General features: G+C 42.5%; 2 protein-coding genes and 1 long non-coding RNA gene across 6 annotated transcripts; all 3 read right to left on the bottom strand.

The window, feature by feature from the left end:
* Window positions 1-59,842: 59,842 nt before the first annotated feature.
* On the bottom strand, window positions 59,843-74,039 carry NDUFA12 (NADH:ubiquinone oxidoreductase subunit A12). The gene is made up of 4 exons (XM_084810239.1): window positions 73,936-74,039; window positions 72,128-72,210; window positions 66,946-67,033; window positions 59,843-62,114 (listed from the first exon to the last, which is right to left on the bottom strand). Exons 1-4 carry the CDS (start codon window positions 74,022-74,024, stop codon window positions 61,934-61,936), a joined length of 441 nt encoding a protein of 146 aa, XP_084666365.1. The 5' UTR covers window positions 74,025-74,039; the 3' UTR covers window positions 59,843-61,933.
* A 5,204-nt stretch (window positions 74,040-79,243) lies between these two features.
* On the bottom strand, window positions 79,244-83,037 carry LOC146339800 (uncharacterized). The gene is made up of 4 exons (XR_014784360.1): window positions 82,935-83,037; window positions 82,505-82,785; window positions 82,027-82,113; window positions 79,244-80,675 (listed from the first exon to the last, which is right to left on the bottom strand). It is a non-coding gene; the product is annotated as an uncharacterized LOC146339800 (long non-coding RNA).
* A 3,330-nt stretch (window positions 83,038-86,367) lies between these two features.
* Window positions 86,368-142,903, bottom strand: NR2C1 (nuclear receptor subfamily 2 group C member 1). Of its 4 annotated transcripts, none has more exons than XM_084810234.1 (16): window positions 142,711-142,903; window positions 134,183-134,239; window positions 129,755-129,830; window positions 128,086-128,193; window positions 125,545-125,775; window positions 120,626-120,707; window positions 118,841-119,020; window positions 117,108-117,255; window positions 116,935-117,025; window positions 109,191-109,375; window positions 107,204-107,369; window positions 104,779-104,900; window positions 100,460-100,599; window positions 99,231-99,368; window positions 92,215-92,320; window positions 86,368-89,566 (listed from the first exon to the last, which is right to left on the bottom strand). In XM_084810234.1, exons 3-16 carry the CDS (start codon window positions 129,806-129,808, stop codon window positions 89,392-89,394), a joined length of 1,926 nt encoding a protein of 641 aa, XP_084666360.1. In that variant the 5' UTR covers window positions 129,809-129,830; window positions 134,183-134,239; window positions 142,711-142,903; the 3' UTR covers window positions 86,368-89,391. The 4 variants fall into 4 exon arrangements, with proteins under 4 accessions (XP_084666360.1, XP_084666362.1, XP_084666364.1 ...); XM_084810236.1 differs by having other exon boundaries at window positions 129,755-129,859; window positions 142,711-142,885; XM_084810238.1 differs by lacking the exon at window positions 118,841-119,020 and having other exon boundaries at window positions 142,711-142,799.
* Between the last annotated feature and the right edge of the window lie 456 nt (window positions 142,904-143,359).

Raw genomic sequence — 143,359 nt, 5'->3', positions numbered from 1 at the left:
TGTTGGCGATTTGATCTCTAGTTCCTCTGCCACTTCTAAACCCAGCTTGTACTTCCGGTAGTTCTCGGTTCGCATACTGCTGAAGCCTAGCTTGTAGGATTTTGAGCATCACCTTGCTGGCATGTGAAATGAGCGCAATTGTGCGGTAGTTTGAACACTCTTTGGCGTTGCCCTTCTTTGGAATTGGAATGTAAACTGACCTTTTCCAGTCTTGTGGCCACTGTTGAGTGTTCCAGATTTGTTGGCATATTGAATGCAGCACTTTAACAGCATCATCTTTTAGGATTTTAAATAGCTCAGCTGGAATACTGTCATCTCCGCTAGCTTTGTTGTTACTAATGCTTCCTAAGGCCCACTTGACTTCACTCTCGAGGATGTCCGGCTCAAGTTCAGTGACTGCACTATCATGGCTATCAGGGACATTCAGATCTTTCCTGTATAGTTCTTCTGTGTATTCTTGCCACCTCTTCTTAATCTCATCTGCTTCTGTTAGGTCCCTGCCTTCTTTGTCCTTTATCATGCCCGTCTTTGCACAAAACGTTCCCTTGAGTTCTCCAATTTTCTTGAAGAGATCTCTAGTCTTTCCCATTCTGTTGTTTTCCTCGATTTCTTTGCATTGTTCATTTAAGAAGGCCTTCTTGTCTCTCCTTGCTATTCTCTGGAACTCTGCATTCAGTTGGGTATATCTTCCCCTTTCTCCCTTGCTTTTCGCTTCCCTTCTTTCCTCAGCTACTTGTAAAGCCTCATCAGACAGCCACTTGGCTTTCTTGCATTTCTTTTTCTTTGGGACGGATTTCGTTGCTGCCTCCTGAACAATGTTACGGACCTCCGTCCATAGTTCCTCAGGCACTCTGTCTATCAGGTCTAATCCCTGAAATCTATTCCTCACCTCCACTGTATATTCATCAGGGATATGATTTAGGTCATACCTGAAAGTTTTAGTGGTTTTCCCGACGTTCTTCAATTTCAGCCGAAATTTTGCAAGAAGCAGCTCATGATCTGAGCCACAGTCAGCTCCAGGTCTTGTTTTTACTGACTGTATGGAGCTTATCCATCTTTGGCTGCAAAAGACATAATCAATCTGATTTCGATATTGACCATCTGGTGACGTCCATGTGTAGAGTCGCCTCTTGTGCTGTTGGAAAAGAGTGTTTGCTATGATCAGCATGTTCTCTTGGCAAAACTCTATTAGCTTTTGTCCTGCTTCATTTTGTACACCAAGGCCATGCCTGCCTGTTATCCCGGTGATTTCTTGACTTCCTACTTTAGCATTCCAATCCCCTATGATGAAGATTGTACCCCAGAACTGCTTTTCCCACCCTTTTGTTGACTATGAGTGCTACTCCATTTCTTCTAAGGGATTCTTGCCCACAATAGTAGATATGATGGTCACCTGAATTAAATTCGCCCATGCCTGTCCATTTTAGTTCGCTGATTCCCAAGATGTCGATGTTCAATCTTGCCATCTCATGTTTGACCACCTCCAGCTTACCTTGAGTCATTGATCTGACATTCCAGGTTCCTAAACAATATTGTTCTTTACAGCATCGGATTTTCTTTTCACCGCCAGACACATCCACGGCTGAGTGTCCTTTCGAGTTTGGCCCAGCCGCTTCACTCTTTCTGGCGCTACTTGGAAATACCCTCTGCTCTTCCCCAGTAGCATATTGGACACCTTCCGACCTGAGGGGCTCATCTTCCGGCGTCATCTCTTTTAGCCTTGTGATACGTTCCATGGGGTTTTCTTGGCAAGAATACTGGAGTGGGTTGCCATTTCCTTCTCCAGTGGACCACATTTTGTCAGAACTCTCTGCCATGACCTGTCCGTCTTGGGTGGCCCTGCACGGCATAGCTTATGGCTTCACTGAGTTACGCAAGCCCCTTCGCCACAACAAGGCAGTGATCCATGAAGGGGAGCCAGTCCATTACTTCATGCCAAAACAGTCTAACCTTCAGACAAAAGATCCACATATGTTCAAGTGAGCCCCTTAAGCCACAGTTTCTCCAACACATGTCGGATAACTCATTATTGATTCTTTGCATCTTTGTGGGGCACAAGTGCCATCTATGGACTGTTTTCAATACCATTTCTTTAGACATGGCTGAAGTAACTGCTGTGTTTATAATGTGATCAAATGCCACAACTGCATAGAGACGAGACACATGAAATGTACTGAAATAAAGAATGGATTGCCACAGTTATTTAATTCAGGATCTGCAGGGAAGGAAAAGATTGCAGGGCAGAGCTAAGCTGATTGCTACAGGAAATTAGCCTGTTGTCTAATTAGAGGAGCCATAGCCCACCCAGAGTAAGGGATGGGCATAAATTGCTCCCCTCCTGCTCATAGGCCACACCCATCCAAATGTGGAGAGTAGCCTTCCCAATTCATCACCTCCCGGTGCCTCACAACTGTGGGCAAATGCTACAGATTCATCACAAAGGCACCCAACTACAGGTCCCACAGCCCTAAGAATGGCCAGTCACCATAAAGGTGCCTCCAGGAGCTCAGCTAAAGGTATCCCTTCCCAACCAAGCCCACACAACCTGCCAAATATGACCAAATTAACCTGCCTATGCAGACCACCACTAACTTTTCCAGCTCTGCAATATTGTGTAGAGCAGGCGGAAAACACATTAACTGGGTCAATCTGTTGATGATCAAAAATTCCTATGCCCTCCCTCTCCAGAGGGGCAACCAGATAGTCCTACACAACATACAGGATCAGTGGGCAAGGTGGCCGCCTGCTGGCAAAGAGGTTGCAGCAGGGGAAGGACCTGCCTTAAATAAGGCATGGCTCTGCCCCCAACTTTAGATGTCAAAGTGGCATACATCCACACATCATGTCAAGTCACCTCCTCGTCCAGCCCCACCCACAAAGCTTGTTAACAGATAGAGCCTTTCAGGCCCACCCATGGAACAGAATTGTGGGAGAAGTAGGGGGTGTTTGAGAGGTCAAATATTCTATCATTCATGTTTATAGCACGAACACATGCCACAAATATAGTGCTGCAATTATGGGAGAAGGAGGAGGTCGTACTGCCATTTCAAGTTGATTTTTTTAGGTCTGGTAACTTCATGTGCACTTTGGTAGCTGTGCAGGAATGCAGGTTTAAAATAAATTAAGCGGTTATTCAAAGCTGTGTAGGTGTGCACTGAAAAATTGCCTCAACGGGGGGAAAATCACAGATTTCCTGCCTGCAAATCCCATCAAACCCAAGCAAAGAAAAAGCAGGGAAGGAAAGGAGGGGGGGAACATGGGGGAGGGAGTCGTGGGAGCGTGGAGAAGGTTGCAAACAGGTTCTACAGCTTTAAAACCACTCCCAAGAGTTATAGTATTACTAGACCGTAACCCACTTGACTTGGTAACACATGGAAACTGCAATCACCAAAAAAAAAAAAAACACCATAAAAGTAGTTTAGGAAAAATGGAGCATGAGGAAGAAATAGCAACAGGACAATGGGTTCAGGAGTGTGTCATGTGCCGCACAAGTGAGCCAGATGGCACAGTACCAGGATAAAATGCTAGTTTATACTGGCCCTTAGTACAAGGGCATGAAATCGAGACCTCTAAGCTCAGTATGAAGTTGACACATTAACAACAACATCATTCATCAGTTGTTGTTGTTGTTGTTGTTCAGTCATTAAGTTGTGTCCAACTCTTCGTGACCCCATGGACCATAGCACGCCAGGCCGTGCTTATTTCAACAGGCTATATTTACTAATAAGGCCTACCAGAAAAAGATTTGACCATTTGCTCTGTCTCATAGATTAATAAGACAGTCCATTACAGAGAAAAATGTTAATGCAGCTAACAGGAGCACGAGATCAAGTCAGTAGATGCCTTGCATCACATGCTAGTTGTGTATAATGCACTAGAAGCAGAAAAAACAACAACTAAAACTTGCAGAGCCAAATTCACTAGTATAATAAAATTGTACATATTATGAAAAGTGTATGTTGATTACTTCATGTAACTATTCAGCTAAAGCCCAATTCCCTGCCCTTTAGTAAGGGCACTGCTTTGCAGGGGAGGTGTGGCCGATAGCTCCTCAGTTCACAGCCTGCTTACCATTGACAGCGAGCAAAGTATGTCTTGCTTTCTGGCCACCAATTCACCTGACTTCCAGGTTGGTGGAAGCAGGCAGCCTGCATGGCTCAGGCTGCCTTAAGCCATTCTTCCTGCCCTGAACACCCAGCAGGTGGGTTAGGCGCTCAGCACACAAGCAGCCTGTTTCAACCTATTTTTCTGTTTATTTCCCATACTTCATCTTCTCCCCTCCCCATCCCCCACAAACCTACTCCCTGGTATAGGCACAATTTGATTGACTGGATAGAAACTTTCCCAGATGTAAAAAAAAAAAACACCTCACTGAAAGTACTTGTTAGACACAGAAGCAAAACTGGAGAGTCACAACATCATCTAAAGAACCAGTGAACAACCATGAGTAGGGAATGACGAGTGCACAATAAATGCGCCTTGTAGAAAAAGCCCATAGAGGACAGGAGGAAGAGAGAATTAGCATGTTCAAGCCCCTGTAAAGCTGTAGTAAATATTCTGAATGGGAGGGAATGGGGGCAAAAAAAACCCCTTTCCTGCACTATACAGGGATAGTTTCATCTCCAGAATAGCATGACTTCCCCCATTATATAGCTATAAGCTCCAGTTTGGGACTGACAGCCCCCTAACACTATAGAACGCAATAAGGTGATGCCTCAATGGGCGGGGGGGGGGGAGTCATTCTTTATCCCTTCCCCACTCCCTCCCACCCCATCCCAAGTGGCCTGAACAGGACAAGGCTCCTACACCAAACTGGAGCAAGAAGGAAGAGATACATGGCTACCTTATATTGCAGGTCCCATTCATCTTTGAAAATACTGGAGCTCTAGGGGAAAAAACATAACCCACTTTCATCACTGGCAGTTGGCCTCTATTTTATCAATGGCTCACCAAAAAGACCAGCAGGCCTTTTACATCTTGAATACTTATGTTAGTGTTCCCAAAGTAGGGACAGTCTATTCATATCCTGCAGCAGTTTAGTTATCAAGACTGGTTTCTCTCTTCATTTGCTACAGAAAAGTAATCTGCAGAAGAAAATAGATCTAGGGAAAGTAGCTTGATTTTTTTTAACGTTTTGGCAGCTTCACTGTTTAAGCCAAAGAGCTTTTCATTCTAGCAAAGAATTGTCATATTTCCATGTCCTGCAAGAGTGAATTTTATTAGTAATATTAATTCCCTATGCTTATAGCTATAATATGTTTATAATTCAGATTCATGCAAAGAGACAGCAGGCATTAATTGCCAGGTCTAGAGGCACAGGAGATATTTGAGAGAGCAGACTGATGCCTTTTCACTCACTGAATTTTTCTTCTGTTTTGCTTTTCCTTGTTAACTGCTGCCAATTGAAAGAACTCTGATGAGGTGGTACAGGCAGTAGAAGGAGGGTCAGCTATAGCTTACAAGATGATTGCACGGTGTGGCCTGTCTTTTGACATAGTGTTTAAATATTGCTTTCAAAAACCTAGAACTTAGTGATTCATATTTCCAGCTGCCATTTGTATGATACATATGCTGCAGCCTCACCACTAGCCAAGATGACATTAGAGCTTGTTTGCTGAATGAAAGTGTCCCCTGGCATGCCACTAGAATTCATCCAGAAATGTAGCTTTACATTTAAGCACTTAGAGAGCAATTCTATGTCCCCTAGACACTGTCTGGGGGCATTAGGATGTTTCAGTTTCCTAGCTCCTAGCTTGTAGACAGTGATATGAGCTTGCAGCTGGGAAACCGTGCTCCTCTCCCCTTCCCTACCGGGGCGGAGAGAACAGCAGTGGCTGCCCCTCCGTGCCTGTCCGTGCTCATTACATGGAGCACAGACAGGGTGAAAAGGGGGCATTCCCTGGGACAGGGAGGGGAGAAGATCACAGAAGCTGTTTTAGACAGCTTCCTATGTGGTCTCCAGCTCCGTTCCCACCCCCTCCCCAAAGCCGCACTTAGATGCCCAAAATCAGGCATCTAAGGCAAACGGCAGGGCAGCTGGAGCACGGAAAGAATCCTTTCCTCCGAGCTTCAGCTGCCCTGAATTGGATAGGTGGTCACCTCCAACTTCAGAGAAAGTTGGAGGCTACCATCTATCTCAATAGGATTGCACCCTATTAATAAATGGAGGGGAGGGGAGAGAATCTGTATATATGCAGATCAGTGAGTTAGAGCAACAGAATGGCTAAAGAAATATAACCACATAATTATAACACATTCACTTCCTACAAACACTTTATGGAAGGACAGTCAAAATACATCAGAATTCATAATAATGCTGAACCAATACTAAGGTTTGCCTATAGCATAACTTTCATGTTCACATTATTTATCTTAGAATTGTTGTATTTTTATTGCTTTTCTTTGGTTTTACTGTAGTATGTATTGGCCCAGTCTGGAACACTAAATCTTACTTTAGTGTTGTATGAATGATCCTGCTTGAGCCTCCTGCTCACATGTTCGTCCTTCCCCTCTCCTCCAGTATAGCCATGAGGAGGAGACTGGGAAGCATCTGTTTCCTATTTAATGCTAACCATGTTTTATAATTATGTCCAAAAAGGACAAACTGTCGCTAGTGTAAATTATTAACTTACCTTGTAGGGTTCTTTGAGGACAAAATGACAGAAAGAATCTTGAGATTCTTGGACAAAGAGCAAAATAGCTACTACTACTACTACTACTACTACTATTATTATTATTATTATTATTATTATTATTGCTACATTCTCTCTATTAGGGTTGACACAAGATTATGACCTAGGCTGGACATAGTGTTATAAGCTATTTCGGGCAGGGAGAAGTCTTTTTTGTTTTTTCTAATGTTATTCTGTAAAAAAACCTTGTACACTGCTGGCTCCATAAAAATAATAAATAACACCATACTGGCTTCAGTTCAGGGTAAAGGATATTATAACATCAAATAAAGACACCCCACCTTTTGATTACCACACAGCCACTTAGCATCTCTATGGTTCTATAATGCTAACAGTGATAACATTTTGTCTTCTCGCTCTTCTTGAAGTTATAAGTTGTGCTTTGAGCAATATCAAATGCCAAAATAGAGACAAAATAAGAGGAACACAGTGGTAATGCTGTAATGCTTGTTCTGAAAGGCAACTGTAATACTGAGTGGGTTAGAACTCAGAACTAAAAGCAGATTTGTGAATTGTACAGAAACAACATGTTCTTGTCAAGATCAAATATGTTGTGACACTATGCCATGCTAGCTAAACCATCGTGATCTATTCTAGATATCACAGCATCCTGATGCAAACACACATTGAGTTTAATAGGACACAAGTCCTGTTGATTCCAAAGAAAGTTAACTTCCAAGTAAATGTGCTTAGAATCATAGCCAAGGTAGGCTTCTTTAATTTGTTAGTAAATAACAAATAATAATACTGTCTTATTGATGGTTAGTAATGCTTATCAAACAGCATTCAAAGTAAAGTACCTGCTTTTAGTTTACCAGTGCACCTGCTTTATTCTAGCTTTCCCAGTTTATCTGAACATTAGGTTATCCAGCAACATAATAAACTGAACTTCCCAGAATGAAGAGACTGTTTCTACCTACATACTCTTTCAGCTGCAACCAATTTGCACCTGCTTCTAGGCATGACGAGTGTGGTGGCTCTTTCTGTTTCGGATACTTCCTCTTATTTGTTTTAAGAAACATCTTCATGCCATCCAAATTACTATCTAGACAAGACTGAGACTCCACCATCCTAAACTCTGGCTAAATGCAATATTTGTCTATGAAGTGGCTGCTACACAAGTTATAGCTGGCTCTATGAGGAGGAATCCTGGATTGACAAGACTATTCTTTTCCAGGAAGGTACTGCTGAAAGATCCTTTGCAGATCCACTGGCAGCAGATTTCTTCAGTAGTTCCATTGCTGCCGCAATGTTACCTTGAAAAGAGCTACATCCTAATCAGTTAGGTTTGGAGTAAGTATAGCACCACCTGCATTCAAAGGGCTGTATCACCCATTCTACATGTGTGTAAGTTAGACATGTGATGGGCCATAGTTGCGAGCCCAGGGCTCATATGGCTTCCTTTACCACATAGGCACTGTTCATGTAATCCATTCACCATTCAGCCTTTCCCAACCTGGTGCCCTCCAGACGTTTTCCACTCCAATTCTCAACAGCTCCAACTAGCATGGGCAATGGCTGGAAATGCTTAGAGTTTTAGTCCAAAACATCTGGAGGACACCAGGTCAGGGAAGGGTGATGTACATCTGTTTGTGTTTGTTTTATGAATTTATATCCTGCCCTTCTGTTTAAATACTATATGCACATTGGAGATCAGTGCACAAGCCCATTGCTTGCTCCCAAATCTTACCACATGTATAATATACATGCTTGGGCTATGTGTAAACTTAACTGAGCTTTTGACAGATAGCGAGATATAAGCCTAAAAAGGGACCATTCCGCAAAATAAATGTGTGAAGGAAATAACTGCTTTGCAAAATCCAATCCTAAACATGTTTACTCAGAAGGACCCCCATGGAGTTCAGTGAGACTTGCTCCCTAGTAAGTATGCATAGGATTGCATACTGTATACCACCATAATTTTAGTCATGCTCATAATATACCGCCCTAGTATCTGTGAGGATGAAGGGCTGTCTAAGAATATTTGTAATACAGAAAACTAATATTTGCCAGTGGGGCTGCTAAAATAAATTTCCCCACATTGTTTTAAAGTGGGGCTGCCTTTGAAAGTGGGGCTGTATTTGAAAATGGTCCAGAAACTTCAGCTGGTCCAAAACAGGGCAGTGAGACTGTTAATGGGGACTGGCCAATAGGCCAGTATTTTTCCAGTTGCACTGGCTGTCAGTCCAGTTCCAGCTCCGATTCAAAGTGCTGATATTAACATTTAAAGCTCTAAACAGCTTGGGGCCAGGTTACCTGAAGGATTGTCTCCTCCCACATGTACCTGCCTGGACCCTAAGATCATCTTTAGCGGTCCTTCTGTGGGAGCCCCTGCCAAAGGAAGTGAGGTGGGTGGCTACCAGGAAGAAGGCTTTGTGGAATGAGCTCCCTAGAGAGGTTCACCTGGCACCTAAGTTGTACTCTTTCCAGTGCCAGTGAAGACCCTTTTATTTTCCCAGGAATTGTAGCATTCTAGCCTTTTAGCTCTGCTGTTTTAAATTTGTTAGTGTATTTTAAATCTCTGCATTGCTGCTAGGTTTTATGCTGGTTGTACTTTTATACTGTAGTTTTAACTTTTATATTGTGTATTGTTTTAATGCTGTACTTGTGGTTTTAATTTTTGTGAACTGCCCAGAAAACTTTGGCTACTGGGCAGTATAGTTTAGCGCCTAGAATAATTTACCACAGCGTGCTCTAGATATCACACCCTTGGCATGGAATGTTTGTTTTAGGGGTATTACTTTTGGTGGTTCCAAATTCACTCTTATCTTATAGGTAATTGAACCGGTAAATATTTTAATCCAGTCAGCTTCACTGGAAACCGTGGGGGTTTATTCTACACAGGCACAATAACCACAGGTATATAATCCATTTGTTGGAAACTCCTACAGTCAGTTAATACAAACAGCACAGCAGATGCTTCAAGAGTCAATGCAAAGAAAACTGAATGCTGACAACAGGGAACTTCTTCAACAATAATAGTGCCATATGGGGCAACTGGAACCTGCCGAGCTTAATGATACTTAAAATCTCTCATGTATGTTTTAGCACTATCCTGATACATCTTGAAGTTTTGAAATTAAGGCCACTTGGTTTTGATCTTTCTTCCCTTTTTTTCATGGAATGCATTCAAAATATGACTTCTTAAAATCATTGTCATGTCCAGTCCAATTATAAATATATTTAATTGTTGTGAACCGCTCAGAAAATACTTCCACTTGCCACTTGATAAAAGGGCAGGCTAAAGCACTTCCTTGCAAGTAGATTTATACTGCAGTCCTATACATGCCTACTCAGAAGTAAGTCCCTTATTTTCAGAGATGCTTACTCCCACATAACTGCAGCCTTATGATAAAATCCTATATCAACTTACATGAACTCAATGAACTAACTTACATCTGACTAGAAATTACAGTATTTCACTGTTATTCACTGATAAATATTACAGCTTTCCAGGTAAAACAGCAGAATAGGAACTTTCTGACAAGTAGGTCTGCTTGCAAAAGGGTACACCAGCCTGCCATTTCAGTGTCAAACTGAAGAGGACCATATTCTTTGCAATATTTGAATATTCCTGAATATTCCTGACTCCATAACTCTACACAAGGTGAGGCTAGGAGTGGATCTCAAACTAGTGAGCTTCCTCCCCAACCCACACTACATGTGTAAAAGCCAGATAGAGTCTGAACTAGCAGATTCAACAGTGGACATCCAAAACTTGTTCTTCCTGTGAACAGAGGATGTTGTCTCACTCTTCCAATTTAATTCAGCAATCAGCTTTACTATTAGAAAAAGATTGTCTTTCTTTATAATACTGTCATGGTATGGTTATACATTATTGTATTCAAACACTGCCAATGGAACAAGCTAGAATGAAACACTGATGAGGTTTGTATGATTGCAGAGGGAAAATAAGCCACCATGGTGCTTGCAAGCCACCTAATTAGCATAACTACCTTTGCCAGGCACAGGTTGTTGTGACATCCAAACCTGGCAAGGGTGGGTGGCTGGGGTGGTTTACAACCCACCCTGAAACCCATGGCTTGTTCTAGGGATTAGAATCACTGACCCTGTCCAGATGTCATGCTAAGCCATGATGGTTAGGATTTCTGAGCTAACCATAGTGGCTTAGCATGACATCTGAACAGGGGTCAGACCCAACCATGGTGGTTTATTAAACATGGACGAACCATGCTCACTAACCACTTGCTTGTTGTTGTTGTTGTTGTTGTTGTTGTTCAGTCGTTCAGTCGTGTCCGACTCTTCGTGACCCCATGGACCATAGCACGCCAGGCCTTCCTGTCCTGCGCTCTCTCCCAGAGCGTGCTCAAGTTCATATTCATTGCATCCGTGATGCTATCTAGCCATCTCATCCTCTGCCGTCCCCTTCTCCTTTTGCCTTCAGTCTTTCCCAGCATCAGGGTCTTTTCCAGGGAGTTTTCTCTTCGCATTAGGTGGCCAAAATATTGGAGCTTCAGCTTCATTATCTGTCCTTCCAAAGAGCAGTCAGGGTTGATTTCCTTTAGGATGGACTGATTTGACCTCCTTGCAGTCCAGGGGACTCGTAAGAGTCTTCTCCAGCACCACAGTTCGAAAGCATCAATTCTTCGGCGCTCAGCCTTCCTTATAGTCCAGCTCTCACAGCCATACATTACTACTGGGAAAACCATAGCTTTGATTAGACGGACCTTTGTCGGCAAGGTGATGTCTCTGCTTCTTACTATGCTGTCTAGGTTTGCCATAGCTTTCCTCCCAAGGAGCAAGCGTCTTTTAATTTCATGGCTACAGTCACCGTCTGCGGTGATCTTGGAGCCCAAGAAAGTAAAATCTGTCACTGCTTCCATTTCTTCCCCTTCTATATGCCAGGAAGTGATAGGGCCAGATGCCATGATCTTCGTTTTTTTAATGTTGAGTTTCAAACCAGCTTTTGCACTCTCCTCTTTCACCCTCAACAAGAGGCTCTTGAGATCCTCTTTGCTTTCTGCCATTAGGGTGGTATCGTCTGCATATCGGAGGCTGTTGATAATTCTCCCGGCAATCTGAATTCCGATCTCTGATTCATCCAACCCGGCATTTCTCATGATGTACTCTGCATATAAGTTAAATAAGCAGGGTGACAATATGCAGCCTTGTCGTACTCCTTTCCCAATTTTGAACCAATCGGTTGTTCCATGTCTGGTTCTTACTGTTGCTTCTTGACCCTCGTACAGGTTTCTCAGGAGACAGGTAAGGTGGTCTGGTACTCCCATCACTTTAAGAATTTGCCACAGTTTGTTGTGATCCACACAATCAAAGGCTTTAGCATAGTCAATGAAGCAGAAATAGACGTTTTTCTGGAATTCTCTTGCTTTCTCCATGATGCAGCGAATGTTGGCGATTTGATCTCTAGTTCCTCTGCCTCTTCTAAACCCAGCTTGTACTTCCGGTAGTTCTCGGTTCGCATACTGCTGAAGCCTAGCTTGTAGGATTTTGAGCATCACCTTGCTGGCATGTGAAATGAGCGCAATTGTGCGGTAGTTTGAACACTCTTTGGCGTTGCCCTTCTTTGGAATTGGAATGTAAACTGACCTTTTCCAGTCTTGTGGCCACTGTTGAGTGTTCCAGATTTGTTGGCATATTGAATGCAGCACTTTAACAGCATCATCTTTTAGGATTTTAAATAGCTCGGCTGGAATACTGTCATCTCCACTAGCTTTGTTGTTAGTAATGCTTCCTAAGGCCCACTTGACTTCACTCTCGAGGATGTCCGGCTCAAGTTCAGTGACCGCACTATCATGGCTATCAGGGACATTCAAATCTTTCCTGTATAGTTCTTCTGTGTATTCTTGCCACCTCTTCTTAATCTCATCTGCTTCTGTTAGGTCCCTGCCTTCTTTGTCCTTTATCATGCCCGTCTTTGCACAAAACGTTCCCTTGAGATCTCCAATTTTCTTGAAGAGATCTCTAGTCTTTCCCATTCTGTTGTTTTCCTCGATTTCTTTGCATTGTTCATTTAAGAAGGCCTTCTTGTCTCTCCTTGCTATTCTCTGGAACTCTGCATTCAGTTGGGTATATCTTCCCCTTTCTCCCTTGCTTTTTGCTTCCCTTCTTTCGTGAGCTACTTGTAAAGCCTCATCAGACAGCCACTTGGCTTTCTTGCATTTCTTTTTCTTTGGGACGGATTTCGTTGCTGCCTCCTGAACAATGTTACGGACCTCCGTCCATAGTTCCTCAGGCACTCTGTCTATCAGGTCTAATCCCTGAAATCTATTCCTCACCTCCACTGTATATTCATCAGGGATATGATTTAGGTCATACCTGAAAGTTTTAGTGGCTTTCCCTACGTTCTTCAATTTAAGCCGAAATTTTGCAAGAAGCAGCTCATGATCTGAGCCACAGTCAGCTCCAGGTCTTGTTTTTACTGACTGTATGGAGCTTCTCCATCTTTGGCTGCAAAGGACATAATCAATCTGATTTCGATATTGACCATCTGGTGACGTCCATGTGTAGAGTCGCCTCTTGTGCTGTTGGAAAAGAGTGTTTGCTATGATCAGCATGTTCTCTTGGCAAAACTCTATTAGCTTTTGTCCTGCTTCATTTTGTACACCAAGGCCATGCCTGCCTGTTATCCCGGTGATTTCTTGACTTCCTACTTTAGCATTCCAATCCCCTATGATGAAGAGGACATCTTTTTTTGGTGTTAGTTCTAGAAGGTGTTGTAGGTCTTCATAGAACCGATCAACCTCAGCTTCTTCGGCCTCAGTGGTTGGGGCCACTTGCTGCAAGATGGTTATTGGGCTCTACCATGGCTTAAAGTGACGTCTGAACACCCTCTGTGGTTAATTTGCAGCTACCATAGAGCTCCACTTTTTGGCAAAAGCGGCCAAAGGAGAAGTAGCCACTCTAGCCTGAACAGCAGATCTCTATGGTCGAGATCTGCCTAGCAAAACATTACAAGGCTGCTGATCCCCATCTGCACCAGCAGAGAACCATCCGTAGGGCTGCGGCTTGCAACTGCCTTTGCTCTGGGCTACTGCCACAACAAGCACATTCTTTCTCCTGCGAGTGGCATGCCTTCTGACTGTGAGGGGGAATCCAGCACCAAGTGCTGCAATGGCCTCTGTCAGTGCCGAGCATCACAATGGCTACCTCAAACACCAAGCGCCTGGCCACCCATCCAGAGGACTGTGGACTCCTGCGGGGGGGGGGGTGTTAGAGAATGGTTAGTCTAACCAGCTGCACATGTGGCAGTAGTACTCGCAGTGGTTACCAGTAACCACCATGCACCATGGTTAACTAACCACCCATCCCCAGTGTGCATCTGAACAGGGCCATTAGCTGGCAAAATTACATCAAACATGATAATTTTGTTAAGAAAGGTGGATTGAGTCAGCTCTTGTAAATATTCTTTCGAAAGCTTTCCTGGCTATAAAGCTTAACTCAAAGTGCCATTTCTACCTGCAGTACATAACTTATAGTGTAATCCTACTCAGGAATCCATGACTATTCAGAAGTAAGTTCCATTGAGTTCAGTGGGGCTTACTCCCAGGTAAGCAGGTAGGAGTGCAGCCTTAAGAACTTTTTGAAAATCCAGAAAGGTGTACCTTCTAAATTACATTTTTTTCAGGAAAGTCCTAGTTAAAATTCAGAGTGAAACAACAAATATCAAAACGAAGAAGCTAATAAACAATTTAAAATGCTTCAGAAAATAAAACAGAAGACATTTGGGTAAACAGTAATTTTAGAGAACATAACAAAAGGGACGTAGTAATTGAAGGAGGTAAATTTGGGGAGGAATATGTCTTCTACAGCACAGAGAAACAAAGATCTGCTGAAATAGCCACACCTTGACAGCTTGCTAGAAGGCAGGCAGTGATGAGACCAGATGAGCCTGTTGCAGAAAGGAGTTCCACAGTTTAGGTGCCATAACTGAAAAGGGCCTGGGTTGAATCCAGATTTAGTAATACTCAGAGCAGACCCACTGAAATCAATGGGACTTCAGCTAGTCATGACTAACTGTAGTCCCATCTATTTCAATGGATCTATTCTGCATATTACTAAATCTGGATTCAACCCAGGCCCTTTTCAGCCCTAGCCATTTGGGAGCTGTAGTCCAAAACATCTGGAGAGCATCAGGTTGGGGAAGGCTGGTGTAAGGTAAAAGTTCAGTGTTAACAGAAAGTAGACTGAAAAGTGTTACCAAGCATACCAGGTGACTTCCACAGGAGAAAATTGTCCAAACTGCTGAGTTGGATGTAAATTTCTAGTAGAAGCAGCTGTTTACCTAGCATCTCACTTAACATAATTTTACATCAGAAGCTGTGGAGAGGAGCCAAAACTGAGATTTATATGGATAGTGAACAACTGGGAACAAGCTTCTATTGTCAAAATAATCAGCATAATCATGTGTAAGGATAAATGTGTTGCATAGTGCATAGCAAGAGTTATCTGAAAGTTTACATAATTAGTAATATATATTAGTACACAGAAAGAAAATCCTCTCCTGCTCTCAATTAATTGCTGAAATCTCAATCCACTTTTCTTGTAAAGTACAGCTGTTGCAAAATACACAAAAATCATCTGTGGATGATTTCATGTTGTTGTTTTGAAATAAATCTATAAATAGATTTTCAGCAGAGGATTTTTTTTGTTAACGGAATGTGAATCAGTGTGTGTAAACAGCAAGATGATAATAATGCAGGGTGCTTAGCAAAGAAAAACAATAGGTAACTGCAAAATTGGGCAAGTGAGAGTGATCCAAACCCATCAGTTCACAGAAAAACAATTGTATGGAAATAAGTGTCCCCAGATGGATATCCTGGAACTGGCAGGCATATTCTGGAGTACCTATTAAACTAGGGGTAGGCAATATGCTGCCCACCAAGGTTCCCTACCCTTCCCACTTTTTATTTTGGAATAAACACATTTTCTTATAGGCAGCTGGGATCACTGTGGAATAGGTTCCTGTTGGTGCTGAAAACTGTGGATTTAAAGGAATTGTTTGGTGTTTGGAGGCTGAGATCCCACCTCTGCCTTGTAGTCAGTCTTTTGGGCAGGTTACTTGTCCTTTGCCATGCCTCCCATTTTGTGGTGGTGCCCAGGACAGTTTCTCAGATTGTCACACGTGGCCACGGCCCCAGAAGTTTGCCTACCCCTGCATTAAAGCAAAAAGATGGCAAGGCTCCTCACAACTAGCAATCAAAGTTGCAGGCAAGAGGCTGGAAGTTTAAAACACAAGCCCACCCCAGAAGAACAGATTGGTTCATCTGATACACAACCATTGTTAAAGGAAGTTAGGGATCTTTCAAGACTTGTTTGCTCCAGAGAAGCAATGTATGTCTTATTTCACATCATCCATGATAAGGGAGACTGATTTTCCTGCTAGATTCCCAGGGCTGGCCATACCATTAGGCAGAGTGAACTGATCGACTCGGGAGGCAGATGCTGAGGGGCTGTGGTGGCAGCTGTTGGAGGGACTTGGGCCATGAGTCACTTAACCAGGACTTGAAGGGTTAATATGTACCTGAGTCAGGTGGGAGGGGTCTCTGGGAGATTGTACTGCCTTTTTCCTTGTCTCCTCCCCCTACTCTCTACTCTCCTTCCTACTTCCTCCTGCAAGGGATGCCGACCGCGAGGCTGATCCCAGCCAACTTACCTCGAGATGTAAGCCTGTTATATCTCAAGTAAAGTCTGTTCTTAACCCACCACTCGAGTGTGCTTTGTCTACATCCGTGACTACTGATGGAGGGCTGATTTGGACTTCAGCAACCTCCCGGCTGTTCCTTCTAAACTACATGGCTGTTCCCTTCTGTTGGAGGAAAATGCTGTATATGTCATCCAACCTGTCCTCAGATCTCTAAACTAACTTGCTGCCTCAGGTGTGATGGAGAACAGTATCCCATTGCTAGTTTTGAAGTAAGTTTCAACTACCCATCCAGGTGGCTTCTGTATATGGAATGGGAAAGGGGCAGCATCTTGTTCTTTGCCTCAGGCAGCAAAATGTCTTGGGCCGGCCCTGTAGAGGTCCCTGGCAATGGGACAGGTTTTCAATTTCATACTATAACCCCTATTCTCCACCCCCACAATGGTAATTGAAACAAATATTTCAGCTCTCCCCCTCTTTAAACACTGGAAATCTGCTGAGTTGCTTCCTCTTCCATCCCCATCCTCCCCAGCCTGACATTACAGGACTTCCCCACTGAACCATGGGACACTGATACACTAAACACCTCCTTCTCCCATTATTTTGCATAGAAATATGAAGATTTAATATGATTATGTCTTGGGCATGCCTGGTGGGACTATATATTTATTTAAGCCCCTAGGAATGGGAAAAGAAGCAAATATTTGATATCCATGTTCAGGCTGTCATAACATAATCATTAGAACAGATACAAAGAAGGAAATGAATGATTTACAGGCTTTCAATTTTCACCCTATAATATACAATGGATGTATCTAGCTAGTGCTATTCAGGTATTCCAGAATGAATGCCATAATGAAAATGCTGAGATACATTGTTGCAAGAAACTCTCTCTCTCTCTCTCTCTCTCTCTCTGTATATATATATAGAGAGAGAGAGAGAAAGAGGGAGAGAGAGAGAGAGGGTTTTTTTCATTGGCTATCTCAGCTACTTTTCATATAACTCCTAATATTAAAAGTAATCAAGGGATTTAAATAGAACCAGATTCTACAGTCTGGTCCTATTGTACGTCCTTTGCGTACTTTTAACATTAAGAGTTATATGAAAAGTAGCTGAAATACCTAATGAAAAAATGTCAGTTCTCTACACTGGCATAACATACTGAGTGGCAAGTCATAGGAGAACTCTTTTAATCTGAAACTAAAATGGAAAGCCAGTGAAAGCACAGAGCTCTGTATAAAGATTTCAGAACCTTATTTCATAAGCTCATCACTCAGCTTGATTTTAAGCTTCCTTGGCTGGGATAATAAAGTGCTGTGATATGAACATAAGGAAGTACAACTTACCAAGTAGGAACATAGGAAGCTGCCTTAATCAGACCATTGTTCTATCTAGCCCAGTATTGTCAACATCGACTGGCAGCATTTCTCTAGGGTTTTAGGTAGAATTCTTTCCTACCTATACCTGGAGATGCTGGGAACTGAACCTGGGACCTCCAGCATGCAAAGGAGGTGCTCTACCACTGAGCTACAGCCCTGACCTCTGACAAGTCAAGCTAACTGTTGAGTTTCTTTCTTAGGTTTTTTTTTTTTTTTTTAGCTATTTGGTTTTTCCTGCATCAGTCATGGTAGGAAAAGAGTTTTACAGAATTCTGTGTTTTACACAAACACTTAAACTCTTTCTGTGCCTGATTACATTAAATAGAAAACATTTTTTTAAAACCCATGCACACAACTCATTAGCTATGAACAGGTGAACAACTGGGTCCTATCAGCAACAAACTAACAAAAATGTAAAGTGGTATAATAATCTGGGCAAGTATTAACAATCCTAATAGCGCAGCACTATCACCACCCTGAGTGATTCAAACATGGAAGTGCAAACGTCACCCACCACATGGAACACTTCTCACTCCACCATGTATTCCAAGGCAATTCAGTCATATGAGAAACCTGTACCACCCACGCTTCAGCACATATGAGCCTGCTTCAAACAATGCAAAAGATACCAGTTCTCTTTGTATTCTCATGGACTTTTGAATCATAGGATATCATGCAGTGGAGCTGTCCTTGGTGCCTCTCTCTGTAAGTATCTGCCAGTCCTGTTTATACTGGATTCATTAAAGCATTTTTAAAAAAAATTGAAACACATCTTGCCTGTAAGGAAGAATATGTTGTTAATCATGTGTATCCAAACATTAGAACCTAACAATGTATTTAAGGAAGTGATTTTTGTTCCTGAAGAAACTCTCTTTGATTATCTCTATTGTTTCTAAACTAATACAAGTCTTAGCAGATGTACTACTATTTTATAATTTAAACCATCTATCTTCAGTCTAGCAGTTTAGCTATATTAAGTGATTATTTAGCAATGAGAAATTGTTATGAACAATTCATGAAGTCTCCAGGCTATTATACAGCTTACATCCACAAAAGGGATGTGATAAATTAAGCATGTGGCTAAACAGATTTTGCATAGTCAGTTTATTTAGATATTTTAGGTAAGAAAAGAAAGTGTTCCCAATTACTTTTAAAACCAAAGAGGAAATAAGGTTTTAACTCTCATATCACCATCCTGAAATAACATATACCAGCTGTGACAAAGTCTTCTTTGTGTCTTACAGATTTAACATAGGCTACAGATTACTTCATGGACCAAGAGCTGTATCACAAGAGCTTCTAAATCACATGCTATAAGTACAACAAAAAAGTCACAAGAATTAAGCTGCTGGGGAACATGTATGGGCAACAATAAATGTATAGCCTAGTTCATCCCAAGAGCTAAGAAAATAAAATAAACCATATGCTAAAACTGATTTCCAAATCAAAAGCTCAGTCATGAGAACCAAAAATATTACTCTATTAAAAGGCCTTAAAACACTTCCAATGGGCTCCTTCCTTATCCCATTGCCTAAACCTTTGCTTCTAAAGCAGCTGTATTGAAGCCTGCATAAACATACCTGCATTTCCTCCCATCTATGCCTTGCTACCTTTGCACCTCCAGTCTGTTCTCTTTCTTTTCTCAAACTTTACATTGCAGATCCCTTTGGACCAGAGATGCCATGTACAGCAGGTGTGTCAAACTTCTGGCCTGTGAGGCAAATCCAGCCCACCTGAGGTTCTAGTTTTGCCCTCCAGGTTTCTCCAGATGGCTACACACCCTTCCCCTGGTCCCACCCCTTTTTTTCTGACCACTAAGCATTTAGTTTTAGTGGCTTCCTGGGTTTTGTGAATGTGTTTTCCACCCACTTTAAAAGGCTGAAATGCCTTTCCTAAGTCTTATTTACTGGCAGTAAGGGCTTTAAGCTAAAATGTACTAGGGTGTGTTTGTTTTTGCCCCCCACCCCTATTGTCTTTTGTATACACTGAACACATAATTTATTAATTTAGGATGCAGTAATATGCAAGTTTAGGCCGAGAAAAGTCCTAGAGCTCCCAGCATTTCCCAGCCAGCCATACTGGTTGGGGAATGCTGGAAGTTGAAGGACTTTTTTTCTGTCTAAACATGCATAGGATTGCACCCTAAATTAATTATTTAAAGTATTTCTTGGCCTTCTTTAAGGCAGGAGCCCTCCCAAGGTGGTGCACAACAACAAAACACATACTAAAAAAAACAGATGGAATAATTAACAAAATATTCACAACATATGTAAGATATTATAATGGGGCAAAGAGTGATAGATGGTCTCTAAGATATGCAGGATCCAGCTGAACAGGTTAATGTATTTAAAACTGTTATTCATATTACAACAGTGTCTAAAGAACTTTTAAATTAAAAAGCAGCCTTGGGTTCCTTTGAGTGTTATTAATACACTGAAGTGCTTTCTCTTTGGATAATGTTGGCCATTAAAACCTGAACCAAATCCAAATGTGAGACTTGCTATTTATTTTTATGTGATCAGGCCTTAAATTATTTGGATTGTTCATTCTGTTCTTCCAGCCTTGTCAGTAATTTGGCAAATTACATACAGTCTAATTGTGGCCAAAGGTTAAAAAATGCAAATGAAAGTTCTTCCCCCTAAATTCTAATTTGCAATGAGGGGAGTATCCAAAGCTGCCACTGTTGCACTAGTAGGAATGTTTGCTAGTGCAAGAAGAAAACAGTGCTGGCTTGTGCAATTGGAAACCAGCTGAAACTACCACTTCCAGAATGGGACAAGTCAGCATTGCTCATGGAATGGTTTTAACATATGACTGGTCCCATTCTGGAAGTGATCATTTCAGCTAGTTTCCTGGGTTGCACTAGCAAGTGCTACTTTCCCATTGTGATAGCAGACATCCCCACTTGCACAACATGTTTAGAACTAGTGGATTACCAACACTGGATACTGCCTGAGGTTTCTACAGGTAGGTAAAGCTCTAGAACTCTCAGTCACAGATTGAAAGAGAAGCCTAATCACTAGTTCATTAAATAATGGGATTCACTGATGGGAAACAATTACATCTGATCAATTCGAAAAGGCCTCTGATTAAATTAGGCAGATGTTTTGTTTGTAAACTTAAAATTCTATTGAATACCAAGATACCAGAATGAAATTTGATACACATTCAGGTAAGAAGTCTACATTTCAGATTCAAACACAAGCTTTCAAGGGAGTCAGGAGAGATGTAAAATGCAACACAATGTGACTTGAAAACTGAAAGATCACAGTAAAACATGGGAAGTACATTTACAATATAATTCTGAATTTGAAGAATTATCCCCCTGGAATAGCAGGGGAAGAGGAAGCCATATAACTCTGTCTACTGGACTACTCCCCCCCCCCTTCAAATTGTGTCAACTGCAAAGCTACATGCTGTTTAGAGAAGCCTGCCACCTAGTGACCCAAGATGGTAGTACAGGTTTCAAACACAGACACATTAAAATTAATTGATGCATTTTAAAAACCAAATAACCCTGAGGTGCACACCCCTATATTCCTGTTAGTATGTATGCCAAGTTTCAGGCATCTAGGTTTCACAGTCTTGGAACTGTGGCACTGAGAGACAGATGTCCTCTTTTACACTGTAGACAGAATAAAATGGTGTGCACATTCAGGACACAATCAGTTGGATTCAGAATCAAGCATGCTTAGAGTAGACCCATTGAATGCAATGAGACAAGTTAGTTGTGACTAGCTTTGGTCCCACTGATTTCAGTAGGTCTACTACTGAGTGACTAAACATGATTACGTCTGGATCCAGCCAAGTCTTATATTTCATGTTAAAACCCCAAAATTCCTCCACCTATTTTCAAGAGACCCAGGAGCTCACAAGTCCTCTCAAGTGCTATAGTTGATTAATTGTTAAGGAATTTTGCACAACTGCTAGAATTACCAGGTCTGAAATGTTCTGGACAATCGTAAGTTATTCTTCCAAGTTATATGATCTTGCATTGTAAGGACTTGTCACATGGCCAAACATATTTTGGCCAAGAACTATGACCTCAAATGGAAGAGGTTAAATTGAATTCCATGAGGTGCCAAGAAAGAAAATTTACAAGGGGAACAAGAGCTATACAATTAATGAGAAAGTGGTGATGTGTCAAATTAATGAAAAGGGGCTGCTGTTATGACTCTTGGGTGATCCTCTGAATATAGACACCATCTGCAGCAATGGCATCAAAGTACTTGATGTGAACCATTTATATTCAAGTTCAAATCATCTACAGATGCAATCTATACATACATGGAAGTAAGTCTTACTTAAATCAGTGGGGTTTAGGACTAAACATAGATAGGAGTGGTAAGTAAGTTTCTTCAGACCCTTTTGACTGTTTTTGTCATCGTTTTAATTGTATACAGGAGCCTGCCCCCCCAACCCCCTGTCTCAGAGGTGTTGGATTACAGCTCCCATCATTCCCAGCTACCATGGCCATTAGCTGGGGATGATGGAAGTTGTAGCCAGGTTGGGGGAGGCTGCTGTATACAGTTTTGAAATCCTAGACAATCCAATGGGAACATTTTAGGAGGAGGGGTAGCAAAAGTATGGGAAATGTATGAACCAACATTCTGAAATAGTGTAAACACAAAATGAAAAAAGTGGTACATTTCTGGGAAGGAGACAAGAAGCAGATGAGGTTGTCCCCTGCTGCTTAGCACACATACATAACCCAATACATCAACTTAATAGGCCAATCAGTAGTATCATATAATAAATCCTGAATATTACAGATTAAATTAAAAGCATTGGGTGGTATCCAAATTGTGTTTCCCCTTGCTCACTTATGGAATGGCATCCATCAGTAGAATAGATTCCCCATCTGGCCCCTGCAGCCTCCATGACACCCCCCAAAATATGCACCAAAGGGATGGAATCCCTGTGGAGCAGATTTGGGATGGGTTGGCAGGGGCTGCAGGGGGGAGAAGAGGAAGTTCCACTGTGTAAGTGGAAGGCTGCTCATGCAATGTTGGATATCTTCCATTGACTGAGTGGAACAGTCCACCATTTCTTACAACCTGTTTGTATTTTACTGAAGGATCTATATCAAGTAATCTTGAAAACATTCCCTAAAAAGTGAAGATTTAAATGAGAAGAATTATTGACTCCCAATAATACAAATGCTATCTTCATATTGCGTAACACACACATGCATTTACAACATCAATTTAATACAAACTGATGAAAGTAAAGGGCTTTATCACAGCACATCTTTCACTTTTAACATTAAATTATATTGTCCTGTAATGTTTATTTGCTGCCCACTCTATCTACAAGCTACTTTTTCTCTCTAAGCAAAGCAAGCAACCCAACCATATACATGTGTTTGCAAAAGGGATAAAATTACTAACACTGCAGCAAACCCAAACACATTTGCTGAGAGAGACAAACCTATAATTCCTTTAGAGCAGCAGGGTCCATGTGCCTGCTGAGATACCAGACTAGCATTGTCTAATACAAAATGTCACATTTCAGCCTGAGCTCACTGAATGTATTTATGAAGTGATACAATTAACTCTGTGAGAATAACTGTGAAAAACAGACCCTTCTCATCCCTGTGGGTTGCTATAAACTGCTAAGCCTTTTCAATAATTGCTACATCCATCAACACACAAAGAATGGCACACAGGAAGAAACATGAAAAATGACTGTATGACACATATGACTTATTTAGACTTGCCACTGTGTTTTGCATTAATCAGAATAAGGAAAATTGAAACAACACATTTATGGGATTCTATTCTATTTTATTGAATAAGTCCATCCTGTAATATTGGGTCTTTATCCTGCAATTTTCATGCAATGCATCAAAATGTAGTTTGAGAGCAATACTTAAAGAGGTAAAGGAAAAGCAGTAATAATCTCCAGATATCATAGTACTTTACCTACTAATATTTCCAAGTTATTTAATTTAAAATATGTATACTGCTGAGATCAACCCATTTGTGCTTGAAAACATTCCAGTAATACCAAGTGTTTGTTACATTTTCACTTGATCCACTTTTCACTATGGCAAATAAAGGTCATAGCCTTTCTAATCCAATGTCAAACCTTAAGTCCTGTTCCTGCAAGGCAGAGCACTGTAGATTCATTAATAGCAGAGCATTTGCTTTGGCTACAGTATGGAAAGGTAATATTATTACCCATCTGATAATATTATTACCCATCTGATAATATTATTTTATTTATACAGACTAAAAACATACATTCAAAGACAAGGTGAAGGTTCTTGCAACCTAATTATAGGTTCCTGCAAGGGAAACGTCTTGAGTGATTCCATTAGCTTTCAGGTTAACCTTTGGATATTTGACTATTGCAGTTCCTTCCCTTTTCCAGAACTAGATATTCATAGTGGCGCCTAAGGCCCCTTTTCAGTTTTTTTACTATTCAGATTTACATATGCTCTGGCATATGTATACATTATTTTTGGTTTGGTACGGTCCAGGCATTTGTGCCTGAACTGGTGACAACGCTGCAGTGTCCAATATTGTCAATAGATGTGAGAAACTAGGATTGAAACATGTGTCTGTCTATATAAGCCTATATCATATACTTTTTTACATACTAGACCATTTTTATATACTAGACCACTGAAGAAGACTTTCGGTTGAAACATATTTGGTCATTTCTGGTACTGGTTATTCTTGGTATTGCAGAATATTATTGCACAACTGAATTGTATTCTCCTCCATTGTCTTTGAATGTATGTTTTCAGTCTGTATAGATAAAATAATATCAGGGGTTTTTTTGTGGGGGGGGGATATTATTTATCTTCACTACTGTGCTTATCCCAGTTGACTTAACACTTCTTGGTTTTGTGTTGGGATATATTTCCTGTTTGGTTTGTTTGCTCTAACAGACACAAAGCAGCACATCTGTCATTATTGCATTTTTCCTCCCCACAACACTGTGAGGTAAGTTAGTCTGAACTGAGTGACTGTCAGCATCCCGTCTGACCCAGTTCCCAGAGCCACCTCTGAAGAGGGTTGGGATTCTGCTGAAAGCCCCTCACCGACAGAAGACCTGGAGGGACATGCAGAAGACTGAAGGCAGCCTGAGGATGCTTCACTGGGTCTCCTGAATAATCACTTTAACCCTGTCGTGACCCTGCTTCAATCCTCAACTTTTTATACTCATCCCCCAGTTCTGCAGAGCAAAGATAGCAGCAGATCTGGTAGGGAACTCCAGAGTTGTGAGAAAAGTCTGGCTGCCAGAAGGCTCTATCACCAAGAGTCTACTCAGGAGGAAAGGTCTACTCAGGAGGAGCAAAATGACCCAGTTGAGAGCAATGAACTGGCAGAAGACTAGGAAGAGGAGGTGCTGGAGTTTGTAGATAAAACCTTCAGTCTTCTCTGGACCATTTCTGGGTTAACTGCTCCCTTTGAGCTCATTTGCTCCAGCTTTTTGCTCTGGTGTTCTTCAGGTCCCACACCAGGTGCAGGTCATGGACAATTACTTGCTCAGGGCCATCTGATGAAGTTCATTAAATCCAGGTCTTCCATTATGCATCTCCTTCATGTAATGTAGAAGGAAAGCTTGATGATTTTGGCTCCAGGTGTCATGTTAAACAAAACGTTCTTTTTGTTACACTAATAACTTTAAACACAAGCATAATTCTATTGATTCTGCTACAATACCAGGATATACTGTTGATCCAAGGCCTTTATTGTCTTTAGGTATATAAAATAGTTTGGAATTACAAAATTTGAATGATTATCCTTGCGATTTCTCAGTAACATACTACTGTCTTGTATTGCCTTTTTTTTGTAACATCTACATTTAAATTAAATATACAAGGAAAAAAGAGATGTTTTACCTAGCTTTGCAGTTTTTTTAAAATTCTGGTGTCATATTTAAAGAGTTAATACAATTGATACAAAAGGAATTTTAATAGAATCCATTTTGTTGTTCTCAGAAAAGTCAGCTTTCAACTGCATTTGGCAAGGGTATTTTTTGTAGCAATTTAAGGCAATGGTATATTAGCCAAACCTTGTCACATGATTTTCCAGAAAGTGATTTATTTGTCTTGTTTCCTACATATTAAAGCACCCGATTCTTGCCAAATATAGCATTTTCTTATCAAATTCTGCAGCCAAGTTTTTCTCCCTTTAACATGGCCAACAAATGAATCACTTGATCTAAGAAATAAGAACCATGCCATTAGATCAAACCAAGGGGCCTTTGAGTCTAGCATCCTGTTTCCAACAGTTATCAGCCGGATGCCTCTGGAATGTGTATTAGCAGGAACATGAGGGCAACAACCATCCCCTGTTATACGTATGTCGTCAGCATCTGGTATTTAAGGTGTACTGCCTCTATACAAGTGGGTTTATTTGAGCCATCATGGCTAATGGTTGTTAATTGACCTGTCCTCATATGAATGTAATGACTGACCTATCCTCCTATAATCAAAGTTAGTTGTCCTCTTCCATTGGGGGAGACTGTCTTCTGCTCTAGCCGAGGATTCAGGCAAGGGGGCATAGCAGGAGCATTCCCAGGACAGAGCAGCTTCAGGACCATGGCCAGTACTGCAAGTATCAGCCAGAGACTTTGGGTTCAGCTGTGGAGACTTCGAGACTAGACAAATGATCCCAGTACTGACCTGGAGTAGGGCCGCGGTGCCTTAGTGGTTAAGACGCTGAAGTGCAGACCGGAAGGTCGGCAGGACAGCAGTTTGAGACCCGAGTGCCACGTGACGGAGTGAGCTCCCGTCTTCAGTCCCAGCTCCTGCCAACCTAGCAGTTTGAAAGCAAGAAATTGCAAGTAGATAAAAAGGTACCACCTCAGCGGGAAAGGTAACAGCGTTCCGTGCACCTCGGTGTTCAGTCATGCTGGCCACATGACCACGGAAGCGTCTTCGGACAGCGCTGGCTCTTCAGCTTAGAAACGGAGATGAGCACCGCACCCTAGAGTTGGACACGACTGGTTGGGGACACCTTTACCTTTACCTTTTTACTGACCTGGAGTAACTGATAGGGGTTTACAGCTAAGCTGAGAGAGTCTTTCTGAAAGCTCCACCCCCTCAAGGGCTGCATCTGGCGGCTGACTTCTCCTGGGGGTTGAGGATTGGACAAGTGAGGGCCACATTGAAGAACATTCCTCAAGGTCTCCCTGCTCACTAGAGGAGTCTGAGGTCCACTCCTCTGAATTAGAAGTCAGTAGCACCTCCTGCAGGTTGTGTGAACAGGATATGGGATCCAAGACAGAGGGTACCAGTTTAAAAGGACTTGGGACTGTTTCTGATGCCTCCGTGGACTCACTGACACTGGAGACCTCAGTCTCCAAAGGCTCTGAGGTCTAGATCATGACATTAGTGGCCATTATGACTTCCAGAAGTTCATTATATGTTGTGTGAAATACTTTGGAAAATATTGCTAATAAATTTCATTGGATGACTCCAAGTTGTAGTATTACGAGAGAAGGAAAAAAGTATCTCGCCATCAAGTCCCCTCTTGAAAGTCTCTTTTCTAAACTAAAAAGCTCCAAATGCTTTAACCCTTTTTGTAGGGAATATGCTACAATGCCATTATTTAAGTTATTTAAATAACTTAAGTTATTAAGTTCTGTACCTTTTTCACTGAAAGTACCCTTCCTTTCTTGTTTTAGAAGGGTAACCTGAACTGTACTTTGTATTCCAAACTGTACTTAGCATTCCATATATATGAATGAATATGGTTTATTTGAATGTAAAAAAAAAAAAGAGGAAAAAAGCATGTTGTATGCAGTATGTAGGGAAAACTACAACAGACGTAAGAACAAGATTCTGTAACCACAAATCCATGATTCTTACCAAAACAAAAACAAAACTGGAGCAGCCTGTTGCAAGACATTTTAACTCTCCTGAACATAGTTGCTCGGATTTAGCTTCCAACAGAACAAAGACCCTGATATGCTTGACAAAAGGGAAAATTTCTGGATCTATAGACTGAGAACTCTTAGTCCCAATGGCCTTAATCTGGAGGACAATTTGTAAGCATTATACCAATCATACCTCTGCTTTTTCTCCTAAAGAACTTTCATCTCCAGGCATTCCAAACTGCCACTCCTGATACCCAGTAACAGGCCAGCACAGCTACTGATGAAGGTGGAAGCTGAAACATTTAGCTTAAATATATATTTGAATACTCTGGTATTAGTCTTTCTATCTTTCTTACGCACGCGCACACACACACACACACAATGATACCAGTAGTCTTAATTTCAATCTCTTTCCTAAGAATTCCTGACAAGTTTGCCTTCTTCACTGCTACTACTCATTGACCTTACATTCCTCGTGAACTGTCCACCATAATCCCAACATCTCTTTCCTAGGTAGTCAATGCCAACTCAAACCCTGTCAGTATATTTATTAAGTTAGTGGGGGTGGGGTGGGGGTTTGCCCTGAAGTGCATAAGTTTGCATTTACATACATTGATCTTCATGTGCCATTTTGTTGCCCATTCATCAAACTGAAGAGATATTTCTAGAGTTCTTTTCAGCCTGCTTAGGATTTTATCATCCTGAATAAGATGTTATCCCATTATCCACAAACTTGACTACCTCACTACACTTCTTACCTCTGACTCCAGATAACTTATGACTAAGTTAAATACCTCTATTTCTTCCATTGAATACCTCTATATACAGTCAGGGCCAGAAATATTGGAACAAGGATAACTGGTTTGGCAGTTGGCCTGTGTACACCACCACACTGAAGTTGAAAGGAAACACACCCAGATGGGAGCAAAGTCAGGACTTCCAGCTGTAATTCAAGGGGTGTGACAAAAGTGGGGCACCAACCATTCTGGGAGTACAGCCAGTGGCATACACACACACCCATCGTTGGTGGCTCATAAGTAATGGAACGAATGGCTGACAAGCAGCTGCATGGCCAGGTGTGGCCTGTTTCCTGGGTACCCCATGACCAATCAAGCAGATAAAAGGCCTGGAGGTGGTTCTGAGTGTTACATTTACATTTGGTAGCTGTTCACTGGAACTCCCAACATGAAGTCCAAAGAGGTGTCCACACGAGTGAAGGAGGCCATCATTAGGCTGAGGAAACAACATAGACCCATCAGAAAGATAGCAAAAACATTGGGAGTGGCCAACACAACAATTTGGAACATCCTGAAAAAGAAGGAATTAACTGGCAAGCTCAGCAACAGCAAAAGACCTGGAAGACCACAGAAGACAATGAAAGTGGATGACCGCAGAATTCTGCTCAAGGTGAAGAGGAACCCTTTCACAACATCTAGCCAGGTCAAGAATGCTCTTGAGGAGGTAGGCATGTCATTGTCAACATCTACAGTCAAGAGACGGCTTTATGAATGTAAATACAGAGGCTTCACAACAAGGTGCAAACCACTGGTAACGCTCAAGAACCGAAACGCCAGATTAGCCTTTGCCAGCAAACACCTAAAAAAGCCTGCCCAGTTCTGGAATAAGATTCTTTGGGTGATGAGACCAAGATTAACTTGTACTGGAATGATGGGAAGAGAAAAGTATGGAGAAGGAAAGGAACAACTCATGATCCAAAGCATACCACATCATCTGTCAAACGTGGTGGAGGCAGTGTTATGGCATGGGCATGTATGGCTGCCAATGGAACCGGGTCACTGGTGTTTATTGATGACCTGACTGCTGATCAAAGCAGCAGGATGAATTCTGAAGTGTATAGGGCTATACTTTCTGCTCAGATTCAGCCGAATGCTGCCAACCTGATAGGACACCGCTTCATATTGCAGATGGATAATGACACAAAACATACAACAAAAGCTACCCAAGAGTTTCTCAGGGCAAAGAAGTGGGATGTTCTTCAATGGCCAAGTCAGTCACCTGATCTCAACTCAATAGAACATGCTTTTCACTTCCTGAAGACAAGACTGAAGGCAGAAAGACCCACAAACAAGCAGCAGCTGAAGGCAGCTGCAGTAAAGGCCTGGCAAAGCATCTCGAGGGAGGAAACTCAGCATTTGGTCATGTCCATGGTTTCCAGACTTCAGGCAGTCATTGTCTGCAAAGGATTTTCATCCAGGTATTAAAGGCGATCCTTAAGTCTGAAATGATGTTGGTTTGTTCCATTACTTATGAGCCACCAACGATGGGTGTGTGTGTATGCCACTGGCTGTCCTTCCTGAATGGTTAGTGCCCCACTTTGGTCAAACCCCTTGAATGACAGCTGAAAGTCCTGACTTCGCTCCCATCTGGGTGTGTTTCCTTTCAACTTCAATGTGGTGGTGTGCAGAGGCCAACTGCCAAAACAGTTATCCTTGTTCCAATATTTCTGGCCCTGACTGTAGATCCTTGTAAGACCCTACTCCTTACTTCCCTCCATTTGAAAAAAAAAAATTATTCCTACCTTCCGCTTCCTGTCCTTCAACAACTTACAGAACCATAAAATGATCTGCCCTCTTATACCAGGACTGCTAAATCTATTTAGGGAGCAATCCTATGGCTGCTAGTCAGTGGCTAGACTGCCATAGGATACATTGGTTTCCAGGAACCGACCTCAGAGCCCGTGCTCCAAGGTTGGTTCCCTGAGAACTGACATCGCCCTGCCCCAGCTGCTTCACAGGCAGCTTGGAACAGCCCCGCACTCCATGCTTGGAAGAGGAGCGCAGAGCGTCAAAAATGGGGCATTCCAGGGGGCGTTCCAGGGCGGGGAAGGTGGAAATGCTGGTATGACTCATTCTTTGTGTTGTCCAGCAGCCGCTTTCCCCGCTCCACCTTCCTGCGGCTAGACAGCTGAAACTGGCTGTCTAGCTGCAAATGCAGGGCAGCTGAAGTGTGGAGGAGATGATCCCCTCCGTGCTTCTCCTGCCCAGCATTGGATAGGCGGTCACCTCCGAGTTCAGGGGCAGCCGCCTATCCCGGTAGGATTGCTCCCTCTGAGGCCTTTGGTGATAAATGTTATTATGTACTTTGTGGTTTTAATTTCTGTGAACTGCCAATAGAGCTTTGGCTATTGGGCAGTATAGAAATGTATAAGAAATAAGAATAAACTTTGTCAAAAGTGAATATATGCTATCATCAAAAAGCCTTTTCAGAGAAAAGACAATGCATCTTGCCTTTATTCCGATTTGGCTTTGTAATGTCATCATGTAGCCAAATCTGATGGGCTGACTGAAAATATGGCATCACCTAGCCAGACTGGCTAGGATCAACTCAGGAAGAAGCCTATGGGTTAGATCCAGGCTAATTTAGTCACACTTTAGTCCCAGTGAAATCAAGGGGATTGAGGTTAGTCATGCCTAATTTGTCCCATTTATTTCCAATGGGACTAAAGTTTGACTAATTTAGACTGGACCCGGCCCTATGCTTTTTTAGTGTCGTGAAGCTTTAGATCTGTGAAAGACGAAGCAGCTGCAAAGAGTATATGAATAAGAAAAGCAATGTGTGTTTTTTATGAAACATCTCTCCACAAAACCCCTCTCACCCCACAAATACTTAAGAGCAAAAAATTAGCACAGATTTAGAGAATTCTGGGATGTGTGGCTTCTAGTGTGATTGCAGAACTTTGATGGGAAAGGTTGTACACTGGAATGGAAAGCTTGAACTTTGCAAGCTTAAAAACAGAAACACTCAAGCATAATTGTTGCAACTCAGTGCCAAGCAGAGAAAACATTAGAACACGGTTCTTTCTAAAGGAGGATGGGCTGTGAAGAGTGTTGGTTTCTTCTCTCTTTTTTCCACCTTTCCACACTATATCATTACAGTGGATCGAATGTTAAACTGTCCATGCTCACTTAGATATACATTTCCTAGATCCAGCTGTAAGAACCACACACTTACATCATTGTCAACAAGACATTCTCCTGCACGAAGACATTACTAAAACCATCTATCAACCAGGTGTTGTATATTAGGATGCAGCTTGAATGCATGGCTAGCTGCTGGATTAGAAGGAGGGCTGGAAAAAATGCCTGCCTTAAATGCTGGAGAGCTGCTGCCAGTCAGTGTCAACAATACTGGGCTAGATCGACCAAAGACCTTACTCAGTACAAGGCAGCTTCCTATGTTCTAATGTTTCCTAAATAAAAGGCAACTTCAACAGAGGAAAACTGAGAATAGGAAAAAGTGCAGACTAAAATTAATTTGAATTTGAGAAAGAAAAGTACTGAAGCAGTAAGAATGTAAAAAGTCCCCTAGAGGATTCTTGCTGTCAGTGAGTAGCAGAAAGAAAAATGATGCAATAATAAGTGAACCTAAAAAAGCCTCTCTCTGCTAGAATGTTAGTCTACTTAGCCCAACCAGCTGAGGGGAGGGATTTGCAGAGTCAGATCTTTTTAGAGAAGCATCTCTGAACAGTGTCATTAGGATGTCTGTGAAGCAGAGTGTCCCTTGGAAAGGCTTACTACATCAGTGTGGAAATTTCAAGCAAAGGTTGACATTTGCCAGAGCACTGAAAAGGAAGTGAAAGTATTCTCCATCAGATCCTCTTAGCTCCAGAATTTCACACTAGGCACAATGATTAAACTCCCATAAACGGGTGGCATAGTGCTTAAAATAATTAAGCTAGAAAAGGTAAGCCCTAAACCAGGTGTGGGGAATGTGTGGCCCTCCAGACATTGTAGGCTTGCAACTCCCATCATCCCTCACCATTGGCCATGCTGACTAGGGCTGATGGGAGCTGCATTCCAAAAACATGTAGAAGGCCACATATACCACACCCCTGCCCTAAACCAAAGAATTAAATAACCAGTCTATACAAAGATTATCCACATGTGAAGACAACTGAAACAATTATCCACTTCAGAGCCCATCTATGCCAACTGTGGGAACACCACTGAATTTTATAAGCCTTGGATTAGGGCTGGCAAAAGAAGATAAAGTATTCCTATGACACCATTCTCAGTACAGAAGATGTCATCATGGAAGAAGAAACTTGCCTCTCTACAAATCTGCTACCCATCTCAACAGGCCTTTCTCCACCATTCTGCTAAACAGCTTTGATTAAAAATAAGATACCTTGCATCCCTCTATTTAAAGCCATTATTATGACAAGCATCTGTTTTACACAGAATGAGCAATGACAAGTTGTGTTATCATATAAAATTTCTTCCTGCCTGAGGTATTATGGCAGTGAGATAATAATTCATGGCTACGCAACAAACAACAGATGCAGGCAGAACTGCCATACACCAACAACCCCTAAAGATAGCTCAAGGCTATTTCTCAGACCTTATTTCTTTAGCTTAGCAAAAGCAAGTTTCTTTCATCAAAACATCCCTGTTATCAGGCAGCTGGTGTAAGTCGCCCTTCTCTGTTTTAATATAATATAGAAGAGGTTTCTTGTTATATCTTGAAATATAACCCTTTCATTTATTTGAGCTATACAAGGGCCATAAACAATAACATGCACTACCAGGTTGACTCAGAGACTGCAACTGACATTACTTTAAGTAAAGGAATCCATGGCAACTAGATTCAAAAGCAAATAGCGAGAAGCTTCATTTGTAAATGGAAAGTTTCACAACCTTTAAGGCTCCAACCTTAAACACACATTTATTGGGAAGAAACTCTTTCAATATCAATGGGATTTACTTCCAAACAAATGCAGGAATGGAGGGGGAGGGGGAAAATGCAAGTTTTTGTTGAACCCCAACACAAAATCTCAGGCAACTCTAACCTATCAAGTTTCAAGTAGGAAGAGTAGCTCTGTGCAACTGTACTCTTGCTGATTTCAAAGTACCTGTGTTGAATAACCCTATTTTAAATATCTATAATTTTCCTCTGACTAGCACCAGCATGACATCATGACATTTCAAGGTCATGATAGGTTACGGCTGCAACCCCTTACATACTTACCCGAGAGTAACTCAGTGGGGCTGTTGCTGCATGTTCATATGCATATGTAAACCTGCATGTGTTCATGTATAATGACAAAGGCAGAAATGAAAAGACCTTTTCCAGAGATGTTGCATGCACACAGTCAATTTATGCACTGTGTCTAAACAAAGTGGAGAAATAATAGCTCTGACAACCATTCAAGTCCAAAGTTACAGACTTTATTTTTAACATACAGAAACACACAGATTACAAAAGAGAGAAACAGCTTAGTTAGCATACCAGCCCTTAGTGCATGGACTAGTATACTAATTCTAAGAGGCATAAGAAAGAGATAAAGAAAGCCACAGATTGGGGGGAATTCACATTTGCCAAAGAATGAGTGGAAGGAGGTACTATGGAAATGGCAAGGCAGACATTGGAAGCTACAAGCCAAGGAGAGCTCAAATGCTAGTAACAATGGTGCACTGTGGGAGGAGGAAACTGATAGGTTTAGAGGAGGAGAGAAAAGAAATAGAACTGAAGCAGTTGTAATTACCTTGTACCAGAGTAAGGGAAACACAAAGAAACTTACTTCCTGGTTGGTCATGGATAGTTGGCACAAAAATGGAATTTAAAATGGACAGCCTTGACATGGGACCTCTCCTATACCTACACCAAAGAAAATAACAAACAAGGAGGGAGACAAGAAGACCTGGGGAAAGGAGGCAAGGAAGGTAGCTAGCTAAAATGTTAATGAAAAAGATGTAAAGGGTGACTAAAGTGTTGCACTTGGCTTGAGACCTTTTGTAACAGGTTCCACGGTGCTCTAGATTTCCTGCTGGACCACCACGGCTGGACTAAAAAAAATCCCAGCAACTCATATATAGGTGGGAAGCCCCCTGCAAGGCATCAAAAGTGGAAGTAGGAGTGCACAGTTCTTCCATGTCACTTCATGGTACGGAACCTGCCTTTGAAGTCAACAGGCATTACCAAGGGGTAGAGCTTTTCTCGCTGAGTGTACAAGGTAAAACAGTTCTCTCTAGGCCAAGAGTAGGCAATGTTTTGGCCTGTGGGCACATTTGGCAATTTGCAAAACTGTCGTTGGTGTGCTGCAAATAAGAGCATCAGCCTCCAGCCAGCTGCCATCTTCATTTTCTAAAAATGTCTCTGAGCCCTATGTGTGGCTCAGAGGCATCCATGGAAAAAGAGGATGGGAGCAGCCAAAGGCCCTCACCTTGCTTTGAAGCAATCCCAGCCGCCAGTAAAAAATGTTGTTATATTAAACAAATTAAGAGTAGGAAAGGTAGGGAGCCTCAGCAGACACCAAGAAAAGTGTCCAAGGGTGCAATGGTGTCTGAGGCACATTGCCTACCCATGTTCTAGGCAAAGAAGTCAACAAGGTGGTTCAAGAAAAGAAATGGAGGACTCTGGCCCTGGAAGCATGGGTTAGGCACTAGAGTGGAGCAGGGGACAGAGCTGGGAAAGGATCACAAGCAATTATTGTGGAAACCAAGTGAACCCTGGGTGAATCTTAGAGTGGAGCTCAAAGGCATTTATAGGCTTCAAAACAAAGTGTATTAAAGACTCTATGGCTTCTGAGGCTGTACTCAGGGTGGGGCAGAACAAAAGGAAGAACAGATTGATTCAATGGAATGAAAGGAAACCTCTGAGAGGTTCCTGGATACCTGGTTCAATTAAGGCTAGCTGGCTGTACATTGGAAGAACTGTACTGTGGAAGGCAAGTAGGTACTGGAATGGAAAGCAAATGGTATCACAAAGGAGGTCCAGTGGCACTCTAGCCAGTTGTTCTTGGGGGGTGGGAACATTTCAAGATTAGGCCATATTTCCCACCAAGGCTCTGGACTGGCCAATTTACATACAGCCTGTGGGTTAGCTGGCTGGGCGGTGATGGCAATCAGGTAGGCATTTGTATGTTTCTGTAGTCCCATGGGAGCAAGTCTCTTCAATCTAATCAGTAGAGGAAGTGTATATACAATTAATTAAGGTGGCAGGTTAATGTCAATGAAAATACAAAGCATAACAGGCATACAAAGAGCCAGCATGTCTGAACTCCTCCATAATAGAGCTTACTGTTGAGTGGACATGTATAGCATTGCACTTTTAATTATATATTGCTGTAACCATTTCTTGTAGGGCAATGGACTTTAGAAATCACAGGACAGAACACACAGTGCAGCTGCCATGAATATGAAGTGTTAGGGTGGCAATTGATCTCTGCTGTTTTCTTGACCACACACTATGAATGAGATTGATATGAGTGAATGATATTCAGTTTTACAGCAAATGTTGTAAATAACAACATTTATTTGCCCACAATAAAAATAATACAAAGTTCTATGTTGCCATGCTTTACAGTATTCCTTACAGACCACAAAGGTGAAGGCATCAGGACTGCTTTCAAGTCACACTTCAGTTCAATTTCTATATGCCACTCAAAGCACCCAAGCGTCTTTGCTAGGTCTTCCCCTATATCTCCATGTCAGCTTTTGTCAGACCTTTTACTAACAGGGCCTAATATCCACCCGTATTTTGTGCTGCTTTGTACTCCAGACTGGCATCCTGGTGGCACACACCCAGGACACTTATGGCACACTATTTGAAATTGCCTTTCTTAGAGGGGTTTTGGGAAATGCTAGGCATCCATCACTTCAGAGAAGAGATTTAAAAGAAGGAGGAGGAGGAGGAGGAGAGATTTAGAAGAAGAGATCTCGAAGATCACTTTTAGACAATCACTGTCAAAGTGGTCAAATTAAAAGCACAATAGGAGTAACAAGGAATTACTTTGTCATGAAGAGCTTTCCTTAGCTTCCAAGTCCACAGAAAAAGAAAAACCCACTTGTGCAATAGCTGTGTTAAGAACTATTCTTGAGGCACACAAATTTCCTGCTGGAAGCTATAAATTGCTTTCAGAAACTTCTGACAATTATTCAGACTGCCAGATGTCCATTCATTAGAGGTATTTTATTTCAGGAAATACCCAGCTGGACAGATAAGATGAACAGCACATCCCTTATCTCAAGACACCTGAGCATCACAGAACAGAAACTGCCGCCTGTATTTGTTGGAACATATGAGACATCCCCTGTTTTCAGGCCACGTCTCAAAACTCCATGGCATTTTCTGATAAGCATTTTAAAGCACAATCCTATGGCCGCTAGTCAGTGGCTAGATGGCCATAGGATAGGTTGGTTCCCGGAAAACCGACCCCCACCCCCTCCTGCACCACCTCATAGGCAGCGCAAATTGGCCCTGTGCTCCATGCTTGTAAGAACAGCATGGAGCAATGAAAACGGGGCATTCCTGGGGACAGGGCAGGGCAGGGAAGTCGGAAATCCGGTACAACACAACCTATGTGTCATCTGGCTGCTGCTTCCCACGTCCTGAGGTCCCGTGGCTAGACAGCTGAAATTGGCTGTCTAGCTGTGAAAGCAGGGCTGGGGGAGTGAGGAGGACATCCCCTCCTCACCACTCCTCTTGCCCTGCACTGGATAGATGATCGCCCCTGGGGCTGGAGGCGACGGTCAATCTTGATAGGATTGCTCCCTCTGTTTCTTTTATATGCCAGTTCATATGGCACATAGAAGCATATCTGATGCTTATCTGAATAACCTTCATATATTCCTTTTGTCAAAAGTTTAATATTTTACAAACAATAAAAGGCTAACGTCCTGGGAAATTTTATTTTTGAATAAGAGTTCGTTTATCACTCACCTGCTGAGTGCTGACAGGATTATAGCCAAACTAGGGCCACTGTAAACACGAGAGTGGTATCAGCATGCTCTGAGGCATCCCAAGGTTTGCAGAAATATGTTTAAAAATCCTTATGAGGGAAAACAAATGGGGGTGGGGAACCCTAAACAGTCCAATGAGAACAGAGCATGCTGAGTGTCTATGTGTGTGGGGAACCCAGAAAGCTTGGGGGTAGGGGCATGGAATGGAATTTCTGGAAAAGAGCATGGCTGACTGACCCGAATCCTGAACAGGAACATTTCTCACTGCAACATTTTGCTGCAGGTCCCAGTTGTATATTTAAAATGAGAAAACCATGGGTGAGATCTACAACTCCCACTTCACAAATTACTTGCTATGCTTCTATGTGCCATATGAACTGGCTCTACATCACAGCAGGGGAATCTAGTGGCTCCAATTCTGATGAGGCAGAGATTCCATTCTGGGTTTTAGTTACATCCAGCCAGAAGTCTGAAGGAGCTATCCACGGTGCTGAACCCTATCCCCAAAATGGGCCAGCACCTTTAGACTTCTGGCTTGTTTTAACTAAAAACCAGAATAGAATTTCTGCCCCACCAAAATTGGAGCCACAGGGATGTGAATGTTGGTTAAGCATAACCACACAGCAACTGGTCAAGCTGCTGGTTTGACAGCATAGCTGGGACATGGGCAAAATTCAGGAAGCGCTGTCCATGTCACCACGCACCTTACCCAGCCCAGGCTGGTCCCCACCATAATTTCAAGTAGCCACATGAACAAATGGGTAGGACTGATGCCATGTTGCATAGATGGATGGTGCTGATCAGATGCACTGGAGGTGTGTCTTTGGTCCCTATGCAACTTGTGCCACAGAGCACCGCAGGCTAGAAACGAAATCATCGATGTTCACGTCAGTAGGGATCTAGCCATTGATTTCAGTGGGACTTGTGCTTCACCCTGAGCTAACGCACAGCCATCATCCAGAGGGAGAGGAAGTGGTCAGGACAGATGGTGCTGAAACCGACTTTTGACAGCTCGCCTTCCCAATAAACACCGAAGGAAAGCTATGGTTACGGCACCCAAATCCTTTGAAGAACGAGAAAGGCACTTTGCCGCATCAAATTATGAGGCGAATCGCTGCCTAGAGAAAGGAACAGCTTGAGGCCGGAAGGGTTACTGAACCCCGAAACAACTGGGACGCGACTGGGTTATTATAATCTAGAAAAACAGCGCACTCTAACGGCTAAACCCAGGCAGAGCAGCTAGGAGACCCGGCTCGTCTCGCGCGTGTAATAAATGCTTTAAAAGCGCTGGCTGGGTGGGCGGGAGGGGCTCTAGCCTCGGCGCAAGACGACCCCGGCTTTCGTACGACCGTGGAAGCGCCGCGCTACGGTTGGGATACATCTGGCCCTTTAAACACAGCCGCCACCAAGGAGAGAAGATGCCAGAGGCCCAACGGAGGGGCTTCGTTCCCCACGGGTTCAACAGGGTATTCTTCTCCCCGCCCACCGCCCCGCTGTACCCTCTCCGGTGCTCCAGATCCGACTGAGTGTATCCTCCGTGTCAGGGGCGAGTTATCAGAAACGACACCACCACCACCCCGGCTCGCGCGCGCGCGCGCGCTTCATTGGTCTTGAGGACCACCGCGTGGAGCAACTTACGCTCCATCCCTTCTCGAGTCTCCACCAAACGAGGCTCTTAGCTGTCGCTATCCTGAAGCGCGCCAATTCCAAATGAGAATCCATGCAGCGGCGGAGGGGGGGGAGAGGATGGAACAGCTGCTAGGCGGGGATTCCGCTCAGCTTTCGCGACCCCTCCAGCACAGCGGCCTTACCTTCCGCAGCATGCTGGGCAGGCAGCGGCTGGGGCTCCTGGAGCCGGCGGCCGGCGCGTCCTCCTCGCGTTCGCTCCTCGGCCATTCACCGGCGCATTTCTTGCTGGGGGATTTCGCCAGCCCGAGGAGCGCACATTTCATGCCCGCCGAGGCAGCGGCTCCGAGCCCCGAGCCCTCGCTTGCACATGCGTGTGGCGCGCACACGGCAGGTCCCCCGAGAGCCAGGGTTGCCTCGGGTTTGCAGCAAACGCCGGCTCTTCGGCGTTCCGGGGCGCTAAGCAGCCTGACGAGGAAGGCAGGCGGCGGCGGCGGCGGCGGCGGCGGCAGCCGTGGGCTCGGAAATGCAGCGCAGCGAGTCAATCAGGCGGCGGTAACTGGCTTCAGCAAAGCCTAATGGTATTGGGGAGGGGGGAGGGGGGAGAGAGAAGACGGACCACTTCGCGCTCCCGCACCAGCCCCCGCCCCTTCTCCTCAGCGCGCGAGCTGTTACGCGCGCTCAGGCAGAAAGGCGAACTTGAGGGTACCCAAGAAGGCGCGCGCGCTCCGAGGCTAGTAGCAGACGAGAAGGCGGCAAAAGGCGCTGGAGCGAGCGGCTTTGCAGAAAGCCAGAACGGGAGACACACGGGGGAGGGAGCAGGGCCGGCCCAAGACATTTTGCCGCCTGAGGCAGAGCAGCAAATGGCGCCTCCCCGCGCGCCCGCCCCCCTCCCATGCCAGTCATGGTGCACAGAACCCAAGGGCAGCAAAGTGGTTTTGGCACCTGAGGCCGAAAACCCCAGAAGCACCTCTGTTATTAAATACACTGATTTAATTAATAATAAATCAAATAAATATTTGCTGCCCTGTTATGACACCCCAAATCTGCTGCCTATGGCAACCCCTGGCTCTGCCTAATGGACCGGCCCTGGGAGGGATGGAGGGAGAGAGATGCTTAGCTGGCGGCCACACAAACTCTCCCCACTCCTGCACGCTAAAACAACAACAACAACAACACGCAATTCAGTTAATTTCTAAAGGGGAAATTCGTGAACATGTGAAGGTGCCTTAAATACAGAATCGGACCATTGGCCTGTGTAGCCCCAGTATTGTCTACTGTTCTGACTGGCACCACCGGAGGTCTCTTCCCAGTCCTGCTGCGCTACTTGACGTCCCTTGGCCGGAGATGCCGGGGATGAAATCGGAGCCTTTGTGCACGGGAAGCATCCGCGCTTTCCCACCGAGCTGCGGCCCCGCCCCCTCGTTGGCGTTTCGACTCGAGCCTGTCTGGGAAGCGGGCGCGCGATCCCTGAATGGGGAGCTCCCGCCAGCAGGCAAAGGCGCGTGCGGCGGGCGGAGTCCCAGCAAATTCTGGTCACGCTCGAGGCGCTTTTTCCACACACGAGGCTCGCTTCAGTCGTTTGTAATGTAGAAGAGGCTACATTGGCCAGCAGGCTCGTTTGCAATGCCTAAATAGCTCAAAAGGGGCTCAGAGGCAGTTTAAACCACCCGTGTGAAAAGCTCTCAAAGGCGCCCTTCTCCATATCACTTCCTATCTCCCATGACTGAGCTCTGGGGCTCAAAATCAAGCTTTGGGGGTCGACCCCTAACGAGCCGGGGCTCCAATTAAACTTTGCCTTGAGTGCTCAGTGGTAGTTTCCGTGTAGAAAAAGCTCATTGGCATTTTGCCCACGAGCCTGTTTCAGTGGCAGAACTTTGCCCTGGAACATGTGAAATAATACAGGCCCATAGCCAGCCTAAATGGGGGCGAGGGGGTGTTGCAAAAGTAGGGGGGTCAGTTCATCTGGGATGCAGGCCTTTTAAAGTCAAAATTGTTAAATTTGTAAATTATTTGTTTGTAAAGAAAATTAGGTGAGGCAGAGAAAATTTAATGGGGGCAGGGCCCCCCTAGCCTATGCCTGGCTACAGGCCTGAATAAAGAGTACATTTGAGTACATTCAAAATGTTTTTCTGAGATGTGACATGTAGGCAGACCTGAGCCCTGAGAACTATTACTTTAGAAATGAAGCAACATTATTTTGGGCAGCCTTGGAAAGTAATTTTTTTTTTTCTTCCTGTTCTCTCATAGCCTTCCCCAGCCTGATGCCCTCCAGATATATTGGACTACTACTGCAGGCTGGGGGATGTTGGGAATTGTAGTCCAACACATTTAGAGAGCACCATATATTAGATATGTTCTAACATATGAGGAATATAGAAGCAGTTTTAAATGTTTTTATAAATTATGTATTTATGTATTTTCTTTGTAAACCATTTAGAGATTTTTTAAAAATATGGTAAGCAGGATAAAGATGGGCATGATAAAGGACAAAGAAGGCAGGGACCTAACAGAAGCAGATGAGATTAAGAAGAGGTGGAAAGAATACACAGAAGAACTATCCAGGAAAGATCTTAACATCCCTGATAGCCATGATAGTGCAGTCACTGAACTTGAGCCGGACATCCTAGAGAGTGAAGTCAAGTGGGCCTCAGGAAGCATTAGTAACAACAAAGCTAGCAGAGATGACAGTATTCCAGCTGAACTATTTAAAATCCTAAAAGATGGTGCTGTTAAAGTGCTGCACTCAATATGCCAGCAAATTTGGAACACTCAACAGTGGCCACAAGACTGGAAAAGGTCAGTTTACATTCCAATTCCAAAGAAGGGCAATGCCAAAGAGTGTTCAAACTACCACACAATTGCACTCATTTCACATGCCAGCAAGGTGATGCTCAAAATCCTACAAGCTAGGCTTCAGCAGCATGTGAACTGAGAGCTACCAGAAGTACAAGCGGGGTTTTGAAGAGGCAGAGGAACTAGAGATCAAATCGCCAACATTCGCTGGATCATGGAGAAAGCAAGAGAATTCCAGAAAAACGTCTCTTTCTGCTTCATTGACTACACTAAAGCCTTTGATGGTCTGGATCACAACAAACTGTGGCAAATTCTTAAAGAGATGGCAGTACCAGACCTTACATGTCTCCTGAGAAACCTGTACGAGGGTCAAGAAGCAACAGTAAGAACCGGACATGGAACAACCGATTGGTTCCAAATTGGGAAAGGAGTACGACAAGGCTGTATATTGTCGCCCTGCTTATTTAACTTATATGCAGAGTACATCATGAGAAACGCCGGGTTGGATGAATCACAGGTCGGAATTAAGATTTCCGGGAGAATTATCAACAACCTCCAATATGCAGACGATACCATCCTAATGGCAGAAAGCGAAGAGGATCTCAAGAGCCTCTTGTTGAGGGTGAAAGTGGAGAGTGCAAAAGCTGGTTTGAAACTCAACATTAAAAAAATGAAGATCATGGCATCTGGACCCATCACTTCCTGGCATATAGAAGGGGAAGAAATGGAAGCAGTGCCAGATTTTACTTTTACTTTGGGCTCCAAGATCACCGCAGACGGTGACTGTAGCCATGAAATTAAAAGACGCTTGCTCCTTGGGAGGAAAGCTATGGCACACCTAGACAGCATAGTAAGAAGCAGAGACATCACCTTGCCAACAAAGGTCCGCATAATCAAAGCTATGGTTTTCCCAGTAGTAATGTATGGCTGTGAGAGCTGGACTATAAGGAAGGCTGAGTGCCGAAGAACTGATGCTTTTGAACTGTGGTGCTGGAGAAGACTCTTACGAGTCCCCTGGACTGCAAGGAGGTCAAATCAGTCAATCCTAAAGGAAATCAACCCTGAGTGCTCATTGGAAGGTCAGATACTGAAGCTGAAGCTCAAATATTTTGGCCACCTAATGCGAAGAGAAAACTCCCTGGAAAAGACCCTGATGCTGGGAAAAATTGAAGGCAAAAGGAGAAGGGGACGGCAGAGGATGAGATGGCTAGATAGCATCACCAATGCAATGAATATGAACTTAAGCACACTCCTGGAGAGAGCGGAGGACAGGAAGGCCTGGCATGCTATGGTCCATGGGGTCACGAAGAGTTGGACACAACTTAATGACTGAACAACAACAACAACATATAAATCTATTAAATAAATAAAATGGTGATTCCAGAGGGAAGAGAAGTGTTAGTTGTGTGTTTCACAATGGAAGTAATAAACATGACCATCTAATGCCCCACCCACCCATAAGACCATTAAGTTCAGGGTTTAGAATTATCTAGCTGTACCAATCTGTTGTATGGTGTGTGCATGCATACATGCACACATTCGTCAAAAAAGTGCAGTGTGAGACAATTTACTTAAAGTATACAAACGAGCACAGCGGCCATTCACAATAGCAATCATAGCTGATATCACCTACAGCAGGAATTGGTGTCCGAATGGTGTAACAAGACTTTTTAAAGTGATCCCTAGCAAACGGAGGAGGCATTTGGGCTCTTCTTTAGGCAGCAAAATGTCTTGGGCTAGTGCTATATATGGCACAATTTTCCAACCATAAAAATCTAGGATTTGTCTTTGATTTGGAAAATCTTAAGTTTGAAAAATAAATATCTTAAATCATTATTACTAAATTGTATGATTGACTAGAGATGGTTGATTTGAGACAGATGATTTATTTTTATATGCTTATTTCTTAAGAATCAAATGCTTGTAATCACAATCCTATATGTTATAAAGGCACAGACAGTTATAAAGGTTAATGTACACCAATACTGACAGTGTCCCTTTATTTTTTTAGTAGAACAGTTGTCAGCAAGTCCCCCTACTTTGGATGGCCAGTACGTGTTGCAATATCATCTTGTTTTACATTTGGAATTGATCTGATTGGTGCGGAAGAGGGCTTTGTTGCCATGACAACATTTTTGCATTGCCGCTTGCAAGAAATGGTTTGAAGAGTGTGGAATGCTCTTACGTTTCTATACTTAAAAGCCATGTGAAGCTCAGTTGGAGGCAACATAATAAATATCCATAGAGCTGAAGATGCTATTAAGAAAATGTGTGTGGTTTTTATTTAAATATATTTCCATAGAGAGTCAATATGCCAAAATATATGGACTCTTACAGCACATTCCTGTGCATGTATACTCTGAAGTAAGTGCTGCTGTGTTCAATGGGGCTAACTCCCAGGTAAGTGTGCACAGGTTTGTAGTCTTGTGTGCGTGTGTGTGCACGTGTGTATGTGTATGTGTGTGTAATATACATGCACATATACACACACACAATTTATTCCAGGGATGGGGAACCTGTGGCCCCAAAACCAAAAAAGAAGACAGCTGTACCAATTGTAAGTTCCTGATGCATTTCAAGAAAACTCTGTCAAGGGAATCTCAAACTCTTAAACACTGATCATAGGATTCTTTCTTTTTCCCCCTCATCCAAGGAGGACTCCCCAGATATTGTTGGACTTCAATTCCCATTAGCCCCATACAGCATGGCCAATGGTCAGGAGAATTCTAGTCCAACATCTGCAGGTCCACAGGTTCCTCTGATTTATGCACATCATTTGTTAGTCACCCAATAATAAAAAGTTAATATATCAAAATATCCTGTCGACAAAAAATGTAAGTATACTTAAAAAATCAGATATTTTAATGTTCTTAGGTGATATGAATCATGACTATCTAGAGATTAAGGATGCATGACACTAACACTGATCTTGCATTTGCTTTTCCACATACATCAGGAATGCCATATATATATTGTTTAGCAAAAAATAGCCCAACACGATTTTCTTCACACTTTGTACCTGTGGGGGTGGGGGGAAGACACATAACATTAGTAAGTGAGAGTTCTCCACACAGGGGATGCATCTGAAAGTCAAATCTCTCTCCACTTACTTCAGAAGTTCTCCTAAGTCCACCCTTGGTGGCAAGGTGCTTTTGGAAGTGTAAAACTAAAACATTTTGAAAAATCTGGAACATGGTAAATAGTTTCTTAAGGGGGTGGGGGTCTTCTCACTGGATTTCATCTTGTATGTCAGGACCCAGAAGTGGGGCATGCTAGTAACATCACCACTAATTTTCTTGTGTTTCTTTTTGAAGAGAATAAGAAAGGGAAACATGGACACAGAGGGAAAACATTATCACTCCCTGGACCTACCCAGTCATACCCCCTCAGCTAGCTTTTATTAGCCAGGAGGGACAGGAATCAAGAGGGCACATGGTCAGTCGCATTAATGCAAGCATCTTGTCCACATCATCAGGCTGTAACAACTGGACCTGATCCCACAAAATCAGACACCTCAACTGGTACTGCATTAACAACAGCATCAAGTTCACTGTGGAGACAAGCAATTTTGTCCTCAAAGTGCGATGCAAAAAGGTCACAGCGGGTCCTTGATGGGGCCAGGGCCCCATTTACAGGGAAGATGTTAACAACCACTGGACCACCTGGAAGAGCTCCGCTGGACGGCAACTTGACACAATGGAGGCAGCAAAATAAACCTTCTTTGCTGTCTGCACTGCCACACAGTAGGCACGATTATGCACTCTAGAGCGTGCTCAGTCATCTTCACTTCAAGTCTTGCGCCATTTGCTCTCTAGCCGACGTCCAGCCTGTTTCACTGACCGCAGCTCCCCAGTATACCAGGGAGTAGAACGGGCTCCACAGTGCCGGAGAGGGCACTCCGGTGCAATCAAGTTGATGGCCCTACGCATCTCACGGTTCTACAGTGAGGCTAGGGCCTCGGCTGGATCACCAGCTCTCTCCACTGGAAAATCCCCAAGAGCATTCAGAAATCTATTGGATTCCATCAGTTTCCTGGGGCGAACCATCCAAATAAGTCCCCCACCCCCATGGGAGGAGAGTAACGCCGTAAGTTTAAATCTCACCAGGAAATGGTCTGACCATGACAATGGGGTTACGTGGAGCCCCCCCAGTCTTCAGACTACCTATCTAACAAGTTGGAGCAAAAACCAAATCAATGGTGTGCCCTGCTTCATGTGTTGGGCCGATGACATACTGAGACAGCCCCATGGTTGTCATGGAGGCCATGAAGTCCTGAGATGAAACTCCAGAGACAGCATGGAAGTTGAAGTCACCCAGAACCACTGTCCTGGGTCCCTCCAACACCACACTTGCGACTGCCTCCACCAGCTCAGTCAGGGAGGATGATGGGCAGCAGGGTGGGCAGTATACCAGCAGCATCCCCAATCTGTCTCTATGGCCCAACACCAGGTGCGACCCCTCAAGGCCCGCTCCAAGGTGGACTGGTCTCCTGGTGATAGAGATGGAAGTTCCATGAACCACGGCAACTCCAAGTTGAAGTGGATCCTGAGTTACAATTTGGCATTAAAAGTTGGTCCTGGATCTGAAAGGTTGAAGACTTCTGCTTAACCTTCCTCCTCCAGGAATACAAGCAAGATCTCTATTAGGCATAACAGGAACAAAAGACAACAAAAAATTAATTAGCCTTTTTTGTTCCATTGTGCAAACTTTACAACTACCCTGGCTTCTGTAGAAGGAAACACCTTTCCTTTAGGGAGAACCTGGTAGCTTGCTCTTTGAGTTGCAGACTCTTTGGAGTCACAGAATTCTTTAGCAGGCATCAATAATATTATATTTCTATATTAGAAGCTGCTTGTCAAGATTAACAAATTCAACAAATAAACACAACTGTCACCTTTTCTCAGTATCAAGGTAAAAAGTTATTTTAAAGACTACACAGAACTCTTGGTCATGCACTGACTCTAGAGATTTAGAAGCATCTATGCTTATACAGACTCAGCGTCATAAACTCTACAGACTTTAGAAAAAGCTTTGAAGAATCTCAGTGACATGCCTGCTTCCTTCATTACATAATTGCTGCAAGCATTTGCAGATTGTGTTTTAAGAACTTGAGGGATATTGCTGATTTTTGTATTTTTGTGGGGCCCAACACCTAGCAGACCTTACCCCACTGGTTGCCCTTGTGGAGTGTCCCAAAGCCTCCCACTTGCCAGAGAGAGCTTAGAGATGTTTCTGGATGGAGTTTCCACTGCAATACATTTAGGGTGCAATCCTATGCATGTTTAGACAGAAAGAAGTCCTACAACTCCCAGCATTCCCCAGCCAGCCATAGTTGGCTGGGGCATGATGGGAGTTGTAGAACTTTTTTTCTGTCTAAACATGCATAGGATTGTGCCCTTAATTTTTTTTACCACTCTCCCACTACAGCAGTCTGGATTTGGAAGCTCAGAGATGACTGCCTCCCTCTCACAGATTCACTTCCAGTCTGAACACCAAAGGAAGTCTCTTTCCCTTGTTCCCTCACATTGTGGGGCAGGAAATCAGGAGCACAGAACATTCCAATATAAGGAAGAAAGGAGGTTGAAAAGTAACATTTGTTTTACCCAGGGGGATAAAAAAAAAAAAGGCTGACAAATTGGCATATGATTTTGTAGACCAGACCTCATTTTGTTGGATGCGTGAAGTGACATCTTCAGTCTGCAGATATATATTTTACAAATGGCTACAGACAGAAAAAGGAGGTAGTGTTACAAAATGAGGCCCAAAGGCCCAGCAATTCAAGAGATAGGTTCAGAGCACAAATGAAAATGAGATCCAGTCACAAGAATAGAAGATCCAGTTAGACTCATTAGGTGTGCCTAGGGATGAGTGAAACTGTCAATTTAAGTTTCACTAACTTTCTCATGTTCCCTATCTGTCTGTCTGTCCGTCTATTTATTAATTAAATTTCTTAATCGCCCATCTGGCTGGTCACCCGGCCACTCTGGGCCATGTACAATAATACAACAGTTTAAAACAATAAAATTCCCTGCTGTACATTAATTTCAATCCGTTTCCACATCACTTGGCAAATTTGGCAAAAAAGAACATCCGCATTAAAATTCATGCACATTTCTTCCAATGTACACATTTTTGTACACAGTTTTCTTAGTGTGCACACTTTTTGCAAATTATTTTTCTCTAGTATAATGCATTTTTGTGTTTTTTAAATTGCAAATTGCATTACAAAATTCTGGAAAGTGCGGATTTTGGTATGCCAGTGCAAGCCACTTCACATATGGGTTTGGGAGGTGCAACTTGGGTAAGTATAAAAATGTGAACCAAACAAATTTCACCTCCATCCTTATGTGACCCACATCTAGTAGCTTATAACTAATTGGCGAAGCAAGATGAATAATATACATGAACTCTCAATTAAAAGCTGTTACTCTTTTTGTCATTAGCTAGGCCATCCTAGACTCCAGTCAGCCCAACTCTGAGAGTGAAGCAACTATAAACGAATTCTTACTTAGAAGCTTTGTGATGAAATCTCCCTTTGAAAACTTTGTGTTGAAATATAGCAACTTTGAAATCCGTTGCAGAATATGGAAATGGTTTAACAGAGCCTCCTCCGTAGATTTTATGTTAGCTGCTATTTTTAAAAAAATTTATACTTTTTAAAAAGATAAGCTAAATGGTTTTTTTTGTTTGTTTTTTTACTATTCAGTATAAATGGTAGGGATAAATCCACTACTGAAATGGAAGAAAGAGAAGGAAAACAATTTGGTGTTTTATAATTTTCCTCCTCACTTAAAACTAATTATCTGAAAGGGAACAAGGAAATTACTGTAGCATAGCAACTGCGATGTTAGTAAGCACTGCAACAGCATCATTAGCTGTGATACTGCTCTTTATATCTCTAGGACTTCATGTGTGCAACAAAATTTTTCCTGCAAGTTCAAATAGTGGAAGTTTAAACAGGAAATTAATAACACTTTTTAACATCAGGGGGCTATGTACTCAACCGTTGCTCCTTTTCTTTCCTAAATTATCACAGCAGAACACATGTGAGAGCAGCATTTAATGAAATGGGTCTCTTTTTTCTGAAGACGGATCTGTGATGATTTCAAGACACCGTTGCCCAAGAGACAATTGCTCCAGTAGGAAGTGACACAGATTGTTCTACCTTGCACCCTTAATGGTTTCAGCTGTCACCAGCAGCAGGGCTTTCGCTAAAGCTCTTTCTTAGTCACCCCAACAGAGCTGGCTATGTTTGAGCTTTCTTTTGCTGTGTATGTTTTGATTATAAGTTTGATGTTTTATTATTTGTAACTTTTACTCTGTTTTCTTTAATTACATGTTTACGACGATACGGTCTGAAGACTAATTCAATAAACTGACATTGTGGTCATAGGTGAAAGAAATGGGGACAGCTTAAAGAAAGGACGACTCCATTACATTTATAGGTGCTTACCGAGCTGCTTTTGTGTTGTTTTGTTGAAGTAGAGATTTGGAAGATCCCACCTGAATGTGTCCTAAGCCTGCCATATTAAATCACAATATTTGGGTCTGTCCTCACAAATCAAAAGTTTGGATTATCTCCTCCTTCTCCTATATAGAACTAATTGTGACAAGCCATTTTGTACCACCTTATGACAGATTAAATTGTTCATTTGCTATTGTAAGATATCTTTTATACAAGTGAATTAAAGGTTTAGGGTACAATCCTATGCATGTTTAGAATGAAAAAAGTACTACAACTCCCAGCATTCCCCAGTTAGCTGTGGGAGTTGTGGGGCTTTTTTCTGTCTAAACATGCATAGGATTGTGCTCTAAGGGCGCAATCCTATCTAGATAGGTGGCTGCCTCCGAACTCAGAGGCAACTGCCTATCCAAAGCAGGGCAGGAGAAGCACGGAGGGGATCATTCCCTCCACGCTTCTCCTGCCCCGCTTTTTCTGCTAGATAGCCGATTGAGGCCATCTAGCTGCAGGAGCATGGAGCCGGGAAGGAGGCTGCTGTATGACACACTGGATGTGTCATACAGGCAGCTATGATCTCCCCACCCCAGAATGCCCCCAGCCATGTCCCTTTCCAGCCCCTCCGCAGTCCTCTTGAGAGCATGGAGGATGGGGCTGTTCCACGCTGCCTCTGAGGCAGCACAGATGTGTGTGTGGGGGGGTCGGTTTTCCAGGAACTGACCTCAGACTGCAGTTTTCCAGAAAACAGCATATCCTACAGCTGTCTAGCCACTGTCTAGCAGCCATAGGCTTGCTCCCTAAATCTGTTAATAGTCTGCATGTGCTTATGGGTTTGTACTGTAGTCCTTGTCTTTTTGCCATCAAAATAACTATTTGGGAAGCTCACCTAGAAGGATACCATTAAGAAGATAAACGTGGTAGTTTCTGCTGCTGAGAATCATTGGAAGAAAATAAGTGGTAATGCTAGAGAAGTCCACTTCCTCCTCTTTGCTGGGTGTTTGGGTGGAAACTGGAACAAATCTGTGCTGTAGAGAAGGGCGAAGCGGCTGAGCACTACTCTCCAAGAGTTGATTTAGAAATGATTGTTTTTCTGAGCTTTGATTTCTAATCTGTAATTGGGAGTAGAATGTTAAACTGCTCCTTACTTGAAAAGTTCCAAAATCCATAATAGTATAATACCTGTATTATGCCAACCAAAATATCACAGTGTACAAGCTTTTGAGATCTTCATATCTATTCATCATCAAGATGTTACAAAAAGTGGGGGAGGAGGAGGAGGGGAGAAATAGGGAGCAACAACCCACTTGATGGTGAATGAATTAACCCTTTATTTATGGTCGACTGACCACCAGCAAAAGATACAGAAGTACATAGCAATAATGTACTTTTGATCTACATCATAACATTAAGTCATAGTGCCATAGAAGATCTAGTTAAAATAGCAACGTTCAAAAATTTAGCAACTCACTCACCAGTACATGGTGAAGTCACATAGCATGTAGCTATACCTTTCTTGCTCAAAAGTAAGCATGGGGGGACGTGATCCAGATTGGGACCCTAGCGTTGGGGATAGGGAGCTATCACCCTTTCCCTCCTGCTGTGGTCCCAATCTAGGTCAGGCCTCACACCTATACAAAAAAAGTCCTCCATTTGCTTCAATGGAGGCTCCCCACCCCACCCTGCGAATATGTCTGGATGGATGAATTTAACTACTTGGATTTTTGCTTGAAACAAAGCTGTTAGTCAGCTAGGAATCTTACTGGGAGCGGGGGAGTGTTGGCAATCAAAATGTCATAGATCCTCTAACCCAATAGTCCTCAACCTTTTCAGACCTAGGACCCATCTTTAGTAAATACATGCATTGGGAGACCAAGTTCTTAAGTTTTAATCATATATTTGTATAGTGGTAATGCTGCAATTGGAACCCACCTTAAGTCAGTAGTGGGTCCCAACCCACCAGTTGAACACCAATGTTCCAAAACCCAAACTATTTCTCATCTGTTGCTTGCTTTTATTCTGAAACTTATTTGAAGGAGCTTAATTTGAAGGATCCACTAGAAACCAGCTTATGTAAAACAGCTGAAATTCCATAGCCTTGTAACAGACTTCATATGTCTGAAGGTAAGCATTCTTAAAATTCAGTGAGTCAGAGAGAAATTATGGATCATTAACTCAAAATAGATGGTGTGCCCTACTTGTGCCCTGCTTAACTGCAGTTAACTAGAATATGCAGTATGACTTTAACTAAGTTCTAATTAGTTAGCTCTTAAGCCTTAATTGCTCTCTAAGCTGCATATATTACAGTGAATGCCTTTACATTTTGGAAGGATCCACTGGATTCAATATATATATGGATCAGCCATGAATTCATGTATCTTTGGCAATTTATTCTGTGGTTCGACTGGCTTCAGGTTTGTCTGTCAGAAAGTCCCAGCTGAAGACTGCTATATAAGCTGCTTAATATTTACTCTTTTATAAAAAGCTTTTCTAAATTGGTTTTTGAGGGCATTAATATTTTTCAACACATCTTCTCCCTGTCCTGCATCAAAAAGCTTTATTTGGAAAAGGAGCTAGAAAAAAACAGATTTAACCTGCAGCATTTACCTATTAAACCACCATTGTTTCAATCTTTTTGTTTTCCAGTCATCTTCTGCTCACACCTGCCCATATACACAAAGAATCCTTGGACCTGCAAATTGGATGGCTTAAAACAACAACAACAAAGTATCATAATTCCTTTAGGAACTTTGCTATAAATATTGTGCAAGGTAAATTTAGTGTCTACCAATGCAGAAATAATCAAAATTAATTGTATTTGCTTACAGAAGTCACATTTGCCTTGTCTCCCAGTGCCACAGCTCCCATAAAACAGATGTACACATGCTTAGGTGTGCATTAGTGTCATGGTTACATGTCAGTTGTTGAGTGGTTTATGCATCTTTAGTTGCCCAAGGAAAAGGGTTTGGAGGCGCATAAGTGCACAGTGGTGCAGCTAGGGATGGAACGTGGGGCCAGAGTCCAGGGCCCCAAAGCCCAGGGATCCCCCAAATGCCACTCCCAGAACTGTAGTTGATGAGGGCTGCAGAAGCTAATTAAATGTTATTCCTATCATCATGACGGTGTTACAATTTAAGTGAGTTTACAATGCAAAACTACACATGCGCAAAGTGTTTATTGGTTTTTAATCAGGGTTGGCAAACCATTTTATTGTTGTTCCAACACAGCAGGAATGTAAAAGCAGTTGTAAGGTATATAGTGGCAGCTGGGGTGAAGGGAAATGTTAATTCTGTGCTTCACAACTGAGGTAATACATATGACTATTTAACCCCCCCTCCCCCTCCATAAGACCATTTAGTTTAGGGTCTAAAGCTATCTACCTGCACCACTCTAAATATGTGGGGATTTTTAAAAAGCATAACAGATCCCACTATAATTTCTGAAAGTATTACTGCTTTTGCCTCCATTTCTATCTAAACTGGAAGTTCCTAAAATAGTTATATGAAGACTATCCTTATTTGAAGCTCAGGCTACACTAAGTTCTCCCCCCATGCAACTTAACACTCCTTCCTGCAGTGTGCTCTAGCCACCCTGCTAGAACATGCTCTGGGTCTGCATTTCCATAGCTGACTTGAAACCATAGGCAGTTTTAGCTAGAGTGAGGTTATCTAAGGGAACAGGGCTAAAAGACATAAGGTTTTGCCATTGCTGCTAGTCGGGGGGGGGGGGGAGGGCTTTGTAATGCTATGGGTTGCTGGGCTGCCTCTTTATCCATGTCTCCCATGTTCTCTGTTTGGATTGCAAGCTACACACACATAGTTTTCAGTCAGATCCAAGATGCTGCTGGAAAGGCTGACAACTGATACTTCATGAACTCTTCCTGTCATGCCCTTTCCTCTAAACCAGCCTTTCTTTTGGGCTTCAACTCTCTTCAGCCCCAGCCAGCATGTTCAATGGTCAGGAATGCCGAAAATTATAGACCAAAACATTTGGAGGGCACCAGGCTTGGGAAAGGTGCCCTAAGCTAAGTTCTGAGGAGATTGTAATAGGAGAGCCGCCACACAAAAGAATGAATGCAGTGTAGTGGAATAAGGGCATTCCTTGATAGCATCCTCAGTCTCATCTGCATTGCATGCCCTGCATACAAGTCCTAGTCCCACCAGTTTGACACCCCTACGACCATGCTATCTCTAATATAATGAAGGCATGTGAAAAAACAACCTTGCTGAAGCTAAGCAGATCTGGATGTGGCTAGTGTTTCAGTGGGAACATTTTATGCCACCTTGAGTTTGGTCAGAGAAGTTTGATCATAATATATACATAATATATACATAATACATGTATATACATGTATATATATATAATATATACATAATAAATACATTTCAGATGTCACTTTGAGAAAACAAAGGTTTACAGAAGGTCAAAGTGTGACAAGCCATGTTTACCTGTGTAGGCGGGATTTATCTAGCTCAGGGGTGAGCAACTTGTGGTCTTCCAAATGTTTTTGCCCACAACTCCTATCAGCCCAAGCCAACATAGCAAATGGTGAGGGATGATGGGACTTCTAGGCAAAAACATCTGGAAGACCACAGGTTGCCCATGAGAAAAGCAGACAGCAGGTTCACAAGTAAAGGTTTTAATTTTCACATGATTCAATTAAAAATTACTTAAATAGGCTTTCAATGACAAACTATGAATTAACATCCCTTGCTATAAGATTAAAGCCAAAAAGTTAATAAACCAAGAGTCCCTTGCACAGTAAAGGACTCAGGGCCAAATCTCTTTTAATATAGTCTCTTACCTCAGTTGATGGCATTGGTACCTCCTTGTAGCCCCCCCCCCCCAAAGTATTTTCCTTGTTTTCTATAACAGAAGTGTTCTCTTTAACCATAACTGGCAATTGAGAATTGTATTTCAATACTAGAAAATGCTCAGAGCCCTCAAATCCATTACATACATGCACCCACATCTATAATACCAGGCCAGGAAGTGGGGGTGAGGATGGAAAAGTAAGGTATGAAGCCTTTGAAAGCAAGTGGTGAACTGCTATGACTTTGGGCTCCTGTTAGAGAAAAAGAGTAAGTACATCTGCGTTGGGAAGTGTTGGATGAACTGGGAGGAAAAAAGGACAAGACTGATTTCAATAAAGCAACATTCATATGTAAAATTTTATAACACACATACCATTTTTCTGTTCAGCTCTATTGCCTCTGAGTTTTCTGTGCATCTGTTCAACAGCCCCTGTGGGCAAACACTGATGCACAATTATTCATACCTGGTTTATACAGCTTAATTATACAGTGCAATTAAATGCATGCTGTGTGCAATAAATAAAGGAACATTTGGACAGAGAAGAATAAATCATTGTTGAGCACCACCCTGCCTGTTCAGAGGCCTAGTTAAATGCAAACACTTAACCACAGAATAGCCCTTACAAAGAGCGAGACTGTACTTATTATTGGAAATCTTAAGCCTACTGTGAAAGATCAGTTTAGTCAAGAGAACACGTGGATGTACATCATCTTCCCTCCAAAGATGACAAATTAATAACCTGACCAGTGAATTGGTAGTGTGCCAAAGCCAACAGAGAATCACCTCATCATGTGCCCACCTGTCATTTAAAAAAAATCAAACCATACCGAAGGGGTTGCAAAACAGCTCAATGCCAATTCCTACTAGGCAGTCAGTACAAATCAGTATGGATTAGAGACATGAGAAATAAATGTGCAGTAGTTTTGAGTTCTCATTAGATGACTCACCAGGCTTAGTAGGGAAAAGATACAAGGCTTTTAAAGGTCTAAAGGTTGTTGCCACCACCACCCCTTTATAACTTTCTTATTGTTCTCAGGTTTCCTTCTACCTCCCCTTCATCTATTGTTATCCCTGAGACTATTTGTGGAATATATCATTTCAGAGATGGGTAGAAATATAGTAAATACATATTTTAAATATGATACCTAATATTTTAAATCAGGAGTGGGCAATTTCCACAGGTCTGTGAGCCAATTCCCTCCCTGAAACTCACTCCCCACAATCATTGGACTTGCCACAGGACTGCTGATTTTGCCACGGAAATTTGGTGGTGTGGCAGCAAAAAAGCAGCTATTTTCCTTCAACACAGGGCCCACGGGGAGCATGTACTTTGTTAGGAAGCATGGCGCTCCTGGGAGGCCTCCAGCATAATTCTGCTTCCCAACAAGGCATGCACTCCCCACTTAGGTTGTTTTTTAAAATATATTTTTATTTGTTTTATCTTTATAAATGAAATATACAATACCAAACAAACCAACAACCTGATCAATACTAGAATTTCCCAACAATACAATATTCTGATGAGGACACCATAATAACAAAAAGATAAGGAAAAAGAAAAGGGAAAAAGGGGTAAAGGCAAAGGGAGGAGGAAAGGAGGTGAAGAAAAAGGAAGATTCTCCCCCCCACTTCAAGAATTAAATTTAAACTCCAATACCGCCACATACGTTGTTTTAAAGGAAAATTGCTTCTTTTTGGTGTAGCAAATTTGCCAGGGGGTGGCTACGAAAATGGCCAGGGATATGTGTATGTGTTACTCACCTGTTTTAAATACTAAAGTAATTAAGTCTAGAGACTGTTCAACAGCTTCTATTGAGAGAGAAGCAATGCTTTTATAAGTTTTTGAGTCTGTAAGGCAGCTTTATATGATCTTACTGTAAATGTATTCTAGTCACCAAGCATAAGAAATGCAAGCCAGGAAGATACCACTTCCAAATTCACACTGGCTGTGAGTTCACTAAGGGCCTTTTGCAAGTCAGCCTCCACCATCCACTGTAATGTATGGTCAACTGTAATATATGGATACCATCCTAGCTTATAGGTTTGTTGTAAGGGTTACTGAGATAATGTGCATTATGTCCTGAGAACACATGAAAAACACTAAATGTAAAATATTATTTCATTAAATTTCATTCATTCATTTCATTAAGTTACAAAGATTGCAAGGTATTGTTCTTCTGTTTAGAGAAATCAAGTTTATTTATGTGATAAACACCAGCACATCACTCCCTATTTTATACTCCAAAGATGCCTCTATTCCACCCATCTCCCTCCAAAAGGAATTATGCCAATTTAGTCTTTTTCATGGCTTCAGCTCAATAACATTGATTTTGTTAAAGGAATTAAGAAAACTTGACAGAAAACTGAAGTACAGGATAAGTTTTTAGAGACATTTTGTTTAATGCTTTACCTTCCTAAAATAGTACTTGATTACCATGTTGGGGATTTTAAAATCACCAGCTGCACTTGAATTGGCAGTATTTGGCTGTTAGTACTAACTGATCTTTGTATTTTACCAAAGCAGCCCCGACAGCATTCACAGCTTTAATTTTTTCTAAATTCTTTTTAACAAGAAGTTGATACTTGTTTTAAAATTCAGGTGTCTTATTTTGTCTTCAAGACATCTGTGAGGATAGCATGGGAAGCAGAGTGTAAAAAGCATTTCTCTGTTGCAGCCATCAACTCACTTTTAATTAATACTGTTAACAGACACCTCTAAATAGCCAACTGAAATTATTCATAATAAGCTTGTACTTGGCAGCATAAGGAGTACTGGAGAAATTTGAAGGATTCCGGCTAAGAACGGTATGTGGTAAAGTTTCCACTGGGACCACCAGAATTTCATCAATGACTACTGAATAAGACTGTCTTTGAAACTCCAGGATGCTGAAGCATTTTGGTAAGGCATCTGCTAATACAGGCATCATCATGCTTTATTATTCCATATATAAACTATCGTAACAGTTATCTTCAGACCTTAATTGTTTGGTTGCATTTATGCAATGTGATTGCCAATTGCATTAGAAGCCACATCAAAATCCAGGCATATAACCTAGGAATTCACACAGTTTGAACACAGAAATAAATTGAGGTTTTCCCCAAGGTCAACTAATAAACATGATTTTATCAATATAATCTGTGAGGGTATTATGGGAAGCAGAATGAAAAAAGCATTTCTGTGTTGCAGCCATCAACTCACCTGGGCATCCTCCAACTGTTGCAAGACTTTTCTATTCATATTAGATTTGAGGTTTGCTTGGGGTTTTATGAAGTTACAGGTTTTAAATGAGTGGAAAGTATTTTATTTTCAAACTAGATGCGAGAAAACCATTTTGAGCTTAGATAAATAGTATAGATTTTATCTATCCTCTAATGGTTTACCGTTTAGATTCTAGATCCTTTAAAACCTGAAACTTTGATATGGCAATACTATTGTCAGTTTTAGAGTCGTCATTTGATATGTCTTTATGCCACAGCTACAGAATGAAAGAGCTGAATTGCTTTAGTCTGACAATACTAGAGCCAGCGTGGTGTAGTGGCTAGTGTTGGACTGGGAGTCAGGAGATCCGGGTTCTAGTCCCCACTCGGCCATGGAAGCTCACTGGGTGGCTTTGGGCCAGTCACACACTCTTAGCCCAACCTACCTCACAGGGTTGTTGTTGTGAGGATAAAATAGAGAGGAGGAGGATGGTGTAAGCCGCCTTGGGTTCCTTGCAAGAGGAAAAAAGGCGGGATATAAATGCAATAAATAAATAAATAAATACAATCTCATTTGTGATTTGAGAATAGGTACCAACTATGAAGGTTGAATCACTTAACACTCAGGAGTTCTTCATAAACAGTTTACACATCAAATTATTTATAAAAATGCCAATATTTCTGAGAAAAGCCGATTAAGTAGTGCCATATACCTTTATGTATACTGTTGCTTATATTTTAGAAAGTCAGAAAGTCTAGAAGCCACCACTGAAACAGATTGTTGTTTATTCGTTCAGTCGCTTCCAACTCTTCATGACTTCACGGACCAGCCCACGCCAGAGTTTCCTGTCGGCCGTCGCCACCCCCAGCTCCCCCAAGGTCAAGTCCGTCACCTCCAGAATATCATCCATCCATCTTGCCCTTGGTCGGCCCCTCTTCCTTTTGCCTTCCACTTTCCCTAGCATCAGCATCTTCTCCAGGGTATCCTGTTTTCTCATTATGTGGCCAAAGTACTTCAGTTTTGCCTTTAATATCATTCCCTCAAGTGAGCAGTCTGGCTTTATTTCCTGAAGTGGTTTGATCTTCTTGCAGTCCAAGGCACTCTCAGAATTTTCCTCCAACACCACAGTTCAAAAGCATCTATCTTCCTTAGCTCAGCCTTCCTTATGGTCCAGCTCTCGCAGCCATAGGTTACTACAGGGAATACCATTGCTTTAACTATGCGGACCTTTGTTGTCAGTGTGATGTCTCTGCTCTTAACTATTTTATCAAGATTTGTCATTGCTCTCCTCCCAAGAAGTAAACTGTCAGGAGTGCCCTAGCTGCCTCTTGCAGTCCCCACCAATAGCCAACTCAGGACATAGACGACGAGGAATTCTTTCCAAGACTTTATTCCTTTATTACTTTATGACTCTTTCAGAATACTAGTTGCTAGTGCCAAAGCAAGGAACAGCACTGGGGAAAGATAGCTGAGTAGCCTAAGCTCCAGGTAAGGCAGTTGGTCCCCGTTTGAAGGAGAACCATGGGAACACCCTGAACTTATGGGCTAGGGAGAGATCCTCCCTCTTTCCCTTGGGTCCTTGGGACGTGACTGTTGTTTGCACACCAAATGAGCGCTACGCCTCCTTTCCGTGCCCTCCGTCGCTGCTCCCTGCGTCTGCGCCGAGCGTCCAGCAAGCCCCCCTCCAGCGCTCTCTCACTGCCAGGGTCACTATCTATCCCAGGAATGCTGGCAGGAGGAATCTCTGCCAGCTGCTGTGCTTGTGAGAGATGAGTGAGCTCCTCTCCCACGGATTGCTGTTCCTCCTCAGAATCAGAACTGCTCTGGGGCTCTATGGGCTCAGTTTCCACCCTGACATAAACGTCTTCTGATTTCCTGGCTGCAGTCAGTGTCTGCAGTAATCTTTGTGCCTAGAAATAAGTGTCTGTCACTGCCTCCACGTTTTCTCCCTCTATTTGCCAGTTATCAATCAAGCTGGTTGCAATAATCTTGGTTTTTTTGAGGTTGAACTGCAACCCAGGTTTTGCACTTTCTTCTTTCACCTTCGTCATAAGGTTCCTCAGCTCCCCCTCGCTTTCAGCCACCGAAGTGGTATCATCTGCATATCTGAGATGGTTAATGTTTCTTTCAGTGATTTTAACTCCAGCCTTGGATTCATCAAGGCTAGCACGTCACATGATGTGTTCTGCATACAGGTTGAATAGGTAGGGTGACAGTATACAACCCTGCCGTACTCCTTTCCCAATCTTAAACCAGTTCGGTGTTCCATGGTCTGTTCTAATGAAGTACTACCAACTTTAATTCTGATTTCTCTGGTATATGATCAACAAGAAGCACAACATTCAAGCAACTTTCTTCTGTCAAGGCAATTTCTGGTAAGCACTCCTGAGCGCCAAAACAATGCTATTTAGTACAGTGCATGTCTCATAACAGACATGACACTCATCTGCTTCCTAAAAACCCAAGAGAAGCTATTTCCTTCCAAACTAACAATATTGCAATTACTTGTGTTAAGCTGTCCTCAGCAGTAGCTGCAGTTGACTCTACCAATTGCTAGTCCTTAAGGAATGAGCACTTGATCTGAAGGTGCTGTTTCCTGGTCCTGCCGATATCAATTACTGCCAAAGTGTCTTCACTGCCTCCAGGCTACGAGAAGACTAAATCTGAGAAGAAAATGCTTACCTGGCCATGCAAGAAATCAGTCAAGTACGCTTGGGTTCTGAACAGCTAGTCATCAGCTTTACCAGATAAATGCAGGTTAAGGGCTGTTTCAGACATTGGGCTGTTTCAAATGTAACACTAAACTGTAGTTCAGCGGCACAGAACAAGCGATAACAAGCTCAGTCAGTTCCTCCTCTGGTGCAGCTGTGAAAGAGTTTGAACATTTTGCTTGTTTTAGATTAGCCACAGTTTGCCACATTGTCCAAACCTGGACAAACTGTGGTTAATCTTAGCTATGGGTAGCAGAAAACAAGTCAACTCCAAACCATGGTTTACAAAGCTGCCTTGTTCTTACTAACTGTAGTTAAGGGTTCAGATGACATATTAATAGTACCCAGTTTTGTTTAGCATTATGTCCGAAACTGGCCTTTAACTCTCCAAGACATAGCTTATATGTAGAACAGGATGGGACCAGCCTCATCTCATACCACTGTATGTACATGCTAGAAAGGCCGATATCTGAACTAGCTCTTGTTTTTACAAACTCAAGCAGCAATCCTATCCACAGATGGACTTTCCAGTAAACATGCACAGTATCAGGTTGACAGTTTCATTGTAGGTGTCAGGACAGAAGATATTTTCATGTACAGCCTTCACAACAGATATGAAGATATGGAAATAAACCACTAACTTAACATAGTATAGCACTTTCAAGTGTTCTATATGCATTATTTAGTTAAATTTCTTACAACAATGCTTTAAAGTGAGCGTTTTCTCCTATATTGCAGAAGTGGGTAGATACATAGTTCAGTCTCTCAGCCACTGGGCTATATCAGGAAAGAGTTAAGTCAGATACAATATTTGGATCATTCATCCCGTTGATTGATTCCGATTCAAAAACTAGTCCAACTTGGAAGTGGATTCGATTGACAGTAGCATATGCCTAGAATGTACTAGCTTTCCTGACAATGAATAGGAAAAGCTGACCTCTCATAACTTCAACTGTTTCTTCTTCTAAATGAATCTCAAAAGGACAGTACTAATTTGCAGCAGTTAATACTCTGTATGTATGCAACATTTATAAACTCTCCAAGATCATCATATCAAAAAGGTATGATTAGAAGCCAAATAACTACTCTCTTCTTGAGACTAAGTTGTGCTGTTAGTCAGAAATGAAATGTGTATGTTCCTAGTAGTGATGCTCCCAACAATGACAGTATGGATAACAATGCATTATTGTCCTAACATCAGTTAGGCGAAATAATGCTCAAAAAACTATGCATTGTTTAGAAGATGTCTACAAAAAGCTTCTAGAGGAGTATCCGTGTTAGTGTGTTACAGCAAAAAACCAAAAGGCTTGTTAACACCTTAAAGGCTAACAAATTTATGATGGCACAAGATTCCATGGTTCAAGCTTTTGCATCTGGATGAAGTGGACTGTACTCCATGAAAGCTTGTGCCACAATAAATCTGTTTGCCTTTAAAGGAGTTCTTTTTCTACAAAACAATATTCCATATACATGGAGGGAGCAATCCTATGGCCGCTAGACAGTGGCTAGATGTCCATAGGATATGCTGTTTTCTCGGAGCACAGGCTCCGAGGTCAGTTCCCAGAAAACCGACCTCCCCCCACGGCCACACTGCCTTGGAGGCAGCGCAGAGAAACCCCATCCTCCACGCTCAGAAGAGTACCGCACAGCGGCTGAAAAGGGGCATGTCTGCGGGAGTCTGGGGCGGGCAGAGAGGATCTGCTGTATGACACATCCTATGTGTCATACAGCAGCCTCCTCTCCCGCTCTCCCCCCCCCCCACGCCTACACAGCCAAAAATGGCTTTCTAGCACAAAAAGCAGGGAAGGAGAGGCGTGGAGGGAACGCCCCCCCCCCCCCCCCGCTTCTCCTGCCTTGCTTTGGATAGGCGGTCGCCTCCGAGTTCGGAGGCGCCACCTATCCAGATAGGATTGTGCCCTTACTGTCTGATAGCTTAATACATATTCTGTTTCTCGTCATCTACCTCTCACTGGTTCTTTTTCATCAATATTTCTGATTTCAAAAGGTTTCTGATCAAAGGCTTTTATTTTAAATACAGAAGAAAAATACAGTTCACATTGTAGGTCTATTTTTTTTCAAATCACCATATTCTTTTCCTTTCACTTGCTAGGTGTAGAAGGCGGGACCCATTCATGTATCTTCTTACGGGTAGTAGAATATGGTACATATTGTCCAGGAGTACCACTGAGATTGAATTTATGATTCTGCCAAATGAATTTACGAGGCACTGGTGGATGTGTAGTTGGGGGGTCTTCTGTCATACAGTGAAGCCAACGATGCCTTAAAAAGAAACAAACATAACTAGTAATAAATATGTTATCATAATAGCCACTGAAGTACACACATGCATACAAGTAAACCATGTTTGACAGACAACTGCTACAACATGAAAATTTTTTTAAAAGCTACATTTGAAGTACTAGTAGTTTTGAGGTAATGGCTGGTTATGCAGAATCTATTAAGTCTGCAGTACCATATGCCAAAATATGGAACATTTTTAGAATAAAAAAGTATTCTATTACAGGCAAATATGTTATACAACGAGATATTACAACAATATTGCTCCAACAAAACAAAGGTGGTTGCAATCCAGTTGTTTCATGTATATGCAAAAGGGGTGGTAAAAGTTAACAGGACAGGCTCCTATGACTACATGATAAATTCTTCGTTAATAAGACTATACAAGTACTACCAATATGATAGTTACTAACAGAGCCATACTCTGTTAGGGCCATTACCTGTTGGGGACGGTAGAGAAAGAGAAGCCAGATATTGCCTTCCCTTTCCAACATCTCCCTCCCCTAACAAGTTGTCGTTTATTCATTCAGCCGCTTCCAACTCTTCGTGACTTCATGGACCAGCCCACGCCAGAGCTTCCTGTTGGCCGTCGCCACGCCCAGCTCCCCAAGGTCGAGTCCGTCACCTCCAGAATATCATCCATCTTGCCCTTGGTCAGCCCCTCTTCCTTTTGCCTTCCACTTTCCCTAGCATCAGCATCTTCTCCAGGGTATCCTGTCTTCTCATGATGTGGCCAAAGTACTTCAGTTTTGCCTTTAATGTAATTCCCTCAAGTGAGTAGTCTGGCTTTATTTCCTGGAGTATGGACTGGTTTGATCTTCTTGCAGTCCAAGGCACTCTCAGAATTTTCCTCCAACACCACAGTTCAAAAGCATCTATTTTCCTTCGCTCAGCCTTCCTTATGGTCCAGCCCCTAACAGGACATCTGTGCTATTCACAGTTGACAGCATCAAGCATTTTCCTGTAGTAACTAACCCAATTACAACAATTATAGCAAGACTGCAGTACATACACTGGGATTGCTTTGGGCATCTCATTTAAGTTCTCATTAAAAATATATTAAAATCAATTGTTTTTACTGCAGCAAATATTTGACAAATTGAAAATGCTATTTCCTGAGCTACATTTTTGGTAAGACAATAGTAGATCTCTATATACGGAACACCCAGCCCCATGCAGACCAAGGACAATGCATGTAAGCAGTTGAGTCCAGCACATTTTACAGCATTGCAACTTGGAAAATTCTGGTTCTGGTCAGAACTTGGAGAATTTCCATTTTTTCAGTTCATTGCAGTGCTACTCAAAGAATAAACTTTCAATTAGATTGCTCTTTTTAAAAATCAAATGCCTTTTACAAATTATTTGTGATTCTTGAGCAGTACCGTCTCTGACAAACAGTGTTCACTATCCACAACTGTTAGCACCAGCCATGTATATTGCCATTTGGTTAACTGTCAGTAAAACCAGGCTTCAGGGCACATGCCTTTCATTGCACATCAGCTCTTAGCCTGTTACAGCTCTGTTTTTTTAACATCTTGTTAGAAGACTTTGTGGAATAAGTTTCCTGGATCAATATCATGCCGTTTCTAACAGAGCCACATTTATGCCAATCCATATTTCACTGAAATACTCAAAGTTACTTGCCTTCATTCTTTTTGCTACCAACCCTACAGCATTTTACAATTTATATGTGTTTTTTCCACAGCAAAAACAATCTTTGTTTAAAAACTTTTTACCACACCTTCTCATTAAAGCTAAGTATCACTGAAATAAAATACAAAAATTTATAACAGAAAACAGAAGAAAAAAAAATCAGCCAGCACCTGCTCACACTTTAACACAATTAAATACCTGGGTGAATGTACCTTGCTGCTTTGCTGTAACTCACTCATGTGAACGTTTAACTCAAAACATCAAAATTACCAAAACAAAATAGATCATGCAAAAAGCAGGAGAGATGTGAACATAGTTCACTGACAAATAAAATGATATAATAATCTCTCTCCCATTACATATAGTTGGTAAAAATACACAGCACCACTGTCTAATCTTTTCTGTACTTAAAACAACTGAGTATGTACTAATTCAGTATTGCAAGCTGAAAAGTAGTTTTGTTTAGAGAAAGCTAAGTACCTGTTTAATTTCATGAAAAAAAGAGAGGAAAAATCCCACCTTTCTGTTTTTAAATGTTTGTGGCTACATCAAGGTTACAGAGCGACTATGTTTATTTGATTGAGGCTACAATCCTATGCACACCTACCTGTGAGTATGCACCATTGAACACAATGGACTTACTACTGAATACACATGCAACGGATTGCACTATTAGAGTATTTCTACTCCACCTTTCAAAACATATAAGATTCACAAGGCAACTTCCAAATTAAACAAAATTCAAAAAACATTATCAAAGCTACCAAGAATTGAACACACATAAGAGAGAAAAACAAAGTTCAACATAAAACTCAAGAGCAAAACCACAGATCAATAAAAGCCTATAAAAGCAGGACAGCACATTATATTCCACCAGAGAATGTCTGTCATTGAGCATTATACAAAATACTGCTAATACATCTTTAAAAGTCATGGAAAGAATGGGGAAAGAACCATTTTCATATGGCACTTAAAGCTTAGCAAAGTTGATGCCAAGCAGACATCTCTGAGGATGGCGTTCCATAGCTAGGGAACTACTTGGTTCACCAACAAGGCTGAAAACAGATCTGAAAACATAAGAAAAGATAACAAGGCACCCCTTTAATATTAGTAAATCATTCTGACACTTCTCAGTTGGCGCAGTTATGCGGGATAGGAGATAAAAGCAAGAAGAGGAAACCATCTGCTCTATTAATATACAATTCCACTTCATCATGAATATTTTAGATCTGTGTCCTGCATTGACATAAATATTTGTGAAGTTTATGTCAGATAATCTTAAGTGATATATGTTATGGTTCATTGAAGGAAATACAGGAGTCTACTATAAAAAAGCAACATTGAATATAAACTCAAACACAGAATATGTTCTGGCACTGGAAGCCAGCCAGGCACCCCTACATTAAGAACATAAGTAAAGCTGTGCTGAATCAGAGCAAAGGCCTATGTAGTCCAGTATTCTGCTCCCAAGTGGCCAACCAGATGCCCATGGAGAGCCCCAAGCAGGATGTAGGTGTAATAACTGTTCTTGCTCATGTTCCCTAGCAATTGGCATATATAGCCATCATGACTAGTAGCCACTGATAGCCTTACCCCCAAGGAATTTTTCTACCTCTCTTTTAAAAACCATCAAAGTTGGTGGCCGTCACTACATCTCGTGGTGGTCCCTGGGATTCTGCACCAAGTCCATTTTATGAAACCGGGAGAGTGTGGAAGGGGGTGGGAAAGTAGGTCATAACACCATTAGGGCTGTGATGTGGCCACATTCAATCTAGTACTGCCGCATGTTTTCACTGCTAAATTAGGTAGGAAGGTGCTTAATTTTTTTACAAACTGGGGCAGAGCTGAACAGCTCTGCTATACGTGGCAGACGGATACAACAGACACACATTCCTCTCTTCAACAGGAGGATTTTATAAAGTGAAAAATAAATGACAAGGTTTCTGGAACCTTTAGATGAGATTCAGTGGAGTCTAGCATCCAGAAACCTTATCACTTATTTTTCTTCTTTTAATATCTCAGTACTCTCTGCTGTTATAGATGCAGAACCACTAACAAGCTTATGAAAGGCAAAGGTCAAATACAAGGGTAGCTGCTGGGAGATAGGGAGTAGCTGACACCAATGGCCAGGTTGTCATTAGCGAAAAGTTCTCTCCATCTGTCCCCATTTTCTCTTGTTCCCTGTAATTTAGATAATTAGCAAAGAGGACAAGAACTGTTTTGTTTAAAATGTGTATAACAGTGTTGCAAAACATTTGATGAGGGCGAGTTTGATTTTGGAGGCAAATGTGTACATAAACAGCCTCTCAAAATGTTTAAAGATCCATCAGATTGTTTTGCTGAAACTTAGTGTTCCTATGTAGTAGCCCACAGATGAATAACCAGCAGAAGAATGGGCAGAACTAGCAGAAAATTAATGTGAGATAACTACTGTACTTTATGTTTCAGGCGCAAAGCAGACGTTAAAGTAAATGTGTTTGTAACACTGGTAATGGCAGCTGTTATCTCTGCCTCCTCTCACTGCAATGTCTAGTTAAGGAAAAATGGATGCAACATTACATTCATTAATTTGTACCCTGCCTTTCTTCCATTGAACCAAAGGCAGCATGCATAGGGTTCCCAGGCAGCCTTCCATCCAGGAGCTGATAAGACTTAGAGCAGCAAGGTTGTTGTAACATGTGCCTTCAGTCCTTACCCTCATACATGCATGACCAGTCAATTTAATTTATTTCCCCATCCCATATTATAGGTTGCTGCTGGAAGAAGGGGGGGGAGGGGGGGAGTCAGCAACAGGAAAACATATGAAGTAACATCATGTGTTTTGCTAACCAGGTAGTAGAGCAAGAGGAGGGATGATCCAGACACAGGTCTTCTGTTTTCAGCAGCAAATGCACATTTACCATAATGTATAGTTGGAGCATAACATTTGCCTCTTTCAGATATAATCACAGTGCCTGATCCATGCTCTGTCCTGGAAATGGTGAAGTACGTTTGTTGGCAGAAGATTAGAGGATGATGTATTGTTAAGAGCCTTACGTTTTCATTTCCTTGCTTTTGCGTGTCAGGCTCAGATAAGTTGATATGCTTTGAGGTTAACAGTTTCACAAGGTTAATTTAACATATAAACACAGAAATGCATGTAGTAAACTAGCTTATTTACCATTCAGGAGGTACCATGCTTCCATCCACATCCCAGTATGTTTTCTTGCCATTCATTTCCTCTGTATATATAACCCACCTATGACGACCTTAAATGTAAAGATAACAAAACATTTAAAATGTATTAGACTGGATAAGAGGGAAGTGTGGATGCATATAATTTCTTTCTTTCTTTCATTCATTCATTCATTCATCGCCCATCTGGCCGGCCACCCAGCCACTCTGGGCGATGTACAACAATAAAAACAGTTTACACAATAAAATTCAACATTAAAAACATCACATTTCTAAAATTACCCTAGCCCACCCCAAATGCCTGCCTGAACAACCATGTTTTTAATGCATGGAGGAAGCTCATTAAAGAGGGGGCATGGCGGAGTTCCCTAGGGAGGGGGTTCCACAGAGTGGGGGCCACCACAGGGAAGGCCCTCTCCCTCGTCCTCACCAGCCTAGCTGTCCTGGCTGATGGGACAGAGAGAAGGCCATCCGAGGCTGATCTTGTTGAGCAGCCTATCTGGTGTTGCTGGAGGCGCTCCTTGAGATAGGCTGGGCTGGAGCCGTATAGGGTTTTAAAGGTCAAAACCAACACCTTGAATTTGGCCAGGAAAACAACTGGTAACCGGTGCAGCTCCTTCAGCACTGGAGTGATGTGATCTCGCCGGTGGCTGCCTTTAATCAGGCGAGCCGCCACGTTCTGTACCAGCTGCAGCTTCCGAATTGCAAACAGGCACTCTCCACCACCACTCCAACCCAAATTTTGTGAAGTCAAAATTCTGTGCTCAGATTAAATTTGCATTCTTTATTCAACTTTCAAGACCCTGGCTTTCAACAAATTCTCAGTTTGGGGGAACAAGTGATTTGGCAGAAGGCAAGGAAGAAAGTGGATCAAGGCAGTGAAAGGCATCGAATCAGAGTCAAGGCTACTTCAAATATTATATTTCCTACATAGAGGAATGTAGGATGAAATATGTACATTGTCACTTGTGAAGAGCTTGTTTTGCTGCAAACACATAAACTAGAAAACCAGTGAGTACACAGGCTGGGTGAACTGCTGTGCTCCAATATCCTTGTACCAGACTTCACGTTACTGCATACATGCTTTTCTCAACATCAATTAACTTTGTGAAGAACAAAAGACGAACATGAAGAGGCCTATAACATATATAGGAGAGAAAGAAGAAATAGCAAGCGGAGGTCAAAGCCTAGACACTGTGTAAAGCAGCCTTGCCTGACTTGCTGCCCTCCAGACGTTTTGGAATTCAGCTCCAGCCAGCATGTGTAATGGTCAGGAAACCTGGGAATTGTAATCCAAAACATCTGGAGGACAGCAGCTTGACAATGCTGGTGTACAGTTAACTCCCCACTACAGCTATGAGGGCTAGGAAATCGCATCCCCTTCTTCGCCCCTGAAAGAAAAACCTGGGATGCTAAATTCTATACCAGACAGCAAATGCTAGCTTCCACAAAACAGTACTATAGGCTTAATATGCAAATAAACCTTAACACTGCCCATACTCAGCAGGGTGCAAACAAATTACTCTATGCTTGCTTCTTTGTATGATTAGATAGTTTAAAATTGCTATCAGCTACAAGCAATAAGCTATTTTGAGGTTCCAGCTTCAATATTAGTAAGGAAACCAAATGTATTTGTTTTTGCATATAATCTTTCTTTTTGGATTTTCTTTGAATTACAGACAATATTTTTATTAGCATATGACTGTTTATTAGTTCTAACAATACTCCCTCGGTGAGCTGACGGAGGTGATCTTGGGCGTACTGCTGATATCCCCCAGATTGTTGCTTCTGGGGGATGTCAACATTCACGCTGAGGGAACCTTGTCTGGGGCGGCTCAGGATTTCATAGTCTCCATGACAGCAATGGGACTGTCCTAACATGTCATTGGCCCAACATTGGCAGGGCATGCTCTAGACCTAGTTTCCTCGACATGGAGATGGTGATCTGAAGGTGGGGGACTTCACTCCAGTCCCTTTGTCGTGGTCAGATCACTGCCTGCTGAAATTTAGACTCACAGCAGCTTTTCCCCTCTACAAGGGTGGAGGACCTATTAAGATGGTCCGCCTCCGGAAGCTAATGGATCCGGATGGTTTCCAGAGGGCTCTAGGGGGTGGTTTCCAACTGATATGGCTGGCACTCCTGTCAAAACCCTGGTCAACCTGTGGAATGCAGAAATGACCTGGGCGATTGACATGATCACTCCTGAGCACCCCCTCCAGAGTAGAGCTCATATAGCTCTGTGGTATACCCTGGAGCTGAGAGCGATGAAACCAAATGGGGGATGGCTTGAGTGCAGGTGGAGAAAAACTCCTAGTGGATGCAATCAAACCCTGGTGTGTGCCTATGGACAGGTATATTCAAAGGCAGTGAGAGAGGCAAGGAAAAAATATTTCACTGCCTCTATGCAATCGTCCATATGCCACCCAACGGAGCTTTTTAGGGTTGTCTGAAGCCTTTTACATTCTGGCCCTAAGAACACTATGGAACCATCTGAGGCGTGCTGTAATGCACTGGCTAGGCACCTCCAGAATAAAATCTCTTGCATCTGCCGGGACTTAGACTTCAGTATTACTGCAGGTGAATCTCATGAGGTATCCAGAAAACAGTCACAGTCCATGCCCATCTTAGCTAATAAAAACTAGCAGGGAGGAAACAGCCGGCTGGGCTAGGAAGTCTTGTCCAGTTTTCCTGGATGAGTTTCAGTTGGTACAGCTCAAGGACATGGACAAGGTGCTTGGACAGGCTCATGCAACCACTTCCATACTGGATCCATGCCCATCTTAGCTAATAAAAACTAGCAGGGAGGAAACAGCCGGCTGGGCTAGGAAGGTGATTAATGCCTCCTTGTGAGACGGAGTGGTCCGGGGCCACCTGAAAGAGGCAGCGGTAAGATCACTCCTGAAGAACTCCTCCCTAGATCGGGAAAACCTTAATAATTATAGGCCGGTTGCAAATGTTCCATTCCTGGGCAAGGTCCTTGAGCAAGTGGTTGCCAAGCAGCTCCAGACATTTTTGGATGAGACCAATTATCTGGATCCATTTCAGTCAGGGTGCAGGCCAGGTTTTGGCACAGAAACAGCCTTGGTCGCCTTGTATGATGACCTATGTCGGGAGAAAGACAGAGGGAGTGTGACCCTGTTGATTCTCCATGATCTCTCGGCGGCTTTCAATATCATCAACCACGGTATCCTCCTGGGACGGCTCTCTGAGTTGGGAATGGGAGGCACTGCGTGGCAGTGGTTTCACTCCTACTTGGAGGGTTGGCTCCAGAAGGTGATGCTTGGGGAACATTAGTCAGCCCCATGGATTCTCCAATATGGGGTTCCATAGGGGTCAGTTTTGTCCTCCATGCTGTTCAACATCAACATGAAATGGTTGAGTGCAGTCATCCAGAGTTTTGGAGTATGTTGTCAGTATGCTGATGACTCACAGCTCTATTTCTTTTTCATCTTTTTCAGGTGAGGCAGTGGATGTGCTGAATCAGTGCCTGGCTGCGACAATGGACTGGATGAGGGCTAATAAACTCACTCCAGACAAGACTGAGATGCTGTTGGTGGGTGGTTCTGCTGACTGGCTGGAGGGTGGTCGACCTGTTTGGGATGGGGTTGTACTCCCCCTGAAAGAGCAGGTCTGTAGCTTGGGGGTCCTCCTGGAACCATCTTTGCCACTTGAGGCCAACGTGGCCTCAGTGGCATGGAGTGCCTTCTACCAACTTTGGTTAGTGGCTGAGCTACACACCTATATGGACAGGGATAACCTGGCTTCAGTTGTCTATGCTCTGGTAATCTCTAAATTAGATTACTGCAATGCGCTCTACACGGGGCTGTCTTTGAAGATGGTTCAGAAGCTGCAGCCCATGCAAAATGCACTGGCCAGATTGATAACAGGGACCAGAAGGTCTGAGCATATTAAGATCGACGCTGGCCTTCTTGCACCGGCTGCCTACATGCTTCCAAGCTCAATTCAAGGTGCTGGTTTTAACCTATAAAGCCCTACATGACTTGGGTCCGCAATAACTGATGGCATGCGTCTCCTGAAATGAACCTACGTATATGCTACGTTTAGCATCTAAGGTCCTCCTCTGCCTCCTCCAAGGGAAGCTCAGAAGGCAACAGTGAGGGAGAGGGCCTTCTCAGAGGTGGCCCTTCCATCTGTGGAGCGAGCTCCCTGATGAGGTCCGCCTGGCACCAACATCATTATCTTTTCGGTGCCAGGTTAAGACCTATCTCTTTTCCCAGGCATTTGGCAGCACATGATGAGTTTTAATTGGTCCTGGATGTGTCTTTAGTTATGAATGAGAGTTCAGTGTTGTTTTTAGTTGTATGTTGTTTGTGTATATTGTCCGTGTGCTTTTTTGTAAATGGCTTTTAAACTTTTTATATTGCATTTAATTTTTAACTTCTGCAAACCACCCAGAGAGATTTGGCTATGGGGCAGTATAGAAATGTAATTAATAACAATAATACTGATCAGAGGCAAATATCTTACAAGTGGCTGACAGGTCATGATCACCTCCAGATCTCTGGAAATAGATATCATGCATTTTGATTTGACAATAAGTTGTGCATCTTCAGCTACATGTCACAAAGTTTCAATTTTCAAATTAAATTCCCATCAATGAGGTAGTGGGGGGGGGGGGGTTAATGCAAAATTTCATAATTAGAAGAAAAAACAATATTACCCCATGCAATCCGATAACAAGTGCAGCTTTGCTTCACTGCACCTAGGAAGCTATTTATTTTAGTAAATAAACCAAAGGATTAAATGATTGGGAAGGGTATCTATAACACTATTGTCTCTTCACTAAGAAATGAATTAGCTAAGTTAGTGACAAGAAAAACAAGATGAACATTAGGACCTCTATTACCCAATCCAAACTCTGAGCACTCTCTATTTACTCCCATTCTTCACATCTTTGTGCCAGAGCAAAAATACAGCATATCTCTACATGTAAGAGCACAAATCCAAGTTCCCTGTTGTTGTGACAAAAGCTCAGAGGGACTTCTCACCACTGTTGGGTCCTTTTACTTCGCTTCAAACTTAATTAGGGGGATGACAAACATTAAAATATGCAGGAGACATCATTTGCTTTTATTCTAGTAAGTGTGTTAATTAGCCTAGCTTCTTCAGAAGAATTAGCTCAAATTACTCAAGTACACATACTCACCAAAAAAGTATCTTTTATCTTCATAGTATTTGTTTCCATATTTATCAATGCCTACTAGCATGCCAGTCTTCAGATCATTGACCCTGCAAATTTCCAAAAGGAGAAGTAGTATCATTCCTCCAGTACCAAATGTAAATTGAGGATCTATAGCTCAGTGGTGGATAACATGCTCTGCATGGAGAAGCTCCTTGTTTCAATTCCTGGCATGTCCAGGTAGGGAAAATCCCGTCTGAAACCCGAGAGACATTGACAGCTGGAATACACAATACTGTCCTAGAAGGACCAACTTCTAGCTGAAAGGTTCGTATTAACCTTTCAATTTTCAACTGTCCTACTAGGCTGAATCAGTGGACAAGAAGCTCTTTCACAGCTTCAGCTCCCAATCAGTAAAACCAGACAGATGATCTACCTTACGGCATAGTGGCGAGGATGAGAAAAAGGCACACCGGATATCCCAATATCACAAACATAACTAGTTTTACTTGAAAATAGGCTAGCACAATGTCTACAAAACTTTCTTGCAACTGAACAAGTTTACAAATGGGATGCAATGTATTTTCCACATGGAGAGCCACTCCAGAATGTGTTTAGTCAAAAGAAAGTTCCACTTAGTGCTACAGGACTTATCACTATGTATATTTAAAAACAGCAGCCTGAAATGCTATACACAACAAGCAATCCCTAGTCACACAAAGCAGTCCTGCAAAGGCTTACTAACAGCCCAGAAAACAAGCTTTACTCTTATGTATTTTAATCTTTTTATTTAAACTATTGTTATCCCACTCTTCAGCACAGGTTCTTTCAGGTCAACTAACAAATCCAAAGCTTGCCCCCTACCTATTCCTTTTATTCTCGCAACAAACCTGTACGGTAGATTAGGCTGAGAGACAGCGACTGGCCCAAGGTCACCTAAGGAGCTTCATGTTGTTCAGTCGTTCAGTCGTGTCCGACTCTTCGTGACCCCATGGACCATAGCACGCCAGGCCTTCCTGTCCTGCGCTCTCTCCCGGAGCGTGCTCAAGTTCATATTCATTGCATCGGTGATGCTATCTAGCCATCTCATCCTCCGCCGTCCCCTTCTCCTTTTGCCTTCAGTCTTTCCCAGCATCAGGGTCTTTTCCAGGGAGTTTTCTCTTCGCATTAGAGCTTCATGGCTGAGTGGTAATTTGAACCTGGTCCTAATCCAGTAATCTAACCACTATACCAGCCTTCCCCAAGCTGGTGCCCTCCAGGTGTTTTGGACTACAACTCCCAGCATTTCTGATCATTTGCCATTCTGGCAGGGGCTGATGGGAGCTAAGGTCCAAAACATCTGGAGGGCACCAGCTTGGGGAAGGCTGCGGAAGGCTGCACTATATCATACTACCTCTCACTCAGCTTGCACACAATCCATTTATTCCCCAATGAAGCAACCTTCTATTCTGCCCACGGGGAGAGAAGCCTTCCCCAGTCCTGCCCCACGTTGCAGGTCAGGTAAATACGCCCCGCATCCCCGGTCTTTCAGCAGCCACTGCGTCGAGAGCTCTCACTCCCCTTTACCATTACCCTTTGCCCATCCTTCTCCCGCCTCTATTCTTCTTCCCCGAAGGGAAAGGGGGTTTCAGAAGCCAAGTTACCCCGACCCTCGACCCAGGCTGAGCCTGCCTATTCGCCTCTGAGGTTTGCAGCGATTTGGGGAAGAGTGTCATTAGACCCAAAGAGCAACGTCCTCCCGCCCTATCCCCAAGGTGACTCCCACTGCAGACAGCCGCCACTCGCCCTGCATGCCGGAGCAGCCAGCACGAACCGGGCCAAGCCAGCCCTTTTACCTGAGCAACTGCCACAGGGCCCCGCGCACGCCGCCATGGCCGCCGAGCTGCTGCAGCGCCCTCTTCGCCACCTGCACGTACTCCGCCATCTTCCCGAAGGCCCTGCGCGGAGGCCGCACAGACGGCGACTGCGCGGCCGCGGGGTAAAGCCGGCGGCTCAAGGCTCCTCCTTCCTTGCTCGGGCGCCGGCCCCGCAGGAGCCCGAGCCGCCGCGCCTGGGCAGAACGTGCCCAGCTCTCGCTAGGTTCGCCAGCGGCTGGGGCGCGGGCAGGGTTACTTAGTCAGGAGTGCCCAAACTTGGGTCCCTGATGCAGAGAAGGCGTGAAGTGCCGGGATTAGGTGCAGCAATCATTTGAAGGGCAAATGTTATTTGTTTAGATTTCCGCGACTGCCATTGCTAGTTCCAAAACTGGTTATGGCAGGTGCGTGATTTATTATTCTTTTGGTGCGCAATCCTATGCATATTTAGACAGAAAAAAAGCCCTACAACTCCCAGCACGCCCCAGCCAGCCATGGGAGGAAGAAGCGAGCTCCCTGCAGCTGTTTCTTCTCTGGTCTCCCCCTTGGCTTGATTATTCGTGGAAGCCGGGGGCGCAGCTTCCCAGGGCCCCTAAGTCCCTTCCTTGGATGATGGCAAAAATTAGTGTGGGCTTCTCTTCTGCTCTCCAATCCCAGGGCAGCTATACAAGGCAATTGTGATGTAACCATTTTTGGTCAGGGATTTATAAGAACTTACTACAACAAATTCCGTTTCATCCTGTACCCAAAGCTGGCCCTAAGATAAATTGCACCCGGTGCAAGGAGTGTCTTTGGTGCCCCCTTGGAGGGTCTCTGGGGCCTGCTGCAGGTGTGATGTTGGGGGCCCTGCTGCTGCCTCCTACAAGGCCCTTTGCAAATGTGTACAAAGCTGAGGGCCACAGACAGGAATTCTTGCATGCATGGACTACATCGTAGAATCTCACCTGCAGCTCCTCCTTGCCCTAGTATTAAGCAGAATGAGAGATGTGCTCCATTTTTTCTTACATGGGGAGAAGCCAATAGGAGTCATGCTCCTGAGTACCTTCTCCAGATTCCATACCCCTTCTGGCAGAGCTTCTTCCTGCTGCCTGGGGCCCAGTCTCCCAGGTCTTCTGGTTGTGGCCTGCTGCTGCCCTTCTCCATTACTCAGTGAACTGGGTAAAAGTTGGATCCATTGAATCAAAAACAGATCCTCATGATTTCACATATTTTTAAAGGGGTTTAAAACCACAGTCATATCAAAGAACACATCTACCTCTGTGGACTGAATTATAAAAATCATGGATCTGCCATTTGTGGCGCAGCCATGGCACAAAAAGATGAATCCGAGACATGGATCATCTTGATTTCATATTATTTTTAAAGGGCACACTCCCCAAAACACAGTCATATCATAGAGCACATCTGTCTCCAAGGTCTAGACCATAAAAATCATGGAGACACCACTTGGTGGTGCCACCATGGAGCAAAAACAGGACAAAAGTAAAAGCCAGATCCATGAAAACCCACTGGATCATCTTGATTTCATATGATTTTTTACAAGCAAATCCCCCAAACCACCAACACATCACAGGGCATATCTGCCTCCATGGACTGAACCATGAAAATCATGGATCCGCCACTCATTAGCACCACCATAGTGCAAAAACCTGGATCGGAGGCATGGATCCACATGAATCTTCTACAATTTGTCAGGAAAATTTCCCAAACCACCATCCAGTCATAGAGTATATCTGCTTCCACAAACTGAATCATGAAAATATGGATGCTGTACTTTTTGGTGTCCCCACAGGGCAAAACTATGGATCCAATGGATGGATCCTCGTGGATACTCATTATTTATGCAGGAAAAATCCCCCAAAGCAAATCATAACACAGAGCATATTTGCCTCCATGGACTAATCACAAAAATCACAGACCCCATGCTTTTCTGTGCTACCATGGCACAAAAATATGGGTCCAAGGCATAGATCCTCATGGATCGTCATGATTTTTACATGGGATCCAAAGTAAATCATGTTCAAATCATAGAGCACATGTGTGCCTACAGACTTAGCCATAAAATGTATGGATCCCATACTTCAGCATGCCACCACAGTGCAAAAACATGAATCCACAAGCAAGACATGAGTGCAACAGAACCCTCCTGCCCATGTTCCCAAGCAACTGGTGTACAGAGGCATACTGCTCCTGATAGGAGGCAGTATGGCTATGGAGGTAGCATAGAGCCTTCATGACTAGTAGGCATTCCTTCTCTTCCAGGAATTGTCTAAACTCCTTTTAAAGCCATCCAAACTGGTGGCCATCACTGGATCTTGTGGTAGCTACTTCCATAGTTTAACTCTGGACTTTGTGAAGAAGTCCTTCCTTTTATCCATCCTGAATCTCCCACCAATCAACTTCATGGGTTCTCATATTATGAGAGAGGGAGAAAAGTATCACCCTATCTGCATTCTCCACACCATGCATCATTTGTACATCTCTGTCATGTCTCCTCTTACTCGCCTTTTTCCAAGCTAAACAATCCCAGCTATTGTAACCTTCCCTCATTTTCCCTATCTTTCTTCGTTCCTTTTTCTTAATTCTTCCTTTCTTTCTCTTTCCTCCCTCCCTCAATTGTCTTTCTTTCTCCTTTTGTTTTTTCTGTTTCGTTCCTTCCTTTCTCCCTCTTTTTCTGCCTCCCTCAGTTCTTTGAGCATCTGTTGTTGTTGTTGTTGTTGTTGTTCAGTCGTTACGTCGTGTCTGACTCTTCGTGACCCCATGGACCATAGCATGTCAGGCCTTCCTGTCCTCCGCTCTCTCCCGGAGCGTGCTCAAGTTCATATTCATTGCATCGGTGATGCTATCTAGCCATCTCATCCTCTGCCGTCCCCGTCTCCTTTTGCCTTCAATCTTTCCCAGCATCAGGGTCTTTTCCAGGGAGTTTTCTCTTCGCATTAGGTGGCCAAAATATTTGAGCTTCACCTTCAGTATCTGTCCTTCCAATACGCACTCAGGATTGATTTCTTTTAGGATTGACTGGTTTGACCTCCTTGCAGTCCAGGGGACGCATAAGAGTCTTCTCCAGCACCACAGTTTGAAAGCATCAATTCTTCGGCGCTCAGCCTTCCTTATAGTCCAGCTCTCACAGCCATACGTTACTACTGGGAAAACCATAGCTTTGATTAGACGGACCTTTGTCGGCAAGGTGATGTCTCTGCTTCTTACTATGCTGTCTAGGTTTGCCGTAGCTTTCCTCCCAAGGAGCAAGCGTCTTTTAATTTCATGGCTGCAGTCACCGTCTGTGGTGATCTTGGAGCCCAAGAAAATAAAATCTGTCACTGCTTCCATTTCTTCCCCTTCCATATGCCAGGAAGTGATGGGGCCAGATGCCATGATCTTCGTTTTTTTAATGTTGAGTTTCAAACCAGCTTTTGCACTCTCCTCTTTCACCCTCAACAAGAGGCTCTATCGTTTTTGAGATTGTACCCCAGTACTGCTTTTCCCACCCTTTTATTGACTATGAGTGCTACTCCATTTCTTCTAAGGGATTCTTGTCCACGGTAGTAGATATAATGGTCACCTGAATTAAATTTGCCCATGCTTGTCCATTTTAGTTCGCTGATTCCCAAGATGTTGATGTTCAATCTTGCCATCTCATGTTTGACCCCCTCCAGCTTGCCTTGGTTCATTGATCTTACATTCCAGGTTCCTCAACAATATTGTTCTTTACAGCATCGGATTTTCTTTTCACCACCAGACACATCCACAGCTGAGTGTCCTTTCGGCTTTGGCCCAACCGCTTCACTCTTTCTGGCGCTACTTGGAAATTCCCTCTGCTCTTCCCCAGTAGTATATTGGACACCTTCCGACCTGAGGGGCTCATCTTCCGGCGTCATCTCTTTTAGCCTTGTGATACGTTCCATGGGGTTTTCTTGGCAAGAATCCTGGAGTGGGTTGCCATTTCCTTCTCCAGTGGACCACATTTTGTCAGAACTCTCCGCCATGACCTGTCCGTCTTGGGTGGCCCTGCACGGCATAGCTTATGGCTTCACTGAGTTACGCAAGCCCCTTCGCCACAACAAGGCAGTGATCCATGAAGGGGATGAAGAGCATCTCTACACCACCCTAAAATCTCACATTTAAAACGGGCTTTCAGCTTCCATTTTAAATGCAGGATCACGATGGACTCCCTTTACACGTGCTTCCTTCCCCCCCTTTCCCCCTTTATCTGAGTCTTCCATATGTTTCATTATATAGCTGCTAGACAGCACTGTGGTCTAGCTCCTCTTATTGTTGGTTTTCCTCATTTCATGGAGGGAACTCAAGCAGAACTCAAGCTTTGTAATTTGATAGCTCATTATCTCTGATCCTTTAAAAAATGGAATAAAGGTCATTTAGTGCGGGAGATGCCCTGGAGGTTGATGATGTCATCTAAAGGACCCGCAAACTTCTGTGAGTAACTAATCTCAACAGTAGGATAAAAGTTCTGTGTGAAGACACCCTTTGTTTCTTTCCTGCCCCAGTTCTTTTTCTTCCTCCCCGCGCTTCGCATTCCATCTGTTGGTGTCTCTCCTCAATCCTTTCTTCCTCCTTTTATTTCTCCCTCCTCAGTCTGTTCTTTTTATTTCCTTCCTGGCTTCCTTAACTCATAAGGACATAAGAAGAGCCATGCTGGATCAGAATAAGGGTCCATCTACTCCAGCATTGTGTTCACACAGTGGCAGACCAGCTGTTGACAGGAAACCTTCCCTCATAGGGAGTTGCTTGAGCCCCTTGATCTTTTTAGGGCACAATCCTATGGCTGCTAGACAGCGGCTAGTCAGCCATAGGATTGGTTGGTTCCCGGAGAACTGCCTCCCCACCACCTCCCCACCGCCTCATAGGCAGTGCAGATCATCCTTGCACTCCATGGTCATAAGAGTAGTGCAGAGCGAGGGGAAAAGGGGCATTCCCGGAGGCCGGGTGGGGAGTTCATAAGTGCCGGTACAACAGTTCCTATGTGTCGGCCACCTCCCCACCCCACCCTCCAGTGCCCCACAGCTAGACAGCCGAAATCAGCCGTCTATCTGCAAATGCAGGGTAGCTGAAGTGTAGAGGAGACAATCCCCTCCACGCTCCTCCCACCATGCATTGGATAAGCAGTCACCTCCGAGTTTGGAGGTGGCTGACTATCCCCATAGGATTGCTACCTTACTTGCCCTTTTCTGCATTTTTTCCAGCTCTACAATATCTTTTTTTAAGTGCGGTGACCAGAACTGTACACAGTATGCTAAGTGTGGTTACACCAAAAAATTGTATAAAGGCAGTATAATATTGACAGTTTTATTCTCGATTCCCTTCCTAAATATGCCTAACATGGAGTTTGCCTTTTTTACAGCGACTGCACATCAGGTTGACATTTTCATCGAGTTGTCCACCACAACCCCAAGGTCTCTTTCGTGGTTGGTCACCGCTAGCTCAGATCCCATCAGGTTATGCTTGAGGTTGAGATTTTTTCCCCTAACGTACATCACATTACACTTGCTTACATTGAACCACATTTGCTATTTGGATTCCCATTCTCCCAAGTTTGGAGAGATCCTTTTGGAGGTCTTCACAATCCCTTTTTGTTTTAACCACCCTATGTAATTTGGTGTCATCCACAAACTTGGCCACTTCACTGCTCACTCCTAATTCCAAATCTTTTTGGAACAGGTTGAAAAGCATTGGTCCTAATACAGATCCCTGTGGGACCCCACTATTTACTTCTCTCCATTGGGAGAATTTACCATTTATTCCTCCTCTCTCCTTTCTGTTCTTTAACCAGTTACTGATCCAGAAGAGGACCTGTTCTCTTATTCCATGACTGCTAAGTTTGCTCAGGAGTTTTTGGTGAGGGACTTTGTCAAAAGCCTTTTGGAAGTTGAAGTAAACAATGTCTTGTTTACAATGATCACCCCTGTCTACATGTGTATTGACACTCTCAAAGAACTCTAAAAGGCTAGTGAGATACTACTTACTTTTGCGGAAGCCATGTAGATTCTTTTTCAGCGGGGCTTGACCTTCTATATGCTTACTAATTTTATCTTTAATAATGCTTCCAACCAATTTACCCAGAACAGACATTAAGCTAACCGGCCTGTAACCCCCTGGATCCCTTTTTTAAAAACTGGTGTTACATTAGCCATCTTCCAGTCCTCTGGTACAGAGGCTGATCTCAGGGTCATGTTGCATATTTTTGTTAGAAGATCAGCAATTTCATATCTGAGTTCTTTAAGAACTCTAGGATGGATACCATCTTGGCCTGGTGATTTATTTACTTTCAGTTTGTAAATGAGATTGAGAACTTCATCTTTGGTCACCACTATTTGCGTCAGTTCCTCAGACCCCCTTCCTGTTAACATCAGTTCAGGCACAGGTATCTGTCCTATATCTTCTGCAGCTGCCAGGCCAGCATGGGATGTGTCAAAAGATCAGTCAAAGATCTCTAGGAATAGAAGGTGGAAGTCACTGTCTCTCTCTCTTCCTCCCTTTCTTCCTCCTTGGTGGCCACTCTCTATCAATGGGAAGAGTTCTTTTTCTTCTTCCAAGGAGGCAGGCAACATCTGATCAGAGCCCCTCAAGACCAGAAGACAGGCCATATCTCAGCCCTTTCAAGGTGCCTTCTCCAGAGATGATGGGAGGTACTTATAGTGGTGGCAAGCTGGAGAGGGAGCCCTGCGTTGTGTCGAAAGTGTTCTTCTGAGAAATGTTTCACAGATCTAAGGAGAGAGGCAGGATTTCAACACTCTTTTGTGTTGTCTACATAATGCACTTCATCGCTTCTATAGAATGAAAAGGGTTTTTTAAAAATACAGAGTGAGCCCACAAAAAACAGCACCCCCCAAGAGTTTCAGTCTTCAACTGATTGTCTCAACTGTTTTTCAACCCCAGCCCCAGAAAATTCCATTGTGGCCACCACAGCAGGGCTCACAATGGAATGTACCATTACACAATGGAATGTACCATCTACTGACATGCAGATAGCTTTTCATCCAGTGGGTTACCCTAAATTTCCTCCTCACCTCAATATGAACGTGATTGACACTCCAATGCCAAATCCATCACCTGTCTCTCAATTCCTCACCCAGTGCTTTGGTGGGCTGTCTGCTTTTTAAAAGCCTTGTGTGTATTTATGCAATTCGATGTACATTCTTCTCCTTCTGTTAACACCCCCAAAAACAACTGCTTCAAAGAAAGCGGGAAAGGGGAGTGCCCTTTCAAAGCAGCTCCAACACTTAAGATATAGCCTGAAGAAAGCAAAGAGTGTGCAGAACAGCCAACAGTCTGCCTTCTGCTGCTCTCACTGTCCCTCTTGTACACCTCTCTGGAGAACCAGCTCAGTCTTGCTTCACAGCTGCTGTGGAAACCCCTGACTCTGAAGCGTGCTTACAGTGGCAAATGAGCCATTATTTCTGAGGTGGGTGTGTATGTTTGTGTGTGTGCACATATGATCATGTTTGCCTCTTGTGCTGGCCTTGCCTTGTCGCAGGTTTCTCTTTCATCAAATTGTGTGTGTGTGTGGGGGGAACGGAGGAAGTAGTCCTCACATCTGTGTCACCTGGACTGCAAGGTGCATGGAGTCTTATGGATTGATGGGAGGAGCATGTTACGATGCAATTGTGTTATGAGTTTCCATGCCCTCACTGAGCTTGGTGGGCTGCCAGTTCTGGGGCAGGGAAAGGCAATGTCACATCACCGACCTTACTTTACTAAGGCTGCAATCCTAAACCCAGTTTCCTGGAAGTAAGCCCGGTTAAACTCGAGGTTCTTACCTTTAAGGAGACATGTCTAGGGTTGTACTGTTAAGCTTGTGTGTGGCAGAGGTGGAGAGGGGAAGGTGGAAATCTGCCAGTTCAACCTTCAGCAGCATCTGCATATCACGCAGAGAATTCAGGTCCATCTCCAATTCCCCCCACCCCAAAAGATGGTGACTAAATTATTTTCATTTCATTTATTATATTTCTATACTGCCCCATAGTTGAAGCTCTCTAGGTAGTTCATAAGGATTAAAAACTGTCAAAATACATTATACAAAGTATAAAATAAAATAAAAATGATTTACATACAAACCTGGTCTGAAGGCACATGAGCCAGTCACTTTGCTGAAGCTAAGCAGGTCTGGGTCTGGTCAGTCCTTGGAGGGGAAACCACTAGCCACTTTGAGTTCCACAATGGAAGAAAGGTGGGATATAAGTGTAATATATACAGACAGCACACACACACACACACACACACACATCTAAAAACAATTTTTAAACAGTCAACCAAAGACAATCCAGGACCTGATAAAAAACTCATTCTTTGCTGCCAAATGCTTGAGAGAAAAGGGTAGTTTTAACCTGGCACCGAAAAGATAACAATGTTGGTGCCAGGTGGGTCTCATCTGGGAGATCATTCCATAATTGCTATGATCTTTCACTTTTTCCTTTCAGAGATTTGATAACATCCACAAATGCAGTCCACATAATATCAGCCCTTTGCTGTCACCAGCTTTCATGCCCCCCCCGCCCCAAAGAGTCTTCTTCTGATGAAGAAGAACTTGCCTTACCTGAGCTTGTGAACTACTCTTCCCTTGATGATGTTCCAGAGGCAGCTTCACAGGAGGATAGTTGTCCTGCGGCTGAAGAAGTGGCAGGCCCGTTTTCAGTTCCTTTTGCGGGGGCTCCCAATGGGGACCTCCCTCCTCCGATTCCTCTGTCCCAGGAGGACTCAGATTCAGAGTTGGACATGGCCAGACCCCCCAGCCCGTAAGAGCGATGAAGAATGAACCATAGGCAGCAAACCCAGCCTCTTCGGAAAAGCACCTGGTTACAAGCAAGGAATGCAGCTCTGTAAAAAAAAACCTCCCTTTTATAATCAGCTTCCCTGGAAAGTTTGCTAAAGACTGCAGCTGGGAATTGGGTGTGTTCCGCGGCTACAATAAAAGCTAGCCCGGGGGCTAAGCTTCCCCGCTGAACATAACATCTGGGTGTGCTTACTGTGCTCGTGTGTCTTCAGTGATCCTGACCTTGTGCCATGGAAACTGGACCCTCTTGGACCTTTCGGGGTGGACCTGTCCTGCCTAGTGCCTCACGCTTGTCTGGATACCGTGCTCAAAACATTGCCTTTCATGACTTTTGGGCTGCTTGACAAACAGCTTTTTGGACAAACGCCTTATCAGCTTGCTGTGAGCGGAAGCGGCCTTGAAGAGGCCATTATCAGCAATTATTACTTCTGCTGGCTGGGCTCCCAAACCAATGTTGAAGAAAACTTCACAGCCTATTCTGAATGTTCACATCTTTATTCAAAGAAAACAAAGGACAGAAAAGAAAGCATACCTATGCAGGGATTCCTACAAAATTCTTGTAAGGCAGTTCCCTTCATTAACATTTCAAACAAAGCTTTTATGCAATGTATGACAACGCACAACTTTGGCTAACACTGATTGGATACAGAACATTATAGACGCGGGACAAGTTGTATGATACTTCTGATTAGTTTGTAACTACCACATAGCAAAACAGTATTAGTTGCCAGTCTGATAAGCAGTTCTTACTGTCTGGTTTTATCTAGCTTTTCAGGTGGCACTGAAACTTGGGGCTTGGAACTTTCCCCTTTTACCCCGAAACTTCCTTTCACCCAGACACTTAGTCTGCTTGCTTTTGTTAGTGTACTTTGGTACATGCAAGGTTAGTGAAGCATGGGGTCAGAACAAACATGGGCCTGATTAATGGCTCGTGGAATTTTCTTCCACACTTATTAAACAGACTGTGTTTCGGAAGGGTTGCTGAGACAGGACACCAGGAGTGTAAAACCTTAGTGGACCAGGAACCAAATCTGATGCTTGAGAGGGTCTTCTTGTGGTGGTGGTGGACGAGAAGACAGAACGAAGAGACAAATTACAGCAGCCTTCCCTATCCTGGTGCCCTCCGAATGTGTCAGAGCACAGCTCCCATCCTCCCCAACCAGCACTGTGGGAAAATTGAATGACAGCTTCAAGCTGCCTGGCAGTGATTGTAGTGTTGCTGCTGCCGCTACTAAGCCCTCTGAGGCCCAGAAGCACTGAGGAAAGAGGGAGCATTTTGATGATGTCCATCTAGTCTTGGCCTGAGAAGGATCTTGGATAGCAAGGCAAGGCAAGGGCATAGAGAGCCGCTGTCATTTGGATGTGATATTGAGCTAGCTAGATGGACCTATGCTCTGCCTCAACAGCAGGCACTTTGGAAGCAGATTGGAAAAAGAATGTGGCTTGGAAAAAGTCAGTGGGTCCCAAATACACCCCGCTCCCCAGATGTTGGATTACCACACCCATCTTCCCTGGCTGTGCTCCCTCTTCCCTCCCCATTGCCTTTTCCTTGTGTGTCGTATCTTTTTTAGATTGTAAGCCTGCAGGCAGGGATTATCTTCTCTGTTCATTGATTGTAAGCCACTCCAGGAGCCTTTTTTGGCTGAGGAGCGGAATAAAAATGCAATAAACAAATAAATAAATAAAATGGGAATTGTAGTTTCCAACTGATGTCCACCAAGCCCCATCATTAGAGTCCTTCAACTGGGCCCCAATGCCTTATTTACTCTGGCCTATAATTGTATCAGGACTTTATTGGGTGACATTGCGTATATGGTGATCTGGTTGTAATTATTACTTTCGATTTCATTACTGTTTTATTGTTTTTATCATTGTTCTATTGTATGTTGTGGTTTTAAATTTTGTATGCTTCCCTGAGAGGGTTTTCTGCTTAAAAGCAGTGTATAAATACTTTCATTTATAACAGCAACAGCCACAACATCTGGGGACCCAAGGTTGAGAATTGCCAGACTAGATGGACAATCTTTACATTCATTCTTAGGGTACAATGCTATGGCTGGGGAATGCAGAGAATTGTAGGACTTTTTTCCTGTATAAACACCCATAGGATTGCACCCTTAATATGCATAGGATTGCACCGTTGTTTCCTGGATGCATAGGTCTGCACCCTTAACTATTGGGTCAGTGACCAGAGGCTGCAATCCTATGCACACTCTGGGGGATCCTATTGAAAAGCGCAGGATATACTGTTGAGCAAACATACTTAGTTTTGGGCTGCACATTTCCCTTTCTGGTGCCCTGATTTCAGAAACGTGCAGATCTTCACCAAGCTTCCCTGCTCCCAATACTACTGTGATGTACAAACAGGTGGAAGAAGTCATCCCCTTGACCCTGCAAAGCTCATTATGATGAAGAATGTGATTCTGTTATCAGGGAACAGCCTCAATCTATAGTCACTCCTGGCACAGGAGGATATGATGAGTTGAGAAGATTAGAGGAAACACCTTCCCTGCAGTGAGGTTTATGTGGCCCTAATGCTGCAACATGATACGGGGGTGTGCGGGGAGCTAGTGTGGAAAAAGTGCTGAAAAAGGCAACTAAAATGAAAATCAAGGGGCTGGAGCAACTCCCCTATGAGGGAAGGTTACAACAGCTGGGATTGTTTAGCTTGGGAAAAAGGTAAGGGGAGACATAAGTGTAGCCATAAAAAGTGGTTGATTTGGCTCACTTGGAAGTTACCATTCCAGGCCATTTGCTAGAATACAGACTATTGCCCAGGACATGTATCCGAACATGGTTTCTGCTGGAAGTTCTGTGGCTTATTGCATGTTTCCTATGTAGTTTGTGTGACTAGAGAATTTGGTTAGTTGGCTCATGTGGAAGTTGCTGATCCAGGCTGTTTTTTAAGAATGCCGACTGTTGCCTGGAACCGGTATCTGACCGTGGTTTCTGTGGAAATTTTGTGGCTTATTGCATCCCTCCCATACAGTCATGTGTGACTGGTGAATTTGGCTCACTTGGAAGTGGCTGGTCTGGGCCATTTTTCAAGAATGCAGACTATTATCTGGAACAGATACCTGAAAGTGGTTTCTGTGGAGGTTTTGTAGCTTATTGCCTCAGTCCCATGTAGTTATGAGTAACTGGTAAGTTTGATTTGGCTCATTTGGCTGTTCCGGGCCATTTCGTTCTATTTCGGATGTGTTCTGGGCACTGAGGGGTTAATAACATCGTTTTTCAAGGGTTTCTGTCCTAAAATATTGTTCTCAGGTGTCTCTAACACATGCCATAGTGTTTGGCATCATTTTTAAAATAAAGGAGCCATTTTGCCCCGTTCTGTTCTGGCTTTTATACCATCCAAAAAGAAATGTCTAAATATATATAGTTGGACCAGGGAGAAGATAATAAACACAGAGATATTAAGGTGTCAGCAGTGGCTGAAAATTGAACTGAAAATAAAGTGAATGCAACTGATTCAAACTATTATAATCATTTACTCTATTCTATTGCTGTAAAATGTTAATTGTAAACATATAAGTACACTAGATTTCATATCCCAAGTCTATTGTATGTAAGGCTCACACGACTAGTTCATTGCTTAAAAAAAGACAGAACAGCATTCTATAATAAAAGTTACAATTTATTTTTAAAAAATACAGCCAAAATAGAATTTACACTTCTTTAGGTTTCAAGACATTTACATTAGTTATTATACAACAACAAGACAGTCATTGGGACATTCTGGCGCATACACTAAAAATGAACCACAAAAAATGTGTACAAAAGTGGAATGAAATTGAAAAGCAATTGATTTCCACTGACAGCAGAGAATAACTTGGGTTTAACAACTGTATTGACACCAATACAGTTGACCTCTAAAAAGGATTTAAAACAGGATAAATTAACTACTAGATGTACCTAGGAATACGTCATCAAGAAAATATGTTACAATCGTGTGTAAAATGCATATGTGCATGTGCCAAAGTACACACACATACGTATTTTTCTGGACAAAAATTAACTATTCACTTCATTATTGTTAGGGGACTCATTCTGAAATGTATAAACGGTACCCCTTTCCATTAAATAATTTTTTTAAAGCCTGATGCAAATAATCCTATCCTTCCGATTACAGGCCTTTCTCATTAGCTGGTAAAGGCCTTAACTTGACAATTAAATGCAGTTGTATTACTATGATCAGTACTTAACAGCTGAAACCAAGGGTGAAAATAAGAATTGCCAAAACAATTAACACTATATGGGCAACCCCTGATATAGTAAATGAATATTTTGTGTTGATGCTAGATTAACTTTACTGTACAGTAATTAAAAACAAGCAGCCTTTAGTGAATCACAAAGTGCATCTGGAAAAAGTTTTCCAAGACTGAAGAAGATACTAAGCAAGAAACACACCATAAACAACATAAAATTTGCAATAATGAGGGTTCTGTGATCACTAGTGTTTAGGAAAAGCAGGATGCTATTCAGTAATGTACGTCCCATCTTTATTTGTTCATCTCAGAATACTATCATTTCAGAAACTATCTAGAGTTATCTAAATTTATTATGAGAACTTGAGACTTATCTCAATGTTGCAGGAGAAACGAGATTTCTGTATGAGATCCCACTCCAATAAGACTGATAAATTTTAGTGTGATAGCTAGGGATGGCGGGGAATTCCGCCACCGCTCCCAATGAGGCCAGATTCTAAAGAATCTGGCCCCCCAGGGTCCGTGGCAGAACGGAACACTTACCTCTGCCTCCTTGTGGAATCCTCTTCAGCTCGATCTTCCAGCTCTGGATTGCCAGTGATAGGGCCACCATGCCATATCGCTGGCTGAAGGGGATTGACTGCGGACACAAATGGCTTCCAGGGCGCCATTTGCGGCCATAAAGGTCTTAGTTTAAGGTAAATGCAGCCGTAAATGGCTGCATTTAGCTTCAACTAAGACCATTACGGCCGCAAATGGCATCCTGGATGCCATTTGCATCCCTGCTTTTCATTCATGCGATAGGCTACGCAAATATGTAAAACAGGGACGCAAATGGTGTCCTGGATGCCATTTGCGGCTCTGTTTTTTCACGCAAATATTTGCGTAGCCTATTGCGTGAAAAAAAGCCAGGATGCGAATGGCATCCAGGATGCCATTTGCGGCTGTAAAGGTCTTAGTGTAAGCCAAATGCAGCCATTTACGGCTGCATTTACCTTAAACTAAGACCCTTACGGCTGCAAATGGCATCCTGGACGCCATTTGCCTCCACAGTCAATCCCCTTCAGTCAGCGATACAGCATGGCGGCTGTATCGCTGGCGCTTTGGAGCCAACCGGCAGCTGTGCGGAATTGCTGCAGAGCAGAGCCAGCCAAAGAGGATTCCGGGGGGGGGGGGGGAACGGATAGCTTCCCCACTGCGGGCGGATTCCCCACGGACCAGCAGGTAGGGAATCCACCCATCCCTAGTGATAGCTCACAGAGTTGTGAAGGAGCACCTCCAAGTTTAAATCAATCTAATCCTTAGCTAGATGTATATGGGCACAAACGTTACTAAAATGACCATAGTTGGAAGGAAGGCACACAATGACCCAGTTCGCATGTCTTCAACAACCCATAGTTAATAAAGTGTGGGTTGTTGAAGCTGCAATGGGAGTGAGAGTGCATGCTGGTTCCCGTGCACCTGCCCGCTCCCTCTGCAATAAACAACCCAGGACTGCCCTGTTCCTGGGTCATTATCATGTTGTCCAAACCCAGAACTCTGGGTTGTTGGGGGATGGGGCATCCCGGGTTATTTAATGCAGTGGAAACAACCAGGAACAAGGATGCATGCTTGTTCCTGCTTGTTCACAACTACCCATGTGTTTAAACAATCCATAGGTAGTTGTGACATGTGAACCGGATCAGTGAATATCTGATGCAATTAAAATATCTATAATTCTTTACTTCTTTACTCCTAAATCATATTAGCAGCTAATATAACTGTAAAAATGACAATTATTTGTGACTCAAATTAACCCACGTAATAGTGAGTAGTATAATCATTGCTTTGGGGAACTAACAGGATGTCAAGCCAGTTTTACAAGTTTCCTGTAATTTCCCTTCAACTTTAACACCAGTTTATTAAATAAAAATTTAAGTTCTGTCTAAAGCAGTTGAAAGATATCCAAAACTTTGTAATCCAATCACATCAGAAATAAGTTGGCTTGTTCAGGACTTCAGACTTACACCAAACTGACAACAGTGAATTTGTAGAAACAAGATACTGAAAACACAACATTGGGAAGAAAGGTGTTTTTCCCCCCCTAAAATATCAGTTGAAACACCTTGATGAAGTTTCTCTTTCATCAAAGGCTAGTTTTTGTACATTTGCTTGGAGTTCATAAGTTCATAGCTAAACTACAAAAATAGGATGAACTACGCTTCTTGATTTTCATTAGGTTCTAAAGTAATGTACAAAGTTCTTGAAAACCAGATAAAATGTAAATCATCCTGTACCACTCAAGATATTCCACTGTATTTCCCAAACACATTGGTAAGGAGGAAGTGGCACCTTCTTTTATTTTTCTTGTTATAACTGCATAGGAAAACTTGTTATCTCTTGGAGATAATGTACATTTACAGTCACCATGACTGCCATGGTATAGAATCCATGATTTATCTTTTATACAGCATGACCAATTATTTGAGAGTTGTAGTCTGCAGTTTCCATTCTTAGAATATATGGTATGATGCTGTCAATCTGAACATTTCCAATTAGTCCTGCAAAGAACAATTCTTCTGTGATAGCAGCACTCATCAGTCTCAGAGCAGGCAATCTGAGAAGCAGCCTAGACAACCTGGAAGATAGATTTGACAAAAGGGGAGCACAACGTTACATGCAAAGAAAGAAAACGCCCTCTTCAGTTATATATTAGTAAATAAAAAGTATAGTTTTCAGCTACAATACTAAGTGTTAAATCAATACCAAGTATTAAATCAAGCCATTATTCACATTTTGCACAATGCAAATTTAATAGGCACATTAGGCTGTAATCCTATACTCACTTACATGGGAGTAAGCCACACTGAACTCAATCAATTTAAAACCTGATGGGTTATGGGGCATGAGCAGGAATGCTGCCTGCAGCACACCTGCCTGTTTTGCTTTATTACACATCCCACAATCAGCTCCTTCATAGGTTGTCCAACATGATATCTGAACCTAGACAACTGGGTTGTTTAGGGGTTAAACAACGCAGTGGTTAACCCAGCAACAAATCATGGGTTAACCACTGGGTCGTTTAGTCCCTAAACAACCTAGCAGTCCAGGTTCAGCCATCATGCTGCACAACCTATGAAGGAGCCAATTGTGGGTTGTATGATAAAGTGGAAGAGGCGGGTGCGCTGGAGGCAACGTACTCACTTGTACATGACAACCCATTAGGTTTTTTAATTGATGGGCTGTCGTTTAGGGATGCCAGAGAAATTTGAGATGGACTACAATCAGTCCAGATTTCTAAGAACCAAACCTGTGGAATCCGCCGCGGAGCGACCCCCTCAGGCTGTGCGGAGTCTGTGGGCTTTCAGATGATTTTTTTTCTTTCCCAAAACATACACATATAAATTCGTAGGAAAATACGTATGTTTCTGCTGAGGAAACATTGGATGGAATGGGGGAGAATACACTAAATGTTATGTACTAAGGTAAATTCTGTAAATACGTAATTATTTACGTATTTTTCCACATGACGAAAAAAAATATTCGCATCCATCTCTGAGCAAACAACAGAACAAAAGCCTCCTGACAATCCGCGAAACACAGACGGAGCGGAGGTTACACAGTGCGTACATCCCTACTGTCATTACATGCGAATCAGGTCAATGAGACTTACTTCTGAGTAAACATGCACAGGATTGTGCTGTTACTATATTTTTATACATGCCAAACTGAAGACAGACTTGGTTAGATAATCTTTAGAGACAAACCTTAGACAAACTTTAATGCTCCTGTTATTGTAGTTGGAATTCTTTTTAATAGTATATTTTAAATGTGATTTGTATTGTTAATACAGATGAAATTATTTTTAATAGTGTATTTACATATGATTTTTAATATTTATATGAGAACCACTTAGAGATTTTATTTTATCAAGTGGTATGTAAGTATTACTAATACATAAATAACATAAAAAATAAACTCTCTCAAAGTACAATAAAATCTCAACATTCTGTGTAAACAGTGTTTACAATTAAACAGAGATTTATAGTCCAATCCTTTGGATAGGCTTTAGCAGCAGCAGCAATTACACATGCTGCTGCAGCTACAGCTCATTCCTATTCCTGGCAGGCAAGAGACAAGCAACTTGCCTTGCTTGCTAAGAAGCCCCTATCCTCCATGTTACTACATTTCACTGGCATACATGTGTACCAGCCCTTGCAATACATTTGGCCCCGAAAAGACCACAAAAACATACGAATTGCTGGATAAGATCACAAGAACCTTTTAGTCCAGCACTCTATGTCCAACAGGAGGCAGCCAGGTCCCACAGAGGAGTTCACAAGCACAGCATGATGGTAGGTAGGCATACTGAAGTTTATGGCACTGTGGTAGCTAGGCCATATTGCGCCACACATTAATATCAACAGTATGCTTGAGATGGGATGGCATGCACAGGAGAGGGAGGAGTTCCTATCCCCTGGTTTCCACCACAGTGAAACAATAAGCCTTTTTGCATTATAGCTGTTGCCATAGGAGAAGCAAGATGCTTAGACCAATCCCACACTGGCAGTGGGCTGAGATCTGGGGCTTGTTCAGATGTTATTTACTGCTGAGAAAACTCAGACTAGTCAGAATCTTGGCCATTACCACAGGAACAAAGTAACACTCAATCCAAGCAATACTGTCTTTATTTTGAACTTAGTATTTCTAAATGCTTTGATAGATTCGAGATTTTCTGTCACAGCAACTCAAGGGTAAAGGGGGCAGTATAGCCTGGAATAGACATTACTCCTGTGAGTAATACTCAAGATTCTTACCAGCATGACATATATCTTGTTAAGAAATGTTTTAATATGCTCTTGATCTGTGAATTCATGGAAGGGTACCATTTGTTCCCTCATAAGCCTAGGACTCAGTGTCCTTGAAGCTCTTGCCTCAGAGAAGTAGCTTATAAGATCAGGAAATGTGCTTCATTTGAGCGCAGCCCTAATGATTGTAACTAGACTACACATAGGGGGAAGTAACAATGAACTCTTTGCACGAAGCCTATATCTTTAGGATCTACCATGTTGAAGCAACTACAATAATGGCATTACAAGTAGAAATGAAGGTTTACAACTATTGCAAGAGTATGCAGAAGTGACATTAGAGAGATTACAATATAACATTTAAAAAAACTCTATTCCCACACTTGAAACACAAAAAGACTTCCCAGAGATTTCCCAGCTCAATATTACTCTGAAAAGAAACACTTAAAACATTCATATTTATACAAATTATACATACCTGTAGGTATCATCAGGATATACTTTTGTTACATAATCCTGGAATTCCATATATGCTTTTTCTTGAAATTTTTCTATCTGTATCACATTTTCTAAGCCTGGATGATCTAAAATAAGCCTAGAGTTAGATCAGCTCCAGATAAAATGCACATAAGAAGGACACAACACACTAATCACAACTCAAATATTCTCTTATCACTACAAATGCAAACAAATTCTGCTGTTCTAACTGTCCAGTATCTGTTGAGAATGGGGACTATAAGATTCAAAGTCATTTTAATGGCATAGTAACATTTTAAATTTAGGACTGTGGCCCTCCAAATGTTGGGGGACTTTTACTCCCACCAGTCCCAGCCACTATGGCCAATGGTCAGGGATGATAGGAGTTGTACTCCAACTACAGATGGTCAAAGCCCCCCTCCCCACCCCCAATTTAAGACATTTTAACTTATCTTGGGATCAAAGTGGCTTTCATCAAAACATATTAGAACAATATAATAAGCAAGACCAAACCTATTCACGAGTAAGTGAAAAACGCTTCTGTTCCAGCACAGGGGGAGGGTCAAAGTTCCCTTCCGCCTGTAATACTGCAGGGGGGCCTCTCAAGGGGCATTTCAGATACTGCAGGCGGCTGCCACTTGCAGGGAAGAGCTTAAAAGTCCCACACATAAAACAAGCCTGTGTGTGCCAGTTTGGATTCCAGGCAGTAATAACCAGACTGTATTAAAATAATGTAATCAAAGTTTGAAAAGCTATCTCATCTTTTTTTAAAAGAGCAGCTGTGTAAACCTCACTGGGGAGGTCATCTCAGAGTTTTACTCTGGAGGGCTTTAAATTAGCCTTCCCCAACCCGGTGCCCTCCAGATATTTGAGACTACAGCTCCCAAAATTCCTAACTATTGACCAGGCTTGCTTGGGCTGATGGGAGTTCTTTTACAAAGAGATGGGATTACAAAAGCATGATAAGATCCATCTTTCATGAAAGATGTGGAGTCCATACAATAAATGAAGCTGATAAAAAACATCCCTGGCCAGCACTGCCACCTGTGAGCCTTAATCGGGAACCTTCTATAGTTGATGAATTTTTAGCCAGAAACTTCCTCCACCGTCCCAGTGTGCATGTCCCTAGCAGGTTCCTGCCTATTCCCTCAGTTCCTTGAAACCGCTGACAAACAGCCTTGGAACCAAGAAACCTCGGTGTCAACCTAGACACCGAAATGGGGGTGCTGGGTGAGTTGTGCGACTGTACAGATGACCACTTGAAGAATTAGTTACAGGTAAGCAACCAGTCTCTTCTTTGTGGTCTCTGTACATCACACATACGGGTGAGTAGCAAGGTGGGGTCAGTGTCCTATTGTAGAATGGCTGATAAGACCACATGTCCAAAGGAGCAGACAGCTCTAGCCTGAACATCCAGCCTGTAGAGACTAATGAAAGCCAATGGTCTTGACCAAGGGGCCAGTTGGTCACATTTCTGAAAGAGGGATACCTTTACTAAATGCCACTGATGTAGCCAGTGCTCAAGTGGAATGAGCCCAAATACTGTTTGAGAGTGGAAGGCCTGCCAGCTCATAGGCAAGTTTGATGATGCACACCACCCAGGAGGAGAACCTTTAAGATGACACTGGCAATCCCCATCATTTGTTCCCATAGCAAAGGAACAGACAAGGTGACTTGTGAATATTCTCACTCTGGGATTTGTAGAAAGCAAGGGCAAACTGGACATCCAAGGTGTGAAGAGTAGGTTCAATATGAGTCAAAGGCAAATGAAAGAATGCTGGCAAAACAATGTCCTGATTTAGACGGAAGTCAGAGACAATTTTAGGCAAGAAGACCAGCACTACTTTGTCACGATGGAATGTAATATAAGGTAGATAGACACACAAAGCTCACTCAACCTACACACTGAAGTGATTGCCACAAGGAAAGCAGACTTCCAGGACAGCAGGCTAAGGTCCACTATAGCTAACCATTTGAATGGCTTGGTAGTCAGGGCCTGCAGAATGACAGACAGACTCCATGCCTGTACCGGTTGTTGAATGTCGACTCGTGTTGATGGAGATATGGAAAACAGTCTATGGATGCAAACCAATCCCCTTTTTGAAGTAAAGGAAGGATGGAAGCCAGCGTGACCATCTGGAAGCACTTGGAGGTGATGTATACGTTTACCTGTCTGAGGTCCAGAAACGATTGAAGGCCTCCATCACTCTTCAGGACAAGAGCAGAACCCATCGTGAAGTTACTGCTTCAGGACCTGTTATATTGCTCCCATTGCCAGAAGGGTATCCACTTTTGTTATTAACACATCTGAAGGCATGGGGGTCCTGATAGCAGTTGGATGGAGGTCATCAAATCTCAGAGGGATGAAAAAGAGAATCTGGGGAGACAAAGGCAACGTTTGATATTGCTATCTTGTTTCCTAGGGGTTTTCCAGAATTTAGAAAATTGGAACCAATGACTTGGGACTTGTGCCAGAGCCTAGTGAAAAACTTGCCCTGCAGGTGCACAAGTCCTGCCCTTGTCTGTCCTAGCATAAAACAAAGCCTCCCCATCGAATGGGAGGTCCTTGATCCTGGAATGAGCTTCCTGTGACAAGCCTGCAGACCTAAACCAAGCATGTCTATGTAAGGCTACTGAGCCAACCATTGCCTTGCCTTGCAGTCAGCCATGTGCCTGGAAGTGTTTATTTGCTGGTGAGAAAGGTGCACTGCCTTGCCCTGGTAAACTTGAGCCAGTTCCCTTTTATCCTCGGGGAGATGGTGGAAAAGTGATCCTACCTCCTCCCATAGGGAAAAGCTGATATCTAACCATCATGGCCTGATAGTTGTTGTTGTTGTTCAGTCGTTAAGTCGTGTCCGACTCTTCGTGACCCCATGGACCATAGCACGCCAGGCCTTCCTGTCCTCCGCTCTCTCCCGGAGTGTGCTCAAATTCATATTCATTGCATCAGTGATGCTATCTAGCCATCTCATCCTCTGCCGTCCCCTTCTCCTTTTGCCTTCAATCTTTCCCAGCATCAGGGTCTTTTCCAGGGAGTTTTCTCTTCGCATTAGGTGGCCAAAATATCTGAGCTTCAGCTTCAGTATCTGTCCTTCTAATGAGTACTCAGGGTTGATTTCCTCTAGGATGGACTGATTTGACCTCCTTGCAGTCTAGGGGACTCGTAAGAGTCTTCTCCAGCACCACAGTTTGAAAGCATCAATTCTTCGGCGCTCAGCCTTCCTTATAGTCCAGCTCTCACAGCCATACGTTGCTACTGGGAAAACCATACCTTTGATTATACGGATATACAGATTACACGGCCTGATAGTTAGCCACTCTTAACCCCATCATGGCAGAGAAGTAAATGTGACATCCCAGCAACTCCAAACTTCTACCTTCTTTATCCACAGGTGATGAGTGGACTTCTTGGGATTTTTCTTGCGATGCCTCAACAATGACAGAATTCAGGATGGGATGCTGGAACAAAACCCGTGCTTCCATTTCTAGTACCGAGTACATTTGTTCAAGGCGCTTCAAAGTGGGTGAAACAGGAGATGGAGCCTTCCATAACTGCTGAATAGTTTGTAACAAGGCAGAAAGCATGGGAATCACTACTAGTGTAGAGGTTTTGGATTGCACAGCATCAAACACTGGGTCTTTGATTTTTACTACCGGTTCGTGAATCTCTAGACTTAGAGATCATGCCATACAAAGTATCTGCTCTGAAAAATGACCTGTATCCTCAGATGGAGAGGGGACAGCCCTGATTACCCACCAGTGATGAGATGAATGACACCACTGAAGAATAGTCCAACTGATAATCTTCCAGTGCTGACTGTAGAGAAATTCCTACTGATGGGAAAGTCATGACCCGCCAAATTCTGAAGGGATTACCATCTGTCCCATTCAGAATATGGTGATCGCGATCAATACCAGGGCTGCTCTTGCCACTCAGAACCCCCATTTTTTTCATTCAGAGTAGAAGTAGCCCCAAAAAGCCAAATTGGGAGACCCCCATCAAGATAGTGGATGGGGATTGTGATAAGAAGGTAATTGGCTTCACCTAGCATCAGTCTGCTTTCTTAGTGGAAGGTCTAGAGACGTTGAGGCTGTAAGTACTGTGGTTGTGTGCACAGTGTCGGATCCGATGTTTGCCGTCAACACATTGAATTAAGCAACAGTGGTGGAGCTGGTATCATAGATAGCGCCTGTCAGGGTGGAAACTGAGCCCATAGAGCCCCAGAGCAGTTCTGATTCTGAGGAGGAACAGCAATCCATGGGAGAGGAGCTCGTTCATCTCTCACAAGCACAGCAGCTGGCAGAGATTCCTCCTGCCAGCATTCCTGGGATAGATAGTGACCCTGGCAGTGAGAGAGCACTGGAGGGGGGCTTGCTGGACGTTCGGCGCAGACGCAGGGAGCGACGACAGATGGAGGGCACCAAAAGAAGGCATTCCGCTCATTTGGCGCTCAAACAATGGTTGTGTCCCAAGGACGCAAGGGAAAGAGGGAGGATCTCTCCATAGTCCATAAGTTCAGAGTCTTTCTGTGGTTCCCCTTCAAACGGGGACCAACTGCCTTACCTAGAGCTTAGGCTACTCTGCTATCTTTCCCCAGTGCTGTTCCTTGCTTAGTCGCTAGTGATTAGTATCTGTAAGACTCATAAAGGAATAAAGCCTTGGAAAGAATCCTCGTCATCTGTGTCCTGAGTTTGGCTATTGGAGGGGACTGCAAGAGGCAGCTAGGGCGCTCCTGACAGCACCACAGACATAGGTGGTATTGGTACCAAGGCTGCCAGTGTCAAAACTGGAACTGCTGGAGGTGAAGCCGAAGATTATTTTTTCTTCTCTTTCTTCAGTACCAGCTGGAGTGGTTTATGAGCTCTCATCCTTTTAGACTTTTTTTTTAGCTGCAGCAATGTTCAAGGACTAGCCTGGTGTTGGCGGCTCAGTATGAACGGCTGACGGTGGTGGCTAGCCATGATGGAGATCTTGATTCCAGAGCCACGTTAAAGTTGGGAAGGATCTCTGATGCCCCAACAGGGGGGGTCCTTCAGTACCTTGGATATTTTTGTCGATGTCCTGCTGTCAGGGTGGACACTGAGCCCATAGAATCCCAGAGTAGTTCTGATTCTGAGAAAGAGCAGTCGCTCCTGGGAGAGGAGCGCGCTCCTCTTTCCCAGGGCCAACAGCTGACGGAGATTCCTCCCACCAGCATTCCTAGGTTAGATAGTAGTCCAGGAAGTGACAGAGCGCGGGAACAGACTTGATGGACGCGCGACACCGACGCAGAGAGCGGCGCCAAATGGAGGGCGCAGAAAGGAGGCGTAGTGCCCGGTTGGCGCGCAAACAACGGCTGCGCCCAGAGGATCCAAGGGAAAAGGGGAAGGACTCTCCTTAGTCCTTGAGTTCAGGGTCTGCCAGTAATTCCCTTTCAAACGGGGACCAACTGTTCCAACTTAGGGCATAGGTACTCTGCTGCTCAGATCTAGTTGCTAACGGTAGAGTTGTTAAGTTGTAAAAGAAGAATAAAGCTTTGAAAGGAATCCCTTAGTCTGTGTCTGGACTTGTCTACTGGATTAGACTGAGAGAGGCCTCCAAGGAGCCCTTGACACCTGCCTTTCATAGACTGAGGAGCAGTGTCCACAGTATGGCGCGAAGTCTGGTGGATCAATTGTGCCTGGCCTGCTTAGTGAAAGCATGACAAAAAGAACAAGCATCCTTCTCCTAAAAAGAGTGAATGCTCATGTGCTGGAGGGAATTTATTGCCGCAGCAGGAACACTTGTGAAGAGGGGCTCGAAGGGACATATGTTCTCAGGCGATCGCAAAAGAAACACCCCCACACATACAAAAATCAATAGGGAGAAAAACAAGAAGATAGGAAGAAAATAAATTAAACTTAGACCTCAGTGTGTTCTAATTTTCTGCCAGGAAGAAAAGAACAAAACAAGAAGATTCTTTATGAGGCTGCCAAAGCGGTGGTCGAAAGGACTGAGGGAATAGGAACCCGCTAGGGACACGAGCACTGGGACCGTGGGGGATGGTTCTCCCCCCAAATTCTTCAGCTATAGAAGTTTCCCAATTGAGGCTCTGTGCAGGCACAGAGACCATATGTGTGATGGACAGACACCATGAAGAAGAGAGATTCCAGGTGTACCTCCAATCTCCAAAGCTGCTCAGATGGGCAGATTACCACTACCCCCTCTATCACAGGCAACATGCACTCCTCTGGACTATTGGGATTACCCACCAACATCATGTCCGTCTTGTCTGAATTCAGTTTCATTCTGTCTAATCATCTATAGCTTCCAGACACTGGTTTAGAGCAGACACAGCTGCTCATGGGTACTTTATTAATGAGATGTACAGATGCTATCATTAGCATATTAGCACTCTGTGGAACTCCCTCCCTAGGGAACTCCATCATGCCCCCTCTTTAATGAGCTTCTGCCGTGCATTAAAAACGTGGTTGTTCAGGCAGGCATTTTGGGTGGGTTAGGGTATTTTAGAAAACGTTTTTATTGTAGAATTTTATTGTTTTAAATTGTTTTATTATATGCTGTACATCGCCCAGAGCGGCTGGGTGACCAGCCAGGTGGGCGATTAGTAATAATAATGACATGCAGCCCCCTAAACTACTGATCTCTCCCAGTGGATTCATATAGATGTAAACAACAGCAATACTACAAGATAGCTCCCAAAGGAGCCAAACTAGTGTGATAAAATGAATACATCCAAAGTATAGTCAAACAAAAAGAACAGAACCACTGTATCACAAGCCCAGACACCCTAGCCAGTTATGCAGATCTATTTAGAACGGAATATTTTTTAAGAACAAGAATTCTTCAACATAATGAGAGACTGGATGAAAAAGATCTATTAGTTGAAGCAGAAACCAATAAAAATGAACACTTCATACAGAAAGTCAACTACGCATGCATTTAGTAAGACAGAGGCGAGTTTTAAGCAGACCAGATTTTCTCACGTACTGACTGTTAAAACAAGACCAAAGGTTTTAGTTTCATGTTTTACATACCAGGACTGAAGAGGACAATTGCTTTCAAATAAGCATATTCATAACCATCAAGGCAAAGCTTCACCATACTGTTACAGAACTCCTGCAGTTTGAAGATGTGCTCCATCACTAGCTTTCCTCTATCTGCTGACAGCTTATCTAAATTAATACAAAACAATACAAATTCAATGGGGGTTCTCTTATTATTTTAGATATGTGAATCTGTAATTTTAAATTCAAGTAATTTTAAATCAAGATGCCCATGGCTGAATTGTCCATTAGAAACCTAATTAACTGCATTTTTAGAACTGTCTGTATAACTATGCTTAGATGTCTGACAACTGACTATCAGCAGAAATAAGAGGGAGAATAACTCCACAAAACGTATGTGCAAATAAGTTAAGTGACATGCTAATTCATTACAAATGATGTAACATGTCTGTATCTGAGAGAGTTGATAGTGATGGTGTAATCCAAGAGATAACATGACAACTAGAGTTACTTCCACACTAGCTCTTTTCTCTGGAGTTACCATTCTTTGTTCATTTACTTTTTATGGAGAATTCAGACAACACTTCTGCCAAATTACTGCATTCCAATATTTTTGTTGTTGTTATCCTATGTTTTATTCAGACCTAATTTGTGTCCTTTTGGGGGTGGGTGGAAATAAAACACAATTCCAGCACCAGCCTGTCCAGTATGTACTAGCAAAGAGCTGTACATACAAGAGCTGTTGCAGCTTTTAAAGGTCAGTGTTATTTTAATTAGAGGTTTCCTCTTTGCAAATTCTGCCCCTTTTATTTCGACCTGTTCAGCATAGCTGGGGGATTAGGGATCAATTGACCCTTCATTAGTCAGCTTCTGTTGGCTTTATTTTGTTTCCTTCCTGTTTCTCATTAAAAGAAAAATAATAACAAAAGGAGTAATTCTGTCCCTCATGTGTAACTCTAAAGACACACCTATCAACTCAGTGTTATTTATACAGCACCCTCAGCGTACATGACACTTGACAGACTGCCATTAATTTTTTTTAAAGGACAGGCTACCTCCAAGGGTTTTCAATCCAAATTTGAAAGGGAGAGAAACAAACAAAAATACATAAAGGGAAAGTCACAGGTAACAAGAATGAATATGAACAAGTGCTATTACAGGTACTTAGGCTTTAAGACTACAATAGCAAATAATAAATGACAACATAAGTTATTGAGCCCATTCATACCTGTTCTCAGGCTTGTAAGAATATATCTCACCTTGTTGTAAACTATTATGAAGGTGATTAACAAATGCAGTTAATATAGTTGCTACATTCATTACTTGTGAACACTGTGCAAGACCAAGTGTAAAAAGTTCATTCCAGCAGGCTTTCACTAACGATATGCTATTATCCTGCCTATTAAAAAGGAAAAGAATTATGTTAATGAAACGGTTTCCTTGAGTTCAATATAGTACGCTGCACATATTCACAACTATTCAGCAGCTTCAACATGCAGACAAGGGGCCAGTTCGCATGACATGACAGTCCATGGGTTAAACAACTCATGGGCTGTTGGGGCCAATGGGAGAGAGTAGGTGCACTGCCTCTCAAATGCCTGCCACTTCCATTTTTAATTTGCAAATCACAAGTGGCTCCTTTGTAGACTCCTGAGCATGTCATCTGAACCAGGACTGCTGGGTTGTCTAGGGGCTATAAAACCCAGTAGTTAACCCAACAATAAACCATGGGTTAAGGTCTCTCTCACCATTAAATGGAAGTTCCTGGCACACTTCACGTGAAATGTGTGTTCACATTCAGGTTTCCTAATCACAGAAGAGAATGGATGCCTGTGTATGCCAAGCACAGAATTACAACTATAACATTTATTTAACAGAAATGCCATTCTCGGCCCCTGTGATATTTTTCTGGAAATCTTTGAGCTCTGAGTTTTTGATGAACACAGGAATCAAGCATGTTTATTTTGCAAATAAAGGCACGATAAAGTAGCTAGACGTATTCTTCGCTATGGTATTTTGAAAGAAGATAAATTATTATTTCCAATAAAAATGGTCAACAAGGAAATAGCAGCGTATCTGGAATACTTTTCTATTGTTCAGATAGAGGCTAACTTGTCAATGTCTGCATTCTGATGGGAGATGAGCAGTAAGCTTGTAAATAGAGGATCACAGAATCATAGAATAGTAGGGTTGGAAGGGGCCTACAAGGCCATCGAGTCCAACCCCCTGCTCAATGCAGGAATCCAAGTCAGAGCATCCCTGACAAATGGCTGTCCAGCCTCGTCTTGAAGGCCTCCAGTGTGGGAGAGCCCACCACCTCCCCAGGTAATTGGTTCCATTGTCGTATTGCTCTTACAGTCAGGAAGTTTTTCCTGATGTTCAGCCAGAATCTGGCTTCCTGTAACTTGAGCCCATTATTCCGTGTCCTGCACTCTGGGATGATCAAGAAGAGATCTTGGCCTTCTTCTCGGTGACAACCTTTCAAGTACTTGAAGAGTGCTATCATATCTCCCCTCAGTCTTCTCTTCTCAAGGCTAAACATGCCCAATTCTTTCAGTCTCTCCTCATAGGGCTTTGTTTCCAGTCCCCTGATCATCTTTGCTGCCCCCCTCTGAACGCTCTCCAGTTTGTCTGCATCCTTCTTAAAGTGTGGTGCCCAGAACTGGACACAGTATTCCAGATGAGGCCTAACCAGTGCTGAGTAGAGGGGAACTAGTACTTCCCGGGATTTGGAAGCTATGCTTCGATTAATGCAGCCCAAAATAGCATTTGCCTTTTTTGCAGCCACATCACATTGTTGGCTCATATTCAGCTTGTGATCGACAACAATTCCAAGATCCTTCTCGCTTGTAGTGTGGTTGAGCCACGTATCCCCCATCTTGTACCTGTGCATTTGGTTTCTTTTTCCTAGGTGCAGAACTTGGCATTTATCCCTATTAAATGTCATTCTGTTGTTTTCTGCCCAGCGCTCCAGTCTATCCAGATCACTTTGAATTTTGTTTCTGTCTTCCAAGGTATTAGCTATCCCGCCCAATTTGGTGTCATCTGCAAATTTGATCAGCATTCCCTGCACCTCCTCCTCCAAGTCATTAATAAAAATGTTGAAGAGCACTGGGCCCAGGACTGAGCCCTGCGGTACCCCACTCATTACCTCTCCCCAGTTTGAGAAGTTCCCATTGATAAGCACTCTTTGAGTCCGATTCTGTAGCCAACTGTGGATCCACCGGATCGTTGTTTCATCTAGCCCACTTTGAGCTAGTTTGCTCATCAGGATATCATGGGGCACTTTGTCGAAAGCTTTGCTGAAGTCGAGGTATATGATGCCTACAGCATTCCCACGGTCTACAAGGGAGGTTACTTGATCAAAAAACGAGATCAGATTTGTCTGGCAGGACTTGTTTTTGACTAATCCATGTTGGCTTCGAGTAATCACGGCATTGTTGTCAAGGTGCTTCCAGATGGATTCCTTTATCATCTGCTCCAGAATTTTCCCAGGGATTGATGTCAGACTGACTGGTCTGTAGTTCCCAGGTTCTTCCTTTTTACCCTTTTTGAAGCTAGGGACGTTAGCCCTCCTCCAGTCATCTGGCACTTCCCCCGTCCTCCATGATTTCTCAAAGAGAATAGACAGCGGTTCTGAGAGTTCTTCTGCCAGTTCCTTTATTACTCTAGGATGCAGTTCATCTGGCCCTGGAGATTTGAACTCATTCAAAGTAATTAGGTGTTCCTTGACCATATGCCTATCGATCTCAAGCTGCAATCCTGCTCCTTCAGCCTGTACTTCGCCTTTGCCAGGGGGGTCATAGACCCTCTTTTGGGAGAAGACTGAGCCAAAGTAGGAATTGAGCACCTCTGCCTTTTCTTTGTTATCTGTTATCGTTTTGCCATCCTTATTTAATAGCTGAACCACCATTTCTTTCCTAATAATGGACTGTTAGGATAATGGACTGTTAGGATAGGGCCCTTACACAACAGTTCCTTTACTTTCAACCTGCAGTTCTATTATGAGATAATTCCAACAGAAAGAAGGGAACAGACTGGAAAGGACCACTGGAAGAACACATACTAAGCTGAGTTTAGGAGTTCTGACTGGAACAAGGACTGCATGTCCAAACTGCATCACATTTGCCCTGAGTACATAAATAATTTTTCATGAAGGTATGGCAACAGTTCCCTTGCAGGAATAGGAAGACTGGTGACATGGAGATGTAGTCTATTAAGTTTCCCTTGGTATGACCTGCTGGCTGGCATTCATGTTCACAAGTGGCTGATCAACATATTTAGAGTCAGGAATGAATTTTCACCTAGGTCAGACTGACAGTGACAATAAAAAAACCCCAAAAGATTGACTCATGGAGTTACCTCAAGTAATTTGTCTATGGTAAATTTGTTCTCTGCTTGTGGAACACTGTGTTCTACACTGAGATGATCCACGGGGGTACAGGTAGATGGACAGTCTTGCCTTATGACATGGTGTTGCACCAGATGATCTTCTGGTCCCTTCCCACTGCATGATTCTAATAAGAGTTCCTCCAGGTGTCAGCTTTCCCAACAATATTATCCATAAACCCAGAGGCAATACAGGAAGCACCTCACAGAAGAGGGATCTGTGCAGGTTAAGAACCAACACTGATCCTGCACTACAGTTACTGTTTCCATTTTCCCAGGCCTAGCTGATCTTGCTAATCCATTTGCAGGTATCAGCACAGGGATCAGCCCAGTTGCAGGTGTTTGACATGGCAGCCCCCCACACAAAAGTGCAAATACTGAAGGAAGCAATGTTTAGAAGTGCTTTAATAAGAGGAAAACAACTGAGGTTAGGGAATGGATTAAGTTCTTGGGTCTGCACCTTTATATCTAAGTTTGGTCCTCAAACTATAAATAAATATAAACACAAATATAATAATGATTTGCTTGAATAATAGAAAATGCAAGGTTATTTTTTTGGAGAGAAACAAGAGTCTCAGTTTTTGTTCCTACAGACAAATCTATAAGCAGCCAGATATGGAAGTGTCTTTTATTATGCATAAGGTAGAAAAGGATTATATGCAGGCTTCAACAATTCTGCTTGCCATGGCTAGTGTGGCACCACTCTCTGGTAAGCATGGTGAATGACCAGCCTAACTCAGAACTTTGAAGATACAGAGGTGGGTGGGGAATGGCAGCTGCATGGTGAATCCTGCCAACTCCTCAGCTCCAAAATTTGGAGGATTTGAGGGTGCTTGGACATTGCGTAGCCAAAGTGCCCAGAATGCCTTGGCCATGAAGGGCCAAACTGTCAACCCTGATGCCGGCTTTTCCAACTTCGGAGCAGGAAAAGATGGTGGGTTTGGTGGGGGGTAGGGAGGTTGGATGCTGCTGCCTGAAGGATCTTTGAGCAGTGGTACTTAAGCCAGCATCCTCCCCTTACTCAGAGAGGGGTGGAGGGTACCTGCTGAGACAGATGAGGGTGCAGCAGTATAAAAACTTAAAAGTTAAAATGACACATTCTAAATGTTTTGCAATATGATGGATATCTCCATGCCAAGTAAAATATTCTGAAACCTTCATTATATGAAGTCATTTTTTCAATACTCACCCTAGAGCTTGAAAGGAAGGAATAGAACGTGCCCAGTGCATAGATAAGAAGAGCAATCTGGAGGCTGATTCACAAATATAATGAACATTCAGGTATTCAGGCATAGGAGAAGGCATGGTGAGCTGCCACAAAAAGGTATATATATTTATTTATAGATATATATGTATATAAAAAAAGAATTATCATTTCTCAAAAATGTATATATAGTAGTAAACATTGCAAAGAAAATGATAAAAACTTATTATAATCCTAAAAATACAAGACTAGAAAACTTCATCATGAATCAATATTCTCTACAATTTGTCCTAGACAAATGAATGACTTATTTTTTTAACGAGATGAATTTAATATAAATTCCAGTCCTTCAATAAAGAATTATGTCCAGGACAGTTTGTGAATAGCATAGCCAATGAAGTTTCAGTGCAGCCCTTTGAAATATTTCAGAAAATAAGCCATAAATAGGTTGGTCATTTCTTTAATTTTGAAACAGTTAATTTAACAAAGGTATTTAAAACAGAAGGACTCTTCTCTGTCAATGACCCTCTTCATTCCAAGTATGCCCAAAGCTTCTCTATTCAGGCAAATTCTTATTCCTGAAAGTACTTGCTTTACACAGGGACCTTTCCCTCAACTTCCTGCTCTCTTCCTGATCCTTCTCACTCTGAGCACACTGAAAAACGTCTCTCACCTCAAGTAAGTAAATACTTGTTCCAGAACATACTGTTTCCCACAGGAACCTTCCACCCCAAACCTTCTGTTCCTTCAGATCCTTGAGCTTCAAGAAATATTAAGGTTTTGGAATATTTTGCTACTTAAATTGGTTTCTCCCCACCCTCCAACATAAAAAAGAAAGATGGTGAACTAAAATGATACATCCTGACTCATGACATGACAGCTCTGCACAATTCCCAAAATTGTTATTTAGGCTTATTTGAGTACAGTAACCGAGTTTGAAAGTGCATCGTAGTTAGTCATTTGCGTTAGTTCAACCAGGTCTAAAATCTCCTCTGTCCAAGTGTGTGTGCGAGTGTGAGTGTGTGGGTGGAGTGGTCATTGCTTTCCAATGTTGCAGGATAAGTTGTCTGTCTACCACAATAGCCCTTAAATCTCACAACTGGTTGATAAGATGTGATTGCCTATACATTAATCATGGTTAAGATCAGTGTTGAATATGGGTTTAACCATGGTTGAAGATGGGAAGGAATTCAAACTGGAGGGAAGGGAGCATGGTGACCCTTCCTCTGATACCTTAACCATTGCATAGTATATGATTTGTTGAACGCACATGCATGCCTTGGGAATGCTTGCAACAGCTGTGCAAAAAGGTGGCACAGCTGTTTAGATATGTCTGCAACCGGGGCACACAATGAAATTAATCAATCCATTAAGTATGCAACACCTAGGAAAGAAGCCCCATCCCATATACATGGAACACCAAAAGGAGGGTTCATATACAAAGAACAGGAATTTCTGTATTGATTTGTGACATGTGAAAGCAATTTCTTCTTATTAAGAATGTAGATGAACTACATGGCTGAGAGTTAGAAACTCATCTGGAAAATCAGAATACCTACATTTTGCAGTGAATTATTCATAGTACATTTGCATTATCACATTTCATAACTTGCAAAATTAGTACACAGAGTCCTCATGGTGGTTTATTTTTTTGAGGAACTACATATCTGTTGTCTAATACATTTTAGAATGCATATTAAACCCTTTTGTTATGCTTATTTATTGCTGATGCCACTAACTACTAACAGATTTTGAAGGAATGCAGTAGTTGGGTGTCTTGTATATAAGAATACTATACAACCAAAATAGTCAGCAATCGCATGTGCACCTGGTTCGAACATAATGGCAATCATGGATTAATTAACCCACAAATTGCCAAAATCTAGCAAGAGCAAGTAAGCACGCAGCCTCCAGTGTGCTTGTCACTTCTGCTTTCAATTAACAACCTACAACTGCCCCGTTTGTAGATTGTTAGCAGGATGTCCAAACCCAGACAGTCTGGGTCGTTTAGGGATTAACCTCCAATCTGTTGTTGGGTTAACTCTTGAGTTGTTTAACCCCTAAACAATCCAAAGTGTCCGGGTTCAGACATCACGCTAACAACCTATGAACAAGGCGATCGTGGGTTGTTAATTGAAAGTGGAAGCAACAAGTGTGCTAGAGACAATGTGCTCACTCCCTGCTAGATTTTGGCAATTCACAGGTTAATTAACCCATGATTGCAATTACATGTGAACCAGGTCCTATACTCTTAAACAAGAGTCATTGAACAGCAATCACTGAACAGCAGTACATTCTTCAAACATTATTCTTTAAATATTCACATAACTGAGATTTTAAAACAATATCTACAGAAGTTAAATAGTTTATAGTTATTAATAACTATAATTTTAAAATATATTTTAAGTACCCTGAAAGCTACATGAGCATCACTGAGAAGTGGGCCTTCTATTTCAACAATATTCATGCTTGCTTCTTCACCAACCAGACGTGCACTGGCTTCCATACTTTCTGCAGAGCTCTGACACGATGCACTCTCTCCTGGGTTTAATGCTTTTGCAAGAGTGTCAAATGCCCTGTAAATAATAAATTGACAAATGTAAGTTCAAGCAAGTTGGGAAGGCAAGCAAAGCCCAAGTATTGTTCAAATATTAACACAGAGGTGCTCTTATACTTTTCCACTTTGCAAAAAAAAAAGTTTTTTTTAAATGATCAGGCCCAGAAAATGCAATTTAAACCAATTTAAGGGATTAAAAAAGAAGAGGATGACAGGTATATGGTTCCCAGGAATCTCTAATCCCAAAGAATGAGTAATGCTGCCTCCTGGTATGATTCTCATGACAAGCTGCCTTAAGGAGTAGCTTTTCATATATTTTTTTTTAGCATCAAGTGTTGAAAGCCATGGGTCAAAAGCACCCCGAGAATGCTGATAACTCACATCATTCACTCCTACTGCCCATTTTCAGAAATCACTGGCAGAAATAAAGGTAATGGCAAATGCCCAGCACCCTTCCCCTTCAGCGAGCTTTAGAAATGGAAATTGGTATCACCATTACACATTAAATACTCTCTTTGAAAAACTTCCAAGAATTTATTCCAAGCCATAATCCCAAGAAGCTGTGATTACTAAGATCTTAAACCAACTTCAAACTGCAATGAAAGATTCTGGCTTGTTCCAGTCCTTGTAACAATCATTTCCTGATTCAGACACAGTTGGAATTTATGGTTAATTTACCCAGGAAATGTCGAATCACAGCACACCAAGGTTCTGCTTAATACATCAAGATAGGTATGTCTGAACTAAATGCCTATGTTAAACTCCTCCCACTTACATGACTGATCCAAGTGGCTTAACAAGACTGTACACGGTTAAACAACCATGTTCATCATGCCATTTTCACAGTCACTAGTACTGAATCCTGAAAAGTCCTGTGGGTGGGTGGTTCCCAGTTCTGGGAATTAGGCTGTTTGCCTCTTCTGGAGGAAGCTGTGCTCCCTCTGAAAGAGCAGGTACATAATTTGGGGGCACTCCTGGATCCATTTTGTCACTGGAGGCCCAGGTGACCTCAGTGGCCCAGAGCACCCATTACCAACTTTGGTTGGTGTGCAACCTCACCCGTTCATGGATAGGGACAGCCTAGCCACAGTGATCCATGCACTGGTAACTTCACCATTAGATTACTGTAATGTGCTCTCTGTGGGGCTGCACTTGTACCTGGTTTGGAAGCTGCAGCTAGTGCAGAATGCAGCAGCTAGGGTGCTCAGTGGGACACCCAGCTATATTCACATAACATTTGTGTTAAAAGAACTGCACTGGCTGTTTATTAGCTACCAAGCCATGTTCAAGGTTATGTTGTTACATACAAAGCCCTAAACAATTTGGGATCGAGATACCTAGCAGACTGTCATCCCCTATATACACACAGTCAACTGTGAAGATCTTCAGGGGAGGCCTTGCTGGTAGTTCTGCGACCAACAGAATGTCGCCATATAATATCTTGAAAGTGGGCCTTCTCGTGGCAGCACCCACCCTCTACAAAACCATCCTTCATGCAGTTCAGGAAGCAGAAAATGTGGTATGTTTCAAATGCCTCCTGAAAACGCACCTGTTCATCCAGGCCTTTGGCTTGTAAAGAATGACAATTGATCATATTCTCCTCCATCTTACTGCTTTTCGTATTGTTCTGTATTGTAAATGTTGTTTTTAACAGTGTTTTAATACTGTATTTAAATGTGATTTTAATATTGGTATATGAACCACTTGGAGATTTTTCATATTAAGCAGTGTATTAGTTTTATTTATTTATTTCGAAAGAAAGAAGGAAAGAAAGAAAGAATCTACAATATCCCATGTTATTCTCAGAACAGTTACTATTTTCAGATGCTTCCAACCTTACCTTGTAACATCAGTGCTTGCATGCTCATCTTGCTGGAGTTCAGACAATGATGTGTCTCCATTGCTTAAGCTTTCTATCATGGACAGCTCAGGACTACTGTGAGACATGTCTTTGGACTTACTTAGACTTGCTAATGATGTTACCACATTTGCTAAAGTACTTAAATCTCCTTGACACGCTTCAACCTAAGGAAAAAAAGGAACAAGCAGTTAATTTTTCAAACCAGCAGGAATTAGTCTTACAGTGGGACCTATACTGTGTTATTAGAGAAGATACTGTAATTGTAAACACATCAGTGGCAGAACTGAAACTCGCTATAAAGACGAGCTATTATTCAGAAACCTTTCAGATAACATCTTGGTTCATAGGTCTTAAAGAATATTTTTCAAATACTGAACACATTTACCGAAAGTATCTAAAAGCTTGTTCTACTCCTTTATAATTATTCTTACTTATTTGCCCTTAATACTAGTGCACTACCTATAATTGTGACCTCAATATATTAGTTGATGGTTTTACAAGGTGCCTGGATAAATATACAAGAAACTGCTAATAACTTACAAAAACGTATTTACCTGTCTACCTATCATGTTCCACTAACCTGGATTCCTGAATGGGCTGGCATGAATTATCTGAATGAAATGTTTCAATTCTTTTAAAGACATTTCTGAAAACAACAGTGGTAGTGGGTGGGTCTGCTTCAGAATAAGATACAGGTGAGAGAAAAAATAGCTAGCAGTCTTTAAATTAACACCACCACCTAAGTTCGAGCAGTAAGTGTCAGGCAACTGACTAGTAATCCTTTTCTTTGTAGATGTAGAAATCCTAATGAACCCGTTTACTGCTTTTAAGCCATGCAAGCTGAAGAATGTGGGAAGTTATAGGACTTTATCTGTCTAAATATGCATAGGATTGCACCCTTAAATGTCCATTTAAATGGCAAGACTCAACGGCCACAGATCTGTGAGTTTAAGACCAGATTTCCCAATCATGTAGAGATGCTTCTGTTTCAACAGCAAAAAGGGATCCATGCACAAATACAAAACCTTCCCCTTTGCCCACAGCTTACCTCTACACAGGATGTCTCCCATAGGTGCTTTTCTCTTCAGCCAAGTTCTGATGTGCACTTGGCAGGGGAAAAATTGCTTTGGTAGTGGGTGGGTGGGTAGATGGGTGAGGATTTACTCCTTACCAATGCACCCCTTCTTTTGCTTTTCAAAATCATAATACCCCACACCAGAACTTTCTACATGATTAGGGCAGATCCGTTTTGAAACTCACAGTTCGGCCACCATCACTACTTTGGCCCTTTGTCACACTTTGCATGATGGGAAAAACCATGGATAGCAAGAAACATTCTTCAGTCAGCTATCACAAGCAAGAGTCATATTGGTTCCATGCAAGCGGTCCAAGCAAGCTATGCAGATGTGAGGGGAAGTAGTGAGGCTGCCAGAGCCAAAGAGGAAGAAAAGGTCAAACAGTCAAGAGTGGAGCAAGATAAAGAGCTTGGGAGCAATGCATAGGACGTGCTTTGTGGCCGACACAAATGCCACAGATGCAAGAGGAAATTATAGGAGTAAGGCAAGGAAGCAACCAGTCAGTGGGGAATAGAACAAAGTTACAAGGCAATGAAGCAACTTGAGGCTGAGCAGGTCCTTTATCTGCAGTGCACAGGGAATAAGATTTCAGCCTGCTTCCCAGAAGAATCCCTATCCAAGACCGGCTTGCAGCTCCTGACTATCAGATAGACAAACTTTAGTGCCGAAGCTGCAAGTCATATCTATATCCTATTTCCAAACCCAGCCAACTTGAATGTGGACAACTGAAGATGGAAATCGGGGTGGGTGTCGGGCAAAAAAGAGTCTTTACTGATGTCCATACCGAAGAAGAGTGTTTTGGCAATGAAAAAAATGAGGATAATATAACAGCTGTAAAAAGCCAAAACAAAACATGACAGCTACACCAATGTTATTATACCTGACATATTTTGAGAATCCTCTCTTTATCAAGGCCAATGGAAACATACAATGCAAAAGTTACATAACTTAAGAAAATAACAGTTATATACATATTACAAATTAAAAACATACCAACAACTATAAACCATTACTAGAAAATATTACTCTTACAAACTACAGTCAGGGCCAGAAATACTGGAACAAGGGTAACTGTTTTGGCACATTGAAGTTGAAAGGAAACACACCCAGATGGGAGTAAAGTCAGGACTTTCAGCTGTAATTCAAGGGGTGTGACAAAAGTGGGGCACTAACCACTCAGGAAGTACAGCCAGTGGTATACACACACACCCATCATTGGTGGCTCGTAAGTAATGGAACAAATCAACACCATTTCAAACTTAAGGATTGCCTTTAATACCTGGATGAAAATCCTTTGCAGTCAATGACTGCCTGAAGTCTGGAACCCATGGACATGACCAAATGCCGAGTTTCCTCCCTCGAGATACTTTGCCAGGCCTCCACTGCAGCTGCCTTTAGCTGCTGCTTATTTGTGGGTCTTTCTGCCTTCAGTCTTGTCTTCAGGAAGTGAAAAGCATGCTCTATTGGGTTGAGAGCAGGTGATTGACTTGGCCATTGAAGAACATCCCACTTCTTTGCCTTGAGAAACTCTTGGGTAGCTTTTGCTGTATATTTTGGGTCATTATCCATCCGCAGTATGAAGCAGCGTCCTATCAGTTTGGCAGCATTCGGCTGAATCTGAGCAGAAAGTATAGCCCTATACACTTCAGAATTCATCCTGCTGCTTTGATCAGCAGTCAGGTCATCAAGAAACACCAGTGACCAGTTCCATTGGCAGCCATACATGCCCATGCCATAACACTGCCTCCACCATGTTTGACAGATAATGTGGTATGCTTTGGGTCATGAGCTGTTCCTTTCCTTCTCCATACTTTTCTCTTCCCATCACTCTGGTACAAGTTAATCTTGGTCTCATCAGTTCAAAGAATCTTCTTCCAGAACTGGGCAGACTTTTTTAGGTGTTTGCTGGCAAAGGCTAATCTGGCCTGTCTGTTCTTGAGCGTTACCAGTGGTTTGCACCTTGTTGTGAAGCCTCTGTATTTACATTCATAAAGCCGTCTCTTGACTGTAGATGTTGACAGTGACATGCCTACCTCCTCAAGAGCGTTCTTGACCTGGCTAGATGTTGTGAAAGGGTTCACAACATCTAGCCAGGTGAGCAGAATTCTGCGGTCATCTACTTTAGTTGTCTTCTGTGGTCTTTCAGGCCTTTTGCTGATGCTGAGCTTGCCAGTTAATTCCTTCTTTTTCAGGATGTTCCAAACTGTTGTGTTGGTCACTCCCAATGTTTTTGCTGTCTTTCTGATGGGTCTATGTTGTTTCCTCAGCCTAATGATGGCCTCCTTCACTCGCATGGACACCTCTTTGGACCTCATGTTGGGAGTTCCAGTGAACAGCTACCAAATGTAAATGTAACACTCAGAACCACCTCCAGGCCTTTTATCTGCTTGATTGGTCATGGGGTACCCAGGAAACAGGCCACACCTGGCCATGCAGCTGCTTGTCAGCCATTCGTTCCATTACTTATGAGCCACCAACGATGGGTGTGTGTGTATGCCACTGGCTGTACTCCCAGAATGGTTGGTGCCCCACTTTTGTCACACCCCTTGAATTACAGCTGAAAGTCCTGACTTTGCTCCCATCTGGGTGTGTTTCCTTTCAACTTCAATGTGGTAGTGTACAGAGGCCAACTGCCAAACCAGTTATCCTTGTTCCAATATTTCTGGCCCTGACTGTATATACAAGAAACCAATGTTTCAGTTGTCACAAAACAATTCAAAACACAAACCTTACTTGATTTCTTCAAAGACTACCAAACAATGCTTAGAACTCCTGGGGGAGTACCCAGCTGTGTCATTCCACTAGTGTAAATGATGTTGTGCTAGCAGAAACTAGGTTCCAAATTATGTCACAGAGGTGGATCCAACTAAAATTACATTTCTGCAAGCATAGCTGAACAACCAGTTGTGCATAATGCTTTGCAACTTGTTGCGCAAACACCTTCACATTGCGCTTTCACAATCCGTTGTGCAACCACTTGCGCGTTATGCTTGCACAACCACTTGCGCAAACATAATGCGCAACCGCTTGTGCAACAGAAAGATTCAGTGGAGCTCTGCTAGCACTATTTGAGTTTGCAGAATGATATGATTGGATACTGCTTCTGGCTTCTAACTCACTTATGGAAGACTAAATATAACTGACTTCACGAAGTATATAGAAAGGATTTCTCTTATCCAGCTGTTCCCTACTAAGTGAATTACATGTCTCAATCTCAACTGTTAATTTGAGACAGTTAATTTCTTAAGCTGATCTTATCACTTGATATTTTAACATAAGAAAATCTGAAGAAAATATATTTTGTGAAACCAAAACATTTAATTAAAACTAAAGCTAAAACTAAAACCAAAATACTGTAAGAATTCATGTTCTAAGATGATACTAGTGTCCCATATCACAAAAAAATCCTTTTTGTTAAGTAACTTGTTCCATAGCCCCAAACCTTTGGTCTCCTGCTTTGTGTCCACGATTGTAAAAACCGTTTCACCAAAGGTTCAAAATGTCTAAAAAAATCAAATAAGGTTTCAGTTTTGAATTGCTTTGTGTCAGCTGAAACATTGGTGTCTTAAATATTATTTTGTAAGGGTAATATTTTATAATAGTTTATATTGTTGGTATGATTTAATGTATAACAGTTACTGAAACTGTTATTTTCTTAAGATACGTAACTTAGTTTTTAAAGATAATTTTGTACTATATGTTTCAGCTGCTCTTGCTAAAGAGCATTGGCAGCTGTTAGCTGGGAGGGAGAAGGACGAGCCAAGGGATCACCATGGGTGGAGCCAAGGGGCAACATTATGCTAGAAAAACAAAGGCAGAGGAGCATAAAAGTTGGCAATGCATACAGCATAGAAGTTCCTTAAGAATTAACATGGTGCAGAAACAATGGCAGAGGAGCTTTTCAAGGAATAAAAGTTGGCCATCCACATAGCATAGCAGTTCTTGAAGGCATAACGGAAGTGAGAAACAATGGCACTGCAACTGTGAAAAGCATGAAATTTTGTCACTGAGGAGCAGGCTTTGTAAATACATGAAATTTGGCCATTGAGGCAGACACTTCTTAAAGACATCTGCAATGGCTGTGAAAAAGATCACCAAAAACAGAAAAGGTAAGCAAAATTCCAAGATCCATATTATTGTAATACCTTTATTGGAATGGGGAGGAAAAAAGATGGAGAAGTCACATTTTCTGCAAGTTCAGGCTAGTCTCAAGGTGGAATGTGGGAGGAGGAGTCTGCAGGCATTCAAATTAGGCTCAGCAGGTCAAGTAATGGCCATGGTTATATGATTGACTTGGAACTGCCCCTAGGTGCACTGGGAAGAAAGAAGGGGAAATGTTGTATCCTCCATATTCTCAGAAGTGTTTCCCATCCTGGTTGAAACACACAGGCTCCTTTTACTGGTAGATCACAGAAATAAATTAGTTTTTACATTAACAACTCAAGCAGGAGATAATTTTAGAAGTTGTTCTAAATAATAAAAGAAAACTGAAGCCAACTTTGGTAGCTTTATCAAGTAGTTGGAGGAGATGGAACTCCTCCTCCCATGCTGCACCTCGGGACTAACCTGAACTTGCAGACAATGTGACTTCATCATCTAGTTGATATTTTTCCTCTACATTCCCCTCCCCGCAACCAACCCTGACCCTGCCTTTTAACATCTTGCCTGAGGAAGAGATCTGGAGATCTCAAAACCTTATACATATTTTCCAAACTTTTGGTTGGCCTAAAGAAGGCATAATTACAGCAATATAGATGACTGAATTTTGAAAAAGATAAAATGTCCCCACAACACCAGAAATTGATTTTTACATATGTATGAGAACCTGCAGCACCAGAAACTGATTTATAAAAATATACAAGGACCCCCTACCTCATAAATCGATTGTTTAAAATATACAAGGAACACCCACCCCATAAACTGATTTTTAAAACTATACAAGGACCCCCACATCATAAACTCATTTTTAAAAATATACAAGGATGGCACCTCACCCCATGAACTGTTTTTTTTTAAATATACAGGGACCCCATCCCACCCATGAATTGAAAACCCACAACACAAAACCCGTTTTCAGGAATTATCTTTAAGGCACCAACATAAACAGAAGACTTCATCCCATTCCCCCCCGACACACACAAATAAAATCAGGAAAAACAACACATTTACATACAGTTCACTGGCCTCTGGATTGTCCTCTCAGCAAATGAAGGTGGCACTAACACAGGAAATGCATTCAAACATACATATACACACAAACTCTCTCTCTCCCTCTCTCTTTAAAGCAATCAAATTAAATTTATTTTAAAGAAAAGTTTTGACCACTATTGCTCATCCGGGACTCCTCAGACACTGCAGCAGCTAGTCAGCCTACTCATAAGGTCTCCTCTGATAAGCTCTGGCAGGCTTAAACTAGCCACTGAGCCATTGCCAGCAAAATGTTTAAGGTTAGGCAGCTGCCACGCACTGCCACAAGGCAACCATCCCAGTGCCCTGCCACCCCATCCCTTGGGAAGGATGGGGGGAATCCTCTTTGAGTGGCTGCTGGATTCCTTCCCTTTAAAAAAAATAGCTGATTGGTGGAGAAGCGTGCCCTCCAGGAAGACTTTCCCCACACAGGGGAAAGGCTCTGAGCATGTCTTTCTAGCCCCTCCTGAGTCTTGCAGTGTCAGCAACAGTAGCAGCAGCCACAGCAGCTGCAGCCGTCACAACACCCAGCATTCGATTTTGCTGCTATTTGATTGGGGTGGCGGCGGCAGCAGGGGGGCTCCAAACACCCTGCCCTGGCTATGAGTAGCACCTGATAAAGAGAAGAAACTTGAAACACATTGGGAATTGTAACATTGGTGCAGCTGCCTTTTGTTTTATGTTGGCATTAGCCAGGGCTTGCCAGGGCTTACACTCAAGGGAAAATAATGTCTAGCTGTGCTCTTCTCCTGAGTGCTAGACACTCTCACTCCAGTGACAGCTTCGGGGGCGGGGGGGGCAGCAAAGATCGCATAGAGCATAAAATGGGGTATTTTGATTAAATACCCCATCCGAACTTACTATGATCTCTGTTGAGTAGGGCTGAAAGACCCTGTCCTTGGAATGTCACTGGCAAGCTGTCTTGCATCTGTACATGCATAAAATGGCTGGTGTCATTCCAAGGCAGACATTTCAAGGGTGAACACCACCATTTGCTGAAGTTCGGGGTGTGTAGAATCAGGAAAGTTTCAATCAAAGCCTCCATTATGATTTTAGAAACTCACTATTGCCTCACAAGCTGTCAGGGGGGCTTGTCTTGGGCTCAGGATAAGACAACAGCTTGAAGCAGTTCCTGGAGTTTCATTAACTAGCAATCCCCTTACTTGAAAAAGAATGGGAAGAAGGAACAGAGACCCAAGGAGAAATGCGGAAAGGAAAAGAGAGATTTTCTTCCTGCTTCTGCTCCCTTCTATAAAGACCTGATAACATTTTTCCTGCACAACTTCAATTTAAAAAAACAAACAAATGTGGAATAGAACAGCAGAAGCTTTATAAAAATAAGACATTTAGTAAGACTCCTTAAACACTTCAAACAAATTTTAATGGTACAAATACCAAAACAACTGAAACATGCATTGACTATAACATCTACTTAATAAATGAGTTACTTCATCATATACCTTATCTGCAGTCATCAAAACTGCAGGCTCATTCTTTATACCAGACTGATGAATGTTCACAAACATTCCAGACTCCAACATTCCTGTTGATCTGAAATAAAAGGGCACAAATGTTTGCTTATGGCCATAAGGAATGCCACAGAGCTATCTAACCCAGAGTAGTATTTGCATACCTTGCTGTTTCACTGTCTGTTACAAAAGTTGGAGTTGCTGTAAGTGGACTTCGCAAATCTTTTCGGATATAAATCTTTTCTGTAGAAGCTGCACAATTTGAAGACTTCTCTCGTGATACTTCAACAGGTTTTCTTTCACACTGAACAGCTACAAAAGAGTGTGAAGCTATCAGTACCAATCCAACATTCACACACAATTAGCTGTTACGAACTAATTTCTGGATTTTAGTTACTACCATTAACTTTATTGTTTAAATAGTTTTCTGATATCAAACCTAACCAATTTGTTTTCTGGCAATTGCAAACAATACTGGTGATCTTTTAAACATGGTTAAGAGACTGGGACACAGGACAGTACACTCCTGTTCCCGCTTTTCTTTTTCTTCTGTGCATGAACACCTCATTGAACTAGTCTTAACCATATCTAGCACCAACTACAGTTAACGTTGGTTTGATTTTGCACCAAACTATGGATAAGGCCAGCTGGAGAAATTCATGCATGAGAGAAGGGCTAGGGGAAGGGAGGTCTTAATCCTATAGGTTATTTCCAGTCGCTCTCCATGGCTAAGAGATTGGTAACCCCAAGTCTTTATTTGACAATACTTACTCAAAACATTAATGTGTTAAACTAGTTAATACAAATGTCATCAATTTGCACTTGACAACAGGATTATTTACTTATTTAATTTGTATACTGCCCAACAGCCAAAGCTCTCTTCATATATTTCCATAGCAATTTGTTTAGAATCTGACAGCAATTTTCAAATTTTCTACTTTCAGGGAATCCTTTTCATAGTTTGTCTGCCAAGGGGCCCTTGTATCTTGCAGATGCTTGTGGAGCATTTGAGGGTGCATACTTAGTATCTATGTCCATGTATGTCCTTATGACATACATGTATACTCAGTTTTTATGTAGAGATAGTGATCCCCAAAGGGTAGCCAGCACCTGTAAGACTTATGGGGTGCTGGCTAGGCCCTTTGGACCTCACTATCCACCCACAAAAACTGAACACTCTCTCTAGAACACATTGAATGCTCCCCTCTGGTTGCATGTTGCAGGATAATAGCAGTGGATGGCAGACAAATTGTCTTTCAGGTCAATTGTTCACCATTACTGATCTTCTAACTGAAGACCTGTGGTAAGCTTCCAAGAAATCCCAGGGTTCCCTGGCATATAGTTTAAATGCCACTACTTTCAGAAACAGTTACTTCTGGTTTTGTCTACTTATTGTAGTACCTAAAATCAGAAAGAGCTCCCTTCTCAACCTTATCATAACTGTACCATATGTAAGCAACCGGAATATAAAGGAAGATATTTTCCACTACTGTTCAACATGTAGAGAGCACCATTTTGGGGTGGTGGGGAAGAAAGAGTGGAGAGGCTTTGTGAAATCTAGAGTCTGAATATTTTTCAAATGTAATGCAATACTTTTTTGACTGGTAGTTAGTTATGTATGCAAAAATGTTAGAGAGGAGCTGGGCTGCTCCAATAGACACTTGCTTCCTTGAAGACACTTCCTTGTATACAGGAGTCTCACACATAGGACATCAGAGCAAAGTGGTCACTCTAGAAGTAATTTAGGTCTTCACAGCATCAATGTTATCTTGCTACTAAACCAGTAACTAATTTAGATGCAAAAGGCGAGGACTGTAAAAGAGCAACATAGCACCAGTTGAATCTTCCAATGATTGTTCCCTTTCCACAATAAATTTTGGTTAAAGCTCAGACTTACAGTCTTGTTTCATTCCGAATGCAATACATCTCTGCAGCCTACAGTACTGACATCGGTTTCTATGATGCTTGTTAATCACACAGTCTCTTGCTCCTCGGCATGAATATACTAAATTCTTTCGTATACTTCTTTTAAAGAATCCTTTGCAACCTTCACATGTCACTGCTCCATAATGGCGTCCTGGTTGCATAACAAAATTTATTAATTAAGATATATTACTGTTAGGTTTTATTAAATGATACAAAAGTAATACTTCTGAGAAGTATTACTGAAATTGCTCTAAGCATTTAAGGACCAACCTGTTTTGATGCTTAAATTGAAATCAGTGCTATTATTTAGTGAATTATATAAGCATATGCAACATCATATTAGGAAATAGTATTTCCACCAGAAATGTGCCAAATGTGTCAAGATAATGTTCCAAAAAATAATGGGCTGAAAACAAAGTAGATCTACTTGGCCAACAGGCTAAATACAAAACATGACATTCTAATAGCATTGCAGGAATTCCGCCCTAGAACTGCAAGCAGATATGCTAGCCTAGCACAAATGTTCAGCATTAGGCCTCCATCAGGCAACATTCAAATCTGATGATACCTATTTTGTAAAATGACCAGCCAGTAGAAAGATAACATTCCTGTTCCAAAAAGCTTAGGGACATAAAGCAAACTGTATCCAAGAAAATGTTATTACATTAAATGGCACCCTGAATTCAGTTTCTCTATCTCCTTAATATTCACCCAATCTAGCAGCAGCAAACCATAAAGGAAACCAACCCACCAAGCCTTTGCTCAGTTAACTTTCCTTTCAATACATCTATGGAAGCAGTGCCAAGGAGAGAAGTTAAAAGAACAGCTCATAGTAGAAATATGTAATTAATTTTATTTAGCTTGCTATTTAACAGCAGCCTTTTGATCTAGTAAAGCTAAAGGACCTGCCCCCACTCTGGCATGTTTGATCTGTGGTTGGGACCCTCCAATCATCCACACATTAGTCTTTATGTAGATGTGACAAGTGTATAGAATCCAGCAATGCAGGCCTGAACTACTGGAACTATAGAAGCGGAATCTACAGAGCCTATGGTTTAGGATTACACACTTTGGGCTTCATGCATATAAGGCCTATGCCACTGTATACCCCCAAGTGTGAACAATCGGAAGGGCATGGCCAAGCAAGTCAGCACAATTCCACCCCTCACACCCCACCCTGGTATGTTCAATCAATTATCTGGATAGGGTTTCCATATCAACTTTACAGGAACAATGACTAAAATTACTATGCTAGAGAGAAGAGTTTTACTATTAATTACTTACAAGTTCGAGAAGAAGCAGAACTATACTGCAAGGCTTTCAAACAGTTTGATATTTCATTCCTGGTACATTATAAATGGGTTTTACAATCTGAAGGCTTCCTTTCACATATTAATGTTCATACTGCTACTGCAGCATTTTACCTAAAGAAGGACTTTGTTCTGAACACCATTTCCTGACCATCCTAGCAGCCATCAAAAGACCGGGTAGGGGTGGGGAGTGAACTCAGGCACTTTCTAATGGTCTCTTTTATATAGCAATAAGTATTACCATGCTGGTGTAAATTTAATTAGATGCACTGAACAAATGGTATTTTATTAAAATGCACAAAGGAATTTTGTTTGTAGACAACAGAACTATGCTTACTGTCCTAAAATAAACGTTTCTTTATTTGAAATGCATGGTGAGGATAGTTTTAAGTAGAAGTGAAAAAACTCCAATTAATGTTACGAAGTAGGACTACATAGCAATTTACCTGACGCCTTGTCTCCACAAACAACACAGAGGTCGAATACTTTATTTAGGGTCTGCTCTGCGGAAGAATTGTCTGTTAAAATCTGAAAAATAATAATAAATAATTTAATTCATCTCTTGCTTTCACTAACCCCATTATTTTATTATTTATTTATTATTAAATTTATTAATTGCCCATCTGGCTGGTCACACTCGGGGCGATGTATAGCATACAATAAAACAGTTTAAAACAATAAAATTCTACAGTAAAAACATTTTCTAAAATACCCTAGCCCACCCCAAATGCCTGCCTGAACAACCACGTTTTTAATGCACGACGGAAGCTCATTAAAGAGGGGGCATGGTGAAGTTCCCTAGAGAGGGAGTTCCACAGAGTGGGGGCCACCACAGAAAAGGCCCTCTCCCTCGTCCCCACCAGTCTAGCTGTCCTGGCTGATGGGACAGAGAGAAGGCCATCCGAGGCTGATCTTGTTAAGTGGCCTGTCTGGTGTTGCTGGAGGCGCTCCTTAAGATAGGCTGGGCCGGAACCATATAGGGTTTTAAAGGTCAAACCCAACACCTTGAATTTGGCCCGGAAAACAACTGGTATTATTTCAATTCGTATGTATAAATTAAGGTCCTGATCCTGTTTAATGCATATGCCTTTGTGAAGAGTATTTCACAGAGGCATAGCTGAAGTCCAGATAATACATTTGGTAATAAAAGTCAGAAGATGTTAAACTAATCCAGCAAAGTAAAAGAGAAGTGAGAACAGCACTTATAATTTGAGTTTATAAAAACCAGTATTACTCCTGACTTCCTATGTTGATTTTCAACCATTTTCATTGCATTGTGCTGAAAGTTAAGACTCTAGGTAGGTTTGCACGTCACACTAAGCCATCCTGTGAATATGCCATGGTAGGTTGCTTATTCACAGAACAACCCACTGTATGCTCAACAGACCATAGGTCTTGCCATCGCTTGTACTTCCCCTCCTTCCTCCTCAATCCTCCAGCCAGTTCCAGCACATATCCCAGGCACCACTGCGACAGAACCCATCTTGTCCCTTCATTCCGGCCCCCTCCCTGCTCCATTCACTACCCCTTTTTGTTCCCTGGCTTTCAAAAAATAAATAAATCAGTGCCTCAAAAACGTGCAAATGGGGTCATAATTTTTTGGGGGGTCAGTCTTTTGCAAGTGTACATTTATGGCTGTCCGATATGGGTAGTCTTGCCTGCCCACTTCCCTGTATGTATCAGCTGTCAAAGGGAATACTGAAGTAGAGCAGGTAACATTCAAGGAAACTGAAAAGATGAGGCTGCATATATGCTAATTTGCACACAGTTGCGATGGACTGGGGGAGAAATAATAGTAAGACAAAGGTGGGAGCCAGTAGCGCAATTCAGAAGCACTGAAAATGGGAGGGAAAGGCGAATAGGGCAAGCTGTGAGACCTTGCCGCAGTCTGGGGGAAGCTGTAGCCTGTGAAGCCAATTTTTAATCAGTCGGGAAGCTGTAGAATCAGGCCCAGCCATGGGAAACCATTCGCCTGAGAATTCAATTCTACCAGGCCTCCCATTGGCTTACGAGCCTGGAAGGGCTGAGACACAGGAAACAGATACGGCCTATCTTCCACAGCTGGGAAAAACCCACTTGACTTTGATGGGGGTTCCTGCTTCTCAAACAGGGACGTCTTCCATGGGAATAGGGTATCAGGAGGAGGTCTGTGCAGGAGAGGGTGTTTTGAGTGTATCTCCTTTGGTGAGTTGTCACCAAAGAGGATGCAGCAACTGCCTGAGAGCCAGGTTTCCCTTCCAGGATCAAATGCCAAATAGTGCTTTTTAGTGGTCACTCCTCTGTACTTAAACCAGTGCAACTGGAAGTATACTTTGCTGGAAACAACACTTTGGTAACCTGGAAAGCTTCCTGTTTTCACTGGAACTGTGAACTTATTTTGGGGTTTATTCTGTGTGCTCAACCCAGGGCTCATTGGGTCTTTTGTTTTGATGTTCATGAACTGATTCTTGTCAGGGAACTCCGTTGTAATATGTTAACTGTGGATCTTAATGGGAGTGTAAAGGCTTACAGCTAATTACTGGAATTACTGCAATAAAAGGCTTTACTGTGACTTGTGCCTCAGCTCCAGATGTCAGGTTCTGACACAAGTGCAGCAAAAGGAGCAGGTAATATCTCCCCTTTGGCGATGTGATCCTCTCGCTTTTAAGTGTTGAGCTGACACTTCTCAGTGTCCTCTACCTTTTCAGCACTTCCCCAACTCTCCAGCTACTCCAGAAAGGAGAGATATTAACTCCCCCTATTTTTGCTACTCCTATTTGGAGCAGTTACTGCTGTGGTTACTGAGCTTCAGTTGATGTGTGCATATCGCCCTGACAATTAAAAAAAAAACCCTGAGAAGACGGCTGAATGGGATGGAGTGAATGGGGCTACATTGGGGTGTGTAAGTGCTGCTGGTGTGGGCACCCCATTTCCTCCATCCCATTCAGCCAGTCTCTGAGGGTTTTCCCCCCTAAAACTGTCAGGAATCTTTGAGCAAATTTAAGGGCTGGGAAGTAAATGGAGGGGAAATTTGCATACCTGCATTAATGGCTTTATTACTGCAGGTGTGCAAAGTTCCCCTCCATTTACTGTCAGGGAGATTTGCACACATCCACTGAAGCTCAGTAACTGAGCAGTAACTGCTCTGAAAATGAGCAGAGAAAGGGAGCAGGGAGTTAATATCCCTCCTTTCTGGACTGGCCAGAGACTCAGGGAAGTGTTGAAAAGGTGGAAGACACTGAGAAGTGTCAGTTCAACACTTAAATGAAAGATCACATCTCCAAGGGGGAGATATTGCCCCTCCCTTTTAGTGCATGTGCTCTGTTCGCCTTTGACAGCTGAAACATACAAGGAAATTGACCAGGAAAGACTACACATGTTGGACAGCTGTAAGTGCACACTTGCACAAGACCGACTAATAATAATAATACGACCCTAGTTGTGCATTTTTGACGCACTGAAAAATAAAAATTAAAAAACCAAAGAATGAGTGATGGTCCTTCCAAAGTGCCATTTTGGCATTGGTGGAACGGAAGTCACTGGTGAGGGAGGCTGGAGGCAGCACTGGCAAGATGGTGGAGAAGGGTACGGGGGGTTTTGCAGCTCTTGCTGAGCAGCTCTGTAGCTGATCTCAGCAACCTACCATAAAATCACTCTCCCAGGTTCTGGTGACACAACTACCCACCATGTGCATGAACAACCCTACAAGCCGTTGGTTCTCAGCGTGGCTTGTTTGCAAAAAAATAAGCCACCCCATGGAGAACACCCCAGGTTCAGACAACATGACAACCCACCATACCTGTGTGCGCATGGTGGGTTGTCATGTTGTGCAAACCCAGTCTCTATGTCTTGATTTCAATTTACTACTTAGACAATCTAGCATGTCATAGCAATTTAGGATGAAAAATGACCAGCCTGTTTAACATTTGACTTTGCTAGCATAATATTACTCTCTTGTGCTTTTTCGATTTCATGTTTGTAAGAAAATAAGAACAAAGTTATATACTGGCCACATGGCTCATCAACAGGGGTGGGATCTCTAAAGCAACTGTACTGAACTACCAGCAAGGGCAATGGCAGAGAACACAGGGACTATTGTAGGTAATGTTTCTGCTACCAGAACTTCACATTTTCCCAAGAGTTAAAGCTGTAATATTTTGACACGGAGACAATGCAACGTTTCTCCCAGCTAACACATACTCTGCTCTTGCATATGGAGCATGCACTGAAAGGGAATCTCTGTGCTTATATCCCCAAACATCCCTGAGACTTTCAATGATTCAGCTCCACTATCATCAGCTGTCCAATGGTCTCCTGCCCCGGGAAACGACCGCCCATTTTCTCTTGCTGTCCTTTATGCTTGGTACTGCCTCCTGGAACACCTCCATGGAATCACCTCCTTTATTTTCTTTAAGTACCTCCTCGAAATTCAACTTTTCCAGGAAGCCTTTGGACCATTCTCCTAGTCCTTATACTTTATCATAATAAGCCAAATGTTCTGCCCCTGCTTTCCCATGTCTTCATTCCCCCCTTCCTCTGTTGTTTCTCTGTTCCTATTTTAGATTACAAGCACTTGGGGGAAGGACTTGTCATACTTGTTCTTTATAAAGCGTCATGTACATCAGTTGTGCTAAATAAATAAATAAATAAATAAATACAGCAACTAATGGATTGTGTCCATGACATCACCAGTGGTAAAACACAAACCCATGCCTGCCAATGCCGATGCTATTTGTTCTTTATTTTTGAGGTTTAACCTTCTTTGGAGGCTAAGCACTCCCTCACCATATCACTCAGGCACAGGATCACTCATGTCACTCCGTAAAAGGACAAAAAAGAGCCAGGCACCAACAAAGCCACCTGTCTCCACTGCATCAGTGCAGTATAATGGATAAAAATCTGAGACTAGGATTGGAGAAACTAAAGTTCAAATTCCTGCTCAATTATGAAACCCATTGGATGATCTTGGGCCTGTCATCATCGCTGACCAAAACTCAGACAGGCTACTGAGAAGCTAAAATGTGAGGAGGATAACTATTTATGACACTATGTGCTCCTTGGAGATAAACACGTAATAGATAAATTGGTCTTTTTACTAAGCAATACCCCAGCATTTTGTGAACCTTTAAAAAGTTCTTAAAACGTTTTTCTCTGAAGAATGAATGCTTTCCTCTTCTCCTCTTTCTTTCCAAGTACACAGGTCCTGCAATATTACAGTTTAAAAAGCAGCATGTATGCTACCCTCTTATCCATATCAATCCATAACGCAAACCAGGATATTACACTAATGGTGATGGATCAAAACTAATATGAGTAATGTGTTAAGAGGAAAGTCTGGGTTTTTAAAAGTCATCTGAATAGGTCCTAATAGTGTGAAACACCATACCTGAATGTGTTGAGCAGATATATCTGGGGATGTAAAAAACAGCTGGTTGACCCCTGCAGCATCTGGAGTTGTTAGAAAAACCTTTCCTGGAGTAGCATCTTGTCTTGCAAGGATCACTTTGCTTGGAGTAGAACCATCATGATTTGTTAAAATGATTTGCTTGCCTGCTGCAGTCTGATCAAGTGCTGTAACAATCTGAATCTTCTGCCCTGTCTGCTGATCTGTAACAATCTGGTAGCACATTTATCTCAAGTTGTTACAGCAGTTTAAAGCAGGTATAGTCTAACATAATTAAGCATGACTGAAGAAAATGGAACTATATTAACTGCTTTCAGAAGATGAAATACATACATTCCACAAATCAGCATCCAAGCCAAAACTCTAACATTGTGCTCACTCAAGATTTATTTATCTGATATCTAAAGTGTGGTGCTCATGAAAGATAAGGAGGCATTATGTTGAGCTAGAACTACCACTACTGCTGTTTCATGTGAGCACTTCAAAGAGAATAAGGGCAAAGAAGAAGCTGCATTAGATTGGATCCAAATCTAGTTATACTTAGAGCAGACCCATTAAAATCAATGGAACTTATGTTATGATTAACTTGTCCCATTGATTTCAAAAGGTCTACTCTTAGGTATATCTAAATCTGTATCCGAGTCATTGGTTCTAGGATGATGAGCATCTCTTTTCTTGGCAACAAGGCCAGGCCTCAAAAAGGCTGCGATTACAATAAACATTATATAACCTGATCTGACCCATAAACTATAGATTGCATTAGTATATACATTTTCTTAATAAATATTAAACATGCAGTTTAAGCGTTCAAGGTGCTGAACAACATACTTGGAGGGAGCAATCCTATAGCTGCTAGTCAGTGGCTATATGGCCATAGAATATCTTGTTTCCGGGAACCAACTTCAGAGCCTGCGCCGACCTCGGAAACTGACCTTGGAACTGACATTGCCCCCTTCTGCACTGCCTTGCAGGCAGCACAGAGAAACCCCATGCTCCACACTCACAAGAGGAGTGCGGAGCGACCGAAACGGGGTGTTCTAGGGGGCGTTCCAGGGTGAGTGGAAATGCCTGTATGGCACATCCTATGTGCTGTACGGCAGCCTCCTCCCCCACTCTGCCCTCCCGCGGCTAAACAACCACAAGCGGCTGTCTAGCTGAAAATGCAGGGCAGGAGGAGCATGGAGGGAATGATCCCCTCCGTGCTTCTCCTGCCCTGCATTGGATAGGTGGTTGCCTCCAAATTCAGAGGTGGCTGCCTATCTGCATAGGATTGTGCCCTAAATGAAATTATTAAACTCAACCTATCTTGTTACATTAGTCTTCTAAAGGTAAAGGAAAATCACATTTATGCTGAATCCAGATGCTTATGATACGGTTCTTGGGTTACGGGAGAACTATAGAATGGAATTAGTTTCATATACTCTCCATTGGTCAACAGTTTCAGAAGTCTTACCCTACAGATGTGAAGGCCTGGAAAAAAGTGAAAAAATTCAGAGGGAAACCAAGTGTTTTCTTGAGGACCTTTAAAAAAATTTCCAATAAAAACATTGGAAATTTGGGGAAATACTGAAAAAATAAATCCTATGAAATATTTTATTTTTTGGAATGTGAAACCTTTCTTAAGTCAAGGATTTATTCACTTAAAATGTGTGATATGAAGATTTTTATATAAGAATTGTTAGAGAAAGGTGATTCCTGTATACTGTACATATATACAACACCCAAGGCCAAGAAGCATTTCTGCTCCTAAGAGTGTGCTGCCACGTTCATGAGAGGGGCATACAAGAGCTTATTGCTTGTGAATTCCTGCTTTCCTTTTTCTGACAACCTTTGATTTAGTTTGGGGCAAGTATCCTACTTCTAATGCCCTTGGCCCTCCCTTGTGGTTGACCTTTTCACCTCGACTATGAAACAACCTTGGTAGCATATGGTGCAGCAGTTTCTCTCTCTCTCATATTGGGTGTATTAATAATTTTCCTTGTACAAAACATTTATGTTTTTGAGGCTGCATCCTATGTCTGCTTATTTGGGATTAAGGTCTATTAAAGAGTATGGGTCTTATTTCTGAGTAAATTTTAATATATATATAAATTTTATATATTTTATTTTAATATAATTAAAATTATATATATATATATATATATATATATATAAAATATCTATCTATCTATCTATCTATCTATCTATCTATCTATCTATCTCGCTAGACTCCCTTGCAGGGCAAAAGCACTCCCAGGATGGCTATATAAAAAACAGGACATGAATGCTCTGTCAATGTAATAAAAATGCCAAATAGTACAATTATATATGTTCAGTTATACATTATTCATTTTATAATGTTAAAGCAGTAAAATAAGTTTAGGATTGATAAGTAAGTAAGTATTGCATTTATTCCAATCCCTCTCGCGCCCCCCCTAATTTAGGGGTTTCCCTAGGAGGCTTCAATATATCTGAAAATTGTACATCTGATGTTCAGGAAATACTTTTCAACTAGTTAAACAATGTATTTTAGACCCAACGTACTTGTATCCGCTGTGGTAAGGAGAGGCTTGTATCAGCAGGGACAATCTGAATTCTTTGTGCTGTCCCATCCATTAGTGTTTGTGTGACAGATCCTTGGGAATGTGCTATCTAGAATAAAAACAGACACACTAACCCACTAAATGAACAAATTTGACCAATTTCTGCTATGTCTTCCAAAGTGCCCTTGCTCTGAAGCAGCGCTGGACAAACTAGTTCACAAAAAAAATGTTGAGGGTAAATATTGTTTATACTTAACAGAAGACATTTCTACTTACAAGAAGTATTATCTGAAGGTTACCTTATATCTTTGTTCTACATATTTATATTCTCTGCAACCCTAGAAAAGAATCAGTGATTGACTGCTGTGCTTAAACACTGACTGTATGAGACTGACTGAAATGTAACGTTTTCTAGTTGCTCAGCCCTTCTCACAAGAGATTAATTTGGATACCCATGAAATACAAAACAACTAGTTTACTCACAAGCAATTTGAAATGTAACTATTGTAGAGAATAAAGCTAGGTGGAGCTGAACATTTTGGACTGGATCCAATGATGACATTCCACTGATGGAACTGCTTGTCAGCAGAACTGGGAGGGGGGCAATTCCCCATCCCTCCCCAGGCAGCCCCCTGTGTGTCCTCAAAATATGCTCTGAATTTTGGGAAACCCTCCGGAGCAGATTTTCAAGCAGCACGGAGGGCTGCAGGGGGCAAGAGAGAGGGAGAAAGTCCCATTGTGCTAGTAGACTTCTGCTATCGTGATGTTGGATTTAACCATGGGCAGTATCCAATACAACAATAGCACTAATGTACATTACATTGCATTAGTATAATGGATCTCTGGTGCAATGCCAATAGCATTAGCTGGTGTAATGGGTTTTCAAGGGAACCCCTTTGTGCCAGTTAACACAAGTGGAGTTGCGCTAGAGGTCCTTTATGCTAGTGCAACATAATTTACGTTAGAGCTAGTGTCCAACAGGATGCTGGCCTCTGTTTTCATGTGTATCCAGATACAGTGCTCACTGGTAGAAACAATCCATGGCAATAAGTAACTGTCACCCTGCCCTGCCCAAAAAGAGAAGAGCCATTATTTCTCCATACCATACAACTTAATTATCAAACAAAATCACCATTAGCTAGAGTTTTCTGGATGCTAAGAATCTAACTTACTTATTTTAAAGTTTAATATTTGGAAGAAAATAACCTAAAACAATATTACTGCTCCTACTCCCAAATATTAAAAACATGCAACTTCTTATTGGGTTATATCAAACTCAATTCCAAATTTAAAATATAAATTAAGTTCTTCGTATCCTTAGAGCTGTAAATTTACATTCATAGGAACATAGGAAGCTGCCTTATACTGAGTCGAACCATGGGTCTATCAAGCCCAGTATTGTCGACACTAACTGGCAGCGGCTCTCCAGGGTTTCAGGCAGGAATATTTCCAGACTTACCAGGAGATGCCAGGGATTGTATCTGGGACCTTTTCCATACAAAGTATATGCCCCACCACTGAGACACAGGACCACCCCTCCCCTTCAAGATGTCAAGAATAGAAAACTCCAAAGTGGGCAACAAATTGCTAGAGAGATTTTTATATAACTCATATATATGATATGAGTTATTGTACAATTTGTCAAAACTTGTATATATATATTTAAGTACCTCCCCCATTTGTTGTTCAATGATTTGATGGGCCAATTCCTCAATAGTTGCCATGATCTTGAATCACCAATGTTTCCTGTTGACAAAAGATTTTCAAATGTCATACTGTAAGAGAGAAAACCAGAGCAAAAGTAAACAACGGTAGTCAAGATTTTTTTGATGGTGCAGCAGTACCACCCTGAAAATGAAAATGTTGTTGAAATGTTGTTTGTTATATCTCAAAACTGTGTGTTTATCCTATTTACAAGTCAGTCCACATTATTGTCAAGCTACCATGATGTGCCTATAGCTACTTGCATGTGTGATACCTCAGGCTGCAATCATATACCATGTTACCCGAGATTAAGTCCCATTGAATTCAATGGGGATTACTGGTGAATACACACATATAGGATAGCACCTTCAGAATTTTAGGGAAGATAGAAACATTTTCATTCAAGAAAATGCTTTCTACATTCTGGAAAGTATAGAATGTATTCTAGAAAGAATTTATATACTGCAGTCTAGAAAAGCCAGGAATTTAAACATGGCCAACCACATCAAGGTCAAAACTAACAGATGACTTGAGTGTCATGGGCGGAAATAATAAATATGATGTCCTGCATTTTGAATCCTACTTATATCACATTTTTAGAGCATTCATAACTTGTAGAGCCTTAGGGCTTGATGATATCTTTTCTTTGGCACAGAAAAGGCTTCCTCTGGCAAAACATCTCCTGCTCTTTATCTAAAATATTTCCTACACACAACCTACCTTCACAAATGAGACAGTGTCATTGCCACAGCTAAAGAACAACCAACTGAATGTCATAGCCTCACTAAAAAAACAGTCTCCCGTGCAGTCTTGTAGATGCCCCTACTTGCTTTCAACAGAGTCTAATGTAGGAATCAACAACTGGCAGGCCCTGCAACAAATATGTTCCAAGGGAGCTATTATTTGGCTCACCTAGAGATGAGATGAGAATTATGTGGAGGGAGCAGGAGTTGATGTCACGTGACTCAGCTATCCAGTAAAAGAAATTGCTTTCTAGGGGCCTAATCCATATTACAGATTATGGTGCAAACATTTCCTGCCTGCTCATCCCCTAAATGAGTTATACCAACATGACAGGTATGGACAAGCCATATTTGGCTCTGATTTGCCCTATGACTGCAAAAAGATAGACCTATCACTTCTATTAAACTTGTCAGATTTAAATGAGCTTGATTGCAAAAAAGGTAATTTTCTAAGGATTTTTTTGAGGAATGTTAAAAGTAATGCACAATTACTTGTCAATTATAAGTGAAACATTTTCATAAATTTCGCTGTGGATAACCTTATTCTGCAACCAACACACTTTTTACAGACCCCAAATCAACCAGGATAATCTTCTGGGATAAGGGCTCTAACTGCAACTATTTCTATAAGGAAGTTTCAAGATAACAATCATAGTGTAATTCATATTTAATAGCTATTTCAGCTGCTGTAATCTTCTACTGCTCTCTAAAAAGTGTAATTCATGTTTAAAAAGTTAGAGCACTGGCAAATTCTGATAGACATATTTATTATTTATGCTGTAGTTAACTTTGGTATTTCATGCACTCAAATATACATACTCAAAATGTGTATTTTACATTTTGCTTATAAGTGAAAGTTTGCCATTTTGTTCGAATCCATCAGTCACAAAATGGATTCTCTGCCATTGCAAAACCTGTTACACCAAGCTATCCAGTCTAGTTTTATACAAGATCTTATACATCAAATAAATAAGTATTTGTTATTCTTTTGGATTCTTAATTTTCTCTGTGATGTGTTTACTTTGAGGTTTTAACTGACTGAATAAATTTTATATATACATTTCTGTTAAACACAGAAATTGGAAACCCCTATGTTTGAGGTTGTGATGGCATATTGATAACAAAAATTAACTTTTATTTTAAGAGTTGTGCACAAAACTGTAAATATTATTTATTCCTGTCATGAAAGACACACAAAGCATCTTAAACAATTATTAATATTATTAATTATAAATATTGGGATTTATATGCCATAGTTACTATATGCCTTTTGATGTCATACATGTTATTTTCTTTTAGAATATAAACTACCTTGAAAAATACTCAAAGTAAAAAATATATATTTGAAGAGCTTGAATAATTAAAAAAATAAATTTTAATTAAAATATTTATCCTGTATTCACATAAGGTGTCAGATCCTCAATTTATTCTCCATTCCGTTATTCCCCCCACCCTTTATAAAGGACTGAGGAACCTAGGATGTTACCCTATATTGAGTCAGACCATTGGTTCATCTAGCTCACTGTTGACTGGGAACAGTTCTCTAGGGTAGGAGTAAGGAACATTTTCAGGCTGAAGGCTGGAGTCATTTCTACATAATCCTCTGCGGGCCACATCCCAGAGCTGGCCATGGCCAAAACACTAGTTAGCTAGGCCAAAACACGGTGGCCAAAGAAACGTTCTCTTTCTCCTCTTCTCCACCGTGTTTCTTCTCTAGGCACTGAGAAAGAGTCTGCCCCTTTCGCAGTGTACAGAGAGGAATCCCAGTGATCTAGCGATGCAGCAGGAGGTCAGTCTCTTCCTGCATCACCAGATCTCTGTGGAAAAGATAACGGGTGTGAAAAGAGGGGGCCTGGCATGGCAGGGAGAGGTGATGGATGGGAAGGCCTGGTGGGACAGAGGTTCCCCTCCACTGTTCTACTGTTTCAAACAGGAGTCTTTTCCTACTCCAATAACTGGAAAATAAGACTTTCTATATACAAAGCATATGCTCTATTACTGAGCTATGATCCATCACTGGATTTAGAAGCAGATGATCCTCTTAACACAAAATTACTGATTCCTTGCAAGTTTAGGTGTTGAAGTTCTACTGTTTCCAGCATGAGAGGATTTGATTACCTTGTAAATGCTATTGGCATTTCTTCCCTTGCTTCTGTGCTTTCTTCCAGTAATGAGGTGACTACAAATAGCTGTTACACTGACAAAATTATGGCCAATAGGATAAAAGGAAATAGCATCTCTCTCACTTGCCTTCAGAATTTAGGACAGATACAAAGGACTGGAGCAGCCCTGTCCCTCTAAGCCCCTGCCTTGCCTTTAATACTTCTCTCTCATGTCTGGGAACACACATCTTCATGAAGACCAACCTTAGGGCACAAAAGTGAAAATACATCCAAGACAGTATCTACATTACATTGAAGTAAATGGCAAAACTATCAGATTTTAAACTATCTGACCAGGACATATGCTGTTTATACCCACAGCGCCATTCCAATCCTAGCCACATTTAGCTGGAATTAAATCCTACTTTATCCCAACTAAATTTATTTCTACAGAAGTATTTTTAGAGTTGTGGCCTCAGCATTTTTCTAAAATTGTGAGGTCCTATTATCCTCTGAACAGACCTAAAAGTACAGTAGGCATACAACCTTTAAAACAACCTTCAACACTCCATCATTCTCACAGGGGTATAATTTCTTTTAAAATCTACATCTAAACGCTATAGTGCTTCTATAGTTAGTAATTGAGGGGCAAGTGGGAATGTGGACTTTCTGAAGGTTACAATCCTACAAAAATACTCAGCACGTGGATGGAGCCAAGAGATGAGGTCTACAAATTTTGGTGTGGCCTACTAGCAAATCATTGTTTTTGATTGGCATTGGGTGCTCATGTCTGCTAGCACATGCAGAGAACTCAGGGGAGGGATGGAGCTGGTCGCTTCCTATGACTTCAGAAAAGGGAAGGGCTTCTCTTTCTCTCCATGGAACAGGCAGTGGGGAAGTGGGAAGCAGCAAAATAGAAGGGCTGTAGCTTAGTGGTAGAGCACCTGCTTTGCATTCAAAAATTTCCAGAGACAGTCCCTGGTATCTTTAGGTAGTAGACAGTTTCCTGTCTGAAACTCTAGAGAGCAACTGCCAGTCAGTGTACCAAGCTAGATGGACCAATGGCCTGAGTTCCTAGGCACTCATGCTACCTTTTTCTCTCTCCAAACTTGGTGCAAGCAAATGAAAGATCTCCCTGCCCACCAAATCTGCACATGCCAGAATTCAGAGGGGAGTAGTTCCTCAATCTGGAACTGTGGAATACCTCTTCCTCTTCTCTTTAACATGCAGAGAACTCGCAAGAGAGGAACTTTGCTGGATATGCAGGAAAGGAAAGTGTAACTGGGTTTGTCGATTCCTGGCTAGGTGGCTATTATATAGTGAAATCACATGAAATGTATAGTGAGGTAGATCCCATGCTTGAACTGGAGTTCCAGATATTCATTGCATGAAATGTCAAAATTGCAAATCAATTTTAGGGGAAGTTGAAGGCACCAGTTATTAAAGGACAAAGCCAGTATGAAGTAAATTAAGGGAGGAATTTCTTCAGACGTAAAAAAAAAAAATCCTAATGCACTTAAGGATATCTGTAGGTTAGTATTCTGCTTACCCCAGGTACCAATGTTATATTCCAAGTCCTGTATACATAATCACTTTCTGGAGACTCCTGTGGTTAAATAAAGAAAGTTCATTTTAGCTGCAAATATTTTATTGTAAAGGTTTATAGGATGAAAATGGAATTTTCTGCCTCCCAAAGAATTAACAGAATATCAATGATACAGATTTATACAACATTTAAATATATGTGATGATTTTGTCAGTGACTACTTTAAAATTCAATATTCATTATTAATCCATAAATATATAAATCAACTTATCAAATATGAGGCAATTATCTGCAGAAAATGAAGAGCTTTTATCTGTACAAGTGAGGGCTTTCTTAATACATTAACAGTACAATCCGATACATGTCTATTCAGACATAAGCCCCACTGAGTTGGATGGGAATTTCTCCCAAGTAAGCAAGCATAGGTTTGCAGCGCCGCCCCTACCCCCACATTGTAAGAACATATGCACTTTTACAATAAGTTCACTCTGGTGAAAACTAGACTTTATTTAGCAGAGAGCAGCTGTTGCCTGGATTCTTCAGTGTATCTATACCCAGCCATTCCCTTCCAGCATTTGGGGAAAGCTGAGTGTTAGAAGTTATATGATTACCATTCCTATTTAATGGCCATTAACCACCCTATGTGTTTTTTTTTAACTCTTTCAAAAATTATCTGGTCCTAATCCAGCAATTGTATTAGGCTCATGGAAAGAGGCTTGAACACATAAAACTGTCTGATACATGCAAACCTGCTGTGTGTAAGGCAGGTGGAGGGAGACAGCATTAAAATATTATGCAAATCAGGGATAAAAATATAAGGGAAGCATGAAATCTTAATGTGTTAGCGTTGTGCCAAATGTGTACCAAGTTCAGATATCGTATCAAACTGAGTGTTGTTTTTTTGAGTGCTCACAGACTCACTCCAAAATATACAGCACCAAGGCATTCCAGTTGTACCAGAAATTCAGTTTTCACCTGCCAAATGGAGAATAGAGTGGAGAATGAAAGTACATTCCATGATTATGCTCATTCTGGAGTTCCTATTTATGAGGCAGGGAACATTTCAGGGTATGTCTAGTACTCATAACTAGTAATGTTTATCTGGGATTGAAAAACTGAGGCATGACCAATATTATTAAACCATTCTACTACACTCTGAATAGTGTATCAATAATTTCCCATTTCTTTAACATTGAAGATATTTACAGCATCTTACTGGCAACCTGGCATGACACACACTTAACTTTCAAGATGAAGCAGAAAACAGGCATTCAAGCCATTGAGAAAAGTATTCTTAGCCATGTTTGTGTGATAGGGGAGGGGGATGTTCCAGTGCTTAATTTTTCTGTGGGAATTTCCATTTCATAAGTTCATTAGTAACAATGAATGGATGCCAATTGCAAATACAATGTTAGGCAAGCTTGACAGTTTCAAAGTTGTAAGTAATGTTTTCATGTGATTATCCCTAGCAATTATGTGAGAGAACACATATAGTCACTGAAGTACATATATGTCTGTGTGAAATGGAACTAATAAGTATTAACAGCAAAACTGAAGGTGCCCCAAAAACTTCAGTGGGAGAGAATTGAACTCTGTTGAAATAGATGACTGATTGTCAACATATCATGCAGTTTTTTGGTTGTTAAAATGTATTAGGAGCAATCCAATGCATGGCTGGAGAACGCTGGGAATTGTAGGACTTTTTTCTGTCTAAACATGCATAGGATTGTGCCCCTAGTGTGTCAACAGTTTTCAGTAGCCTTGCTGAAGTACATGCTATTGTGTATAGTTTTTTATGGGTATTCCAATTAAAAAAATTGACATAATATAACATTTAAATCACACTAAGTGTGCCTTAAGTGTGCAAGGAGAGACAAGAAGGCCTTCTTAAATGAACAATGCAAAGAAATCGAGGAAAACAACAGAATGGGAAAGACTAGAGATCTCTTCAAGAAAATCAGAGATCTCAAGGGAACGTTTTGTGCAAAGACGGGCATGATAAAGGACAAAGAAGGCAGGGACCTAACAGAAGCAGATGAGATTAAGAAGAGGTGGAAAGAATACACAGAAGAACTATACAGGAAAGATCTGAATGTCCCTGATAGCCATGATAGTGCGGTCACTGAACTTGAGCCGGACATCCTCGAGAGTGAAGTCAAGTGGGCCTTAGGAAGCATTAGTCACAACAAAACTAGCGGAGATGACAGTATTCCAGCTGAGCTATTTCAAATCCTAAAAGATGATGCTGTTAAAGTGCTGCATTCAATATGCCAACAAATTTGGAACACTCAACAATGGCCGCAAGAGTGGAAAAGGTCAGTTTACATTCCAATTCCAAAGAAGGGCAACGCCAAAGAGTGTTCAAACTACCGCACAATTGCGCTCATTTCACATGCCAGCAAGGTGATGCTCAAAATCCTACAAGCTAGGCTTCAGCAGTATGCGAACCGAGAACTACCAGAAGTACAAGCTGGGTTTCGAAGAGGCAGAGGAACTAGAGATCAAATCGCCAACGTTCGCTGGATCATGGAGAAGGCAAGAGAATTCCAGAAAAACGGCTATTTCTGCTTCATTGACTACGCTAAAGCCTTTGATTGTGTGGATCACAACAAAATGTGGCAAATTCTTAAAGTGATGGGAGTACCAGACCACCTTACCTGTCTCCTGAGAAACCTGTACGAGGGTCAAGAAGCAACAGTAAGAACAAGACATGGAACAACCGAGTGGTTCAAAATTGGGAAAGGAGTACGACAAGGCTGCATATTGTCGCCCTGCTTATTTAACTTATATACAGAGTACATCATGAGATACGCTGGGTTGGATGAATCAGAGGTCGGAATTAAGATTGCTGGGAGAATTATCAACGACCTCCGATATGCAGACGATACCACCCTAATGGCAGAAAGCGAAGAGGATCTCAAGAGCCTCTTGTTGAGGGTGAAAGAGGAGAGTGCAAAAGCTGGTTTGAAACTCAACATTAAAAAAACGAAGATCATGGCATCTGGCCCCATCACTTCCTGGCATATAGAAGGGGAAGAAATGGAAGCAGTGACAGATTTTACTTTCTTGGGCTCCAAGATCACCGCAGATGGTGACTGTAGCTATGAAATTAAAAGACGCTTGCTCCTGGGGAGGAAAGCTATGGCAAACCTAGACAACATAGTAAGAAGCAGAGACATCACCTTGCCGACAAAGGTCCGTCTAATCAAAGCTATGGTTTTCCCAGTAGTAATGTATGGCTGTGAGAGCTGGACTATAAGGAAGGCTGAGCGCCAAAGAACTGATGCTTTCGAACTGTGGTGCTGGAGAAGATTCTTACGAGTCCCCTGGACTGCAAGGAGGTCAGATCAGTCAATCCTAAAGGAAATCAACCCTGAGTGCTCATTGGAAGGACAGATACTGAAGCTGAAGCTCAAATATTTTGGCCACCTAATGCGAAGAGAAAACTCTCTGGAAAAGACCCTGATGCTGGGAAAGACTGAAGGCAAAAGGAGAAGGGGATGGCAGAGGATGAGATGGTTAGATAGCATCACCGATGCTATGAATATGAACTTGAGTACACCCCGGGAGAGAGCGCAGGACAGGAAGGCCTGGCGTGCTATGGTCCATGGGGTCACGAAGAGTCGGACACGACTGAACGACTGAACAACAACAACAAGTGTGCCTTAATTTTCCCTGACAAATATTTCTGGTCAAATACTTGTGGTTGTATTGGGACAAAAAAAATTAACCCTGGGTAATTTTTTTTAGCATTGTTGTTTATTAAATACAAGTATAACAAATACGCTAAATTAGATAACTCTCTAGGGCAAAGGTGGGCAACTCCAGATGTTTTGGCCTACAGCTCCCATCAGCCCTAGCCAGCATAACCAATGGTGTGGGATGATGGTAGTTGTAGGCCAAAACATCTGGAGGGCCACAAGTTGCCCACCCCTGTGTCTAGGGCAGCGGTTTTGGACTTCAACTCACAGCGTTCCTGATCACTGGCAATGCTGGCAGGGGCTTCTGGAGATCTCCTTTCTGTCCACCCCTGCTGTAGGGCATCAGAAAAATCTCTGATACAAACTGAAAATGTTCTGGTGAAAATTACCCCATGTTAAGTAATTTGCATATGAAAATTCTCTAATCCAAAATTATCCAGAAAACCCAAATTACGGGCATGGAAGAGATGATACCAACGGAATATTCTGCTGCTACCTTTTGCAGCTGTGCAAATCACATCCCAATTATTCAGTAACCTCAGTGCTTACTCAAGACTCAGTCCAGTCAGGGTAGGAGCCAGCTAATCTACTTAGATTAGAGCTGGGGAACATGCGGCCCTCCAGATGTTGTTCAACTACAATTCCCATCAGCCCCAACCACTGGTCATGCTGCCTGCAACTGATGGGAATTGGCATCCAACAACATCTGGAGGGCCACAGGTTCTCCACCTCTGACTTACATGAAGGGCTGTAACATGTTGCTGGGGCCTTTAAGGCTAGCTGGGAAGAACTAAGCTAGTCCACAATGCCTTTAACAACATAACAGCCCTCTTGATCGCCAGGAGAGCTTTTAAAGTCCAGCCTCCCTGCCCTACAACTACTAACAGTTTCTGGTGCTGCTTTAAAACACATACACACAAAACAGAATTGCAGCAACACAGATTGCCAGGTATGCCACTTTGCTGGACATATTATTACAGGAACTGCTTCCATATAAAAGCAATTAAAAACACATCAAAATGAAGGAGTATAATTGGGAGAATACTTAAGTATCAGGAAAGCCGTTTTAAATTTCCGGCTCAGCTTACATCAATGGGACTTGCATCAAAAGTTAAAAGCATGGGATTAGGATACACATATTATACCTGCATTGGAATCCGCATACAACAATGAAATAATGGAATCTATGACACCTTTATTAAGATTATTATCAGCACTGAAATTTTTTCTTCTTCAAATATCTGTTTCAATACAGAAGAGAAACCAAGACAAGACTGTAAGGCACTAACACAAAATTTAAAATCCGACACAGTAAGTGAGGGGGGCCATATGATTGTTTGGTTTCTTGGCTCTGAGGTTGTAGACAGGGCTCTGAGCCTGGAGTCAGGAAACGGTGCTCCCTGCCCCCTCTCCCTTGTAGCCAGGGTGGAGAGAACCACACCAGCTACCTCTTCACACTTGCAAAACGGAGTGTGGAGATGAGGAAAAGGAGGCGTTCCTGGGAGCAGTGAGGTGAGGAGACTGAGGACATGGGGCTATGAGGTATCCCCAACCATCCCCAGCCTCCTTCCCTCCTCCCCGAAGCCTCCTCTACATAGATGAAATTGCCCATCTAGCTAAAATGCAGAGCAGGAGGCATGAGGCCTTCCCACCTCTCCAGGATAGAGACATGTTCAAGATCAGTTTCATTTACAATTACAATTTGTACTGAAAAAGTTAATGTAGGGACTGCTATCAACTTAAATCACCAGATGATGCTTGAGAATCTTGGCATTGTACATCAAATACAATGGCTACTTTGAGCTTTAAGGAAAAGAATATGGGGGCAACTAATGCTACTGACAACCCTAAAGAAGCTGAATAGGAGCTTTCTGAGATGGGGGCATAAGGTCAGTAAAACAACCTCAAGTTCTTTCTCCAATGTTTTCAGCTAGAATAGGCTAGAAAATAACTGCCTGAAACACTGAAGGGTCACTGCTAGTTAAAGTAGATAGACAGACAGAGTAGTGGGATATAAATATCTGTCTGATACCAGGCCTCCAAGGTTGTTTACAATTAAAGAAATGTAACACACTAGGTGGAATCCAATTAAGTACTTCTGCTGACAAAACGGCTTCCATCAACAAAACTTTGGGGAGGGGGGATTCCCCCTTCCCCCACAGCATGCTTGTGCATCCTCAGAACCTGCACTGGATGATTGGGGGACCTTCTGGAGCAGATTTTGGGAGGGTGCAAGGAGCTGCTGGGGAGAAGAGGAGAAAGTCCCATTGTACAAGCAGACGTTTGCCCACGAGATATTGAATTCCATCCAATAAATGTGTGTGTGTGTGGGGGGGTATATGAAAACAGTAGTGACTGAAAAAGGTCCTATGCTCCAACAGCTGCAGTAGCACCAGTCTTGATCCAACTTACTAACCTAATTATTTTCAATAGACCTCTCTCTCTTAAACTTTAAAATCACATGAATACAAAGAATAACTTCAATTGAAGTATTAGAAGCCCCAGAAAGCAATTTTTAGCTCACAATTATTCAACAGCACAGACGCTTACAAAAAGTATTCTAATGTTGCTCCATCTGCCTGGTAATGTAATCATATTAAAATAGATTTGATATGGATATAAAGGCAGTATCTACATATAGTAGAATACTGTTAAACTCAGTTGGATTGAGATAAATTGTATCACAGTGCTGATGGATTATTGGAATGTTTATTTATAAATTACTGACATTGTTACTTATATTCTGGTATACTTTATACTGCATATTAATTTTCTAAATAAAGTATTAACACAAAGCCAAAAAAAAAAAAAAGTGTTGTTTCCCATGTCACTGTTTCTAATTTAATCCTTCAAATAAATTGTAGCTTGTTAGCATAGAGTTTTTGAGCTCTTGGTTCCGTGAGTTGGTTGAAAAACTCAGCTGAATTCCCACATCAACAGGCAGAATCAAATAGTTAGAGGTCATATAAGAAACAGTGCATTCATTTATTTTATTTATAAAAACATTTCTACACGCCTCTCAGTGAGCTCCCAAGGCATTTTAAAATACAAATGCTACAAAATCAGTTTAAACAATAACAGTATTAAAATAGTATTCCTGAGCACCAAGCATCTACTAAATACATTTTCATGCAAGCTAGTTGTAGCACTGTAGAAGGCACTACTCTTATAAAGCATTTCAATTCTCATTACAGTATTTTACTACAGCCTCTATACATGTACATATGCAAATCAGTTGCGATCTTCTAGATTACTATTCATTTTCCAAAAAATCCATTTGCTTGCTTTCAAATGACAATTCTCCAATATTAAAGGATTAACACATAATGAGAAATAAAGAAAGGTAGATTTAAGAACTGTATTTTAATAGCAAGTTATAAACAGAATTTATTTTTAGTCAACTGCACCATCTGACAAATGCATTTTAAGAATGGAAAATAGAGAGAATTCCAAGGAAAACTTTTAATGTTGCTTTCTCAGTAGCAGCTATGTCCTTTCCTTTCATTGTGCCAAAACACCACACTCCAGAGATTAGACTATCAAAAGGGAAAGTAATAACTAGAGGGCATGTACTGGAGCTTACTCTTTTTAATCCAGAATAATTATCAACCCCAATAATAATCACCTCTATGAATGAAAATAGATATATAGGGAAAAAGGGACAGGAACATATCATAAGAACCATGATGGATCAGATCCAGGCGCATCTAGTTCAGCATTTTGTTCAGTGCCCAACCAGTTGCCTTACAGAAACACACAAGCAGCTCATGAGTGCAATAGCACCCGCCCAATGGCGTTGCTCAGTTAAGTGGCGTACATAGGCATACTGCCTCTGATGCTGCAAGTAGCATATAGCCATCAAGTAGCCATTGCTAGCCTTATCCTTCATGAATTTATCTATGGTAGAGCACATGCTTTGCATGCACAAGGTCCCTGGTTCAATCCCCAGCATCTCTACATAGGGGGACACTGGGAAAACTGCTGCCTGAAACCCTGGAGAGCTGCTACCCGTTAGTGTCAACAATATTGGGCCAGATGGAGCAATGGCCTGACTCAGTATGTGGCAGCTTCCTATGCTGCTAGGTACTACTCAGGCCTAATTCTAATTAAGAACCGAGTAAGTGGTGAACCCAGTTCTAGACTGTACCACTAGATCGCGGGTGACGCTCACGTGTTTGAATGCTCCCACACAAAAACACATTCCTATACGTAGAAAACTACACGTCTAGATGTTTTGGCACGGAGGCACATTCAATGTTACGGAAAGAAGCGGTACAGTCCAGGCCCGGCTTCATCGGCAGTTTGCGAGTAGCGCCTAACCGAGCAGCGGAGGCAGCCCGTAAGCCGGGCGGGCCCGCGATACGGGAGCGAGGCCCCAGCCGCTGTCACTCGCAGGCACAAAATGGCTGCTGCAAGGCTAGGCTGGGAACCCCCAACTCCTCCCACGCGCCGCAGCGGCGGCCGGGATGGCTCCGGCTCCGACTCCATCGCGCTCGAGTCCCCACGAAGCAAAGCACTGGGCCTGGAGAGAGCAGCGGGCCCCGGGGCGCGGCCGGGATCCGGGGAGGGGAGACGCAAGCCTTTCCTGTGGGTGAAAGGTCAGGGGGGCGGCGGCGGCGGCGGGAGGAGCCGCCGCCGCCGCCGCCTAGCTCCACCACATCGCTCTCCCGCTGCCGCAGGGCTCGGAATAGGCCGCAGCTGGGAGGCACCCTGAAGCGGCAGCGCCAGCGGAGGCCAGAGCGGATGGGCAAGGCCTCGCAGAAGCGGCGGCGGCGCCGTCGCCGCTTCGGCTCCCTCCTTCTCCATATCTCCGCCCTCCCTGCCTCTTACCTGACAGCCACGGCGCAGGAATAGCTCCTGAGGGTTTATTTGTCGGCGCGGCTCCGGCTCTGGGGGGTCAGAGTTCGTGACCCCGCCCGCTGCGTTCGGTTGAGTCCCGTCTCGCGTGGCGTAACGTTCTGTCTCCCCCTCCCCCTCCGCAGTTGCCGCCGCCGCCGCCGCCACTAGCAGCACGGCTGCGCTTGCGCAAAGCGAGCCCATAGCGAAGGCGGAGCGAATGTCACCGTGCCGGCGGGGTAAGGGAGGAAGGAGAAGGAGAGAAGAGCCCAGCCTGGAGTAGGCATCGCTGTGTGTGGGGGGGGTGAGCGTGACGGTGGGGAAACGGCCGCGGTCAGGGTAAATCTCTTCTGCGCGTGCTCGCGGAAAGGTCTTTTTCAAGCGCTCGGTCGGGTTACCGAGCTCTGCAAATCGCGGGCTGGGCGGCTCAGCCGAGCGTAGGGTAGCCATGTATGAGTTGCCCCCAAAAGGAGGAAATGCACCGCCAAAATAGATGACACAAATGTGCATGAGCTAATTTTTATGTTTAGATGCGAAGTTAGGAAAAAGTGTTACAATTTAAATAGAAATGGAGCAAATCTCACCATAGCTCCTAAGACTGACCTAGGACTCGACCTGTTCGTTCTGCTATCTGGGGTTTGAC

The sequence above is a fragment of the Heloderma suspectum genome, chromosome 7 (assembly GCF_057233095.1).
Source record: "Heloderma suspectum isolate Gila_16-S chromosome 7, 16-S_ref, whole genome shotgun sequence".
NCBI lineage: Eukaryota > Metazoa > Chordata > Lepidosauria > Squamata > Helodermatidae > Heloderma > Heloderma suspectum.
The sequence above is the reverse complement of the archived record's forward strand: the minus strand, read 5'-3'. Positions and strand labels throughout refer to the sequence as shown.

What these genes read in the sequence shown, in the direction of transcription:
- NDUFA12 (XM_084810239.1), bottom strand. Translation starts at nt 74,024, where the DNA reads ATGGCGGAGTACGTGCAGGTGGCGAAGAGGGCGCTGCAGCAGCTCGGC. An exon ending in GCCCTGTGGCAGTTGCTCAG is followed by an intron (nt 72,211 to 73,935) that starts GTAAAAGGGCTG and finishes GGAAATTTGCAG; the next exon opens with GGTCAATGATCTGAAGACTG. An exon ending in AGCATGGTACCTCCTGAATG is followed by an intron (nt 62,115 to 66,945) that starts GTAAATAAGCTA and finishes TTTCTTTTTAAG; the next exon opens with GCATCGTTGGCTTCACTGTA.
- NR2C1 (XM_084810234.1), bottom strand. Translation starts at nt 129,808, where the DNA reads ATGGCAACTATTGAGGAATTGGCCCATCAAATCATTGAACAACAAATG. An exon ending in ACAGACAGTGAAACAGCAAG is followed by an intron (nt 117,026 to 117,107) that starts GTATGCAAATAC and finishes CTTTTATTTCAG; the next exon opens with ATCAACAGGAATGTTGGAGT. An exon ending in TCATAATAGTTTACAACAAG is followed by an intron (nt 99,369 to 100,459) that starts GTGAGATATATT and finishes GTATTAATTTAG; the next exon opens with ATAAGCTGTCAGCAGATAGA.